Source organism: Hyaena hyaena, unplaced genomic scaffold (assembly GCF_003009895.1).
Source record: "Hyaena hyaena isolate Hyena2069 unplaced genomic scaffold, ASM300989v1 scaffold_1691, whole genome shotgun sequence".
Lineage (NCBI taxonomy): Eukaryota > Metazoa > Chordata > Mammalia > Carnivora > Hyaenidae > Hyaena > Hyaena hyaena.
Window position 1 is genome coordinate 88,701 of NW_024082325.1, and position 144,179 is coordinate 232,879.

At 34.0% G+C, this 144,179-nt stretch overlaps 1 long non-coding RNA gene across 2 annotated transcripts; it reads left to right on the forward strand.

Annotated features, from left to right (window-relative positions):
- Positions 1 to 54,910: 54,910 nt before the first annotated feature.
- Positions 54,911 to 120,537, forward strand: LOC120226430. 2 transcript variants are annotated; one of them, XR_005527018.1, is made up of 4 exons: positions 54,911 to 55,015; positions 73,379 to 73,508; positions 114,229 to 114,370; positions 120,237 to 120,537. It is a non-coding gene; the product is annotated as an uncharacterized LOC120226430 (long non-coding RNA). The 2 variants fall into 2 exon arrangements; XR_005527019.1 differs by lacking the exon at positions 114,229 to 114,370.
- The last annotated feature ends 23,642 nt before the right edge of the window (positions 120,538 to 144,179 follow it).

The window sequence follows — 144,179 nt, forward strand, 5'->3', positions numbered from 1 at the left end:
ATTTTAAAGATAGTTTTTAGAACACAAAAAATCACTGTGTAGTAATTGGGAATATTTCCAAAAGCAATATAAAAATACATTACTTTCCCCTATATTTACAAGCACTAATATAGGAAAATATATTAAACCAAATCTTTAGGGACTAAAGTAATAATATTATGTGTCATATACTCCATGTTGGAATAAGTGTTTACAGATTTTTCTGTAGTGGACTTTGATTTTGTTTCTTGCACATACTGAAGCTTGCTTGATTGTGAAAGTGTATGTTAAGTTGGAATTTGATTCACGCTTAACAGGGAGGTTTTATTTTTGATGGCCTTCCTTTTACCTCTTAGTGCACTAAACAACCCTCCACTTCTAGACTACGTCACTTTATAAAGCACACTAACCTCAGGGTTGACAAGAGTTTTTATTTCTTTTTTTTACCAACCACATATACCTTACATGTTGGCATTTTAATGAGGTTACATACTGCTATATTTTCAAGTGAGGGAAGGCAATTTCCTTTTGGGTGGGCGGTTTTCTTTTAAAGATCTGATTTAGTTTTTTAACTTGATTCAGTTTTGAAAAGAAATATGACTCAACCCTTTTCATTTTAAACATGAGGAATGATGACTGGAAAATTCAGTAGCAAATGCAATTACTTCTAGCTTTCAACAAGGAAGATCTTTACCTTTTGGACTATCTTATTCAAACAATAGCAGTAGTTCAGGTGTTTTTTTTTTTTTTTTAATTTCTTTCTCTAAATTGAGAAGATATATATCATTCCCTTTGATATCCATTTTACGCCAACATTTTAATTACTTTAGAATCATTAGATTTAAGTAGAGTCATATGCTCGGTTTTGCTTTGTTTAAAATGTTAGTGTTGTCTCAAAGATTATGAGCAAGAACGTTTTTGGTACCACATTTTCACAGAGTAATTAGCCATTGATGACAATTCTAAAACTTGCATATTTTGTAATATAGCAATTATAATTTTTTAAAATTTATTTTATTTATTTTGAGAGAGAAAGTATGCATGAGTGGGGGAGGAGCAGAGAAAGAGGAAGAGAGAGGGAGAGAGAATCTTAAGCAGGCTTCATGCTTTCAGCACAGAACCCAAAGCAGACCTTGATCTAATGAAATGTGATATCATTACCTGAGCTGAAGTCAAGAGTCGAATGATTAACCAGCAGAGCCACCCAGGTGCCCTTGTAATATAGCAATTATAGAAAAATGTCTAACAGAACACTTAGTTATATAAAATTACTTTTAAAGGAAACTTATTGCAGTGTTATCTGGAAAATTTAAAGGGGCACCTGGGTAGCTCAGCTGGTATCATCTGACTCTGAAAGGCTCTCCCACCCAGTCAGGTTATGTACTGGACAGGGTGGAGCCTGCTTGGGATTCTCTCTCTCCCTCTCTTTCTGCTACTTCCACATTTGTGTGTGTGTGCTCTTTCTGCCTTGCAAAATAAGTAGACTTTAAAAAAATGTAAATCGGTTGCCTAGAAGATCCATGAGACCAGGGACTCTGCTTAATCTACCTTTTGTTGTCAGTTCCTAAGCAGGTCTAACATGGTAGGAGGTCACTAGATATTTTAAAATATGTTGAATATATTCCTAAGTATTTTCTTCTTTTTGATGTTAGTATAAATAGATTCTTCTCTTAATTTCATTTTCAGTTTATTCATTGCTTATATACAGAAATAGAATTGATTTTTGTTATGCTGATCTTGTATGCTGATTTTCACTATATCAGTTAAAATTTTTTCTTCATTCTTTCTTTTCTTACTTAGATCCTCTTCCCATAAGAAAAAAAAACTGTCTTGAAAAATGTTTTTATTCATAAAAAATAATTAAAAAATTATTTATTAATGATAATACATTCCCTCTTAACAGAGTTACCGATGCAGAGAAGTGTAAGGGCAAACACAAAAATCAGCACCACAGTTTAACTGTGGGCATATGGCTATTGATGTGTATTTAATCACAGAGAGATTTTGTTTTACTAGGTGAACATTCTCCCCTTTCTGAGTAAATAAAAATAATAATTTTACATTGTCAATTTTAATGACTGCCTGATAATCTATATACTATAGGTTATTTAATACAGTATCATTTATTTAATGAATAGCTAAAATTAAGTTGTTTGAAATTTATGGTCATTATAAATGAGACTAATATGAGCATTCTCCAGTGCATACCTTGAAGATAATCTTGCATGGTATGTCTAGGAGAGAATTCCTGGGAATGTGATTGCTCGGCCCAAGAAATGCTTACACACAATCCAAGGTCCTGTAGAACATTTATAATAATTCCCTTTCCCATCAATATTGCATAAAAATTTTAATTGCCACACACCTTAACTAATACTGTTTTCTCTTCATTTTTAAAATAATTTCCAATGTTTCTTAAGCATGTGCAATCTCTTCTGAGTTATCAAAGACACCCACCTACTCCATTCTCCACAATTCAAAAGAGAAAGAAATGGAAAAAACGACAGGTAATGATTTTCATAAAATTAAAGATGTTATCTTGAAACTACAGAACTCAGAATTTTAAGGTACATTAATGGTTCTTTTTCCACTTCAACTGTTAATGAGGAACTGTTTTCTACAGCAACCCTGACAGATAGCTATCATCTCTCTAAGTGACTACTTCAACTGAAAGAAAACATGATTAACCTCAGGCAAATAATTAGATAGTTTAAATTATTAAAACATTTTTTTCTTGTCTTGAGTGAAAAACCTATCCTTTTGAAGTTACTAGTAAACAAATCAGACTTGTTTCTGAGGCAATGCAGAAACATTTTTTCCCCTACTGCTTCTTTCACATTAGAGGTTCTCATATGTGAGAAGATATTTGTCATGTCTCTCATTAGTTACCTATTTCTGGATGTTTTCTAGTATAATTTTAAACTTAAGAGATTCAGTTTTTGTGGACTGCAGTTTGATAAATCACCCCAAACTCTATTTTATTCTTTTGCTATGTGTTGTTGGTAGGTTTCAGAACTTGGATAGTTTCTCTGTGTAACCTGGATACATTTAAATAAAGGAAGTCAGGGTTTTAAATAAGCAAAGCATTAAAAGATGAACCACTAAAATTTGGGGGGGGTAATTTGACTATGTGAAATTTGGGACAGAAAGCCATTTTCCCCATCCAGTTTGGACTATGAGTAGCAAAAGCACAAAGTGTAGGTGGTCTCTCTCTGGTACAAACACTTCAGATTTGTAGACTGCCTTGCACATTATGTGGTAAAATCTTACATTTGTTGCCTTTTTATATTTTAAAATAGATATACAGAAAATCAGGTAAAAGTAACTCTCCAAATTTCTATTCTTTTCTTTAAAATATTTCATATTATTTAGGGATATGAATGAGTTCACTTAAAGTATTCATTGTTTTTAATTTTTGTAACTTTATTCGCTTTAGTATATGGTTTGTTAATGAATAATATAAAGTCTATATTTTAGGGTGATAAGATGGATAAAGAGTAAATATATGCCTCTGTTTCAGTAAAAGCACTTTAAAGATTTTTAGTTTTGGATCTTCAAAAAAAAATGTGAACTGTCAATACAAAATACATAAATATTTATAAATGTTTAGATTCTTCTTTTAAGTTGTAATACTAGATTTAACCAGGATTGGATGAATAGTAATATGAACTGTAATAGCCTGTGGCTTTTTGACCTGTGCTGTATTGTAATTATTGCTTTTTGGCCAAGACTTCACTACACCTTGTGGCCTCATTGAAACCTTTTTTCAGGTCTTATTAAAGTTAAAAAATAGGCAATAAATATAGCACAAAGCAAATGCGAATATTGTCATCCAAACTGGAGGCACTACCACCCTTCTACTCATTGTTCATTTACCTTTAAGTGTCTACAATGGGCAGGTGATACTCTTTCTTTTTCATATGTGAATGATGAATATATTTCATACTATTTCACATTTTGACACTGCTTCTCATTACAGTTTTTCTTTTCATATTATGCAGTTGATGGGAAGTCAATTTTTCTGTATATGATAGATTCCATCATTTGCTCAGTAATGTATCTCCTGGCAGTGAATATATTACAACAGCATATCCCAGTGGTTTGAACAGAAAGAACTCAAGTTCTAATCTAGACCCAGACTCTGTGGTTATCTGTTTCTCAAAAGGACACCCTACTTGTGAAAAATAAATATCCCTAAATAGTTCTTGTTTCTTTTGTTCCCTGTCCCAAACCCTAATGAAACTGGAGAGTAATAGCCTTTCTTACTAGTATTTAAATATGGACTATTTGTGAGAAATTTTCTATTTAATAATGGGCATATAATGTTAGCGTACAGTATTCATTAATCTTACCAGACCATGGTTTGGATGGCCATCACCTGAATACTTTTTCAATATCATGAAGTCCCTTTTGTGCATTAGCATGAATAAGGCAAGAGGAACAATATAAGCTTGCCATAAAAGTGAAGAGGATGAGACTGAACACAAGAATGAGCTTATATTTTGTTATTACAATAGATTGAACCAAAAATAACCAATTGCTTAGATAGTCTGAGCTTGGAGGATTCAAGTAAGACATGCTATTTCAGAATTACATGAACTTCTCAAATATTCATATGGTGCTTGGTTACATAGTATTTTAAGGTGTCTCAGTCTATTTTAATTAACCAACTTCTTAAGTCTAATATAGATTAAGACTTAATCTGCTAGAAAGTTTTTTGCCAATTTACTGAAATCAAATTAATCAGCTATTAATTGAGCATCTTATATCTGTTATTTTAAGATAAAAATATTTGTTTTTTCTCATTAAAAAGTTTCTTGTTGGTTTTAAATTATTTTCTTAGATAAACATAATTATTTTAGCTTTCTTTCCTCCTTTCTTTCCTCTTTCCCCTACTCACCATGCATTAGACTTCTATTAGAAGCATTCTTTTCCAGCTGCAATTGCAAATAACAATGGAAATGACACATAGATTGAAAAAAGAAAAAAAGAAGCAGCTTAATCTTCAATGACTATAGAAATAGCTTCATATCTGGCTCTGTTTAAACCTTTTCCTGAGATGACACACTAACTTTCTCCCAAGTTTCTGTCACTTCTACTTTGCCACCCAGTTCCCCCACTTTGGATGAGAAATATTCATCAAAGAGTACTTTCCATGTCACCTGTCTTATCTACATCCTTTATCTTTGGGTTGATGAAATTGTTAGCAGGCAAAGAAAGTTTTAGGTTGTTTTATGGTGACTGATAGAAATTCCAGCTGATGACTAAGAAGTTGAAATCTTCCATGTTACTCTATTTTGGCTGTATTTTGTTACCTTGTCTCTGTAAATTTTCTGAAGTTATCAAGGATGCAGCATTCTATTGCATCTAGTTAGCCACAGGAAATGATGCTACAGTGGTATCCTTCTTTTTATACTTCTCCAATTTGCTTCTACCACAAGATTATTAATAAACATTCAAAATAATGCCATCTTTATAATATCATAGTAGTCTGCTCCCCTGCTTCACTTCCTTGTTTTGTTTTATCTTGCTTAGTTTTATTTTTTTCTGTCCCTATCATTCCATTAGGAACTTTTAATTTTGATCTTATATCTCTACATATTATGAACATCAATGAAAAATATCTATTCCCTTTTCTTTACCAAGTATTATAATACCAGATAATTTTTAAACTCTCAGTATATTGAATTATGATCTGAGTTTGTAAATATTATTTTTGAATTCCATACCTTTTTCTTTTGTATGAATTATTGAATACATCTAATGCATTTATTCTTTTCTACTTTTATTAGTTGTCCATCATGGGCTCTCTCTCCATAATTATTTGGAACTTATTTTCACCATATCATGTAACATTTGCAGGACTGTGTTTTTGATATGACTCCATCCTGAGCAGGACCCTACTCTTTCTGCATCATTGTTCTTTACATACTTGATGATTATAACTCTATGATTCCAGAATTTTGACAAAGCCATTTGACTTTTTCATTCCATTTCATGTAGATTTTGAAGCTACTGACTGCTTTCCATCATATGACTACTCACAGTCATTAAAACAGATGTCTTTCAGTATGCCACTAAATTTGCTTAGAGATCTTCTCCCCCAATATAGTTTAACCTTAAAGTATATTCTGTTACTTACAAATATTTTCATTTCATCTATAATCCTAATAAAATATGACTAACAATCCTTAAGTAATTTATATCATTACACCTTGCTTTCTTCATGTATAAAATAAGGATTTGAAAAAATGTTTCCTTCCACTAAAAGTACTTAACTTTTGGATAACGTACAAAGGAGACTTTTTCGAGATTCGGCATGATTTATACACATTTCCATTATGCAGTTACCAATTTTTTTTAAATAATGGCTTCATTGAGGTATAATTTACATACCAAAAAATTCAGTCATTTTTAGAATATTCACATAGTTGATTGACCCTTATCACTGATTTTAGAACATTTCATCACCCCAGAAAGAACCTCCATTCCCACTGGCAATTGTTCTCCATTTTCCCTCAGCTCAGCTTCTCATAAGCATGAATATACTTTCTATGTGTATTGATTTGCTTATTCTGGATATTTCATATAAATTAATCTTGTAAACTGTGGTCTTTTGTAATTATCTTAATTTATTTAGGTTATGTTTCCAAAGTTTATACATTGTGTAGCATCTATCCATTCAATGGTTGAATAGTATTCCACTGCATGAGAATACCACATTTTGTTTATCTATTCATCTATGATTAGATATTAAGGTCATTTCCACTTTTCTGGCTCTTATGAATAATGCTGATCTGAACATTTGTGTACAAATGTTTGTGTAGATATATGTTTTTATTTCTCTTGGAAGAATATCTCTTGGGATAGAATTATTGAGTCATACGATAAATCTACATCTAACATTTTGAGAAATTCCCAAACTGTGTTCAAAATGGCTGCACCATTTTAGAAATTACCCAACTGTTTTCAAAATGGCTGCCACATTTTATAATTCAGCTAACAATGAATGAGTGTCCCAATTTCTCCTCATTCTTACCACCACTTGTTATTTTATGCCTTTCTAATTTTAACCATCCTAGAAGTGATACCTTGTGGTTTTGATTTGTATTTCCCTAATGACTAATGATGTTGAAAAGTTTTCATATACTTGTTAAACATGTGTATACTTTCTTTGGATAAATGTCTATTCAAATCCTGAGCCCAGTTTTTAAATTGGATTGCCTTTATTGGTAAGTTGTAAGAGGTCCTTATATATTCTAGATGGAAGTTGCTTGCAGATATAGTGATTGTAAATATTGTTTTCCCATTTTAAAGGTTGCCATTTCATTTTCTTATGGTATCCTTTAAAGCACAGAGTTTTAAAAATATTGATGAATTCCAGGTTATTCATATTTTCTTTGTCTGTTATGTTTTTAGTATTATTTCTAAGAACCTGTTGCTTAAACTAAGTTTACAAATATTTATACCTATAATTTCCTCTAAGAATTTTCTAGAATTAGCTTTTAAATTTATTTCTGTGATCCATTTTGAGTTAATTTTTGTATATAGTATGAAATAAAGGTCGAACATTTTTTTCTTTTTTTGCATGTATATATCTAGTGTCCCAGAACCATTTGTTGAAAAGACTTTTCTATACTGACTGAATTGTTTTGATACCCTTGTTTAAAATCAGTTGACCATAGATGTATGGATTTATTTCTAGACTCAGTCCTATTCTACTGATCTATATATCTATTCTGACGCCAGTCAAAATTGCCTTGATTACAGTAGCTTTGAAATAAGTTTTAAAATGAAGTACAATTATTCCAAATTTGTTCTTATTTTCCAAGATTATTTTGGCTAGTCCAGGTCCAGTAATTGTTTTCAAATGTGGTATATATGCTTAAGGATCATTAGTTCTTAAGAAGCATTCAGTTACTATCATTCTAAGTTGTGGCTTATGTTTTTTAAATTTGCATTTTCTGTAGTTATTGTCACCTTATTTTTAAGAGTACTGGAAACTCATAAACTTTCCACATATGTGGGCAGAATGATTGTTAACTCAGCATCTCATAAAGCACAATATTGGTTTTATATTGTTGAAGATCTCCATGCTTGATTTGAGTTTTGAGAACTGTCTGAGAGAGCCACCAAGCATATATAGCTATTTTAGATCATCCATAATTATGACCCAGACTTTTCCATGAGGTAGAAATAAAGGGTAAGAAGTAAACCAACTGGTTAGACCCTACTTAGTGATGGTTTACTAATGGTCTGGCTACAAACTTCCTGGTAAAACACTGTAAAAAATACCATCTCTGTCTCCCTGGCATGGAGAATTAATTTATTATGAATTGTAATTATTGTTCCATTTTTCTTTTTAAGTTTTGAAGAATTATATTTAAAATTTTACTTAAAATTGATGTTCATATTTTCACCTGACCCATTAGACATACACTAGACACACTGCATTACCAAGTTGATCTATCTGCAGGTGCCCACATTTGAGAAACACTAGCCTGGAGATTAAATAGAACACTTAATAAATACTAAAATATTTCAAGCTTTCCAGGAGAAATCCTGTGCCTCAGAAATCATGTTATATTTTCAAGTACTTAAAGACTGTTTTCTGCAATTCATGGAGATAGAATGATCAAGGTAATGATAAATATCCCAGGATAGCTCATATGTGGATTTATTTTGCCTTTGTATCTGGTGGTGTGATTGCTGGTGGAGGACTTTTACTATCTTTAACAACACAGAATTGATTTTCTAAATGAAATTCATCACAGAAAAAGTGTCTAGTGAATAATTTTAATAACAATTTATGAAACTATCATGGGACAAGCAGTCCTCTAACACTTATTTGCCCTTGAGATTTAGAAGAAATCATATCTCCAGTGCTCATAATAAGGAGCTAATTTAACTGAGTTCAAGTTAGCTGTGAACAAATGGATTAACAAGCACCTTATTAAAATTTTAATTTACATTTCATTTATCACATTTAATAGAATCAACTTTTGTTGTTTCCAGGTGGGGAAAAGCATTAATTTCCAAGCACAACTTTAGGTACCATTAATTTCAAATGTTTTTATTGTTGGTTTTCATACTTAGCATAATTACATACCTTATGTAGCATGGAAATGTAAGATGCATAGCATAAAATTTTGCTCCTAAAGAGCATTTAATTATTCAACAAATTAAAAGCATTTATGTTTGTGTAGTTTATGAATTTTCTTGCCATTGTAAGAAAGTTTAATTAAGGTAATTTAAGATCTTTACACTTTCGAGGATATCATTTAGGTAGTCAAGTATTTCTGTATCTGGAGAAATATTGTGGATTCAAACTGATAATATTTCGACTTACGTCTTTGTTACTTATGCTGCTAATTTTTTCCTTTGTATCTTATATCTGCTCATTGAATATGGCAATATTATAATTGTACTTGCTAAAAAAAGATTTATGCATTTATTGGAAGAAATTGCTATGTAATGAAGATTATATATGATAATATCTTCTATAATATCAGTGAACAAGGGACTGATGAAAAAAATGTTAACTTTAACAAGGACAAAGAAACATTGAAGTCATTATGCATATTAAAACCCTTTTACTTGAAGTCCTACCTCTAAAACAAATCAGTTGATTACCTGAATAGGATTGAAAGGATATTCTTACCTTTTACTTTTTGATCTGTGTTTAAAATTGACATATAATTATAATCCTTGAACTCTACTGGTTCCTATGAAATAATTGATGGCTTTGATCCATTTTTATAATGCCAATTTAAGGACTTGATATACTTGAAGGCACACTTTAATCACCTTATAGATTTCTGAGTAAGAAAAAATAAGTATATATATTGAAGGACCTGTATTCTGTTTTCAGAATTAGTATCCTGTCAAGATATTTTTCAGATTATATCATCAAAATAGTAAAAAGTAACATTTTCTTAAAGTGAGACAAGCGATCTAATTTTAATGACAGCTCCTGTTAATGTCAGGCACCCCAATATAGTTTATAATGCTTAGTAATTATAGCAATCTTTCTTCTCTTTTACTAATTATTTCAGGAAAGAGAAGTAAAAGCTTTAAGAATGGGCACAAAAGGCAGCTATATTGGATCTTTTTTGTAAAGCGAAGAGCTTTCAAATCATTCCATTAGCTGTCATCAGAGTACAAAAAGAATTAATCAAAAATGACACCAATTTTAAGGGCCTGCCAAAATCTCATGAGAAAAACAGTCCCATCATAAAAAGAGAGAAATTAAGACTACTGTCCCTAGTTCCGGAAAAGGATTTCACTTTTTTTTTTTCCCTCTGTGCAACCGCATGCATATTATAGAGGATTATATGTAAGGCACATGTTTTAAATTCTTCCAGTGCATTTATTACAAAGAATTAATTTGTCTGGTTAATACATTCCTATATATCTTGTTTTTATCTGAGTTATTATTTTTTCAAACAATTAGTATATTTATTAGCTTATTTTCTTAATTTAGACTATTTTAGCATAAAATTAGAATTGTTAGGATCTTGTGTAAATATTGTGTGGAATCACAACAGACAAAGCATATGTTACTTGAAAACTAAAATAAGATAAAGTAGGGAAGGATGTATGAGAAAAGGTCTTTTGTTGAGTCGCAACAGATATATCCTAGAATTTCTAATTTAATATCATATATAGTTGTTTTCGAGTACCTACTGAAATAATGACTTCATATTTTCTTTTTTTAAAAAAACACCTTAGGGCAGCCTTGGTGGCTCAATTGGTTAAGCGTCCAACTTTGGCTCAGGTCATGATCTCACAGTTCGTGGGTTCCAGCCCCGTGTCGGGCTCTGTGCTGACAGCTCAGAGCCTGGAGCCTGTTTCAGATTCTGTATCTCCCTCTCTCTCTGACCCTCCCTGCTCATGCTCTCCCTCTCTCTCTCTCTCAGAAATAAATAAAACATAAAAAATAAAACCACTTTAATGTTTATTCATTTTTAGAGAGAGACAGAGACAGAGTATGAGTAGGGGAAGGCATATAGGGAGAGAGAGAGAAAGAATCCAAAGCAAGCTCCAGGTTTGGAGCTGTCAGCACAGAGCCTGACGCAGGGCTTGAACTCACGAATCATGAGATCATGACCTGAGCTGAGGTCAGACGCTTAACCAACTGAGCCACCCAGGTGCCCCAACTACATGTTTTCTTAGAGTGTTTTTAGCTTACACGATTCTGTTTGTTAAAATTTGATAATTGATAATCTGGGGATGTGCATAGGGGTAAATACTGGTTCTATGCAAGAGTTAACCGAGGCTCAGAGTAATGAGATTGCCCAGATAAGTGCAGAAATCCATTTTAGAATCTGGGTCTCAAACTACTTCTTTAGTGCTCTTCCACTACTTTATAGCTTGTAACCTATTATGATCTGTGCAAGCCTTGAACTCTAGTAGGAAATGAGAAGGAGGAACACATTAAAGCTACCTTTCTTCTTTCCAGTTATTTGTTTGATGTACACCAGTGATCAAAAGAAAGTTCCTGTTTTTGTGACTTTTAAATAATAATGTTTATTTATTTGTCTTTCTTGAGAGAGAGAGAGAGAGAGAGAGAGAGAGAATCCCAAGCAGGCTCCACGCTGTCAGCTCAGAGCCTGATGCAGGGCTCAAACTCATGAACGCTGAGATCATGACTGAGACCAAATCAAGAGTTGGATGCCTGAGCCACCCAGGAGCCCCTGTGAAATTTATATTATGGTAGAAGACAGAAAATAAATAATAAACATAATAAGTGAATAAATGGAAGGGTGAATGATAAATGAGTAAATTAATTAATTAATTAATGAGTTTGTTAGACAATAGTAAGTTCTACAAAACAGAGAGAATTAGGATATGGGGGATTGGGAGTGCTGGAGCAGAAGAATGGGAAGAAATTACCTTTATTGGAATTTCTTTTTTTAAAGTTTATTTATTTGTTTTTGAGGGCGGGAGGGGCAGTGAGAGAGGGAGAGAGGGAATCCCAAGCAGGCTCTGCACTGTCAGTGCAGAACCTGAGACAGAGCTCTATCTCACAAACCCTGCAAGATCAAGACCTGAGCTGAAATCAGGAGTGGGATGCTCAACTGACTGAGCCACCCAGCACCACTCTTTCTTTTTTTGATTAGGAAAGTGCATCAGTCTCTACATACCTTATTATCATATACATAATAAATATAAATTACAACAACTTAAAGATAGATTATATGAATATAAATCATATGTATGTACATATGGGTGTGTATACCCACAAACTGATCTTCATTCAGAGATTTTGCATTTGTGAATTCACCAACTTGCTAAAATTTATTTGTAATCCCAAATCAATATTCATGTCACGTTATTGGTCACTTATAGAAATGCACACATGCACAGCAGCAAAAAATTGAGTTACTTGCTACACTTGTAACACTTGAGGTTGTAAAGCAGCAGTGTCCTTTCCATGGTATATTTAGTGCCACGTTCTTCAAAACTTCGTTCTTTTTGTTGATCATTTTTCTGTTTAAAATGTCCCTCAAACATATGATGAAGTTTTATTTGTTATTACTAAACACAAGAGACTATGATATGCTTTGTAGGGAGAATAAGTGTTTTAGATTAGCTTCATTCAGGAGTGAATTATAGTGCAGTGGGCTGTGAGTTCAGTGTTAATGAAACAACAATATATATTAAATAAAGTGCATTTAAACATAAACACACATTAAACAAGGTTATGTACTGATAGGTTGATGAAAATGTTGTGACCAGAGTTTGGCAGAAACCTAGCCTGTGTTTTCCTTAGGGGCAATGACTTAGTATTTGCTAATTCAGACTTTGCAGTGACTTTATGGAACATAATTACTACAAATAACAAGAAGTAACTATGTAAGTTCATAAGGCATTTAATATATATAAAAATTCCATCTTTAATTGCAAATATTACTAAAATTTTTCACCAACAAAACTACTCTCCATAGTTATATTTGATAGGTATATACTTTAAGTTTAGTATTATTGTATATGGTTTAAAAGCTTAGAAAGCATTTTCTTGAGGAATCACTGGGTGATTCTGGTAGAGATTTCTCAATCTGATGTTGCTTAATGAGAAATTATTTTGGAGCTCCTTGGAAATGTTTTAGTATCTAGGATCTTGCCACTTGATAATGTAGTTTATTTCAATATGTTTTTAAAATTACTTATGCTCATGTTTGTATTTTTCTTCCCAATTTTCTCTCCATGCTTTAGTATAGGTATTTTCTATTAACCTAAATTCCAGTTTACTAATCTTCTCTTATGCTGTATCTAGCCTATTGTTAACTTATTTCCTGAGTTCATGATTTCAGTTTTAATATTTTACTTTTGTAGAAATTCCGCTTGTTTTTTAAATAGATGCTAGTTATTTATTTTAATGGATAGAGAGCAACCTGTGGGCAAGAGTATGCTCTGAGGAATATGGTGAAGGCGTAGAGCCTGTATAGAAAGGGGACCTGTGCGAAATGCTGTGATGTAACCAGACACCCTTCCCTTCACTGTCATGTGCACACACACGTGTACATTACAACTCCCCACCCCCACAGCCCGTATACACACACTGCTTACTTCATACTTTTGTACAACTGCTGCTCATACATGCTCTTATAAATTACTTTGGAGGAAATCAAGAAAAAAAAAAGCAAAACAGCTAAGTTTCCCTTCTCAAGCAGTGAGATCAGAACAACTGAAGAACGGGAAACACAGGTAAGATTAAGTCCAGCAGGGCCAGGAACTCAGAGCCAAGAGTCTCCATGAAAACCTACCCCCCTAAGAATTCACATAAATTGTATGTAAAGCTTTGGACTTCCTTTGTGATATGGGTAAGGCTAACTAAGCTTTCAGAATTACAAGTAATTGAAGCAAAGAATGGGTTTGTAAGAGTTTGTCCAGGAAGACTATAAGAATGAGAACTACTCTGTGAGGCTAAGGATGGATCCATGAGAAACAAAAGTATCTTGAGGGAAGGCACTCACAATGGTAGGAGTGTAACAAGATAGGTGGTGTGTGAAAAACAAAGCAGCAGACAGCGTTAAGGAGAGTGGGGTAGTAAACACATTTAGTTATCAAGTAAGATAAGACTGAACAAATAGTTTTTCTTTTGGTCCCTTAAATGACATATATCTTCAGCAAGAGCAATCTGAGTGAGTAGCTCTGGTACCAGAAGCCAGAAAGCAGTGGGCTGAAACATGATCTGTAAATAATCAATAAATGTGGTAAGCACTTACTCCTTTTCCAAGAAGCTTTGCGGTAAAGTAAGGAGACAAAGAGAATGATAAGGAGGGTTGTGAAGTGCTCTTAAAAATGTGCTGATGAGAAAGGGCCACAAGAGAGGGAGAAATTAAATATACACCAGAATATTCCTTCTTAAGTGTGTGTGTGTGTGTGTGTCACAGTCTCTGATTAATGAAATCTTTTCATTTTGAAAAATACATATTACATGTATTTACCAAAGTTTGCCTGCCATTTGAGGGAATTACTGGTGTCCTGAAAAGCTAATTGTTTCTAGGTTAAAAGCCTTTGTACCAAAGAGAGATGGCTAAGGTTCTTTAGAGAAATAAAAGGGCCCGGATCCAGGACAAGGATAAGACATGCTATCTTGGAATTGAAGGAAGGGTTACCATAATTATTTCTCTTAAAATGGTAAGTGTTTTGGAGACAATGAAGAGAATAGCCTTTGCCATATACAAATTGACTTTCTGAGTAGTTCAGTAAGATTCTAAATCTACTCTATAGGTAGAGGATGAGGCATTGATCTGGACTTTCTTCCAATCAGAAAAGCATAGGGTTTGGAATTCCCAACACCCCTCATCTATCAGGTCACTTTTCCAGTCAGAGATAGTCAGCTCTTTCTTTGTGCTTTAAGAGTAGTCTCTATCTGCCTCAAGTATATCAATCGGGAATCATGTTTGGTCTCTACAAATCATTTATTTATTTGTATCCTGGCCTTGTACAAATAAGGAGGCAGGTGGATTAAATTTGCCACATTTTATTGTAATTATTTGCTTCTATCTAGAAAATAGTTGACAGCAGAGATCTATGTCATATTTTTTCTCAGCTGGTAAATGTGTACTAAATACATGAGTTAAATTATTTTTATTTTTTGTTTATTTATTTATTTTGAGAGAGACAGAGACAGTTTGAGTGGGGGAGGGGCAGAGAGAGACGAAGATCCCAAGCAGGCTCCACACTGTCAATGCAGAACCTGACACAGGTCTTGAACCCATGCATGAAACCACAAGATCATGACCCTAGCTGAAACCTAGAGTTGGATGCTCAAATGACTGAGCCACCCAGACTCCCTGAGTTATATTACTTTTTAAGTTGCAGTGTGGTGAGCACAGTGAGAAATCTGTCACATACATAAATGATTTCTAGAAAACTCAACAAAACAGACTCTGAGTAACCATCATCAGTTGAAACTTAATACTTGCACTTGAGTATTACCCCTATGAAAATGTGAACAAGATTATAGACTGATTAATCCCCTGAAACTGAATCCAAACTTTTGTTGGTATGATTTGTAATAATTAATAAAAGTATTAATGACAATAATTACCATCTTAAGTGCTAACCATGTGTCAGGTGTTATACATATTATGTATGTATAATATATATATATTTCTCTATACATTTCTATGTATACATCATCTCCCTCTCTTTCCCTCTCTCTCTCATAATAGCTCTGCAAGGCAGACATTGTTTTGTTTTCTCTTTTTTTAGGGGATAGAAAACAGAAGTTGTGGGAGAGTACGTAGCTTGTTTAAAGCCACAGAGCTTGAAAGTGGCAGAGCAGTAATGGACGAAAACCCTGATCTTCTTTGCAGATTCTATTCCTTTAATTCCAAAAGCATGCTAAAGGATCAAAGTGTCTTTTCTGATTGGTGCCTGACTCAGAGAAAACTATTGTCATTCTAGAGAAATATCTTTTAAATTAGTTTTATACTACATTCTCATAGAGTTAGAAGAGCTTGAGTCAGTGCACTGTTCTCCTTGATTCCCATAGACCCACTTTCCTTTGGATATGTGATACACATTTTAATATGATTTTTGTCAAGTTGTCCTGTTAAGAGACCCACCCCAATTAAAATGTTATCCAAAAGCTGTCATAGTTTCTCTTGACCACTTGACTCTGCCAAACCTGTGATGCATCTGAGATTGTATTCTACTCAGAAGCTAACAATTTAGCCAGTAGCAGTTTCATATAAGCTAGCAGAAGACATGAGACTCCTAAGTCAGAGACAAAGACCTTTATTACTCACGACACAGCCAACAGCAGGAGCACTGGCATATTTGTATCAGTTTTGCTTGCCCCCTAATTCCATGGGTGCGGTGGGCTCAGACAGATGATTATACATTGAGTATGCATTACAGGAGACCCAGGGAGGAACTCTGAGTTTAAGGAAACTGAATCATTATAATGGACAGTCTCATGGGCCCTATGCTCTGGAGGGAGACATATCTCTATCTTTCAAGCCTGTAAATAACCCTGTCAACAACCCTGTCTTTTGCTATAAAGGGGGACAGTTATCTTCCAAAGCTGTATGTTATACAAACATCTCTAAAAAAAATAGTCTGAAACAAAGGGTAGTTAGTGATTCAAAACAAAGGGCAATTAATGTCTCACTTCACAAGACATGCAGAAATGTCGGAAACTCGTCAAGAATTATCTTCCAACAGGCTCTGAAAATTCTTTTCTGTTTGCAAACATTGGACATTTTGCTGGGAGCTTTTTCCATTTTAATTACTCAGTATACTATGCCACTTAGTCAGAATTCTTGCTTAGAAACACCCATTTTGCTCTTATTATGCTGTGGGTATGATTAACATGTGAATCATAAATGATGGTATGATATGATCACCACCTTAAAATAGGAGAAACTCTTATTTCTCCTCAATTACATATAATTACCCTTGGAAAATTGTATTGAAAGACTAATTTTACATTGGTGTGTCACTTAATTACACATCAGTAATGACACGAAGAATTCAAAATGTTCTGTAAATTTACTTCAAAAAAAGAAATTAATGAAGGGAAGGCAGTTCTTACTCCAGTATTACCAGAATCAAAAGTTTGTGGATCATCAAGTTTCTTATGCATAAATTCAGTTTTCTGTTGCTCAAACTGAGTAACAGAGCTTTGCAAAAGCTCCCAGTTTCTCACTTGGGGAAGTTGTGGGAGTCTTAAGAGTCTCTTGGTCATCCTGTTTCAGGCCCTCCTTAGATGTGTTTCCTGAAGCTCTTTTCTTCCTTGAAGGGAGCTCCTGGAAGTCAGCTTGCTTTCTTCCCTTCTTGGTTCCTGTGTGCTCATTCATTCCATCCCCTGACTTTTTTTTTTTTTTCTCTCTCTCCCTCTCCTTCCCTCCCCTCCCTGTCCTCCACTCCCTCCCTTCTTTCCATTCTTTCTTTCTTAATTCAAGCCTAATCGCAGACTTGTAAAGCAATCTTCCTCACTTTCCTTTTCCTAGCTACTTTGGAAAACAATTACAAGATGGTTTTCTATTGGAGGAATTTAATGATAATCACTATGAAGAAGGCAACTGAGAGATTAACTAAATAATTCAGATAAGGAAATGACAAAATTGTAGATATACGACGAAGTTCTTGGTGGGTAAGAATTCCTCAAAGGTCCCTATTTCCTACAGGATAAAGCCCAGACACCTTAGCTATACAGGTCGGCCTATCATCTATCCTTACTTCTCTTTCTAACCTCATATCACCTATAACTTGCGGTGCTGTTGCATTTGCCACACTCTTTCCGGTTGGATTTGTGCTTCTCCACCTTTATGAGATGGCTTTTCCTGTCATGTTACCTTACTTATTTTTCCTCATCTTTTAAGACTCCATATTCATAAGTTTTCTGAATTGACTTCCAGAAAGTTTTCTCTGACTATAAGGGATGCTCCTATAATATACCATATATATCTTTATATTGTGATTAGCCCAGTTAAAAGTATTAAACTATATAAGTATAAAATATATTCTTCAAATATACATGTATGTGTGTATATGTATACGTGTGTGTGTGTGTGTGTGTGTGTGTGTGTGTGTATCCTGCTCCTAAACTATGAGTCACTGAGGACAAGTATTTCCTGAGGACACGTGGTAGGTATTCAATTATTGTTGAATAAATGAGTAAATACTTCTTTCCAGGATCACCTCTGCTGGTGCCAGTCTCACACCATGTGTTCTAATCCAAGCAATTCATTTGCCATCCCTCACTTCTTCCTGTGCTTTCACTCTTGCTCTTCCCTTGTCAGAATGGCAGTCTCGAACTCAAGTCCCACTCCTTCCATTAAGCCTTAACTGACAAACTGCCCCCTCTGCCACTGATTGAATGAAAGGATGCTCCCAATGAATCTACATAGATACTTCTATGGTCAAGCTTAAAACATATTTTTAGCACATTATTTTTTATGTCTTGGCCACACTACTAAGTTATAAGCCCTTGAGGATGAGACAGTTTGGTAATTATTCCTATCAGCCTAGAACTTTATCATAAGTACTGCCCCTTGATCATTTGTTGAATGAATAAATTGATTATTCAATAAATGGTGACTCTTTACCTATAACATCTAACTTCCTAGCTGATTCAGTAATGAAAGCTCATGGCTTCTGCTATCCACTTTTGTAATGCTGAGGGTAGCATTCATCAAAATCAATTTTTGTCTTTGACTTCCCTTCTTAGTTGAAGCTATAGTAAAAAGCAGACTCTTTTATCTCAGATGGGACATTTGAATTTCTGAGGACCTCTTGACTAGTTAACTCCTAATTATCCTGACTTTTATCCAGCCAACAAATTATAATCTCTAGCTAGATGTTTCTTAATGAAAACATACTTGTATCTAGAAGGTCTTGGATTATATATTATGTGTTATATATAATCCCAGTTTTATATATATATATATAATATTACAATGTAATATATTATTATAATATGTATATATATTTCATTGTTGTAATTGTTGTTGTTTGAGAAGACCATTTGAGGAAACCTTCCTAGACATTTGGCAAGAACAATTCATCCAGGAGTAACTGCATAAACACTTTCTGAATGGCCACTATTCCTGGCAAGAACTCTTAAGTACAAATCAAATAGAGAGACAAGATTAGACTGGATAAAAGCAGAGTAGCAATTGTGTGAGAGTCATTTCTAATGATATGCTGAGTTTTCTTACTATTTAAGAATGCAGTGGAAGAAAGCATGGTATTATGTATTTATTTAAAAGGCAAAAGCAAATGGTATATTCTGGCTATGTTTTAAGAAACACAAAGAAAACAATAATCAGTTAACAGCCACCTTAACAAAATTTTTAGAAAACCAAAAGTTGGAAAAGATACAATATGGATACTCATAAGCTAGACTTGTAGATCTGATGACTCAGTGCCTGTATATAGAATAATCATTCAATACAAACTTATGTCTGCAAAACATAATTTTAGATATCATAGTGGGCAGAAAACTGAAGAAAGTATATGTCCTCTGCATTTCAGAAACTATTATAGTTTAGGGGAGAAGGGTGGGAGGGGCTTTCTTTTCAGTTTTAAAGGGATTAATTTAGAGCTGAGACTATGTTTTTTTTTTTTAATAATATGACAGATTTCACACATGGATAAAGAAGATCTAATCAAATTAAATGCATCAAGTAATTACTTGCTGTAGAGTAAGTTCTGGCCACAAGACTTGCTTCCATGCATGGGTCACCATGTAATGGTTGAGGAAGGCTGAACTGAGACAAATGGGCACCCAGAAGACTTAGTCAAACCAATCTTATTTGAATAAGTGTTCAACATTTGTTCACAAGAAATACTGAAGAAGATGCTAAAATAATGCATCCATGGGGAGAAATCTAGAAAAGTATTTAGCACTTCCTCTTCTTTTCTCCAGCAAATGAGCTCTGGCTGAATTGTGTCCCCAATTCAGTCAACAAGTCAGATTTGTAAAGAGATTAACGGCCACCATTTATTCCTTGAGCATGCTCCTTATTGGGGTAGGCTGCAGAAAAACCATTTCCACTCACAGGAACTTAGAAAAGTATGATCTTACAACCACATATGGTACTTTTGCTCAAATTCTTATTAAATCATCTTTTTTCCTTAATTCTGTATTTCCAAAAATGTTTTATTTTCCCTTATGAATCTTGACCAGGGAGCACCTGGGTAGCTCAGTTAAGTGTCCAATTCTTGATTTCTGCTCAGTTCATAATCTCACAATGCGTGAGATCGAGCCCTGCATCAGGCTTCTCACAGCATGGAGTCTCCATTTGTTACATCTTGTTTTGTTGTGTTCCTGCTGTTGTATACTTGTGTTAGAGTGTGTAATTATCCATAAGAGTATGTTTTAATAGAGTCTTATTTTGAAAATAAAAAGTGGCTGAAATTTTAATCTATTAAGCAAGCATGTCAGTAGGGTGCACAGCCACACATTGTTTATTTTGTCAGCTGTCAGGATTTCAGTACTAATAGAAGTCTTCATCAAGCTTCACATATTTTAATTGAACAGGGATAGGTTTTGGGTAAATCTCTATCATTATAGCTATAACTATGTTCATATCTACTTTGAGTTACTTCAGGAACATGTTGTAGGCTAAATGTTTATAGGTTCTATCTATCATCTATCTATCTATCTATCTATCTATCATCTATCTATCTATCATCTATCTATCATCAGTCATCTATAATATCCCCATTTTACAGTTAAGACATTTAAATTCAGAAATAGTAAGTAGCATTTTGTGAGTAGAATAGTCAAAATTAAAGTGAATTCTCTTTCAGTTAAAAACTCCTCTCTCCCTTCACACATTAAAGCATAGGCCACAAAACACTAATTAGTAAAAAAAAATATGAATCTAAAAATTGCTATTTTTGAGGATATATATCAGAGATTTGTTATAAAATTTGAGGGGATATGAAACTCTCCTTTAAAACAATCTTGATACCACCCACCTCTCTCGCCATACTTGATTCCATCATTTGAGGCACTAAGTGGCACTGGATAGCAGGGAGAGGGGAAAGGAATCCTACTGTCTCCAAAAGGCACATTATTAAACTAACAAGGATTAGTGAAGTAATGGGGAGAATCCTTATTTACTTCTTTCATAAATGTGATTGGTTACTTACATTTTACAAATAAGATAATGTTAAGTGTCACTTCAGAAGTTTCTGAAAGTCTAGACCAGGTAAGAGGCAAAGGAAAAAGAAAGAATTGCAGGGTATGTTTGCTGGTGTAACAATAGTGTAAGGGATATCTGACCTGAGAGGTAAATCTCTGTATTTAAGAAATACAGAGATTTAAGAAATCTGTCTTAAATGGGGGAGACATCAGAAGACACGAAGCCAAAGAATTATACCTTGCCTTTGAGAGCTGTACCTAGAACTAGCTGTCTTGTAATAAAGGAATATAGGACACTTGGAGACTAACCTAGAGTTTTCAAAATTAAAGATACATTATCTGAAGCAAGTTGGATTATAAAATTGGATTATAACATCCACTACTAATAAAGACTTATCTTCTCTGTAATTTCTTGGGGAGTAGCCTCAATAGTCAGGTGTAGAGATGTAACCATCTTTCATAATTCGTTCACTCTACAAACATGTAATGGATTCCTATTTGATGCCAGACACTGTAATAAAGCTAGGAAATTCAGCAGTAATATGACATATTTAATCACTGACCTCATGAAGCTCCTCCTTTGAGGTTAGGGTTGATTTCTCATTTTCTTTGCACTATTTGAAATTTCCATCCACTAGAACTCTTAGTGTGTCTCTCCCCACCTCTGCCTCTGTCTTACTCCTAAGCATATACTTTAGTTTGAACCTATAGGAATCTCAGTACTTTTTCCAAAGCTTATTGATTTTAGATGTGAGGAAAACCATGACAACTACTGCTCCAGGTGGCACAAGGCCACCATTTCCTGCTGAAATAAACACAAAACCCTCACACTCTGACATTCTTATGAGTATGTATGCAGAATACAGCTTTATAGATGAAAGAATGTAGGTGAGAGAATCAGAACAGGAAGCCAGAATTTCTCTGTGTACGTACAAATGGACAAATGGCCTAAGGACTAATCTTTAAAAGAAAAATAGTACTAAGGATTAAACACTAGAGCATGCATCTTATAATAGTTTTTAAAGTACATTGAGGATGGAAACAGAGATGTTGGTGGTTCATGCATCATCTGAAACAGGGTTACATCACTTTTGAATATTGGCTGACAATAAACCAGTAGCCAGGCATTTCAGCAAAAGTGAGGGGCTAGAATGAAATAACAAGTCAATAGAATGTGGAGAAACTAAGGAAGGTAACTAAGGCAGGTAAAAAGATGGTCAAATGTTAGGCTGAGGTCGGTTGTAATAATTGGAATTTCTCTCTGAAAGGCAAGTGACATAAATCAGGTTAACTACTGAGCCTGAGTTTTTAGAGTTTTATTTGGTTTAAAATTGTGACCCAAGTCTTAGCTTTAGTGATTATACTCTAACCTTTAGTATAGTGTTTTAGCTTGGCTGCCTAACAAATTCCATATTCTGGGTGCTTAATTGACATTTATTTCACATAGTTCTTGAAGCTAGGAAGTCCAACACCAAGGTGTGGGTCCATTCAATTCCTCCATGAGGGCTCTCTTCTTGGCATGCAGGTTCCTGCTGCAATCTTCTGTGTTCTCGTATGGCTAAAAGAGAGGGAAAGAGAGAGAGAGAGAGAGAGAGAGAGAGAATGAGAGAGAGAGAGAACTGCAAACTGTCTGGTATCTTTTTATAGGGCATTAATCCAATCATCAGGACTCCCTCCTCATGATCTCATCTAATCTTAATTACCTCTCAAAGGCCCCATCTCCAAATATAACAATGGGAGTTAGGGCTTCAACATATGAATTTGCTGGGAAGCGGGGCATAGTTCAATTCACAACATTCTACCCCTGGTCCTCCAAAATTCATATCCCTGTCACATGCAAACTATTCATCCTATCCCAATATCCCCCCAAATCTTAACTTATTCCAGCATCAGCTCCAGAATCTAAAGTCTAGTCTCATCTAAATAACACTTAAATTAGATGTGAATGAGAATTCAGGTATGATTCATCTTGAGCCTAATTCTTCTCCAGCTGTAAAACCAGACTAGTTATGTACCTTTACAATATAATGATGAGACAGGCATAGAATAAACATTCTCATTCCAAAAGGGAGAATAGGAAAGAAAGAATGGATGACTGGTGCTGAACAAGTCCCAAACCTAGCAAGGTAAATTCCATCAGATCTTAAGGCCTGAGAATTATCCTTTTTGGTTTGATGTTCAGCCTTCTGGGTCCACTGGGGTGAAAGTCAATAGCAAGCAGTCAAATTAATTCACTCACCTGCCTCACTCCATTTCCATGTCCTGTGGAAATGTACAGCACTCTCCAAGATGTTTGTGAATTTTTCAGGTTTAGATTTTCACAGAGCCTGACTGTGACACTATCAGACTGTAAGAAACTGACACTTGCACATTGCATTCAAGGGTGTGTTGAACTGTACTGAAGATTTTTGGAGGCATTTTAAGGAACACATGCAACAAGTATAAAACCATGAAATTGAACTCTAGTCATTCTATTCTTAAAGTATTCTTTAGCCATTCCATTTCAGGCGGATTTCCACTGGCTAATTTCTGGCACTCTCCTCACCTCCACATATCATCATCTGACTTGTTGATCCTTCATCTTCTCTGTTCTCCTTCTTTCCTTTAAAGAACAAATTAAGGCCTTCTCCTTGTAACCTGTATTTGCCTTTCTTCTCTTGCATACTGCCGACATTGTTTCCCACCCTCCCAACTTTCACCCTCGACTTTAGATGGATCATCAAATTATTTTCTCAGAAACATTTCCTGCTTAGGAAGAATTATGATGCCACCATTAAGAAACATATAATATTTTGATGAATTACATGTTATTCTTTTATATAATATGAAAAACTAGAGAAAAACACAGTGAATAAAGATTGTCTCTGATTCCACCATTTCCAGATAGATTATGACGTTTTAACAAACCTTTATGCTTCATTCTCCCTTTTTTTTTTGTAATTTATTTTACACATTTATATATGCAGTTATAACAAAGTAGAATAATACTTGGCAAATTAACTGATCATTTGTTTTACGCACTTAATCTAACATGTTTTTCAATGCCGTTAGGTGTGTTTCTAATCACTATTTGACTATTTAGTACTTAACCATAAGAATATGGCATACTAATTGGTCCTCTACTATTGCACACACATGTTTATTTCTACATTTGTGCTAATATAGACAACACTCTGAAACACAGTCTCAAATGTATGCCTTTGCTCTACATATAGCCACAATGATTTTTAAAGATAAATTCCTGGAAGGGAGATAGCCAAATCAAAGGATATTTGTTGCTGCCTTGAATAGTGAAGCTAAAGGCTTTTCAGGCAGCCCAGCCAGAGATAACCCACCTTATGTTTAATGGGGCCATGTCCTCTAAGCAGAACAAGGCTCTAGTGGGTCCCTCGCAGAGTGAATCGGAGTCAAGAGTTATTTATTGTGGTCAAATGGGGTTAGAACTTCAAAGTTAATCCTGTTTTTTGATGACCTAGGGACTGGGACAAGGCATTTTTTTCATGCATGTCTACCACTCACAACATATATAAATTCCCATAGAAACATATATTGCTTCTCCCACCCCATGTTAAAATGCACACACTCATACACGCATACACAATGATTCACGCTGGATACGACACAGACTACAGAAGATACTGTTGTTACTTTAAGCAGTTTGAATAACTCTTTTAGTTTATTTATTTTTTAAAAAAAATTTTAATGTTTTATTTAGTTTTGAGGAAGAGATAGAGACAGCATGAGCAGGGGAGGGTCAGAGGAGAGAGACACAGAATCCAAAGACAGGCTCCAGGCTCTGAGCTGTCAGAACCCATGAACTGTGAGATCATGACCTGAGCCGAAGTTGGAGGCTTAACCGACTGAGCCACCCAGGCCCCCCTGTTTTTATTTTTTTAATGCTTATTTATTTAGAGAGAAAGAGTGCACAAGCAAGGGAGGAACAGAGAGAAAGGGGGGAGAGAGAGAGAGAGAGAGAGAGAGAGAGAGAGAGAATCTCTAGCAGGCTCCACACTGTCAGCAGAGCTGGACACAGGGCTTGAAATCACAAACTGTGAGATCATGACCTGAGCTGTAATCAAGAGTTGGATGCTTAACCGACTGAGCCACCCAGGTGTCCCAAGAACTCTTTTAAAGTTTAATTTTATTTTAAAATACCTTTTTCTTTCTGAATATTTTTGAAGTGTGCAAAAGTCGCCCTTTCTTCCAATGACAAATTTAAAAGTGAATTTACACATGGAAATACAGAGATGTTTGTGTGAAGTGGTCCTAGACAATTGTTATCAGTGCAGTACCTGTAAGTATCCTCTCAGATGAGTAAATATTCCCTGTTGTGTCAAGTGCCTTGTAGTTGCATTACATCCTCCCTCCCATTAAAGTACCACTTAGTACAATGGGGTGCAATTAAGCCAATAGAGCGTTGGTGATCTGAACGGCAGCTCAATTCCAAAGTGCTTCATTTACTCCTCTGTGTTAATAATGGATGGTTTCCATCTGTTATGTTATCATGGGTTACTCAATAGTAAGAAAATATTTAGGGTCTAGACTAAGTAGTATAGAAATTATTATGTTTCATTAGCGTATTTTCAATTCAACTTTTCTGCAAACAGAGCCTTTATTTGTCATAATCCTTTCTAAGGACTAATATAACAATATTATCCTTATGTAGTATATTCTAATATTTTTTTGGGAAAAATGATTTCTGGTTGTTGCCGCAAATGTATTTTATTCTTCTCTTGTGTTTTGTCTTGCAGCTTGAATCATAAATTCATACAGAAGCAGCTATTTCTATCTTAAGTACAGCCCAAATATATTGTTGATGCTCAGACATATTAAATAATGATTATAACAATAAAAATTTAGTCCCATGGAAACATTATTAAATTTTTCTCTCTCTTAGATTACATGTCATCCTCCTGGTAATATGTGATAGCTGGGTGATTTATGTGTTCTCAAAATTTTAAAATATTTCACTATCTGACTTTATAGCTTTTTTTTTTTTTGCTAGTTTTTCAGTATTTTCTAACCTGAGAGATTTAATTTCTTCAAATTTTCTACCTAAGGATTGATATGAAATGCTTTTCAATATCTTAGCCATTTTCTAATTATAATAAGTTTGATGCCCCTCTTGGCTTATTAAGTCTATTTTTTCTCAATTATCTTGTCCTCACTAAGAGCATTTATAAAGTTCCATCTTATTGCTTTATTCTTGTAGCTAGCACTTTATCCTGCTTTATCCTTTCTCTTTAAATTTAAATTAATGCTATGTATTCTTAGTTTTAACTTTATTTTTAAGACCTTTAAATCAGTAGATTTTTGTTTACTGTTCTTGAACTTCTATCATGCTATTTTTGCTTTGTAATAGAAACTGTACATAGTGCTCCTTAAAGCTGAGTATAGAATTCAGAAGACTTTAAGATACTTAAGTCTTAGGATACTTACTCTTTAAGTCTTTAAGATACTTACTCTTAAGATGGAATTCAGAAGACTTTAGTCATTTCCCAAACTTTTGTCTTTAATATAACCTGTGTCTGGACTGCCAGATTCCCTGATGCTTCTCCTTTATATTTACATTTAGAACATTCTTAAATTTTGCAAGAAGTAATCTGTGTTAAAAAACAACAGGCCCAAAATGGAGTTGCTTATGCTAAGTGCCACGTCGCCAAAGTGGGACTTAATTACAGTTTCAGATCTCCCAGAAAGAAAATCTTAAACTCGTCAATCAAGAAATAGCCTTGTCAATCAACGAAATAGTTCCTTGAGTTTGGATCCCACATTGGATTCTGTTTCTCTCTCTCTCTCTCTCTGCCCCTCCCCCACTCATACTCTGTGTGTGTATCTCTCTCTCAAAAATAAATAAGCTTAAAAGAATTTAAAACAAACAGACAAGAAATAGCCTGGTCAGCACTAGTTAGGTAATCTGCCTGATAGACTCCATCATCCTCTAAATGAAAGTGACTTTGCAGTAATTAGTCCACTTTTTTGCCTAATATAACTTCCTTGTTCTTGCTCCCTTCTGCCTATAAAAGTCGCTGATTTCATCCAGCTCCTCAGAACTCCTTTCTGTTAGATTGGACATGTTTGATTTGAATAATTTTTGCTCAAATAAATTCTTAAAATTTTAATATGTCTCAGTTTATCTTTTAACACCTGATTCCCTCTATTTCACTTTTTCTAGACAGAACCCAACACGAACTTTTGTGGAGTGAATAGAATTAGTTTCCAGGACTTCTGGCTCAGAACCTGTTGGTGATCACTTACACATATGCATTGCCTGTCTGCAGTGGTCTTGAGGAGAATTCGCTTCTCCAAGTGTGGGGCCTAAACAGTAGCACTGACATCAACTAGAAACTTGACTGAAATACAGATTCTTATAACAGAATGAGATTGCATTTCACAAGCTCCCCAAGGGATGCCCACCTACATTCAAGTTTGAGAAGCCCCTTTTGGGTTTTACTCAGGTGTTCTTTCTGGGGAGCTCACTGAGGAATCAGAGGGATCCTTTCCTCTTGTAGGGGCTAAATTTAGACCACTTGAATGACTGGATATTAATTTTTTTTAATTTTCATTTATTTTTGAGAGAGAGAAAGATAGAGTGTGAGCAGGGGAGGGGCAGAGAGAGTTGGAGACCCAGAATCCAAAGCAGACTCCAGTCTCTCAGCTGCAACACAGAGCCAGAGCCCAACAACAGACTAGAACTTACAGACTGCAAGATCATAACCTGAGCAGAGGTCAGCTGCTCAACCAATTGAGCCACCCCAGTGCCTTGAATGGCTGAATATTAAAATCAACATTTTGCTAAAGATGAGGTTGAGGCCAAATATTGTAGAGTGTCTGGGACACAACATTACATTTGAATTTTTACCAAAATTTAAAAAATATATATTAATATTAATTATGAATATTTCAAAGCTCAAATTTCTATAATTTGATCTTATAATTCATGAACAATGTTTTTTCAGTACTACCAGTTTTAGATTGATCCTGTAGATACTCTGCTACCCATTGGTACAGTAAACAGATGCTTCCTTCTACTGATGCCACTGGAGAAACAGATATGAATCTTAAAAAAAACAACTCATGACCTAAACAAATTAAATATCTAAAAATATTAATAAAGGTTTTAAGGTCATTTGCTTTAATGCTATGAATCCTAATGGAGAAATAATTCTAAAAACTTAGAATCATAATCTTATCTATGGTTTGCTATTCTACTTTATATTATTTAAATTTGCACAAACATTGATAATTCAAAAAGTACATAATATTCTTCTCAGGCTTATCTAATTCATTCTCTTAATGTCCTTACTGTCTTCTTAACAACTCTTTTAACTTTTTTGAAGTAAAAAAATGGTTTTACTTAAAATAAAGAGTTTTCCAAGAAGAGCTCATCAACTACGTTCTAGCAACAAAAACTACACAATTATATATCAACTGATGGGCAAAATTTTTACATATAAAATGTAAATTTTCACCATGTAGGTATCTTGAGTTTTTTCATATATATGATGAAACTAAATATTCAGATATTAACAAAAATCTGAAAAGCATACTTTGTGGTCTTCATGATTTAGTTGCTGATTGGGTAACCTACTATAATCACATTGTCATTGATCATACACAATTTCTGGGCTACCAGAAATGATACTGAAGTATGCATGTAGCTCAAGATGAAGCTGTGGAGTCAGTTTTGGCTGAACAATAGGCTAAAACCAAACTTTACTGTTTTTCCTATTCGTTATAGAAAATACAGTTTCATATTGTGCCTAGTGGAGCATTTTATCAGCAACACCAATGGTTGTAATTTTTATGACACACACACATGTGCACACACACACACACACACACTTTCTTACCATATGCTTTAGTTTTTCAGTGTATCCATGTTTATTGACCTTAATTGCAAAAACAGAGTACTGAAAATCTTTTCCTCAATAAAACTATATATAACAAAAACTTAAAAAGGAAATATTTTCTTCTTTTTTTTAATATAAACTTTTCCAAATACACACATATTTCCAGAATTAATTAATCTTTTATTAAGAATGAAAACCTTTGAGCCATTTTACAAAATTTGAAGGTATTTGTTTGTTCAGATGTACTTTGCATCTTGGCTTTGTATTTGGTTATTTTTCCAATTGCTAGTATACTGAATTTGAAGTTCCATAAATTGTGAAACTGCATTCAATCTTGCATATAACTTCTTACTCATTAAAAAGACTATTTGATTTTTCTAAAATAAATTTATTCATTTTTTTCCTAATTTTCATGGACTGATTTTAAGTCCTAGTTTTGAATTCTCAAAGCTGCACATTTGAAAACAAATAAAATTTCTTATGTTCCTTGAAAGCTCTACTAGTCCTCTTCTGAGGAGAATCTGCATTTATCATTTCAATTGCCATTATGATAACTTTGATGGTTAGTTGGACCACCAGTAGGAGACAAGAAGCAATGATAGACTTCAAATTCAATATTTAACAATCACCCCCATGCCAGCTAATTAACTTAATTTCCGAGGGACAGTGTTATATAGATTTCTGTGACAAATAAACAAAGTGAGATTATGTGACTAAGCATTGATTTCACAGAGATTCAAGACAAATTATCATCTATCTATACAAATTGAGAAGTATATAAAGCAATCAAATTAATACAATACTGATAAAGAAGAATGTGGAAATCCCAGATGGCTATCAGCTACAGGACCAACAGTATTGGCTGTCAAGTGACCAGAAAGGATGAGAATTGCATTCATTTTGTTATAAATAAAGATGTTTGCATTGGGGTTGAAAATGAATTGTCAGGTTAACACATCGCTAGTAGTGAGGATTTGAAACGTAAAATGGAGAGCAAGAAGTAGCACATGATAAGCAATGTATTTGCGTGTAAGCATTAGATGTTCAAGAATAGCCCAGGCATCAGCTAAAGTTAGAGTGTCTTATATCAAAGAGAAGTAGACAGAAGGATATGGGTTATATTCCAACCTTATGCTGTATTGACTATGTATTGAGAATAGAATAATGAGTGTATTTATTTTATATTAGCAAGTGATCTTTGACAGCATAGGGATGATGATAATACAAATCTATCAATTGGGGTTTACTCATAGAAATAAATATATGTTTACTCATAAAAGTCAATATGTGTACCAAAAAACAATGGCCAGTGCAAGGCAGGGGCCTTGTGGTGGTAGTAAAATAGAATCAAGAAGGTACCATATTACACAAGATATTATTCCCAATAGTTTTCACAATTTATCCACTATATATTTTTTAAAATTTTTATTATTTAAGCATAGTTAATAAACAATGTTACATTAGTTTCAGGTGTACAAAATAGTGATTTGACAATTCTATTCATTACACAGTGCTCACCATAAGTCTGGTTACCATCTGTCATCACAATGTTATTACAAAATTATTAACTATATTCTCTATGTTATTTTTTTATATCTGTGACTTATTTATTTTATAACTGGAAGTTTTACCACTTAATCCACTTCACCTTATAATTTTTTTATGTATATAAGATGGTCGAATTGATATTGTTTCTTTTTATCACAGTGGCATGATCAATACTGCAGTTTATACAGAGTTTTGAATAGATAAGTTTTTGTTTGTTTAGAAAAGTATGCTTTATATATTTAATTACGACCTATTATGTTTTCCCTAATATGTCATTATAATTGTCTCTGGTACAATCCTATGTAGTAGAACATAGCATTTACTGTCTTCTCAATAAACATTAATTATTTAATTGGGTCAGGGTCATAAATACTGCTTCTGGTACTTTCATTCAGGACTGTTAAAAGGGGCCCATAGATGACCTGAGTGTCCTCACAAATCTTTGTATAGAAAAGGCCCAGAGACCCCTATCTTCTTAAGCAATGGGCTGTATCACTACATGGTAGGGTGACTACAAAATTTATTGTCCAAACGGAGACAATTTTGAAAGTGAAAAGGAGCGCTATTAATAATTACACCTGGACAACAGGCATAAACCACAACTGTCCTGGGCCAACCAGGATGTATGGTCATCCTATTACCTGGAGACAGTACAATGATGTATGGACAGAATCTTTCAAATCTAGAATGTAACTTGGTTTAGGATATTTTTCTGAGCTGAAATATCTTGTATTGTCTGTATAAGTTCTGTTTCCTCATAGCTAGGCTATTACAGGGCTTTGTAGGGAAATAAACTCTTTTTCCCTTCCATTTGGAAAGACATATAAGCCATCATCTATCTCAGATGCTGTTTAGATGCAGAAGATGATTTGAAGATGAGATGTAGTATAGTATTGGTAGGTATTTTCACTCCATATGCTAATGCTTTCTTGATATTAGCAAGAGTTTGTGAAGACCTCTAAGTATTTTTTTCCTCAAATTCATTTTAATACATTCTTAATAGGATTTGTTATCATTTTATCAGTTTCTAATTTTATTGAATTATTATATGAATTATTATTATTTAAATATGCTAAGCTTTATATTGTGGCCAAATTAAACATATAAGGGGAATGTATATTCTCTGTTCAAGGGATGGATCTATTGTTTTTTTCCAAAGGATGTATCTATCAAATCAATTATTATTCAGTTCTTCTATGGTTTTACTACATTTCGTTTATTAGATCTGTCAAACTCTGAATGATATACTAAAGTTTTATACTCTACTCAATACTTTATTGTACTTTCAAAAGTTTTTTTAAACATCTTTAAGCTACCATATTGTTGATACATGATATCAACTCATTGATGTGTGTGTGTGTGTGTGTGTGTGTGTGTGTAAAGCTGCTTATATGCCTTCTCCATGAATTATAATTTCTATCATTTTACAATGTCATCCTTGTTTATCCTTTTTGGTGTTTTTGACCTTATAATCTGCCTTTTTTTGCCTGCATTCTATTTATATGGAGTTTTTGGGTGTATATTCTAAAATCTTTCATATCCTCAAACATTTTACTTTTACCCTGAAACATGAATGATATGATTTAGTGTTACCTAAAAGTAGTCTTTTCTGTAGCTGCTCTTTTACTGCCTGGTATTCTCCAAAATGCTAAATAAAAAGCTTGGAGTCATTTACACATATAAATGATTTATCTTTTACTTATTTATTTGTATTATATATACTATATATATTTTTTAATAATAATACTATACTATATATATTTCTGTATATATTCAGTCTGAAGACTCTGGACATTCTTCATCTCAGGGAAATTGTTTGAAAACTTTTCTTTTTTGTTGTTGCTTTTTATTTATTTATTTATTTATTTTGGTTTGGGGGTGATTTTTGTTTGTTTTCTTCTTTTCTCTCTCTCTCTCTCTCTGAATTCCTGTTGTTGTAATGTATGGGTTTGTTTTGTGTTGGTCTAGGATTGCCTAGGGCACTCACCTGGGTCCCTACAACTTGTGGTGAGCCCTGAATCAGTGTTGTGCCTGGACTGCCTTTGTGCTTCTTACTGTGCTTGCAAGATGCATTTCAGCAACAAACACCAGGGAACTTTGAAAAAAAAAAAAAAAAAAGATTTATTACACAGGTTCTGGAAGATATACAGCACACTCAAGGGCCACACAGGGAGGTTGTGGGTAGAGAGAAAGAGTGTGTGGACATTGAGGTTATACCGTTTGGATAGGTGGAGTGCCTAGAGATTTAAGGGCTCACCCAATACTGGTGAATTTAAAATACAAAAATGGGAATTAGGCATGGGAAAGGAAACACAGGCTAACCCAAGCAGTCAGTTACCTAGTTCACCCAGGACTTTCTATGAGAGGAACTTCATGGGAGAGGAAGTCTGGCTTCTTATATGATTGTGATCCTAGTTGCTCCATCATACATTTGGCAATATGTTTATTTCAGATGGATGTCTTTGAAATGGATGCATCTGCAATCAAAAAGCTTAATGTCATTGTTCCAAAACCAGACAAAGATCCCACTAAAAAGGAGAACTAGAGACCAATTTCCTTGATGAACATGGGAGTAAAAATTCTCAATAAGATACTAGCCCACCAGATCCAACAATACGTTAAAATAATTCTTCATCATGATCAAGTGGGATTTATACCTGTGATGAGGGCTGGTCCAATATCTGCAAATCAATCAATATGATACATCACATTAATAAAAGAAAGGACAAGAACCACATGATCCTCTCAATAGATGCAGAAAAGCATTTGACAAAATACAGTATCCTTTCTTGATATCCTACAGTATCTTCAAGAAAGTAGGGATAGAAGGATCTTACCTCAAGATCATAAAAGCCATATGAATTAGCAGTGGGTGAAGGACCCACTGCTAATATCATCCTTAATCAGGAAAAACTGAGAGCTTTCCTCCTAAGGTCAGGAACATGACAGGGATGTCCATTCTCACCACTGTTATTCAACATAGTATTGGAAGTCCTAGCCTCAACAATCAGACAACACAAAGAAATAGAAGGCATCCAAATCAGCCAAAGGAGGAAGTCAAACTTTCACTCTTCACAGATGACATGATACTTTATATGGAAAACCCAAAAGATTCCACCAAAAAACAGCTAGAGCTAATGAATTCATGAATTCATTCATTATCCATGAATTCATCAAAGTGGAAGGATATAAAGTCAATGCACAAAAATCAGTTGCATTTTTATACAGTAATAATGAAGCAACAGAAAGAGAAATCAAGGAATCGATCCCATTTACAATTGCACCAAAAACCATAAAATACCTAGGATTAAACCTAACCGAAGAGGTGAAAAATCTGTATACTGAAAACTATAGAAACTTATGAAAGAAATTGAAGAAGACACAAAAGAAATGATAAAACATTCCATGCTTATGGATTAGAAAAACAAATATTATTAAAATATCAATACTACCCAAAGCAATGTACATATTCAAAATCCCTATCAAAATAACACCATCATTCTTCATAGAACTAAAACAATCCCAAAATTTGTATGGAACCAGAAAATACCCTGAATAGCAAAAGCAATTGTGAAAAAGAAAGCCAAAACTGGAAGCATCACAGTTCTGGACTTCAAGATGTATTACAAAGCTGTAATCATCAATCATCAAGGTAGGATGGTAGTGGCACAAAAACTGATACTTAGATCAATGGAACAGAATATAGAACCCAGAAATGGAACCAAAAATGTATGGCCAACTAATTTTTGACAAAGCAGGAAAGAATAGCTAATGGAATAAAGACAATCTCTTCGGGAAATGGTGTTGGGAAAATTGGACTGCGACATGCAGAAAAATGAACCTGGACCACTTTTTTATGCCATACTCAAAGGGATGAAAGACATAAATGCAAGACAGGAAACCATCAAAATTCTAGGGGAAAAGGCAGGTAAATACCACTTTGATCTCTACCACAGCAATTTCTTACTCAACATGTCTCCGGATACAAGAGAAACAAAACCAAAAATGAATAATTGGGAGATAAAAAGCTTCTGCACAGCAAAGGAAACAATCAGCAAACTAAAGGCAACCAGCAGAATGGGAGACGATATTTGCAAATGACATATCAGATACAGGTTGGGTGTCCAACAATCATAAAGAACTTATCAAACTTAACACCCCCAAACACAAATAATCCAGTAAAGAAATGGGCAAAAGACATGAATAGACACTTTTCCAAAGAAGATATACAGATGACTAACAGACACACGAAAAAATGCTCAACATTACTCATCATCAGGGAAATACAAATCAAAACCAAAATTAGATACCACCTCACACCTGTCAGAATGACTAAAATTAACAACTCAGGCAGCAACAGATGTTGGTGAGGATTTGGAGAAAGAGGAACCCTTTTGCATTGTTGGTGGGAATGCAAACTGGTGCTGCCACTCTGGAAAACAACATGGCGGTTCCTCAAAAAATTAAAATAGACCTACCCTATGACCCAGCAATTGCATTAATAGGTATTTATCCAAAGGATACATGTGTGCTGTTTCAAAATGCACATGCACCGCAATGTTTATAGCAGTGCTATTGATAATAGCCAAATTATTAAAGACACCAAATGTCCATCGACAGATGAATAGATAAAGAACATGTGGTATACATGGATGGAACTAGAGTGTATTATTCTGAGCAAAATTAGTCAGAGAAAGACAAATAACATATTACTTCACTCATATGTGGAATTTATGATACAAAACAGGTGGACATAAGGGAAGGAAAGCAAAAATAATATAAAAACAGGGAGGAGGACAAAATACTTATATTCTTAAATACAGAGAACAAACAGGGTTGCTGGAGGGGTTTTTGGATGGGAGGGATGGGATAATAGGCAAGGTACATAAAGGAGGAAACTTACTAGGATGAGAATTGGGGGTTATATGTAGGGGATGAATCACTGGATTCTACTACTGAAATCATTATTGCATTATATGCTAACTAATTTGGATGTAAATTTTAAAAAAGTAAATTAAGGAAAAGCTTAATTTCAGTCACTTAAATTATGGGCTTCCTGAAACTATCTTTCAAATCTCTTACCTTTTCCCTAATGATTCTTATTCTTTTTTAATTTTTCTTGAGCACTAGGAAGCTTAGTACATAGAGAACCCATAAATGATCTTTCTTTCAAGTAATCTACCGAGTTAACAAGTGATTTATTTTTTTTTACTTTCATTCTTATTTTCATTAAATTCTCCATCATTTGTTTTATTGGATGTGTGTTCTGTTTGTTTTCCTTCTCTTCAGTTGCTGGCATCCCCTAGATGAATTGCTATTTTTATTTTTTGGCTTACCAATGCTCAAGTTGTATTAACCATGTTTCTAGCTTCTGTAAACTTGATGTTTTAACATCTGTCCTACACGCATACGCCAGACATGCCTGCTCTGGATAACCCAGTAATATGCCTGAGTCACTTTCCCTTGGCCTCCTGCCTGTCTTGTCACCCCTCCTACTTGGGAAGAGTCCCACTCCCAGCCATGCTTCTCCAATACAAACCAAGAGTCCAGAATTTTCCTTCTTTATTAGGCTGTCTTACTTTGGAACACTATACATGTGTCTTAACCATCCCAATCCCAGGTGCCTGGCAACTAAGGAGAGACCCTATGCCCTAGAGCCCACCGACATAATTCAAACAAACCAATCTTAAGCCTGCTTGCCCTGCCTCACCCATTTTGTCCCAAGGAAACTATAACAAAGGTGCTTGCCCTTAGTACCCCCTATCTCTCTGCTTCTTGACTGTCTTCAGTGCTTCCCTGTGTAGCTTCTCCTCTTGGGAACTCCACACTGTATGCTTTTTTCTTTTGGGAACTGTAAATAATAAACTGTCTTTAAATGACAATAATTTCCTGCTCTGTTGGCCTTACTATGCCTCAAATTTGCTATAAATACATCTTTTTAAAAATAGGTCTAGGTGTTATAGTATACCACACCTGGTGGGTATGTGTTTTTGGTAACATTAACCTGTCGATCCGTCTCCTGCCAAGGTACCTGTTTTCTTCCCTGTCTCAGAGGAAAGGAAATGCCAGTATTTCCATTCAGTTCTCAATCAAGTTTTGTGGTCTGGGTTACTTCACAAGGCCCCTGTCACCTTGTTCTGGGGACCCACAGATCTCTAAAAGCCAACAGTCTCCAGGATCTCTTACTCTCAGAATTGCATCCCAAATTTTAGCACCGTTTGTCCTGTGCTGGTCTAGGCCTTTGCAAAAAGAACTGCAGCTAGAGCTCTCCATGTGGTCCATCAGTGCCCATGAGGATTCTGGCAGCCCTTTATGTTTTGCTGAAGGAGGTAACAGTCTAGAATTGTGAGTGGAGAAACAATCACATATTGGATGCTATATTGGACTCTGGAGCCACGTAGACTAGGTTCAAATCCTAGCTGTGCTACTTATTAACTGTGTAACTTTAGTCATGTCACTTAATCCCTCTCTGCCTCAGTTTTCTCATTTGTAAAATACATATACGGTAATGATAAGAATAGTACCTACTTCATGTTTGTTGTGAGTTACCATAGCTAAAGCACTATGTAAGTATCAGCTGATGCTGTCATTTTCTTTAATGTAGTCACACTTTTCCTAATGAAGTAAAGGGAGTTAACAATAAGAACACTTTTTTTTTTTTTTGCCTCGTGACAATTTTTGATTCTAACAAGACTCTAAACATCTATTGAGCAGAACTAAGGAAATGAAAAAATCAGTATAACAGTTTCAACCATCATAATCACTATATTCAGAAAGATTTGAAAGTAGGTGGGTGTGGATGGCTTGGAGATATATACCTAAATCTTAAATTATTTGTTTGCATCTGTTATGACAAATTAAATACATGTGTTTTGAAGGCAGATAAACTTTTTATTTTTTATCTGAGAGACATAGAGGGAAAGAGAGAGAGCATCAGTGGGGAAGAGGGGCAGAGATAGAGAGAAATCTTAAACGGGAGCTGGATGCAGGGCTCTATCACACCACCCTGGGACCATGATCTGAGCCAAAATCAAGAGACAGACACTCAACCAACTGAGCCACTCAGGCATGTGAAGATACAGTAAAACCTTGGTTTGCAAGCATAATTGATTTTGGAAACATGCTTGTAATCCAAAGCACTTGCATATCATAGTGAATTTCCCTGTAAGAAATAATGGAGAATCAGAAGATTTGTTCCACAATCCAAAAATATTCATGTAAAAATGACTACAATACTGTAATATAATAAAAAATAATAAAGAAAATACAAAATAGAAAAATAAATTAACCTGTGTTTACCTTTGAAAACCTTCATGGCTGGTGTGAGAGGAACAAGAGAGAGTAGGGTTATTGTGCAGGAAGACTCACTATCATCACCCGAATCACTACTATCTATTGGCTCAATGGAATCGTTTTTCTTTTGTGCATCTTTTTTTTAATGTTTGTTTTTTTAGAGACAGAGAAAAAGTGTGAGCCAGGGAAGGACAGAGAGAGAGGGAGACACAGAAGCCAAAGCAGGCTCCAGGCTCTGAGCTGTCAGCACAGAGCCTGATGTGGAGCTCGAACTCACAAACCATGAGATCATAACCTGAGCCAAAGTCAGATGCTTAACTGACCGAGCCACCCAGGTACCTGTCCTTTTGTGCATCTTTAACAAGGAAACTATCCAATGACACTTGCTTTTGCTTCCTCTTGAGGATTTCACAGAAATGTGTCATTGCATTGGGGTTAAACAGATTCATCGCTTACACTGCTACAGACTTATTTGGGTGGTGCTCTTCTTCAAAATTATGCACTGTTTTCCACATTTTACACATCTCCCTAATCTCATTTGAGGTGAGGTATTCCCCTGCCTTTTTCTCTTCCTCCTCTGCAGAAGAGATGCAGACATAGACGTGTTATAAAATCTTGCAATTTTGGTCACTCACATACCTCATTTGTACTTCTCGATGATTTCCTTCTTAACTTCCATTATAATTATCTCTTTCTTCTTACCACCTTTCTTTTCAACATTTTTCTGCATGGAGGCCATTGTATACTCTCATATGGATGTTGACTACCATACAGTAGTAATAAACTCTTGTCATATACTGTATTTAATGTAACTGGCAATAAGGCAGCAGAGGAAAGGATCTATATCTTCAGGCAGCCTGACTTAGAATGAAGCAAAGCATTCCCAAACTTATTCTTTCTTCAAGGAAAAGCAAAGGACTGTCCATAGGTGCATTGAAGTGACAAAAAATACACTAGTGCCAGTTGTGAGCACCTTCCAATGTTTTGAAAAATCACTGATTTCTGCCAAACACTGTAGCCTGAAACCAAGCATCATGATCATGGGAGACAATCACCCACAATCTCTCAACGAGAGAGAGAGAAAGAGAGAGAGAGAGAGGAACCAATAGCTCAGTTGTGATCATGTGACATTTGGCATCATGTACTACTTGTATTGCAAGACATCACTCATTTATCAAATTACAATTTGTGGAACACTCGCAGAATGAGTTACTCGCAATCCAAGGTTTTACTATCTGTTGTTTTTAAATGAAAAAAGGGCATGCATAAACATTGCACAGAAGAAAAGAGAAAAGAATATAACAACTAATGAAACAATGTTGAACCTCAATAAAATCAAGCAAACTTTTGGATCTTGGTAGGATATATGGATAACATATGTTTAGAAATTAGGAAAGACAAGGGTGCCTGGGTTGCTCAGTAGGTTAAGCATCTGACTCTCGATTTTGGCTTAGGTCCTGATCCCCCGATTTGTGACATCAAGGTTAGGTAGGCATCCAACTCGATTTTGGCTCAGGTCATAATCTTATGATTTATGAGATAGAACCCGGAGTCAGTCTGCACACTGACAGAGCAGAGCCTACCTGGGATTCTCTCTCCTCTCTCTCTGCCCCTCCTCTCACTCCCATGCTCTCTCTCCCCCAAATTAAATAAACATTAAAAAAGTAAGATAGGATAAACAAGAAAAAAGAAGAAAATAAACAAAGTCACCTATCCCACTATGTAGAAAGAACTATTGTTAGCATTTTAATCAATTACCTTCTCAGTTTTTTCTATATACATTTTATACAGTGATGCATACAAAGTCTTTTGAAATAAACTATCTGCACTTAATATTGCACCAGAAGCATATTTCATATCATTAAATACTATTTGAAAATGCATTTTTAAATATATCATTTCTTTCTTAAAAAAACATTTAACCATTTTCCTATTAATGCATAGATATTGTTTTCAAATTTTCACTGTTTCAGATAACACTGAGATTGGTGTCTTTACATTTCTAACTTTCTTTTCAAATTTTGTCTGCAAGTATGAGAAACCAACTTGAGTTTGCCTAAGGCCAAAGAGGGAGGGAGAGTGGTAGAGGAATTTATTGGAAGATTGTGGGGTATCTAACTTCCACAAAATTAAAGTTAAAATAATGGCTATCATTTTTTAACCTGTCAAGTTGAAATTGCTTCTTTTCCTAAATTATACTATTTAGCATTGGCAAGGGTGGGATGAAAGAGACAACCTCAGCCAGTGTTGGGGTTGGGGGAGAGGTGCTCATAGAACAGGTTCTCTGCAAAGCAAATTGGCAGTTCTTTGAAGAGGTTTCAATGGTAATATTCTTTGACCAAGTAAATTTATTTGGCTACTTATCTTCTCTATGGAAGTAGCTCGATGGACTCAAATATTTCTCTATAACAAATTATAGTGAATTTTTGGGTAGAGTTGTCTGTCTAGCCCTCTCCATTCTGCCTCTCTTCATTTAGTATTGCCCATCATTTTTATAGGGGAGTTTTCAGCATCCTGAAAATGCCTGCATCACCTTACCTCTCCTATGTTGTTTAGTTGCCCCAGGTGAGCATCCAATGAAAATTGACTCAGATATTTCCTGAGGATTTGCAATATAGAAAGAAGTGGTGACTGGCACTGTTGGCAGCAGAATTATTTTAGAGGAATATTAATTAGAAAGGTCCATGTGATCCTTCGATCCAGATCCCAAGGCCTACTTGGGTTCCCTTGGTCACTAAAGCATAGTTCTACATTATTTTGATAGTTGTTTATATTTACTTCTTTTTATTCTTCTGCACAATGTTTATTCATGTCTTTTTGCTCGTGAAATTATATTTGCCTTTAAAAATGTATATAAATGTATATAATTTGTATGAATGGAAGCAAACAAAAATTTGGGACTTAGGTTTATCCTAGTCATCCACAACCTGTACTTTCAAATCCTTTTGAATATGGTGATTATGATGGTAGAAACTTGTTATCCTTAAAGTTTCATTTCCTTAGGTCTGCCCAATAGATGTGTAGAGGAGTCTAAAATTGCCACGAGGGAAAAAAAGTGTTCTTTTTGTTAATTCCTTTTGCTTCATTAAGGAAGGTGTGACTACGTTACAGAAAATAACAGCAATAGGGGGCATCTGGGTGGCTCAGTTGGTTAAGTGTCTGACTCTTAATATCAGCTCAGGTCATGATTTAGTGATGGTAAGATCAAGCCCCACATGGAGCTCAACATGGAGCCTGCTTTGGATTCTCTCTCTCCCTCTTTTAATGCATCTCCCCCTCCCTCACTCTCTCTCAAAATAAATAAACATTAAAAACATTTTAAATAAAAAAAGAAAATAACAGCAATAGCTAACATCTACATGGTGCTTTAGATGTAATAACTCATACAACAAACTTATGAAGTAAGTACTATTCTTATCACTATCTATTTTACAAATGAGAAAACTGAGGCAGAGAGGGATTAAGTGCCATGACTAAAGTTACACAGTTAATAAGTAGCGCAGCTAGGATTTGAACCTAGTCAACGTGGCTCCAGAGTCCAAAGTACTAATTTGTATGCCATGTGTTTTCTCACAATAAAATAAATTTGTTTATGTTTAGGAGTTATATACTTTTCTTATACCTAACATCTATTAAGCATAGTTTAATATATTAACTATTAAAGAGAAGATGAGCCACTGTGTTTGCGCTTTGAAAATATAAAATTAAGAGTCTTTTATAATAAAAATTCACAAGTTATCATTTGCTGTGGAGTTTTATTTTCCAGGCTAAAGATAACTGTGAGGCAGTGTCATAGAGAAAAAGTCCAGATTCTTCTCAGCTATGTGATTTTTGACAAGTAACTTAAACATTAAAGTCAGACTTATTACCTGCAAGATAAATGTATCTGCCATGTTTGCTTTCATAAGTTATTGAGGATATCAGATGAGATGGTTCATGGAAAGGTTTGTAAATTGTGATATCATATAAAATGTAAGTATTTATTTTTATTAATATATTTTGTGCCATTAGGGAGGAAATTACATATTCCTGTTGAATCGGGAAAAAGTTTTTAAAATTAATTTTAGGATGAGCAATATCACTTCTATTAGGAAATGACACAAAAATATGTCAGGACTGGGGAGAAAAAAGCTCAGGGGGTCAACACAAAAGTGGAAAATAAAAATATGTTCTTACTTATTTTGTTCATCAGGAGCCATGCTTGAAAATCAATGAATATGAAAGAAATAAAGAGGTTGGAAGTTTCTTTTTGTATTTCAAAAGTTGCTCTACATCCTGTCTGTATTTTCAGGACCACTTTGGACTCTATATGCTTAAATGATGATGGAGAATTTCACTTACAGCAGAATCTTTTATGACTCATAAAGCCTTGCTCTGCTTAAGAATAAATTAAAAGAAAATACTTCTTTTGGCAGTTCTGAATATTTTAATAGAGTAAAAATATATGTTAATTACCTATTCTGTTTCATTAACTGTGGCCTATTTTAATTTTAAGCAAGTTTTTTTTCCACCTACTCCCAAATTTCCATCAATGGCATTTTTTTGGAATGGAAATTAATTGGATGTTCTTCAGTTCTTTTCTTCTTCACGGTCTTGCAACATTAGACCCTCTTGATCATTACCTGTTTGAACCTCTATACTTCCTTGGATTCTGCTTCCTTCTAAAGTTCCTTCTGTTTTTCTTACTGGCTCTTCTACCACGCATACCTAAAAAGCTGAGGTGCTACTTGGTTAAGTAACCATCCTTTTGCATACTTACTCTGTGTGATCTCATAGACTATCATCAGTTCCACTGACATAGGATGCCCTGGAAGTACATAGTGGAGCTAAGCCTTCCCATATTCCTACCTGCCTTCTTAAGATATCCCTCTGCATATTCCAAGGGCAGAATTCCATATTTATTTTTGAGAGATAGAGAGAGAGTGCAAGTGAAGGAGGGACAGAGAGAGAGGGAGACACAGAATCTGAAGCAGGCTCTGGGTTCTGAGCTGTCAGCACAGAGTCCCACACGGGGCTTGAACTCACAAATTATGAGATCATGACCTGAGCCAAAAGTTTGGCGTTTAACTGACTGAGCCACTCAGGCACCCCTCCAAGGGCATCTTAAATTTAACATGCCTTGGATGAAACTCATTACTAGTTTAGCACTGTTCTTTGGCTTTCTGTATTTCTTATTGTTGATAATGGTACCAAATAATCATGTAAATTCAAAAGCTTGGCATTATCTCAGATCCTTCTCTATCCCTCATATACACTCTCCCACCCCATCCCAACTCTAGTCTCTTCTTTTTTTTTTTTTTTTTTNCTATCCTTTTAAATCTGTCTCAAAGTCTGTCTCTAGCTCTAGGCCAGTATGTGAATTTGGGTCCCCATCCCTCTCTCATCTAATAGGAACAAATAACTTCCCAAGTGCTCTTGGAGAGTTGGGATTTTGTCTCTGCTACAGTCTCAACCCACATTCTCAATAGAGTCATTTTCCTAAAACAGTTTTCATTCTACAGTTTCTTTACTCTAAAAACTTGCAGTGATATTCAGCTTGATAGTATTTCAGTATGCAATCAGTATGAAGCTCTTTGTATAGATGATGGAGTTTTGGAGATCTGGAGTTGACGGCCAAGAAGGAATTCTTGAGATGGCTTTGGTGCAAAAAGATGAATCTCCAGGAGCAGGAAGAGTTGCACTGGGATTGTGAGAAGTGACTGATTAGATACCTGGGAGTTGGGGGATGGGTAAAGGCAAAAGGGAGGTTTCCAAAAGGACTTTCATATGTTAAAAAGGATTCAAAAGATACTGGAGGCCTAGCTATTGTCAAGCTAAGGTTTTGTTTTTTTTTTTCCCCTCTAGCAAAGTATTAAGACATTAGGAACTTCCTGAAGGAATGGTAAACTCCGTTTGCCTCAAGTATTTGTCAATGGGATGCAGGTTATAAAGAAATTCAGTGTTATTTACATTTTCTTCTGGCCTTTGTTCCCTATATCACTATGGAGGGGAGGGTGATGTAGGGCTCCAGGAAACCGAGTCTATGGGTTTCTGGAGGTTAGGCTATTGGTAAGATTGCCTTTTTCTTGTCATTTTCTAAGACATTTGTAAACTGATGGAGACTTGTGTCCTGCATGACTGTGATCTCTACCAATTAACCAGTGTTTTCCCCTTTCCTTTACTCTGGGGCAGCCAGCAGTGCCTGAGGACTGTCACAAGTATCTCACTCAGGTGGGGGGAGGTTTGCAGATGTCAGCTTGCTTTATGCTCCCTCATCATAGATGTCCTTTTCCACCTTTGCCTACTTCCACTCTTCCTTGCTTCAACTTCACACAATACATACCTACGGCAACACTGATTTACTTCGCCTTCCCTAAACTTGCCTGGTGCTTTTATATTCTGTCTTCCCTGCCTGTGATTTATCTATCCCTATTCCCTGTCTAGTCAAGTCATACCTAGTCATAGACCTAGTTCAAATGTCATTTTCTTGGTAATTTTCCTGAGCAGTCAGGTGCTTTCTCAAGTTTGCTGCTAAAACACTTTTAAAATAATATTAGAAAGTACTGCTTTTCTAATCTCCATTATTTACTTCTACATCTTTCTTTCTCCTGCTCCTTTAGCACATTAGATATTTGAAGGTTTCAAAACCCTCTCCTTTTTCTACCTTGCCTCTTCCCTTTTATTCATTATTGTTTACTAATAGATATTCAGCGAATGCTGGTTTGATATGAATAAAGGAAAGAGGAAAGAAATGTAAATTGCAGAAAGACTATCTAATTGTGGATAAATACATTTGTGATATATGGTATAATTTCTCCCTGCAAAGAAAATATCAATTCATCTTGCCCAATTACGTTAATTTTTTTCTGTGTATGAAAATTTTCATTAAAATTTCAACATTAAAGGAAAAAATATAGAATAAATGTATCAAAACATTGGGACTATTATGTAATTTGGGCATAGTTTGTAATATACATTCTTAATTAATCATATACTTAAGTGTCCAGTGAATGAGATGCTATTGTACTGATGGAAACTATCCAGATGGTAAACTAGACGAGGCATTGTTTTAAATGATTCAGGATGTGTTCTGTGTATTAGCTAAACTTTTTTTTGTTTTGTTTTTGTTTGTTTCTGTTTTGTTTTGCTCAAAACTTTTAATCAAAACTTAGATGATCTAAGTTTTTTGTTGAAGGAATAAAAAAAGATCCAAATTTCTCCTGTCTGTTCTCTGTATAGTCTACAATGAACTCTTAGGCATAATCTAAACATCCTGATGACATGCTAATTACATTCTAAAAATAGTTTCCACAATTGAGAACTTTAGTACTAAAGATCAAACAATATCATGAAGGGTGGTTTATTATTTTTTAAAAGCATTGTTGAAAATGAATCTTTTATTTTTCCGAATTGGACCCATTTTATTCTTAATTGACTTTTTGTCAGCAGGACTCATTCTGGTCCTTTTAATTTGCACTGTGCAGCAGACATCACCTTCAGTGACCCTTGCTCTCTCACTCCAGCATAAAAGTTCAACAAATGCAAAATCTGAGAGATGACAGGCAACTGATAGATAATTTGCAGTTAGAGAACTTTCTTAATTACAAACCTATTTCTAGGCAGTCATAGTGTTGAATAATGAGAATTTGACATCGAATGAACTAGACTCCAGAATCAACTTGCCACATTCTAGGGCACATTTAATCTCTCTGAACCTCAGTTTTTTCATCTGTCAAATAGACATTACAGAGTTTATTTAAATATGATGTTTTCAACAGTTAAATACTATATAATTAATCGGTTATTATTTTTATTATGCCCATTACAATATTATTACCAAATTATAGATTGTTATCCCTAATGATTTCATACATACACATTTATTTTTCCTCTAGTGTATATTTTTAAAAACGAAATGTTATATTATTTTTAAAAAGAATTTATAGACTTAAAGACATGTAGTCCAAAACTTATAGTAAAAATCCCTTAAAGAGTGACTCATTGGGGAAAACAATGAATGAGTTTATGTAGTATTTTACCTACTTCAATGAATATTCAGTAGACACTTATTGAACACATAATTTTGCATAAAATATTCTGTATTGAGTGAAGTGTAGAATATGAGATCTTCTGAACCAAGTGGGTTCTCATCTTCTGGAAGTGTGCAATTCTATAAATTACTCATCATTCATTGTTTGAATCATTAATTCAACAGTCAACTTTTCTCATTCAGCATTTATCTGTCATGTCCCTGAGGGCTTAAGTTCAGTTGAATGGTCAATATTTTTATCTAAAATATGGTTTTTAGTACAGTTAAGCAATTATAAAACAATTGTTTATAATTTAATTATAAAACATAGTTACGGAAATATGAGCGTTCAGATGAAAATCAATAAATGCCCTTCTGGTAAATTTGCAATAGAGATGTTCTGTTTAGACAATTGGTAACAATTGTTTCTGAATTTTCTTTTCTTTTCCCCACAGTATTAGGCAAAATTATGTACACATTTCAAAAATATGTTTCTGTTAGAGTTTCAGGCTGATAAACTCACCCTTTCCTTTTGAATGACTTATCAAACAATTGAAAAATAAGTCCTAAGAATCATACAATGGTAGATCAATGTGTCAGTTTTATTATTCAAAGGTTGTTGAGAGAATATGGTTTAAATCTGTAGTCAGTTAGGTTTCCTAACACTTCCCCACTTACACATAGTCACTGAGAACCTCTGGCCTCTCTGGTTCCTTTACAAGGCCCCTCAGGGTAAAGTCTGCCATTGTGGACCTACTACAAGGGAGAAGCAGATAAGAGAGCTTCCTGAGGACAGGTTCTCAGAGGGAATAAACCTAGAAGGGACAGAATCAGGCAAGGTCTGTTCTTTCTATATTCACTAATTAGTGAAGTGACCCCTTCTCTGTTAGAAATGAAGTAAAATATCTCCATCTTCTAAAAACACTTGAGGAAGAGGGGAGAAATGATTCCTCTTACTGCTGCTTCACAAGATATCCATTCACATTCCTCATGTCCTTGAAGTAATGCATAATGTTGTTGTTGTTGTTGTTGTTTTAAATGTGGATATGTTTAAACATTCTTAACTTGGGGGTATCTAGAGTTGTGCTACATGATTTTGTGTCCATGGTTCAAATATAACCTGTAAAATTTTTATTAAAAACTTGTATGATTTTAAAGGTGGGAACACTATAAAAGATAACTAAATGCTTTTAAAGATAAGGAATTTAACTTGTATAACATTTAAGAAGCTTGGCTGAAGACATGAATAATGATTTCTCTCCTAAATTGAGTCTTACTAATCTTCAAAATCCTAATGCCTAGCACAGTGCCTTGCATCAACTCTGCTGAATGAATGAATGAGGCAATGAAGAGGCATAGTTCTAATACTGACTTTGTTACTAACCTAAATCTTTTGATATTATGTCGTAGTTCTGTGGGCAAGAAAGGCCAGAGTTTTCTCTGTAAATTTGAAAAAACAAAGCAGAAAATTCAGACAGATGTTTATCAACTGAATCATAGCCTTCAAGATATATTATGATATTGTTAAATCATTAATTTAGCTAGCTATAGATAGTAATCAATGATCATTGAAATTTTGTTTTCCAAGTTTTACTGAATTATGATTTATCAATGATGTCTTAGAATTTCATAAGACCTTTTAAAATAACTACTGTGCAGACATTTTTGGACGGTGAATTTCTTCACTAGAGATAAATGCCTATGAATCAATAATTTCACTTTTTATTAAATTTTGAATTTCAACTTTAGAAATAACTTGTTGGTTACTCATGGAGTTGGTCTTCATGGAATGGAAGACCCAATGGAAGTTGGTCTTCATGCCCTTGGCTGTTTTTGTGAAGAACTGTGAAAGCTCTGAGATCTTACCCTAGTAGCAAGCAAAACAAGTGGCCTGATAGTGTTCCTAGGATGTTGGCTGGAGACCTAACATTCCTCAGTGAGAGATTAAAAACTTTATTACTTATGACTAGCAAGTAGCACAACCCTATTTGTATGAGTTCTCCTTGTCCTCAGGAGTTAAGGGCCCAGATGGATGTTTTCCTAAGCAATGAGCTGTGTTACAGGAGAGGGAACCTGGTTTTATAATGGATTTATAATGGATAGTACTCCTACTTATTCCTCTCTCTGGAGGAGACACTGCCTCCTGCCTCTAGGGCCAATAGCTCCCTTGTACTTTACTCCAAAGAAAAATACTATCTTCGTTTTTCAAGACTTTTTGCAATAGTCAGTGCCCTTAAAGAAGTGTGGAAACATGAGACACCCATGGTGAGTTGTCTCTCAATGGCTTTCTGTTGAATTTAGGCATACACAAGTGTAATGCCTCAACTATTATTTGGGAACTTACATCATAAAACTTAGTATTAGATACTGTGTGATACAGAGTGATGAGAAAGCTATGATTCATGTTCTCAAAGAGTTAAAGCATGTGCTCACACACACACATATTATAAAGCACAGTGATGTAAGTACTCTGAGGCAATTCACAAAGAACTTAAAAAGTTTGAGCTTGATGTCAGAGATGGTAGAATCAGTATAGTGTAGTAGGTAAACATGGAGGCTGAACTGCTTGAATTTAAATCCAACTCCCACCAGGGCACCTGGGTACCTTTCAAATTTCTTCTGATTCACAGCTGGTAGAATAATGCAGCAGGTGCAGGTAGGGGGTTGGGAGGAAGCAACATTATACTAGAAGTTGAGACCTGTCTAGTCTTGATTTTGTCATTAATTAACTTATTCACAAAATATACTGACTGGCTAATGTGTTGCAATAAATATGACAGAGTCCCTTGTTAAAAAAAAAAAAAACACTCACAATAGTGGCTCAAGCCACTTATATTCTTTTATGTAGCCTGGAGGAAGCAAAGGTGATCAGGAGGTCACATTTGACCTCAGCCATGGAAGGTGAGTCAGGACAATGTGAACAAAGGTACAGAGACAAAAAACAGAAACAAACAAACAGACAAAAACACACAACTACCAAATGCAGTGTTCTGAGAGACCACTTAAAAAGTTCAGTGTAGGCCCTTAGAGTCTGAGGGATAGGTTGGATTGATCCCTGGAGCCATGTGGAGAAGGATCTAAATGCATTTAAGGGGTTAGCCTTAATTCCACAGGCCTTGTGAAGCTAGCTATTAATGATCTTGGCTGCTGTTGCTGCTGCAGAGCAAAACTGGGGCAAGAGCAGGACACTTGGAGAAAAATCACATTCTCAGCCTGATGATGCTGGAGACAAAACTGACCTAACCCTTTTGTACTATATTATTTTAGCAAGTAGAAGGAAGTACTCTGAACTTCATAAGCCCTGGAAGGAATCATCCTAGCACACCAAGCCCCTTAGTCACCCTTAGTGGTTGTGGACTAGAAGTACCTGAATAAGGCTCTTAAACATAAATGCTGACCAATGAGCTGGGAAAAGACAAGTACTTGGTATTAAACTTATACTCTATCCTTCAGTAGCTCAGTGGTGAGCATATAGGGTGTGGCCAAGGATTAGAAGAGAACTGCTTTGACTTATGGGATATTTTACCTACCCACCCACACCCACATCACGAGGACCTGCAGTGATTCTGTTTTGCCATTTAATGTTAAAAGTATCACTCTGTGGGAGAAGATTTCTTAACATATGGGACATTTTTTTTCAAATGTTTACCTGACTTTACAATGTTGAGTGGAGTTAGGTATTGAATTGCCAAATACATAGATTTTATTGTAATGTTGCTACACCAGTCCCCAAACTCTAGCAAAAAATATTCTCATTAACTGCTATTACCTTCATCAAACATATAACCTCTCAGCAGGGCTCTAGCTCCCTAGGCAAGCCCATTATCAGCCCCCGCACTTCAAGCAAGTGCATAAGCACCAGCTGTCAACGGTGCTTTCAATCCAGCTGTCAAACCAGGTGTGGTAGGCTCAGTGCTGTGCTCTGATGTTAATGATGGATTAATTAAGGCAGTGTGTGTGTGTGTGTGTGTGTGTGTGTGTGTGTGTGTGTGTGTACGCAGTGGAATCTGGCAAGCGGTTTGTGCACTGCTTTTGGCTGGGATTCTATGGCAGTCTTCAGTGTATTCCTTGGGGGCTTCCTCTCTACTTGCCAACAGGTCTGTACACTCTGCTTTAAAAGCAAACAATCAGCTTATTTGAATTAAAAACAAAGAACCCTGTGACTAATTCACCAGAGCTCATGATCTTGACAGAGAAAGAACAGCGCTTACTTGACAGATCACAAAAGGAGGTGGAGGTGCTCTTTTTTCTTCTTACTTTTGCAGAGTAGACTAATCTGTAGGTACATTGCTTGTGCTTCATAAACCAGTGACATGTCATGATAGTCTTAACTCATAAAATAATAGTATTTTGCAATATTTGAATGTTTCCTATAAACATGTTTTGGGAGTGTATTTTTATAGGCTGATAACCTTTGGAATTGTTCCCCTCTCCACAGGAGTTGCCTCTTTATTATTGGTTTGGCTTCTTCTCTCAAGGCAATCTATAGATTTTTTAGCTACAGAGTTTTAAACTACTGCCCCCATGTTGCTCACTAGTAGGCATGTTGCTCACTAGTAGGCATGTTGCTCATTAGTAGGGTCCTATCTGTTAACACATTGTTCAGGACTTGGGGACCTATTACCCAGGGACTCAAATGCTTTGAGTATACTCCACTGTATCTTGGATGGAAAATTCAGGCTTCCATTTTTTCATGGAATAATAACTGGTAATGACAATAATAATTACGATTAATTGAATGCCTATTATGTGCCGGATTTTAAATATGTTAGGTACATAACCTCATAATGTCCTTATTGATCCATTTCACAGAAGAAGTTAAAGTTTAGAGAGAGCAAAGGACTTGCCCAGAGTTCTACAACTCATAATGAAGAATGCAATGCATTTGGAGAAGATAAATATTGAAGAAACATTAAGGATTCATTGGGAAGGAAAAGGAGAAGCCATAAGGAAACAAACCAAGGATGTGGAAAACCCAGAGCCTTACAGGAACAATGACTGTTAGGACATAACAGAACCTTGTGGCCACAGCACACATACCTTGAGTAGGGAGTTGGGGTACTCCAGGGTTGAGACATGGCATGATAAGGAGTGTGAACTTGACTTTACTCTCCTTATAAAGAGGAACTGTTGAAAAGACAATCATTTTAGTTTTTAGAAGATAATAGCAATAAGGAGGGGGCATTAGAGTGCAATGCTAAGAGAATACCATTAAGAAGTCATACCACTGAGGTATAGTACTTACTGGGTGCAGAAAGCAAAGCATAAGGTGAGCCATGTATGGTTATTGCACTAGGATCTGCTCTAGGAAGCTTCCTGACTAGGAAAATGTCAGACATCTAGACATACAAAAATTATCATTACCTCATAATAATTTTAGTTAGCATCTGAGTGACTAGTGCATGCCAGACACTACTTCAAGTTCTTTTTTTGTTTAATTTTGAGAGAGAGAGAGAGTGAGAGAGAGAGATAATATGTGGGGAAAGGGCAGAGAGAGAGGGAGACAGAATCTGAAGCAGGCTCCAGGCTCTGAACTGTCAGGACAGAGCCTGATGTGGGGCTTCAACTCATTAACCTTGAGATCATGATCTGAGCTGAAGTAGGCATCTTAACTGACTGAGCCACCCAGGTACCCCACTGGGTTTTATTTATAATTTTTAAATTCATTTAGTCTTCAACAAGCCTATGAGGTATGCACAGTGAAGCGCTGAAACAGGTGATGACATCATAAAGGGTGGTTTTCAGATTTGCCATTTAGACAACAGAATAAGGTACTATTTTTGGGAAATATTTTATTTCACAATTTATTAGTGGCTATAGCATTTATAATGCAAATTTAGATTGTATATCTATCATTGTCAACCAGGAGTCATATTTTGTATGGGAGCTCTCCGAAGAGATATAGTCTTCTGTAGACTGCATTTTTAGGGAGAAGTTTAACATTTGCGGAATGACAATTAGATCATATTATATCTGGATATCAAGGAAATATTTTATACACTACCTTACAAGTTCTCACCAGAAAAATAAATTCTGAGTGGCTTGAATGTGCACTACTGTCAAGTGGATTTAAAACAGAGTGAAGGGACCCTAAGCAAAGGGTAATGATAGCGATAATAATGATAAATGGCGATGCATTGGGTTAGGGACAGGGTGCACAGTTGGATGCTTTTATTTAAGATGTCTTGGTAATGTTAAAGCTGCAGAAAGCATTAATAAATGAGTATGTAGTGCTGTAATCTCAAATCTTTTTGCAGACATCTTGGTCCTTGCCCAATGTAATTATATATTGCTATTATTATTTAATTAAAGATAAAAAATCACATCAATTAACCTACATGGTATCTCAAGTATCACAAATATCTCAAGAACTGTCATTGGTCGTCTGCTTATTGTTATATAAGCCAGGACCATTTAACTGCCAAAGTGAACAAATTCTTAGTTTTCAAGATGAAGAAAGAATAGAGATGCAAATGGTCTTTCTTTTCAGCCAATGATATTAATTTTTGCAACATTTTTGCCATCAGAACTCTCCAGATAGAAGCCCCACCTATGCTAACCAGCTTTTGCATAGCTTAAAATAGTAATAGCAGATAGATGGAAGTGAATTTAAAAGGAAAGATGTATTCACTTTTAGAAGAGAATGTTGACTATAAAATAATATTAATGTGTATATGCAAATTGTTTTAGCTATGACTTCATAATTTGTAACGGTATTCAGCTTGACAATGTTTACACTTGTTAATGGCTTCCTTTATGAGTGATAATTGATCTACTTCATTATCATATTAAATCCTTGATCATATGCCATTAGGTTTGATGTAATAAATGATCTGTGTGATTTTTAGTGTAATGAACTAATTAGACTAATTAAAATCAATATGTGTGCCAATATTATACTTTGAATCCAAATGCTCTTTCTTACTCTGCTGGCTTAAAATCAGCAACTCAGTAAAAAGGATCTAATGCTGATTTATGAGCACTTGAGGAACATGAGGCAGAATAAATTGCTTGTGGTAGTACAGACAGCATTAGTGAAGTATAAGATACCAAGTGCATTGTAAGGTCAGCAATAAGGGTGTACTTACACATGTAGTTATGTGGCACCTTAAACCTCCTCTTAATATATCAGAACATCTCAGCAAAATTATTTAGTTTAAATGCCAGTACGATTACTCTGTACTTGTTCATAAACAACATTGTAAAAATACAAGCATCCCAATCAGGTCATTAGTCTACAATCTAATGAAAATATATGTATTTAGTTTGATATATGTTTTTCAACAATTGATTTATTTTCTGTTAGAGTGAAGGAAACACGTTCTAAAGCAGAGGTTAAATAAAAATCAATGTGTAGCTCTACAACCTTAAATCATCTATTATTCATTCAGAAATCTATAGAAATTATAAATGATAACTTTAGGAAACTTATAGATAAATTCTTCAGAATTAAGCTTCTATGTCACTTCTTTGAGGAATTCTTTCCTGCTTCTAGAAACTGTAATATGTCCCTCACTTGAATGCTCACCCAAATGCTCCTTCTTTCTTCTTTATTTACCAAACTTTTAATTTAGGGTGGACTGATTAATGATGATAGAATTTCTGGACTGTAAACTCCATAAGGGATAGGACCATATCTCTGAATCTTCTTTAAGTAGGCCTAACACAGTGCCTTGCTCATGGAAAGCAACCTGTTTCTTTAATTTTCTTTTAAATATATATAAGTTTATTTGCTACTTCTAAATTTGAGTAAATTTTAGATTATGTTAATGGAAGCATTAGTCAAAAGGTATGTGCAATTTTTTTTAGATCAGATTGACAAATTTTCTCCTCAAAGCCTAGCACATGTGTTGCATGTTTGTTTGTTTGTTTGTTTGTTTGTTTTGAGAGCTGATAGAAGCTGAAGATACACAAGGAAGCTGAATTGAAATGTGGAAGTTTGGGCTTATTCATTCTATGCCAGATCAATGGTTACTCACTTTTTTTCCTCTTACTTGATATCAAGGTTTATAGCTATTGCCAGTAAATAGAACCGGTATGTAACAACTTTGGATACTTTCTTTAAAGACATTCCTGCTAGGTTTGTTTTACCTATGTCTTCTGATGATCTAAATATAGGTAGACATTTAATGTGAAACTTTCACTTTGGGGATAATCTTTAGTGATTTTCCTGTGAGGCAATGGAAAAGAGACTCTCAAGGGATTTTCTCCAGCCCATTCAGAACCTGTCTCTTATTTCTTTCTACTTTGCATTTCCCATGGCTTCCACTTATCATTCATTCATTCATTCGTTCATTCATTCAAAAACAAACATATTTATTGAGACTTTATGCAAACTACTATCTTGGATCTCTGATAAAGAATATAGGACTCCCAGTCCAAAGCTATTTCTTGTCTAGGAAGAAGAATAAGTAGTTTTAATCTAAAATCATACATAATAATTTTTTGAGAGTCTCATGTAAATTGCTAGTAAAATCCAAAGAGGGGCCAATGACTTCTGGCAGGATAATTTGGGAAGGCTTTGTAAGTTCAGTTCATTCAAACTGAACTTTGATGGCTAGAAAGAATTTTGTCAGGCTGGGATGGGAAGTGACCATGCTAGAGAGAATGAAAAGCATGACAATCTGCCTATTCTAAAATAAGGTGAGTTATTATAATCCAGACTAACTGGAAAGATGGTGGCAGCAGTCTAAAGTACCACAGATATGAATTATAAATTATTCTTATTGGTTTTGAATACTTGGAATAATTGTGAATTTCATAAATTGATATTCAATGAAGACTCTAAGTAATTTTTTTTAAATGACGTGTATATGTAAGTAATAGTATAAGGTTGTTGAGAACTTCTAACATAATGAGAATCTTATGGAACACTGATTTCAAGCCGTGGATCCCAATAATATTTTATCGCATAAGAAAGGTACAATTCACTAGATTTTGTTGTTGGTGGTGGGTAGGGATAAATGGTATCAACAGATATGTTAAAAGGAGGCTTGTAAGGAGTGCTTTTAAATCTTAGACAAGATCTCAATATATAACACAGACAAGCATAGATCTCCTCTCATTGAAACTGGGACCATTCCATTCTGTTGTTTTGCTTTTCATTTCCAGAAACAGAATCTGAAGACTACTTGCTCCTCTGCTCAACACAGGAGGGAAAAACTTGTACTATTTAATGTTATGGTATGTGGAATTAGCTCAGAGCACTGGCAGCTCAAGGTGAGCACTCAAAAATGTTTATTATTGTCATTGTTACCTTTACATGAAGCCTTAGGAGAAGACTTTGAGGATTCAGTTGTGACATTGTTTTGTTGGGTTTTATGATTTTAAGTAAATAGCTTCAACTTTCAAAATCTCAGCAACATGTTTAAAATGGAGGGTTTTGAAATAAGCAATAGCTGAGGGTTTATTTTTTTCTTAGTTATATTGTTTTATGATTCCAATAACAGTATTTTAACTCTTATGGAGACATTCATATTTTTAAAAACCATCATATTTTTAAAGAGAATAATCCTCTAATGGAATTAAAGCAATGTGATATATTGAAACAATATATTCATGAAATAAAATAGAAATGATATTTGGGTATTTGGGGGGAATAATGTTTTGGGTAGAGAGATTGCCATGTACACAAGATCAGCCTAGAGTCTTTCTTCTTACAGTCAGAACATTAGTTCTGACCGCACTCTGAGTTTCTTATGCTAGTTAATAACCCCCACGACTTCCCTAAATTGTCTCTCTTGCTGTCCCCGTGTGTCTTATCTGTTTCTCTCTCTCTGTATCTGTCTGTCTCTTGCCCTACTCATGTCTCTCAATAGATTCCTAGGCTGGAGAAGAGAGATTACAATCTTTAATTCATCTGACAGTACTTTTTAAAATTTTTCTAAGTAGGCATACCTTTCAATCTAAGTGTATTTATTCTGATAGAGAATTTATCACGTCTTTGGACCATTAAATCTTTAAGGAACAGAAGCTACATTATTTCTGTTTAACTATTTAATGTCTGTACTATGATTTTTTTCACAACTGTTTACTAAATGTCCCTGGTTTGTTTTTTTCCAGGCTGTCCAGAGGTCTTTGACTTTTAATTGTGGTTACTGAGAAAAATAGATGGCTGGGTGTTTTGCTTCAGGGCCTGTCTCTGTCATTCAATTCCAGTAATGAAAATAGGCTTAATTAACAAAACAGCAGTAATACTGTCACTATATGCTGGTGGACTTTTGCCTCCATTCCTTGCCATGTGGTGGGCCAGAGGCAGACTACAAGTAGATGTTAAATTGGAATGAGCACTGTACTTGGGTTGTGACCTTGGGTTGGTCCTGGCTCTGTTAATTATATGCCTTGTGACCCAGAGCAGCTCACTGAAAAGTGAGATGATAGCATCTTCCATGCTGTGGCCGGATAGGGATGACATAAAATGCTATATGCAAAAGCAATGTGTAAATTCCAAAACACTATAAAAACCTAAGATTTCATTATTAATTCTTGCAGCTAATAAATTTCATTTGCTTATTTAAACCTTAACAAAATACGTATTTTATATTGGTAGAATATGGAGGATAAAAGTTGAAAATTATAATCTGTGTACCAGTGAGTATTGATAGTAAGAATAAACCATTTTCTGTAAAAGAACATTGAATAATGGAAACCAAAATAGGAGTTCCCAAAAAAATATATTTTATCTTATTTCAGATTGAAGTTGAATGATATGCCTGGAATTTGCTATATATTTATGAGTTTCAAAACGCTCAACCTTCTAATATCTAGTGAATTCTATGCTCAAAGTAACATTAAGTATTTTAAGTCAATGACATAAAGCAGTTATACATTTTTCTAGAAAATCAGATATGTATCTTTGTTTATACATGTATATATGTTCATACATTATATATATATATAAAGAGAGAAAGAGGGAGAGAGAGAAAGAATATGATTAACTTTACTCAATATTCAATAGAGAAGGTAAAATTATACACTTTTATATACACCTACATATACTTTAATTTTGAATGGGCAAGTGTTGTTTTTACTTTTTGTCCAACAAAAATTTCAAAAGGATTTTGGCCATACCTATAATTTCAACTTAATATATATCTCACTTTTCAGCGTTGGAAGTTCTATGGAATCAAGGAAAATTTTTAATATATATTATGGATCTTTAACATATCATTCTAAACTCAAAATGTAATTGGAATTAAGACATATTCCAGTTGAACATCTACACTGAATTTAGTAGCATCTTAATTTTAATATGTTACTTTCAAAGAGATATTTTATGAAAAGGATTCAAACCACAAACATTTTGTTATTTTGTTAAATGTATGGTTTGTGAGTTTTAGGAGCAGGTTTATTTTTGCTGAGTTTTTTATATTTATTTTAATTCTTAAATATCTTTCTTGTTCTCTTTTGTATACTAAGTAATATTTTGTCAATTTTTGAGACAGACTGATTTTCAAGTATATCAATACTCCTGTCACATTCAAGAGGTTTTCTTGATGGCCCTCATGTAGGGCCTGACTATTACCTTTTTGTGTCCACATGATACTTCATCCCATCTCTGTTCTGACAGTTATGAACATTTCCACACTTGTGTACATGATTGTATCTCCATAGTAGATCCCAAGTTTCTTGAGGGCAAGGCTTCTCTCATTTTTCTCACTACTTCTGGTATCTAGATTTAGGACTGAGATTTGGTAGTTGCTCGGATAGTGGGTTTTTTGGAATGAAATAATGAAATAGGGAATGGTATTTAAAATATTTCATTTATTGTTGTTGATACACATTACCAGCTGAAGAAAGAATTCTAGTTTTCCAAAAACCTCTGACAAATATCAAATTCTTCATGTGTGTTAGTAACAAAGTCTTTTCATGCATGGACTCTAATGTATCTATAATATAACAGGCCACCTGATCCTTTATATATAAAGGTCAGTGAATATATTTCCTAGGATTATTGTAAGACTTAAAGAAGAATGTAGTTGAGAAAGTATTTTATAAACTGTAAAATGCTGTAAAGATGTAGTACTTACCAGAAGAAATTTGTAGAAGTAATAGCAGTGAGTTATCACTGTCATCATTATTATTGGCTTATTCTACAATGATGTTCAATGCTCAAATCAGCCAGTCTTTTATTCACCACATGCAAAATCATATTTATTCTCAGCTTCATATTTGGAATACCTACTCATAGCCTTGCTTATACTGATCTCTATAGTTTTAATGACGTTTGCATAAAATCCTTTTATGGAATTTGTTAAAACTGACTTCACAGGGTGTTGGTCATCTTTGTCACTATTGTGTTGGACCCCTAGAACCCACTTGCCCTTTTCATGATAGTAACAACCTAAACATTTGTTTCACTGTTGTTGGAATTAGTAAGTAGCACTGCATATACCTGGCTTGGTTGTGTGAACCAAAGTAGGCCAATAGAAGTTTAAATTCTTAGAAGAAATGATTTTAACTAATTCATCTTAGCGTCTTAGATATATCATTGTTCCTGCCTCCTAGTTCCTTGAATTTTCTGTGTACTTTCTAAGTCAGTTCTTCAGCTTTCTGAAAATCCTTTTAATGTACTGGGAACCATTTCATTCCTTTCTGATAAATCTCTTCTTGGTATATGTTAATTTCAGTTATACATGACACAAAACCCCTAACTAATACTAGGACCATGTATCTGTAAGTATTATGATGATTATTTTTACCTAATTAGAGAGAATGGTCGGCATGAGAGTAATTTTTAACTCTTTTTGAATAGTCAAAAGCCTCTTGCATTGTTTTCTTTTGTATGTAGGTGTACTTACGTAATGCTGAATGAATAATTTATCAATAAATGATGGCTGACTGAAGTAGAAATAGCAGGAACATGAACTTTAACTTTTATGGCATATTTCCTGTGGCATTTAAATTATAATATCCACCTGCATTCACGCTGTTAAAGAGAATGACTCAAAGTAGCATAATTGAAAGGAAATTACTTTCACACTTCCACACTTCCCATGTTTAATAACAATCAGACACAAAATTGTTGTTTCCTAAAGTCAAAATAAGTATTGGAGGTTTATGATCCAGGCCTCTTCAGTTTAGAACTAACTTAAATTTCCAACTAATAGCATCACTAATTTTTTTTTTTTAGAGCGCAAAATTAACATGATATTTAGGTCAGTATTCTGAAGCTGTCTTCTAATCAAAATGGTATCCAGTTGTGATTTCATTGCCTAATTAGGTTGTATTTTAATTTCTGATATTTTTCATGGATAATGTTCTGTTATCTATTTTTGGCAATAACCTGTGAATTGAGGATAAAAGGAAACATAATTTATCATCTCATGAATTATGTTAATAAATTATTAACAGAAAAGATACCGGAAAACAAAGTAATAATTTCACCCCTACGTAGGCATTCCGAAAACAAAGTGAAATTTTGCCTGAAAATTACATAGGCACTATTTGGTGGCCTTTTAAAGTACTCAATTTGAGATTGTTGAAAGATTTTTTTCTCTTTGAAAACATGTGTTAAAACATGCCGTTCAACTTAAGGAGACCTTAGTGGAAAGTTCAGTGACTTTCTTGCCTGTGCCACTTTCATACATACATTGAATTATAGCCATATTGTGTTTATTTATGTTATGATTATTAGTATCATTATTTCAAATTTGTGTCTCACTGCTTGCCGACTTCCTCTTGATTGGTACAGTGTGACAACAGGTAATAGACACAATAGCAGTAAAACAGTCATCATCACTGCTGGGATGAGAATCCCCTCCTCTTTGCTTTTTTTAACCTTCCTCAGCTGGAAAGTTTTGACATCTGCTGGTTTGGGACATGGCTAAGCAGCTGTCAGCAGTGGGGTAGCTGCTCTCAGCAGCAGTTGGCGGGATGGCAGGGTGCCAGCTTGTACCATCTGTGCGCCTGACATTTCATTCTAATTAACAGTAGGGTTAATTGTTCTGGCAGGCTCAAATGTAGTGTCTAACATTACCCAAGGGAAACATGTACAAGTGCAGGAGTGGCAGGGAGCTGGGGACAGCGTCGCTAACAAACCCATCGAGGGAGAGTGGTTAACAACTCCCGATGATTTTACTAGCTGGCCACATGCAATAAGGTTGAGGTATTTTTTATTCTGATGAATTATGCCAAGCCTGTAATGATGTAGAAGGAATCAGGCTTAGAAAGGCTGAGACTGCTGCCTTAGGGCAATTGTGAGGGAACAATTTGCATGTTATTACTGCATATTCATACCTAATTGTGTTAGGCTTTGCTAATAGAGCAGAATGACAGTATGAAAAATCGAGCAACTGCTTTAGAGGCAACAAAGCCAATGTTTTTTTCTTCCTACACTATGAGTGCTGAATGATCATTTAGACATTTAGTTGCTCAATATGACAAGTCTACCATTTGTTAGCTTGACATATTATAATTTATAAAGCAGTATTCTAATTTTACTTTTAGTTTATTCTTCTCATTTTATACAATATTCATGATAGCAATTTGAATGGGGATATTCATAGCTATTGTGAGTAGTTGTGATTCAAATAAAACTATATTTTGTATGAAGCATTACCATTGTTTTATGATGTATTAATTTTAATGTTTAAATAGCTTTTTCATATGTTAATACAACATAAACCAAGAGTTGATGAGAAATCCTTATTATAGTGGTGCTCATTCACGTTGCTATAGTTAATGTCTCAACATTTCCATTTTATAAAGACCTATTTTTAGTGTGGCTTGGACAAAGAAATTGTCAGGTGGTGCAGAGCCAAAAAGTCTGCTGTTTTAGAAAAGTGACTATGTACAGATTCACTGAACTTAGTATCTGATTCTATCTTCTAAATAGATAATATTCTTAAGAAATCTCAAGCACAGTAGTACATTTTTTATGTTAGCCCACAATGCCTTTTGAAATCTTTTTATGGAAACTCAGAGAAGACAAAGAATTAGAAAATGTAGCCTTAGAAATCTACATTTAAGAACTGGTAAGATCTATCTTCATTCTAATTTTATTTCTTTTAGATTTGTAAGGCTATACTTGTATTCCCAAATTGCCCCAACCTGATATTGGAATATCCATTCATTTCCAATTATAAGCCAGCTCTCATATTGTATTGCCTGCTCTGAGAGTCCAGAAAAATTTAGATTCAGTTAATGAATGAGAAAAAGTGTCAGTAGCTGTTCGGGCTAAATTATAATACGATAAAAGTTTTAAATGTATTTCTTGTAACTTCTAATTTTTTTTTAAATTTCTAACATAACTAGTTTATAATTTATTCCCAACTTGTACTATATGGAATGTTCAAAGTAAGTCAAAACTTTGCCACATGTTAGTTTGCTTTTGTGTGTGTGTATATGTTTTTATTTTTCTTAAAACACATCTATTTTTCAAAGTGTATGTGGTTAGTTAAATAATATATAGTATAAAATCCGTCCTAACTTGTATTTAAATTTCAAACCATGGAATTATATAAATAGTACATATTTGTAGCTTAATTATGTAGTAAAATATTAGAGGACTGTAATTCAAACAGTGTATGATACGGCCCAGTTAATTTATGAGACCCTTAAATTTTAGCTATTGGTTGGTGATTTTATGGCTTTGGACATAGACATTTAGTCCCCCACATAAGATGTGTTCTATATTTGCACATTTCTGAGTTGGAGGGTAAGTAGAGACTTCTGTTAAATATATGAGTCATCTCTCAGCCAAGAATATCCTCTGCTACCCTTAGTGTGTTTCGGTCAAAGTTTTATATGTATTTTTAAAAAGACTGAAGGTTAATGCATCATTTTGGAAACTTACTCTGATATATCAGCTAAATTTGAGCAATTATAGAACATTTCATATGAAATCTAAGGCTAATAAGATTTCATAGAATGTAAATCTAGCTGTTGTCCTAAAGACATCCTATTGGATCAGACTTTTTTTGGTTTTCTTTTTCCCCTACCTAATTTTTGAAAGGTAAAAAGCAGAATGTTATCAAACAAAACAACAGCCCCTCACCCCAAAACCTAGAGCTTGACTTGTATAAATCAGGGGTTCTATGCTACAGCAGTGTGCTTCAGGATCACAGAAATAGAAGTGACCTTGTAGTATTTTAGCATATTTCTTTTCCACCATTCTCACTTAAGGGGCTGAAGGCTCATTACCTTCCAAATTAGACTGTTTCACATTTGGATTGGACATCCTTAACTGTAAGGGAGTGAGATATTTAATATCTTTTTCTCTAAAAGCAAAAGGAAGATACTTGAGTTAGTACTTGAGTCAGAATTATTTTTCATTCCATAAATTCATAAGGTTCAAACATAACCCATATAGTTAAATTTTGAAAAAAAGTCAACAATGTAATACAGCTAATAATTTTTGAGGAGTATTACTTGTGAAGTAAAATCTTTACTTTGTCTATCTTTATCTCTGTTTTCAAATTAAATTTTCCAGGTGAAAATGAATGGATCTGAAAGAAAAGTGCCACCCTAAAACCAATAAATGTACCTCATTTTGATTTTTGAAACACAATCCCGATCTGGTCCCAAAAGTTTATTTCATTGTCACATTTATCATTATTATCAATGTCCAGTAAGCTTTTATTACTTGTTTTTGTTCTCATTTTTTTTTTCCTGGTGGCTACTCTGTAACCAAAGGCTCAATGAATGCTGCCCCAATCTCACTAAGAAATAACAATGGAATAAAAGCAACATTTACTGAATGATGACTGTGTGCCAGAAGTGATTCTAAAATTTTGTGTTTCTTACTTCATTTAAGCCTATGACAACACAATAAAGTAGGAACCTTTGCTTCCCCATTTTTCAGAGGAGGAAACAAGCTTAGAGAGCAGTAATGACTTGCCCATAATCACACAGGTAGTTAGAGAGGAGCTAGAATTACATTTGGAGCAAGTTTCATTAATCACGGCAATAGACACACTATCCAAACAGATAAGTAAGACGCAGAAAGAGGAAAATCTAAATACATGAGAAACATTTTTAAAAATGTATATAGTTTACCTAAAATGTTGAAAGCATACTTTTGTTTATCGTAGAGAGAATGGGAGTCCAGAAATTATTTGTTCAGAAACTGGGAGAGGATTATAAACCAAAGTTTTATACTTTATACCACATCTGGATTTGGAATTTCACAAAAGAGCTTACTAGGTGTCCTTTCACTGGAGGACATTGTCTAATGGTACCTATTGGGATTATTTTATTGTAAAGGGGTGTGTGTATTTGATGAAATTTCTATTGACTAAGCTGTTTTACAACTGTTGAAAACTAAGAGTGATGCAAATAACTTTTTCCATAGTTATTTCTTCCCCCTCATCCTCTCTCTTCCTCTGCTCCTCCTCTTTATTCTCCTATACTTCCTCCTCCTCCTCCTTTCCCCTCACTCCACCCTCTTCCCTCCTACCCATTTTCTCTTCCTCCTCTTCTGCCTCTTTTTCCTTCTCTCCCTCTTAATCCTTATCCTTCCTGTTTTCCCACCTCTAACCCTGCTTTCTTCCATCCCCTCACTTTCATTCTTTTTGAAAATTCCTCTTTAATGAATGAAGGAGAAAGGATACAATCAGGAAGTCATGTCAAATGTAAAAAGTATATTGAAAAAGACAGAAAGTAAGTTCATACTTTTTGAGGTATAAGCACAGTGGCATAAATATTTGTAATACAGTTGGTTTCTGCAAAGGCCTGTGGCCAAAATTAAGTTGAGATTAGTCACACAGCTCCCAGAACTTTCTCATGAGACCCACAGAATATGAAGGATATATGCACTGGTCAGAAGTTGATTTCCAGCAGCTCAAGGATAGGATTCCCACAGGTCAAGATTTTAAAGCTCAAAACTAGGGACCAGTGAGTACTCAGTTTGGTCTGGCTTGAGGTCATGAGTTTGATGATGAAGTTTGAACTTCTCCCAGGTGCTGATCATGTTACTGGTAGGACCAGGCCCCATGGTTCCAACAGTCTTCACGAAGATCTCTAGATTTTTCTGGTTGTCTGAAACTTATTCTCTTTGTATTCCATGGGAAGGACTCATGAGAACAATATCCCACATGTCCTTGTATTTCATAACAGCTTGTCTGAAGGTTTTCCTGCTTAAAGATGAGTTTGGCTTAAATATAAAATCTGTAGATCCTATTTTATTTTCTTCAATATTTAAAGTGTGTCACTTCATTGGCTTCTAGCTTAGAGTGTTACTTATGAAACGTCTAATAACAATCTGACTTCCTTTCCTTTTAAAAGATGATCTTTTTTTCTGGGAAACAAGAAATGATCTTTGAAGTCTAATAGTTTTATGAGAATATATCTTGGTGTTGGGCTTTTTAGATCAATTTCCAGGTGAGTAGTTTCAGGTTTTTCATTTCTCAGAATTTTTCTTGAGTTACAATTTTCAGCATTTTTGTATTCCATTACTGTAGATTTTCTCTTTGGGGATCATTATATATCTACTGAATTTTCATAGCTTATTTTCCATATTTATAGGTATAGCTCAAATCCTTATTATATCTTCATTTCTTTTGCTTTTGAATATTTTCCTTCTTTCCATCTTTTACTTTTCTGAAAGACATCATCTAGCATACTTATTTGCTATTTTATTTTATTTTTCAAATTTTATTATCTTATTTCATTTTTTAAATCTCTGAGATAATATTTTCTTTTACTTTCAGCTCTGGCCTGAGTGCTGTCTCCCATATTTTTACATCTTCCTATCTTACAAATAAGTTATTTCTGAGATTTTTCTAGCTAATTATGTATATTTATAGTTTCTACATGTCTTATTTTTTAAGATTACTTTGAAATATTAAATTATAGTTTTATTTTCTTTGTAGCCATGACTTACTGGCTGACTTTCAGTTTTGATAGGAGCATAATAATTATTTTATAATTTACAAATGAAAATTGGGATTCTACACAATGCTCTTATCCTGTTCATATTTTAAATAAAATGAATGTACCTCAGGAAGGGGAGTTGGGTCATGATCTCTTTTCTAGCTCATGGCTCTAAGGGCATCCTTTTCACAAAACGATGAAAATATATTTTCTTGTTTAGTAGTTTCATATCATTCCATTTTGTTTAAAGTAAGGCTGCATATCTTCTTATAGACCATCCTCTTATGTATTTCCTTGCTGTAAATTGAAATTTTTAGTATTTACTATTTTATAAACATGATTAAAATGTGCTTTTATTTATTCCTCATATTGGTCTGTGTTTTTGAACTAAGTATAAAATCCATACATTTCTGCATAAATGTGCTCTAGCAAAATGTATAGTGTCACCAAAAAAGATGATCTTACCTTTGTGCTTTTAAATTAAATTTATAATAACATTTATAATAATTTTATATGTTTAAACTACAACATAATGAACTTCTAACATCCGTAGTATTATTCCACGAATTGGTTGAAAAAAATCAAATCAATGTTTGAAGTAACCTGTATTTTATTTGAAGCAATTAGTAACACCTATACAAACGGAAACATTAAACTGTGAAGTTAATTTAATACTGGATCCAACATGTTACCACCTATTGCTCTACTTTTCATTTGCATATTAGAAATCTTGCATTTGAAAATGAGTGAACTTATTTTAAAATAACTATTATTTGATCTAAATGAAAAGTCATGCTTCACAAGGAAGTATGAAAAAGGACTTCTTGTAGCTTCTTTGTTAACCTATAGTCTTCAGCATGATTTTTGTAAAGTAACTTTCAACTTAAAACAAGATGCCAATGATTCTTTTATATTTTTGTGTATTTTGGTTTTCATGTAGTCATGATAACCTTAGGACTCTATCGTGAATAATACGGACCCATAAACATTTCTTGAAAGTTATATGCCTGTAGTCAACCTTTTGAGACACAAATTCTGTACTTAAGTTTTCATTAAGCATAAGCATTTATATTTTTTATTTCACTGTCAAAAGTGTTTATTTACAAAAAATAAAAAAGTTATATATTTCAACTGTACCATAAATGACAGAATTATTGAAGTAGGTGCATTCCACCTACTGTTTACAGTAGAGCTACTTTGCCTGCATCTATATCTACAAACATATCCTATGATTGCTCAGTCTCCAAACACCACATGAACTGGCAGTTTTGCACAAATTTCAGGCCAAGGCATGGTGCACCAACTGATGGACTTGGCAGTGTAATATATCTTAGAGGCCGAAACGTGAGACAAGGCAAAGCCGGCTGATATGTAAATGGCTTGCAAAAGCACCCAACATCAAACACTTACTTTTCTCTTCACCCCTGGACCCTGGAAAGAGATTTTAGCTCCTCCTCTCAGAACATATTTATCAGTAATTACCCTGCATGTTTTCTTAGAATGTGTGTTATTAGTTACATTTTATCTGGAAGGATCTGGCAAAGCTAACTTAACTAAATTCATTGACAATGCATCTCACACAACACTGGACAGACTATGGAAGTTTCTGAAAGTATAAGAGATACTCTCCTTAATTTAATGCAACTATTGGAAATCATTGAAAAACATGAAATGAACAAAGAAGATACTTTCTAAACCATACAAAACACCAGGACAATAGATGTTAGCTGGGACACTGGTTCCTGACCAAACTGGCATATGTGGTCACCACATCATATATTAAATTCCTCTATATGCATGGCTTTGTTTCTGGGCTTCCCATCCCCTTCTGGACTATTGTCTGAGCTGATAGCCTGAACAGAAGCTGCTACTGTGTCTGCTCAGTCCAGGAGCCCACCTGCTATGAACTTCTGTCCTGATTCCTGTTGAGACTCTGGTTTATAGATATGACTATTTTGGTTTTGATTCTGCAAGAATTTTTTGGCTTTCTCTTTTTATATTTTATAAATCACTATTATATATTTGAGACATAAAGCGAGTATCAAAGTACATTTATTTGCCATCTTGAGTAGAACTGTCAAAGACTTATTTAAGTGAAAATCCTTATTTTATTTTACATTCTGTAATCTCAAAAATGGAAAGAATAAAGTATTTCTTTTATATTTTAAGAAAGATAGGAAACAGAGATAAGAGACCGATTACAGAAGACTTTGAATGGTAGACAAGGGCTTTGGCCTTTATTCCATGGGCCAATAGGAAGGAAAAAAAGTTTTATATAAGAGGATATCATGATCATATTTGTGGTTCAATGAGATAAATATGTTGGAAAAGGAAGTTGAGAGACCATTTAGAAAGCTAGCATTGTAAGAGAGGTAAAGAGAGTGGTGTTTTTGGAAATAAAGAATACAGAATAAAAAATATTGTGGAGTTAAAATGCAAAAGTGATGAGAGGCCCCATAGAGGGCAAATTAAGAAAAAGAAAGAAAAGGAAAGGAAAGATTGATTTTTGAGTCTGGGTGACAGGAAGGTGTCAACAAGGCAAGTAGCATACAAATAAGTCTAGTTAGAGGACAAGAGATAGGTTCAGTGTTGAACATGTTTAATTTGTGCTCTTGGCAGGATGTACAGGTGATTGTCATTAGGCTGTTGAAAATGTGGCCACATATGTGTTTCTTCAAACGAACACTTGCAAAAGCAATCCAAAGCTTCCATTGAAATCTAAGAGTAAATTACATTAACAACACTGTTGGGAAACCCAATCAAAATGTAATTTATAAAATATGTATTTTGCAGTCCCTTTTGCATTCTTCTTTAAATTCTAATATAAGGGGCTTACTATATATTCAGTGAGCATTGGGAAAGCTGGATAGTTTAGTTGGGATTCAGCATATGTATCATCACAGTTTAGTTCCATTGCCACTCCTGGGGACTATTTAAATCCAGGACAAATCACCATACCTGGAATATGGTAGATCCTCATGGATGAGGAAGAAAGAATCTTTTGGTATAGTTAGAAGAGAATTTGATGGGAATACATGATGAAAGTCTGAAAAAAAATTACATTGCTTAAATATAATTAGAATATCCTTGGTTGGGCAGATTGAAGCACAGAAGGAATTTAAGGTTAATTCACAGATTTATGAAGCGGCAGTGTTTTTTCACTTCCTTATTTACATAACTATATGAAACATAAAGGAATGAATGGTATAAGTTATAAATTCTTTAGTAAAATATGAAGCCCCAATTATTATTGAAATTAAACATTTCCTCAAAATAATTTTCAATGTCATTCATGTCCATCTGTATAGGTAATTATTTAGTTGCCAGTGACAAATGGAAAAAAAGTCAATATGTTCTTTTTGAGACGATATGATTTATATACATTTCTGCCTGATTTCAGGAAGAAGTCAGAAGAGACTGTAGTTAATCCCTTATATTGCTTGGGTCTCTAGTCCATCTTGCTTTGCAGTTATTAGAGTCCATTTTTAATGCTTGAGTATGGTATCAAAAAGCTGATAGTAAATCTCATGATCTCCTAAAAAGCAGTTGTAGGTCAAGAAATAGAAATGATAGTAACTTATAAGGTCTGATGCTATACCAAATATTATCTAGAATTAGGAGAATGCTATGGGTTGAATAATGTCTTCCCTCTCTACACATACTGGTCCTAAGCCCCAGTACATCAGAATGTGGCCTTATTTGGAAATAGGGTCATTGCAGATGTAATTAGTTAAAACCAGGGTACGCTGGAGTAGGGGGGCTTCTAATCCAGTATGACTGGTGTCCTTATAAGAACAAGGCAACGTGAAGGCAGAGACACACAAGGAGAATGTCATACGACGATAAAGACAGAGACTGCAGCTGAAAGCCAAGGAATGCCAAAGATTGCTGGCAAACCACCAAAAGCTAGCATGTGGCAAGTTAAGTTTCCCTTGCAGGTTTCAGAGAGAGCAGGGCTTTGCTGACACCTTGATCTTGGACTTCTAGCTTCCAGAACTAGGAGACAATACATGTCTGTTGTTTTAAGGCAACTAGTTTATGGTGCTTCATTATGGAAGCCCTAGGAAACTAACAGAGAGTAAAATACATTGTGGAGTATAGCATGCCACTGCTTTTAGTGCCTTGAATATCTTTAATACCTTTTCATGGAAGGGACAGCTGCATATGGGTGGCCACAAACTTGTGCTTTCAGAATTTCCTGTATTTTGGGAAACTATGACCCAAATACCAGGTTAGTATTCTAACAATGTCCCTTGACATTTATTTCTAGATATTTCTTGCCAATTCCATCTTTTATTTGTTTTTAAAAGGTGCAGCTACTGTTAAGAACTACATACCAAGTTATATTGCTATGAATCATTTAATGCCATTGGAGACTAGACCTAAGGAGATGGCATATCAAATTCACTGTAGATTTAAGCAGCTTGGCAATAGTTTTTGAAAGGAGTGATTGGGTGGAGTCTTCTGGGATAATGAGAATGCATCATATATTATGAAAAATGACATATTTATTACTTTTCATACTCATTAGTTATTATGTAAAATCTTTTGACATGAAAAATATGGTCGTTAATACTTCCTTGCTAGAATTTTGAGATGTATTAATTAATTTTGATTTCCTTGGGCTATGCAGGTTCAAGTAATTATTTTGGGGAAAATTTTTTTGTATGGTATTCTTATAGACAATTCCAATACCCATTGAACATTTCCTTTACATTTATTTTTCTAAAAATACATGGACATGAATCTTAATTTCACAGATTTCCTGTTAGAGAGTAGTATTAAAAACTCATCAATAACCAACAACTAGTTAGTAAATAATAAATGCCATTTATCCTTTTGATATCTTTTAATACCTGTTCCAAAATCATTTATATAAAAGATTCTTTTCCCCATGACTCTATTTTCCTGTCCATTCCTAGCTTTAGAAGAAAAATAACTGTGTTGCAAGATTTCCTCTAACTAAACTGGAAATTTCATATATACTTGTTCTATTGAAAACACGTTCTTGCCTACAATTATCTTTAGCTAGATATGTGACGCTGTCACACAGATGATAAATATTGAGGTAGTTTCTTCGATTCCTCTTATCTTTGTAGATAGACAATTTTAAAGAATTTGGTAACACATAAGTTGTAGAAACTATGACGTCATGTACTGTTAAGACCATTGATCTCTCCTCTGTATGTAAATAAGAAAAATAAATGCATTGAATAATGGTTGCTTTCCATATGTGTGTGTGTGCGCGCGAATAAATGATGTGTATAGTTTCTCAGTCACGCAAAAGTACTGAATGAAATACCCTTTTTTTAAAGAAAGGGAAGTACCAGTGATTTTGAAGGTCAGTAATGTTCAGCATAGAGCAATAGGCGGAGAACAATAGCTCCTTAGAGAGTGGAAAACATGGTACTCTCATTATCCATAATCTCAGCTGGTCACCATAGTAACAGCATTTTATTTTCCAAGATGTAAGCCTTTATATTTCTGTAGAATTCACTTCCGAGGCCTCCAGACACATCAGCGGCATCTAGTGGCTGAGACCTCAGCTGAAATATTTGCGCTTTACCGCCTGCTATATCACGCTGAAAAACTGATGACATGCACATGTGGCTAACTATGCTTATATTTCTCAGTCGCCATGATGGGTGACTATAATTTTTTAGAGAAATATTTGTGGATTGCCTACAAAAAAGGTGAAAATGTAAGCAAAAGGAAATTATTTTACTAATACTTCTGTGGTAAAGAATTTTGCGAGGGAATTGGGGAGTGTAGAGGCATTATGTATTCTCCATCCAAATAGTATCCTGAGATTATGAAATGATTGTTCAGAGAATGTATAGGACTACTCTCTGGAACCCTTAGGTTTGCTAAAGATTCAAAGAGTTTATTAATGAATCCTGAGAATAATTAAGTCATGTTTACCCATTTTCATTTTCTAATCATGTATCTGTCCTTTACTTCATAAATTTTAGAAACTTATGTAATGGTTGTTATCTTGGGTCTCTATTCCACCTTGCTATATAAAATATATTTCAGAATCGACAAATCTAACTTGGATAGTGAATGGGAAAATTCAGACGTGTTCAGGGACATAGCATGGGGTTCATAAAAGGCCTGCACATTGTGTTGAGACCCAGGCATAGTCCAGCTTCTACCAAATCCTCAATAAGGATTCTTGAGAAAAAGCTACAGTGTGGTTCTCAACCTTGACTGCATATCAGGAGAAAATGTCAGTACCCAGATTCTATCCTGGACCAATGAAAACAGAATCTCTGGGAGAAGAGCCTGAACACAACTTGGAAAAAAAAAAAATCTTAGTAACCACAGCTCAAAATCTCCTGAGGAGCTCTATAACAATATAGCATTACTGGTCTAACTTGTGAAATTGACCTAGTTGTGTGAGACACTGACCATTAGCATCACTTAGGAACTTGTTAGGAATTAATACACACCTAAGTTTGAGAAGTAATGAAAACCTATCGAGACTCTAACTCAGAAAGTCTGTGGTGAACCTGAGACTCTGTGTTTTTTAAAACTTAGATGTTTCTGTATATGTTTATCTTCCTGTTATAACTGAGGCTATTACCTGAAGTTTTCAGGAAGGTTAAATAAAAACTTTGGTAGACTGCAATGCACTGTACAAATGTACTCATTTTTTCATTAAATTAACCAATATTTACTTAGCGTCTATTACGTTCCAAGTGCTGTAACAGGGATACACAAAACAGCTGAGATGGTCCTTAGTTCAGAAATGCTTTTCTAAAAATATTCATTTGCTTATCTTAGACATATCACAGAAATATTAACATAAAAGGAAGCAAAAGGAATGTTTTTTAAAATTCATTAAATGAGAATTACATATTTATTCTATACCCACATCTGTATTTATCTTAGTGAAATTATATACTTATTTATTTAAGATTTTTAAATTTTTATTTATTTTTTAAGAGAGAGATTGCAAGCGAGGTAGTGGCAGAGAAAGAGGGAGACTGAGAATCTGAAGCCGGCTCCATGCTGACAGCAGAGAGCCTGATGCGGGGCTTGAACTCATGAACTGTGAGATCATGACCTAAGCCAAAGTCCGATGCTTAATCGACTGAGCCATCCAGGCACCCCTAACTTAGTGAAATTATTTTTTAAAGGGATACAGCACATTTCCTGCCTTTTTAGAAATTGAGAAATATACATTTTAGATGGATTGTTACAGCATATTAAACAAGTAACCAAAGAATAATATCAGAATAAATTTTTTTAGAACTAATAATTTTATTTTAGTGAAATACATTTTTGAGGAAAGGGGTCAGTTTTTTGTTTTTTGGCTTTTTTTTTTGATATGGAGAATTGTGTGTGGGAGATTTATTACGAAGTTCTCTCGGGAACAACATCTGTGAGAGAATGAGAAAAGCAGGAGTGAGCAGAGAGAGAGTTACCATAATGAGATGCATTTGTACGAGATAACTCATCTCACTCCACAGGGAACTCTGACTTTGAGACAGTTTTTCAATGATGTGGCCCCAATTGAAGCCATGAAGCCAAGGTTTTGTTCCCCTACATCAGCCAGTACTGGATGTAACCTGCCTCCAGGAAGAGGGTGTAAACTTGGGTGAAGCAACCCCCTTTGGCTGAGGGCAATTCTCAAGGGAAGTCTCAACTTTAAGGCACCAGCAGCCAATACTCGAGGCAGCTAACAGAGTGAATTCTTCATTTCTGAAGGGCGGAATCTGAACAGTGTGAAATCACTTTTATTCCAAAAGCACTGAACTCTAAAAATACTAAGTATTTCTCTCAATCTAACTTTTGGATCATCTCTTACAAGGACCCATTCTACATTTTAAGACTTATCTTTTGGCACTCTCTGAATAAAATCTTTTGCCCTAGCAAAACTGGCAGGCTACAGTCTTCCTGGAACATGTCTCAGATCCTCTCATGCTCTGCGTTTGTTCTCTTCTAACCACTTGCCTGAAATTTCCTGGACTGTTTCTCTTCATCTTTCTTGGACAACTCATTAGTCTAACAATTGATTTAAGTACCATTTTGCTTATGAAAACATCTAAGATGGGCTTTCCAAATTTGATTGTGCATATAAATCACAAGATCTGGGCATCTGCTAAAATGCAGATTCTGATTCTCTAGGTCTGGTGTGGTGTCTGAGAATCTGCATTTCTAACAAAGTAACCATGCTGGCAGTCATTGAAGAAATCTACCTTGTCTGTACTTTAGTAGTCCTTTTATCTATATCATCTTATTGCATGTAACTTATCTTTTTGTAGAGTGTTTTTATTTTGTATAAATTATAAATTAATTTACATTTTAGCAATTGCATCTGAGATATATATATAGATATATATTAAATATATATTTAAATTTACATGTGTAGTTATATAGATATATATAGATGTATAGATATATATCTCACAACACTTAACATAGTGTTGGTGTTTATTAAGGACTTTATATATCTGTTGATTGATTTTGAAAGAAAGGACTAACAGGTAGTTAATGCTTTTCCAAGCTGAGCATGGGAGTTTTCAGGATTTTGCAATGTTACATTTGCTGAATGATAACTACTAGCAATGACCTTTTCAAAGTACTGGTAATGCTAACCTGATTCTGCTCCCCTCCACCCTGCACTGACCATCACATCAAATCAGGAAAACATTTGCCCTGTCTTTAATGAATGCTTGAGGACACAGAAAATTTTTAAAAGACTAAAGACTCAAATGTTCTTAATTTCCCATATTGTAAACCTAGCTTCTCTATTTCTTCTAGCTTCCAAAGAACTGTGAATAATAATTCATCCAGTGATACCTGTCAATGGTCCTCTCCTGTTTTGGGTGAGAAGCAAACACATCATGTCTACAGAACATCAAGCAAAGAATAATTTGAAGCCTATTTCCAGGTAATATTTGGCATTAACATTTGATTGCTAGTTATAACTAAATGACTATTCCAATTTTTTATTCTTATTAATTCCATTTCTCCACTTAAATCCCTATTCGCCATCTATATACTGTCATTATTTTATTGCTTGACTCTTGGTAAAAATGAACACTGAGAACTATAGCTCTTTCCTTGACTGATTTTAAATAAATTAATCAGAATGGGTACTTGCATAATCTGGAAATCATATGCATTGGGAATAAGCCTGTTGGAACTCCTCATTAGGTAATTATAAGTCATAAGTTTGCAGCTGAACTTGTGTCTGTTAAGGATGTAATGCTTCACCACTCACTGACTGGGGCCATTGTCCTGGTGGACGTTTTGCTTTTGTGATTGTTATCATTTTATATGTATTGGTATAAAGATATTGGTATTCAAACTATGAAAGAATTCTAAAGATGTTTCTCAGTTTGCTTCAAATTCTTTGGGAAGCCAGGAGAGTTAATACTAAATATTTGATGAGGTACAATAATTTGAAAGAACTCTAATAAGCCCTTTTAGTCAAAGACCACAGAATTGTGATGAGTATTTCTTGTTACTGGTTGACAGCATATGTATACTCATAAATTGGTTATTTTGTTAGAAACTTGAGCAGCAAGCATAGCTGTGCATATTGATGTTATTATACAAATCAAATATGTTTAAAGAGACTGGGTTAACAGAGTCTCACTATTAAAAGGCTATGGTTGACTCTTTCTCTTGGTCTTAATTTCTGTGTCTCTTTATAATTGATTAATGTTCATTGGTAGACTAAGTATGAATAATTTATGATTCACATCGCTGCTGGCTTATTAATTGTTTAATTTCAGAGAAAGTAACTATATATTAAGGAAATTCAAGTTGTCACTCTGAGTAGCCACGTGAATTTATACACTTTGTTACTGCTTAGTCTAGAAATAGTGTATTAGACATACAGTCTGTATTTTCTACAGTGCTTAAAAAGAAGAATACTAATGAATAGAGAGATTTTTAAAGTAAAAAGGAGTAAATGACCTGGCATGTCTGAGGACAGCAGGCTCTCAGTATTATTTCTCCCTTTTTTTACATTTTATTCTGCTTCAGTGGTTCTATGTAATATGCCAACCATAAAATGAAGTTAATTGATAAATGATGCTTATTCTTTAGAAGAAAACGTAATTAAATATAGAAAAGAAAGTTGTAATTATCTTTAGATATATTACAATTTCTTTGGAGTTGGTGCAAATGATTTTAATCCTGAGAAATTAAAATAAAAGACATATATGATAAATTTGCCTTCTTTAGCAACATGTGTAGATAAACATTGCTGTCTTAAAAAATACATGGTAATGATTTTATTTATCTCTACATTTATTGCTGGAAAACCAAAAGCTAGTATAAATTGCATTTAAAATGAATGTTAATGGCCTTTTCTTGTTTAGTGCAATATTTTTTCAAATATATCTAAAAGATGAAAACTTTAATCAGCATCTGTGATCTTAAATGAAATTTAAGAATATATATTTGAAGCTTCTACTTTCCTGAAACATATCTTTTAATATTCAAGGACAGGATTTTGAGAAATGGTCAATGAGATTGATTTTGTCTATCTTTAAAATATTTTGACTGTGTGAGAAAAGTCAGTTTCACATTAGGATATGTGGGTCATGCTTTTCCTAAAAGTGAAATCTGTTTGGGTCTGGGAGCAGAAGAGACAGTATAATTTTAATGACTTCTCTTACTCTTCATCTCCTTCATGCATTTAGTGCAAATCATTCCAGAGCTCTGGATGAGCTTCTATAGAGATCACAGCGTAAAACCGTGGAAAGGAGCCTGAATTTAGTGTTGGCACTATGGTAAACATTTCCACTTTGGTGTGTCCCTTTAGAGAATTGGGAAGAAAGAGGAACACAAAATGCTATGTGATATCATAAAATGAAAGAGAAAAGAACAAAATAATATGTATATATTGAGAAAGGAGGGATGGATGGCATTTTAGCTATCTTGGTTATCTGTGAACAAGTCTGACTTTTTCTGGTGGACTGATCTCCTTAAGGGCATTATGGCCTATGTATAATTTAGCTTTGTATAATATATTTTTTTCATGAATAAAATATGGTTATGGGCTGACAACCGCTTAGATCTCTACAATGTCATATCTAAATCATTTCTACTTCACCTAATGTTAGACTCACTTCCTCTTTCTTTACTCTCTTATTATTGCTGAATATCCTCAACTTCATGCATACTCATCTCCTGTACATATTAATTTAAAAATTAAGGCATTCTTTTTACTCTTTTGCTTAAGGCTAAACTTTGCATTGATGAAATTGCTTTCTCCAGAGCATTGCTCTATCACTTATTTTCTCTCATATTTTAAGGACTTTCCCTTTCTTATGGCTACTTTTCAGCTTAATAATAAGCTCACAGTCCAGCCACAATAAAGCAATCAAATGAAAAAAAATAATAATATTGGCTTACTTTTCATTCCTTCTAAAATAAGTTTGTTCTTTTATATGAAGTCATAAAATGCTTACTCTTCATGCTTTAATCACTTTAAGGTTTTTCATTTTATGCAATCTCTATCATACTGTTTTATTTTCTGCAGTTCTTAGAGTCTAATCCTACTGTCCATTTCATCTGCTAGTTATTTTTCATGATTTTGTGTTTCCTATTGTGTTTTGTTAGTTTAGCTTGCTTATCTTCAATGAGACTCTGTGTGTGTGTGTGTGTGTGTGTGCGTGTGCGTGTGTGTGTGTGTGTGTGTGTGTGTGGTTATCCTGAGCATGTATTTTCTACCATATGGGCTGATTTTGTTTCTGTCATATGTCCTAGAGATATCAGTAGCCTGTGTTGGAACTCCCATGCCATGCAATTCACATGAATTTAAATCCCAAGATCATTTAAATTGCAAGCTTGTGATTAGAATTATTAGAATTAAGTTCCTTTGTTATACTCCTGTGTTATTAGGTAATCTTTTTTCCTAGATTACTTCTTCAGTTAAATGTGGTATGCTCAGAGTCCAGACTTAATATATCCCAACTCCATATCTATCAGATCCTGAGTTTTTTTTTTTCCTTTCACCATGTGGTCACTATATCTAAATGCCAAACTTATTATGCTGACAAGGCCACTGGCCCTGTAACCTGGCATAGACAGAATAGGAACTCATGTACTAAATGGCTTTTTTTTTTTGTTAGCCAAACATGTTGACATTTTTATTGTTCATCTTTTGAATATCCTTTTTTGATAATAAAGAAATTGAGGTAACATTGACATTATTAATTTTAGGTGTACAGCCTAATGATTTAATATTTCTATATATTGTGAAGTGATCACCACAATGAGTCTACTTAATATCCATCAACATATGTAGTTAGTAAAAAAATTTTTTCTTGCCATGAGAACTTTTAATACCTATTATCTTATCAACTTTCACTTATGTAGTGCGGTATTATTAACCATAGTCTCTGCACTATATATTGCATCCCCCTGACTTACTTATTTTATAACTGTAAGTTTGTGCCTTTTGACTCCTTTTACCTGTTTTGCCCAACCCTCCAGTCTCCACCTCTGGTAACCACCAATCTGTATTCTGTGTCTAAGAGCTTGTTTGTTTCATGTTGTTTTGCTCTTTAGATTCTATCTGTGAGATCATCCTCTATTTGTCTTTCTCTGTCTGACTTATTTCACTAATAAAATATAATAATGGCCTCGGGTCCATCCGTATTGTTGAAAATGGCAGTAAGAGACCTCTTGTTTTATGAAACAAGATTTTACCTAGAAGTATTACTCTACTTACATAGCGTCATGGAAAAAGTGATTACTATTTTTTTTATCTCTCACTGATGATTTGGCTACCCAAATGAGTATGTTATTATAATGTGCTTCATCTCTAGTTAGAGGAGGTAAAAATGCAGATGTAGAAGGCATGGGAAAAACTGCTGAAGAACACCAGCCTGAAGAAAATTCTTCAAACCTATTTACTTGAAAAAATCTCTTGATATTTTGTCTTTTGGCCACATATTTCTGTCATACAGGTGGCATTACATTTATAGATGGATAAATGAGTAGGCTGAATCATGGTCCCAAAGATATCAAGTCCTAATCCCTGGAAAGTATAAATGCTATCTTATTTGGAAAAGATCTTGAGATGCAGAAGTCATCCTGAATTACTGGCTGGGTTCTGAATGTAGTCCCAAGAGCCTTGCTAAGAGAGAGGTAGAGATTTGACACAGACAGAGAAGCTGATGTGAAGATGGAACAGAGAGAGATTTGAAGATGCTGGCCCTGAAGATTGAGGTGATACAGCCATAAGCCAAAAAAAGTTGGTAGGCACTGGAAGCTCCAAATCCAAAATTGGTATCACTGGTCTGAAATCAAGGTGTCACCAAGGCCATGCTCCCTCTGGAGGTTCTGGGGGAAGAGTCTCTTCCTTGCTTCCTCCAGCTTCCAGAAGTATTGAGATAATAATGTTTTTTTAAAGACACCAAGTTTGTGGTAATTTGTTCCGGCAGCCACAAAAAAAAAAAACAAAAACAAAACAAAAACCACCAAAAACCACACACCAATTCAGGGATTAACATGTGTTCCTTTTTTTCGAATTTAGATAGTGGAGTAGAGATTACACCATCGTTTCATGCCTGATATCTTTAGATGCAGCCGTATAATTGAAAACATCTGCAGGATATGGCAGTCAACCAGCATGGTTGGTAAGGGTGTAGGCTCTGCATTCAGGCTATCTGGCTTTGAATTTCACCTGCTAGAAGTTTTGTCATCTGGGGCAGGCTGCTGAACTCCTTCTACCTAGCTGTACTCATATATACAAGGGGGATAACAACAGGTACATTCGTGCAATTCAGTAATAGTTGCAGTAACACCTCTTGTAGGTGTTATGAGGATTAAAGTTGAGATAATTCATATAAACTGAGCACATGGTAGATACATGGTAAACGTTAGCGAATAGCAGTATTTAGTCCCAACATACAGACCCTGAAGGTTGTTTTCTCAGATTGCACTCACTCAGCCATATTCCTTCATTTGCATTCAGTTTGTTAATAGTTTGTTAAAAGGAATATCACTCTGTATTTAAATATTTTATACTGTGGTATGAGGAGTCATTTTTTTCCTAAATTTGAATAGTAATGAATAACAATTACGTATTGTACCTCAGGTCACAATTTGTCTAAACTTATAATCATTAATCGAACCATTTTGATATAAAAATACTCTATTTCTTTATATAGAGATAAATTCAGATCAAAATCTGTGATGGGCTAACTTTTAAGGATAATCTCTAAAATATTTTATTTTTTACTAATATCCTCTAATATGTTGAATGTATAAAATAACATTGTAGGAAGCAAAAAAAAAATGCTAAATAAATCTTCCAAAAAGTAACTATTTCTTGAGGGAACTCTATAATATTGAGTAAAAGAGTAGTTTTTCCATTTTTAGGGAGGTCTATGTAACATTTTAAGAATGTTACAAGAAAGGATGAAAGTTATCAGTGAAGAAGGAAATTTTCTTTTCTCAATTATGTTTAACTGGTAGATTGTAATAAGAAATTTGGGACTTTTTAAAACTTTTTTAATTGAAGCATAATTAACATATAGTGTTTTATTAGTTTCAGGTGTACAGTGTAATGATTCAACAATTCTATATATTACACAGTGCTCAACATGTTAAATGTATTATTAATCTTTTTTATCTATTTCACCCTTACCCTTCTTTACCTCCCCTCTGGCAACCAGCAGTTTGTTCTCTGTTCCTTAAGTCTATTTTTTTGTTTGCTTCTCTTTTGTCTTTTATTTTCTTAAAGTTCACACATGAATGAGAAATTTTAAAGCTTTAGCATGATGGCATTTTCTAGTCACAAAGCCTGCTTTATGGACGCTAGCAACATTCACTGAGAGGCACCAAGTGTATTCTTGGCCTATAAGTTATACAGCAGACAAACCATTCTCGATGGAGTGTAGGACTTATGTGAAGGCATCTTGAGAGATAAATTTAGAGTAGTTTCTGGCATGTTTAAAAAGTGTTGCAGTGATAGTTAAATATATGGTCATGTGAGTCTGCTAGACTTGCCTAGGAATTCTTGCTGCCACTTACTGGCTGTATGACTTTAAGCAAATTATTCTCCTATGAAGCAGAGATATTAGTGTTACCTTCTGGAGTTGTTATAAAGATTAAAGAAACTTAGCTATTCGAAGTAATAAGCATAATGCATAGCATTTGGTAAACAGGCAGTGGGGAGTCAGTAAATGACTTTGAAGCAAGGAAGAACAGGACCAGAAGTACACCTTAGACAGATACACTTGGCTGCAATGTTTTTGGCTGGCAGTAGGTGGGATAGGATTGGAAGATGGAATTTATGACCTGACACAGTGCTTTCCAGGAAGGCTTCATTGCACAAAACTAAATAGACCTGTAGGGTGTCCTGTAATGGGTACCGCTGAGGGCATTCTTAATAAATGTTTGGTATAGATGAGTTCATTCTTCCAGTTATATACAAGGTTTATTAAAATATAATAAAGCAATAAAAGTTATTTAAATATAGAGTAAAAAAACAAACAAAACAGTTAAAAAAAATTCAAGAGTTTTGTTTATCAGAATAACAAAATCTGAGCATAAAGAATTCTACTCAAAATGAGGCAGAGATATCTTTATTTTTGGCAAAAATCTGGATTTTTCATAGGCCTTTTTCCTTTTGGCTACTTGCCACCGAATTCTCAATTTATTCTTTCTGCCCATTGTACAGTATCTGAGTTTTATAGCCAAGATGAATGAAGACACATTTTTAAAGATACATTCTAAGAAAAATATGTAAATAAGTTTGGTAAACATTGAAAAAATTGATTTCCACAGTTAAATATTAGTTTAGTAATGTACTTTATACTTTTTCAAACACTCATTGATTGCAATACAAATATTGTTTGTTTCATAAAGTCTATCTCCAAAAGTTTTCAGTTATCATACTATAAACAGGGATTTATTGAAGGTGCAAAATAAATCTGAGCTTTCATCTATGTCTTCTACAACTTGAGGAGTGGAGAATGCTGACAGTGTTTGGGCCAGCTTGGGTGCTGGCTAGAATCCAAGTGGTATGTGGAGCGAAGCAATGACAGCAATATCCAGACTTGTGCTCTCAGTACTGGGCAGTTCCCCACACAACGCTCCACATCCCTCTGGCCATGTGGTACAGCCTTTCCATTCCTTTTAGGTCAGAATTCTCAGTTGCTTTTGCCCATTGCCCATTGTATTTGTGCTTCAAGGCCAAGTTGGAATTATACACTTTTCTTCCAGCTAAATTTAGAGAAAAAAATATGTAAATTAGTTGGGCTAACATTTAAAGACATTTATTTCCACATTTAGGTGTTTTTCTTAGGTGATTTCTGCCCTGTATTTTCCTTCCATCAAATAATACAAATTAATTTTATAATGAGATGGAAAGGTCAATATGTCTTTTTTGCAGAGGTTTGCTATGCCTTTTGTAGTGCTCAAAAAAATATCCAACAATGTGCAAACTGTTTTACTATACCACATCATTTTTGTACTTTAAAGAAAAATGAGCTAAGGGTACAAAACTCTTTTACTATATCACAATCCTTTCATTTTTTTCTCCTTTTTTCTTATGATGTCTATGAGGAAAATGAGTATCCAATGAACCATTATTTCACCCAAACCTGTCAGTTGGAGCACTGGATAGCATAGAGGAGTCATGCTGTAATGCAGAGTTTCTGGAATCAAGCTTTAGAGACCTCTTCAGATTGTCATGGAGAAGGGGAGAATCTAAATCCACTGAAAAAGAGTTCTATGATTCTTTAAAACATTTTAAAGATTAAATATGTAATTTGGAGGTCATTGACTTAGTGGGCTGTATACCTAGGGGGAGGAATAGACCATAGTTTAGGCATAGCTTGTTTTACAACGCCAAAGAACTGTGAATTTCTACAATTAGTGAAGTAATTTTTTTTCAAATTAAGTCCTATTTTACTACCATGTTTCATTTCAAGGAAATCTTTAATAGTCTTTTTTTTAAATTAAAGAATAGATTATTTCATAAAAACTTTTTATGGCTTTTCAAGTAATTAAGTTTTATAAATCTGTGAACTTCTACTGACTAATGTTGAACCACTTTCTAAGTTTTAAATTGATTTCCTCATTGAGATGCTATTTTTAGATGATCTTCAGTATTTTTAAATCCTTATTTGGATGTACTGCTATCTTATTGGATGATTATGCTTCATCGAACTGTTTTTCAAAAAAATCTTCCTAAAATGGGCTAACAATATTAATATGGAAACAAATCTGTAACTGTCTATAAAACCCAACTTTAATCATTTGATAAGACTCTTCAAAGGATTCTGAAATCTGCATCAGTGTTTTTAAAAATCACTATAGAATTTTTAGCATCACAGCATAAAATCTGTATATAAGAAGTTAATAGGCTTCCCTTGCATTACTTTCGGCTGCCATGGGCATCTTCTGTCACTCTTCTCATCAATATTCTCCTAACATAAGGTGCAAGAAGGTGAGTGACCCAGAGGGAAAGAGGCGACCTGGTGAGCTCTTCAGTCCTTGGAGCACCTGTTATCCATGGATTTCAAAGCACTTAATCCCGTTTGATGGTCCTGTGAGTTAAGAAGTGCTTTACTACTTTGGCTGTGAGCTTGTCATGGGTCTCCAGTACATTATTGGAAAATAGAACCCCTGGGCTATTTTCCTGACACCTGGGTCAATGTTCACGTCAAGAGATGACACTTGAGCCTTGGCTGACAGGGGATTGGGTGCTGATGGTTAACACTACTAGTAATTGATCTTGCTTCCTGTTTATTCATATGTACAAACCTGAAAAGTTAAATATCCCTACACTGCATGATCCCAGTATTTGGAGAATTATGATCTTATCCCATGGAAATATGAATAATTTAAAGAACACATGATTGTGCCATGAACAATTGAAGTCAAAGAAAAGAATGGAATAACTAAAAAAGCCTTGTGCTAAAATATAATTTGGAGGAACTATGTTAAGGCATAAACCAGTTATGAGATATTTATAGACTTTGACTTTATAAAGCAACTTTGCATTTGACTGTGTTTATTAGTGAATGGGAATTTATTTCCCTATATTGAATGAGCATTTCTTGGCAGGCAAACTGTGCACAAGCTACAATGAGCTTCAATGAAGTGCTTTCACATTCCCTTCCCACTGAGTTGAAAGCCTTCTTATATTCTCTCAAGTGTGTTTCTTTTCTCATGGAGGATGTCTTTGTTGAAAATTGCTTCCTCTTCTCTTGATTATTGAATCAGATATTATATTCAGTTCTTCAATACTTTATAGAATGTTGGTGAAAAATGAAATATAATGAGTATGATTCTTCCCTGTATTTTGAACGCTATGTAGATTCAACTCTAAAGAATTTAGTGGGGCGAAGCCAGTAGTAGAGGAGAGATATTATTTAACTGAGAGATATAATTTCTCAGTAATGGCTCCTGTCACATTCCTACCTCCACCATTATGATACTTTTCATTTCCAGCATTTTCTTTATATCTCTGTAGCCACAGTCAGCCCTCAGTATACCCATTTTGAGTATACCATTTGCTTCAACCCCAAGGATTCATGTGGTTCAAGGTAATTTGCTGTCATTTCCCAAACAGATCAATGTCTTATATTCTAGTTTTTAATATTTTCTTCCTCCTTTATTCACCATTAATATTGACCTCACCTTAGAATATTGTTCATCTGCTAAGAACAATTCGAATAAAATTAAAGCACCAAAGATGAATATGAAAACTTATATACCTTTCCCACACTTCAATTCTAAATGTCAAAAGATTGGAAAAGTCCTGAACTTATATTTCAGCTTTGCCTCTTCATAATTATACTGCATATCATAAAAATATGAACTATATCTTATCACAGTTATACTCTGATATTTGTGACATTTTGTGTAGGCATACTGTAATAATTTTATTTCATCCTTTCTTGAGCAGTTGAGTGTAGTTATTAGATCATAAACTCTGGAGCTAAACTCTTCTGTGTCTGTCAAGTCCTACCTGCCTGAGGTTTCTTATTTATAACACAAAGATAGGATTGCTGTATGAAATGAGTGTATAAATTTAGTGCTTAGTATGTAATACATGCCATGTCATAATTTTCTTCTATTGTTCTTCTTTCATTATGAAAAATTTATCGAGCTCTTACTATACACCTTAGTGATGATCTTGTAATGCTAAAAATATTGAAGGGCAAATATTAACTCAATGATCACTTAAATAAATAGAATTTCAAATTGTGATAAAAATCTCAGTTAAAATACATGACAGTAGAAAACACAGCTGCTGGAAAATAAGACTAAAAAATAAGGGAATCTGGTTTGTTTTGGAGGGAACAGTAAGTCTGCAATGAAGAAGAAATATTTGAATGGAGATCAAAAGGATGATAAGAGTTCATCAACTTGGTGGGAAGAGTGTTCTACAAAGAGACCTTGTCAAAATCAGAGAAAGGGTCATTGATACTAAAGTATCTGAAAGAGTGGGAGGTAAATGGGTGGAATAGCAGCAGAAGAAAAGTGCTTATTTAAACAAGGAAAAAATAAGAAACTAGGACAAATGCAGGCAAATTCATAGGTTTGATGGCTGGGAGTTTTCTTCTCATTGTGTCTATTTGCTTGGTGTAGTAGAATGTGACGCTCTCTGATAAGAATGAGGTTTCCGTGATAGTGCTGGTGGTTTGATGATATGCAGAAGGTCTGAAATCTATATGTGGAGAACAGGATAGCAGCTTGACCAATGAATATGGCACAATTACTGGGGAGTGTTGAGTATTCAGGTAAAATTAGTGATTTGTTTATTTATAAAAAGGAGTCAACATTCCCTGTTGTATGTTTTTCTGTTGTATGTGCCTGAGGTTAGACCTAAAGAAGGATCTTTAGGTCTTAAAAAAGGGACCACCTGAATCTGAAGTCTTTTACATGGGTAAAATGTAGAGACAGAGGAGTAGAGATTTAAGATATTATAAAAGCACGGTTAGAATCATGTTCCACAAGATATTAGGGAGGGAGGTTGTGTCATAAAGGGATTATTTATTGAGTGATAATAAAGGGACCAATAAGTCAAAATTTTTCAGTTGTAATGAGTTTTAAGGTTGTAATTAGTGTAATTAAATAATAATCTAAAAAATAAAAACTTGTAATGTGAGAGAGAAGAATCTTTTTTTTTAAGTTTATTTATTTATTTTGAGGAGATGAGGGGCAGAGGGAGAGGGAGACAGAGAATCCCAAGCAGGCCCCATGCTGTCAGCACAGAACCCAATGTGGGGCTCGATCTCACAAACCAAGAGATCATGACCTGAGCTGAAATCAGGAGTTATATGCTAACCGGCTGAGGCATCCAGGTGCTCTGAAAGAGAATAATTTTTAAAATACCAATATTAAAGTTGGAAGAGTTTTAGAGATGATAGTTTCTAGTGTCTGTCCAGGAAAGTGGATGACCAAAGAGAAAGTCCTTGGTGAAGATTTGAAGGAACTGAGAGGCCAGGATTTGGGAAGAGTCATCCATGTGGCTTTGAGCAGAAATTGTCATGAGTAGAGAAACTTTGAGTTATGTGCCAAGATTTCAACACATGGGAGGATTGGGTGGTGGGGCTGCGATCTTGACAAATGTGATTATGAGAGTGATATAGTAGATTGGAATGAGCTTCAAAAAAGCAGAGTTTTATTATAAACGCATAAGGGAATGATTGTCTAGAGATATGGATACGAACAGTTCATAAAGAAAAAGCAATTTTTTAACTCTTGCTTTATAACAAAAGTATGGTTTTCATGACTTTTTCATAATTGGTCATTAAAATACATTTTTTTTATTTTCACATATTTAAGGTGGAATGTCAGTTTTGGCTTAGGGCCCAAAATGTCCTTTTAAAACTTGCCTGCTTTTGGAAACTTCAGTATTATTTAAAGAGCTTTGTTTTTATTTATAAACACACATACACACACACACACACACACACACACACACACACACATTCTTTCTGTAGGTGGAAGCACCACTATAGAACTTACCAAATGATACCAGTTATTTGATAGTGTACTGATAGACTGTATGCATTTGAAGATTAAGAAAATATGTTAGGGTAAAATATGTTTACCAGAATATTTTTTTAAAAACAAAGAAAACACTATAATGAACCAAGTGTGTGTTAAAATGTTGCATACAACTTTATCCATGCTCATACATTAGAAAAGTGGTTTAATAACCCATAAGAAATTACTAGCTTCTCTGTTCGTGAAGCATGACATTTCAATTGCACAGCCAATAAAAGAATTACATGAAGAGACTGAAATGATTTACTGTATGGAAAGCATCCAGACCAAGGTTACCATGGTGAACTACCTTTCTACACACTCAAGGTCAAGTGAGAGTGACCCATCAATGGGCAACCTTAAGTTGAAACCTAATATGGAATTGCTCTTACAATTGTTAGTTGGTTTCCTTCTGAAATAATAAAGATGGCTGTAATAGATCTGTTACCATTATTTACCTATGCTAAATTTAAATTTGTAATTTAAAAAGTGACATTATTGTTAAGAAGTTGGTAGAGGAACACGTGTTTCTCAGAATCTCATAAATTGCAGCTCTGCACTGTGATCATTTCCTGAAAATGTGGAGAGGTTAGGAAATATTTACACATTTTTAACGTAAGTTGAAAAAGATTCCAGTTGTATTGTTGTTTTTAATGTTTAACCAGAATCATCTTTATTGTAAATCCTATCTTTATTCTATTGGGAGGGAGAGAAAAAGTATAAATAGTGTATACATATTATAAAATATTGTTATATATAATTAATACCTTAAAATATGTCCAAAATTCTGGGAAGTTTGTATATTGCTTTGTTTTCAGATATGTTTTGTTGATGCATAAAAAGAGGACTGTACTAATAAATGTCTTTTGAATTACACATGGTGTAAGAAAATGAAAGCCTTTGGGTTATGAATCTTGGATTTAAAGAGGCAATCATCAAATATTTAAGATGAAAATGCAGTAACACATGCTTGCTGTCATGTGTAAGTTTGGTGAATGTTATGACAAGGTTTTTAAAACATTCATAGTTGGAGTATTTTTATGAAAATATTCATTAATTCAAACAGACATTCATATCTGGCATCCTGCATTTTAATCGTGATTTCTGGCTGCATGAGAAAATCGGGAAAGCCATGAAAGAATGGGTGAAATATATAGCAATCATGTTTAAATTATACATTATAAGGCATACATATCTGTATGTTGTCATATTATGCATTAAATTTAATGCATAAATCAGATTGTTATAATTCTGATGTCGCCAAAAGGCACAAAATATGACAAACAGGAGTAGGCATGTAGATATTATCATATTCAATAATTCAATGAGCATTTGTTCTATGTAAATTAACTTTCTGTTAATAAAGACTATCCTCATTTATTACACCACTTCCATATGATAATTAAAAAATGTCCTTTTTTCCTCTAGAAAATCATTATAAAATGTGAATAATGCATTTGTTTAATATCTATATAAACAAGATCTTACCATCAGATTAGTTCTGGAAATGAAAGCATTATTGATTTCTGTAATAATTTTTATAATATGGCTACACTGCAATACTGAAGCTGCTAATCTCATTTTTTTGTGGAGAACTCTATGCATTTAAAGGAGTGTTTAAACTTTTTGTAAGTAAATAATCTTAGTTTCTGTAGAATATATTAATGTAGTTTGTAGAAAATAGACTTTTGGAAGTAAACAGAAAGTACTGTGAAGAACTTAGCAAACAAGTTGAATTCCTCCTCTCAGTACTATATTCTAATGTCAATTAAAATAACATTGAAACCTAGTCCAATTAACTCTTGCTGTTCTATATGTTACTCTTTTAAACCCAGTGGGAGTCCCATTGAGAAGAAAGGATTTCATAAACTCTCAAATGGCTGAATTAAAACAATAAATAAATTATAAAATACCACTTTAAATGACAGCAAATGATAGTATCCTTAAAATTCACTGCACATATGTCTTTTGCCAAAAAGAAATGTGATGCAGCATTTTCTAAGGAGAGGTCTATTTCTTCTCAGTTGTTACATCATGATATTTTATCAGTTTATTCAAGTCATATTATTATATGCATGGCACTTTATTATCTGAAGCATGCTACAGTTTCTGATTGAGCCCTGTAGGTATTCATTGCAGAAAGCAAACATGTATTTTATTATTTTATTTTATTTTGTTTTATTTTATTATTCTGAGACAGAGTGAGTACGTGGACACATGAATGGGGGAGGGGCAGAGGGAGAGAGATAGAGACCGAGAGGGAGAGAGAAGGAGGAAGAGAGAGAGAGAGAGAGAGAGAGAATCCCAAGCAAGCTCCATGCTCAGCGTGGAGCCAGACATGGGGCTTGATCCCATGAGTGGGAGAAAATGACCCAAGCAGAAATCAAAAGTCATGGGCTTAAATTAATAGGCGCCCCTATTTTAGACGCTTAAAGCTTTACAGCATTGTCATCGGTGGGTATGCTTATCAACTTTTCAAACTAATTTAAACAAACTAGAATTTCTCCTTGAAAGAAGGCTGATAAGGTAATTTATGGAAAAGTGAGGGAAATTTCACTTGAAATTTTAGGTAGCAAACTTAAGAATCAAAGTAAAGAGCATTTAACGTATACTAATTAGATATGTTTTCTCTATATTAACAATGCACCACATGAAATTTCCGATATTTGAACAGTTTTGATGCACAAGAATGGTTGTTTCATATGGTTCAACGTAAGATAATTTGCATATGTGTTCATTATTGCATAAAATACTGTATACATGACATCTTTGTATAATACATTGTTAATCAATGTTTTGTGCTAGCAAACAGTTCTTAAGGTAAATCTGAACTAAGAATTTATATTCTAGCCTGGCCTCTACAATTTAATCACTGAGCTATGTTAAGCCATCCATGTAATTTCTCTGAGTTTCAGTTTCCTTATTTATATTACGGAGATGTCACACTTAGGACTGCTTCAGATCACAAGTAACAGAAACATAGTCAACATGGCTTAAACACAAGAGGCTGCTTCTCTTATATAACAAGAAATCTGGAAAGGTTCCGTGGGTGCTTCAGACATCCAACAATGTCATTACCAGCCCAGGTGTCTTTGTCCTTCCTTTCTGTTTGCTTCTCTGGGACAGTTACAGCATCAAGATTTCTTTACAAAACAATGTGCAAAGGACACATGTCTGTCATTTGACCTTTTCTAAGAACAAAAAAACCCTTCCCTACAAGACTCCACTAACATCACCTCAAATCTTACCATCCAGAATTGTATCACATGCCCATACCTAAATCAGTCATAGGCAAAGAGGGGAAAATATCATTATCTCTACCTTGGGTCAATTAAAGGGCCTCTTCCCTGAGTTCATGGATGTAAAGATAGTGTGCAACCTGAGAGAATGAGGCCCTGGTAGTCAGGGAAAAGGAGGAGTAGGCATATGTGGGCCTCAGCAGTTCTTTGCTACAGTAATTCATCTATCAGTGCAATGATATAACATGAACATTTGGAAAATAAAGAAGTTGAGTTTCAATACTTTCCTACAATCCGTAACAGAATCCTGACCAAATTTGGTACATAAAAGTGAAATGGTATAGAAACAATTCATGTGTAAGCATGTGCACTAAAAGTGGATATTTTAAAATATGGTTCTCAGTTGGGGCACCTGGGTGGCTCAGTAAGTTAAGCGTCTGACTTCGGCTCAGGTCATGATCTCACAGTTCATGGTTTCGAGCCCCGCATTGGGCTCTGTGCTGACACGTGGCTCAGAGCCTGGAGCCTGCTTCAGATTCTGTGTGTGTGTCTCTCTCTCTCTGCCCCTCCCCTGCTCTCTCTCTCTCTCTCTCTCAAGAATAAATAAAAACATTAAAATTTTTTTTAAAAAATATGGTTCTCCGTTGTGGTAAATAGAGTTGTACAACTTGTATGTAATGGCAGGAGATGTGAAGAACACTTAAAGTCATAAGTAAGATATTTAGGAGAGTGAGATTTTAAACACTTAGCTAATTTGCTTGATTTTCTGTAATATTTAAAGAACATTCTTGGATAAAACTTGAGTTGACTAACTGCCTAAAAGTAAGCTTAAAACTCCTTGGATTCACTGATTTTTGCTTTAAGAAGCTAATCTCTATAGAAGTCCAAACATGCAGTTAGGAAAATTGCAACTATGCTGAAGACAGTATAATAAGAATACAACAACTGGACCTTAAATATTAATTTCTAACAGATTTCAGAGATAAGAGATTGCCATCAACTCTGGGAAAATGTTTTCTGGATTATGTAAAATATTTGACATAGAAATAGAAATATATAAAATATTTAATAGTGACATATTTAATATTTTAGGTTGTGCCAGTGCAAATGAAAAGCATGAGAAACAAAAATACTAAAAGTGCATCAATATTGAGATTAAAGTTATAGTGTAATATGAATTTACTTTAAAAATGGAAGGATTTTAGGGGTGCCTATGTGGCTCAGTTGTTTAAGTGATTGACTTTGTTGTAGGTCATGATCTTACGGTTCGTAGGTTCAAGCCCTGAATCAGGACATCTCAGAACCTGGATTTCTGTGTCTCCCCCTCTCTCTGCCCCTCCCCCGCTCATGCTCTGTCTCTCTCTCAAAAATAAATAAACATTAAAACATTTAAAAAAATGGAAGGACTTAATATTTAAGAGGCTATTTCTTACAAAATCGGCACTTATTTCAGATGTTAATACCCGAAATACAGATGGTAAGGGAATAAAATAAACAGGAGGATTAGTCATTAACTCCTTTTTTGTTTTTTTTTTAATAAATGTTTTTAACATTTATTTAATTTTGAGAGAGTGTGAGCAGGGGAGGGAGACGAGAGGGAGAGACAGAATACAAAGCAGGCTCCAGTCTCTGAGCTGTCCTGATAGAGGGCTCAAACCCAGGAACCATGAGATCATGACCTCAGCCAAAGTCAGTCACTTAACTAAGTGAGCCACACAGGCACCCCTAGTCATTAACTTATTTTTTTAAATGCAGTAACCAAAAGAGAAGATCAACAGTCATACAGAATATAATTGAAGTTACTTTAAGGAGGCAAATCCCTCTGTTAGACATGGGTGTTGAACTTCAGTAGGGATTGAGCTGGTGAGAATATTTTTTTGTAAGAATGCTCAGATTTTAGTGGTATGTGATATAATTTCTTTATATCAGAATCCCTTTTTATAAATAATGTACTGAAAACTTTTAACTTAAAATATTCTTCTTTAAAAATGAGCTGTAATTAATCATCTTACAGGAGAGCAGAATGTGCAAATGCCTAATTGACATAATCCACTATTTGTTTGACTCTTGAATTGCATTTATAATAAAAATTTAAAAAATAAATTTATGCGTTATTGTTTTATGAATTCATTCAACAAATGTATTGGTTACATCCTATGAGTAAATCATTTGACAAGGTGTTGTGGGCAATACAAAGCGAAACAAAGATGATAAGTGAAATAAAAGAGATTTTTAACAAATACCAGTATAAGGCAATATGGGGTAAATGCTGTGTGGAATGGAATAAAGAATCCTAATACCATGCTATGGGTAGATCTCACCGGTGACTAACTTTCAAGAGTCTATACTGGAGTGAGTAAGATTAAATATTGTGTTGTTTACATAAAAATTATAAATTGTTCCTAATTTTAATCTGAAATTATATCCTTCCTACATTTTAGGAGTTAAATGTCCTATCTTTAATGAAATGGTGATTTTTAAAATATTCCTACCTGATAAAATTCAATACTGGATATGCCAGGCTCTGAATTTATTTTGATAACTTACTGCTTCAAGGAAGTTGTATCTTAGAACAACTGATATAGACCAAGAACTTAGGAACTTCTGGAAACTTGGGACTTAGGAAATTCAATTTGAATGAAATAATGAATCTTCCTTGTGCAACAGGAAATAGGAAATTTTCCATTTCTATATTCTGCCTATTTTTTTCACATACTCAGTCCAAGGAGTAGATTATTCTCCCATAAAGTACAGACACAAGGGATGCCTGTGCATGTTTCTATGCATGTTTTGGAGGGAGAATGGGATGAGTGTGAAAAGAGAGTTGGCAATAAAGTGTTTGGATTGAAAATATGATCTCCTCATGCAAAATAAATAGAAAGAGCCGATATGACAGTAATTGACCCTGTATTCGCAACATATTGGGGGTTAACATTTCATAGAAAAGTCTTTCTCTCTCAATATATAATCTGCTGTCATTTTATTGAATTGAGTAGGTGTTGAAAATCAAGATAATATTTTATTTTATCTGGCAACATGCTTGGGCAGAATGCTGGTAATGCCATGAGCATGGGTATAGTAAGCCCATTCTTCTTAAAAAAATCACTTGATTTATTAGTTGAGATAGCAAACATAAAAATAACGCATGAAATTGCTGCATGCTGCTTGAAAATATTTAGCTTTCTTAGTTGGTTAATTTATCTTGTGTATTTTATTTTAATCTTAATAATACCTTGTGTATATTATTTTAATCTTAAGGGGAAAATAGTTTTTGGTGTTATTCAGACATTTTGATTCTGAAAATGTCTTCTTGTGGGTATAAATGAAAACAATATCTGCCAGGAGAGAAGAACCCAGCATACTAATATTAATAAAATTATTTATAAATAAATAAGTAAATTATCATTAATTGCTATCAATATGATGACAACCTGTGTTTTGCAAACAAGGAAGTAGATATTAATCCACTTGATTTATGCCACATATATAGAATGTGGGTACTGAGTAACTGAGTGGCTTTAGAAAAAATAAATCCTAATCTAAATCTCTTATGTAAAAAATTATGGTCTGTATTAGGAAATCTCTAAGAAACATTTTTAAGTTACAAAGGTATAATTTTTGTTTCAAAGGCTTTTTTTTCTAATTTTCCTTGAAGATATGACATTTTTGCTTATGCAACAAAGTTAATTAAACTCACACATTGTACATGCTGATTTGAAGCTCCGATTGTAATTTATTGCATCTGAAGTAGAAGGAACACAACTGGTTAATGAGTTTGATCAAATATCTGAATTGTTTACAGAACAGAGTCTAGGGAAATAAACTCGAACAGCCTGGAGGGCAGTACATGTAGAAAATTAATACTTTGAAATAAGTTATAACAAAAATATTAAATACCATTGTATATGTAGTTGAAACAATGGAACTCTGCCATGATTTTGTTGTAGAAAGAAGAAAAATAAATGTCCTCTTTCAGATTGTTCCTCTTCAGATTATAAAAATCAGTGAATGGAGGGTGACAGTACAAAGTAATGAAGTAATTTTTAACTTGCAGGGTTTGCGCAGTTTCTCTGCTATGCTGCTAACTGAAGCCACGGAGGCAAATTGTTAAGGGGTTTCATTATTCACATATCAGAGGGTGTTCTACCAGCAGGAAAAACTGGAACTACTCTTCAAAATAATGTAAAGCATTACCTATGACTTGGACAAAAGAATCTGAGTGGATGATAATGTATGTAGTAGGACTATATCCTTCTTCGTTAATGTGGATGCAGTCTTTATTATCTATTAAAAACCATGGTCTGTTTTAGAAGTGTGTGTCATGTGTGCGCATGTGCAAGTCTGTGTGCACATGCCCAGTAAATGTAAGGTAAGGTAATTGAAAGGCAGAATAAGGCTAGGAGAGAGGAAAGGAAGTATACTTGAGCTAATTTTCTCATTTAAAAAAAGTCAATAGATGGAAAAATCATTCAAAGATTATTCCTTGAAAAAAGTTTAAGTAATTTTTATAAGGTCAAAAATTTTGATATACTTTTTGTTATGTAACCATAATTCCCACAATTATTTAGGCTTAGATCTCAATAATTAGATTACACGTTCACCACATGTAGTCTCTTTTTACTATGATTTATCAACTGCAGAGCTTTGAAATTTTTGATTTATTCTGTGTTGAAAACTTTTTTCTGATTCATATGATCCACCAGCTTTTTAAAAAATTATTATTCATGCATTCTGTATTCACTGGGTGCTGATTATTTTCTATTTGAGAATATCTATCTGTTGCCTTCAGATTTAAAGGACAACTTAGTAAGGCATAAAGTTCTTTGTTCACATTTTTTCTCAGAAGTATGGATGTCCTCAGATGTTGTAGACCTTGCTCTTCTACCTTATGGTGCTTCTGGAATGGGGCTGCTGTGGAGACATCTGGCACCCAATTTATCTTTCCCTTTTGTGGATGACTTCCTCTTACGGTATATATGCTTACATGAGTCTTTTTTCTTGAAGTTCAATGACTTCAGGAAGATATACCTTGGTGAGATTATTCTGTATCAACTTTTCCTGGACTCGGTTCACTCCTCAGTGCAGAGATGATTTTTCTTTATTTCAGGAAAATGTAATCTGGTGTATTATTAAATGTGTATTTTAAATGGTATATGATTTCTTATTTGGAGACACCCAGAATGCACATTTGGGTTTAATTTTCTGGTTTCTGTATATGTAATCTTTTTTATAATTGCATTCTTCAATGAAGAAAGTTTACTGGAAAATATATATCTGTTAATATTAGGCCAATCTTTCCAACAACATACTTGGTCATGTAACTTGCTTCCTCGTTAGCTTCCAGTGACCTCCCATCATCCTTGGGATAAATCTGAAAGTCTTAACACAAGCTCACCATCTCCTTTTCTGGCCTCATCTCACCTTCTTCTCCCCAAGATAATTATGCAAGTCCCATTACTTGTGGATACACAAATACACCATAATCTGTTTTTTGTTTGGTCTCATTATTTACATCTGTATATGAGATACCTTGCCCTCCCTGTTTCATTTTTAATAAATTTTTAGAGAAATTTTTAAAAGCATGGTAAATTCCAAAAACAATATGACAAACATCTTTGTATACTTCACACAAAATTAGCTCTTGTTAATATTTCATCATAGTCTGCTCAAATATTACTTTAATACGTGAAATAAAACATTACAGAGAAAGGTGATGTTCCATTTTTCCAGTCATAGACCAATCTGATCCGTCTCCCTGCTCCTTCCTTCCTTATTTACATGCAACCTTGATATTAATTTGGTGTGTATCCTTCCAATGCTTTAAGTGTGTCTGTGTGTGTATGTGTGTGTGTGTGTGTGTGTGTGTGTGTGTGAGTGTGGCTCAGTTAAGCACCCGACTCTTGGTTTTGGCTCAGATCATGACTTCACAATTTGTGAGATCAAGCCCTGCAAGCAGAGAGCCTGCTTGGGATTCTCTCTCTCTCTCTCTCTCTCTCTCTCTTTCTCTCTCTTTGCCCCTTTCGCCACTTGCACTGTCTCTGTCTCTCTCAAAATAAAAAACTAAACTTAAAAATTATGCAAATGATATCTAATATGTAAAACTCTGCAACTTGCTTTATTAAATCAAGCTATGTTTTTGAGAATTATGGATACTATTCTATTTTGTTTTAATTATCATTTATTAATTTTCTTAAACCTTCTTTTAAAAATCTGGGAAAGTATATTTATGCCTAGAAATGCTTAATATTATTTTAGTAGGATAACTTTACTGAACCACTGTAGTATTCTATTAAAATAAACAAATTGCTCTTTTAAAAGGCTCTTCATCCCTAAAAAAGTACTTGAAGAAATAAAATATATATAAAGTTAATACCTGTACATTTTTTCTTAAAAATCTAATGTGAAATAAAGTTTATTTTTCATGCAACGGGATATTTAAAATCATGTAAAGAAGATTGAAATCAAACTCCAGAAGTTAGAGGAGCAATTGTTAATTTAATATATAAATTCACTTTCAATAATTTCTTACAGCTTTTTTTTTTGTTCTTATTTGTCTTCCACTGAAGATCCATTGGGTATATGTGTGAAGAAACTGAAATTATTTATACACTTGCAGAGTCCTACTTGTATGTTATGCACACACATACTGAGTTTGTACATTATTTCAGCAGTGGGAAAAGAGTGAGCTCAAGTCATATCTAATTAAAAATGAAACTCCCTAAAGAAATATGCTTCGTATTAAATTCTAGTTTTTCATAAGTGTAATGAAAATTAAATAACTAAATTAGTATATACACTCTGGAGTTCATCTATCCATCAAAATAATTGTTTTCCTTCTTCTTTATTACTTTAGTAATCAGTCTCTTAGTAACTGACCTACTGTATCAGTGAAGCGTATACTTGAAGGGTTTTATTTTCCTACTGTAAACTGATACAGTTTTATGCTAATTCAGTGCCTTTCACCTAGTCAATCCAATTAATATATTAGTGTTGAGGGAATCTTTGGCAGATTCCAGGACTCGTATAAGTTGTCATGTCCACAAGGCTGTTAGGTAGCCAGTAATATGATCCCTCCAAACACTATAGTGGTGTTGCTTCTCTCTATCCTCATGGTGAGAGCTCTATCACCAGAATCACACTCTCTCTTTGCATCTCTGCTAGATCTTGAGATGTCAGTCATCTGTTTGGTCAATGAGGAGGTTGGAGTACCATGTTTATTTATGCTTTTGTAGTTCCTATGCATAGGTTTAGTCTCTTTTATTCAATGGCATGGATCAGAGTTTCTCAGTGTCAGCAGTACTGACATTTTGGACTGGAGAACACTTTGTTGTGGATATGGAATGGGGGGACTGTCCTGTGCATTGTAGGATGTTTAGTAGTCTCTTGATCTCCATAGAGCCTCACTAGATGCTAATAGCACTTCTTCACTCCCAATCATTGCCAACAAAAATGACTATGGGTATTACTAAATGACCTGGGGAGGTGAGTGGGCAACACTGGCTGCAGTTGAGAATCATTGTCCTACATAGTAAGTACTCCCATCTTATACTGTCTCTAGCTTAGTCTTATATGTTTGAGAAAAATTTACATTTACATTTGAAAAACTTAAATTTCATTTTTGGAGCCATGTTGGTTCCCATTGTCTTCGGCTAAATTTATAGACATTAGTGTATTATTTTATATAATATTTTATTTGAAATAAAAACATTTATTTTTCTACTCTTGAATCCCACTTTTGAAATGTAACTTTAAACTCTCGTAGCTGTTTCTTTTGGTATTTCTCTTTATATTTCCCAAATCAGAAGAGGGGTGCTGCATGGAATAGAACTAGCAATATATGGCTTTGAATTATTGGAAATAATTGAGTAGTGAGAACACAAATATTAGAGCTGGAAAGCTGGCATCTTTCTTATTCCAGGAAATGATATTTAATAAAACTGTTACCTGTGATATATTGGAAGGAAGATAGACAATAGACTAAATAAGATCTAGGAAATATTGATAATATTTGAGTATTTTCTTGGTATTTTTATATAGAGAAGGTGAATACAGGGAAGTGTTTGCAAAGTTCACTACAAGTAGCTTGCAATATAAATTGATTAAGAGTCAGACAGTTCGGGATCTCAAATGTCAAAAACAAACAAACAAACGCATGCCCCAGCCAACTGGTTTCTTTTACTAATTGAAACAAGTATTTTGCTCAGCCAGTAATGTTGCCAACACAGCTCAAAGGTCATATGAGAGGGGCTGACTCTCACTCAAGCCTCTGTTTCACAAGAAAGGGCAATGAGTAGAATTTAGAGACCAATAAAGATCTATTACCAGATTTATAAACTATTTCTTGAGATAGTATGTTCTGTGTTTACTCCAATATAGAATGGACCAGAAGCAACATGATTGAATTCCCACTAAGTTTTCAAGGCAAATAGATTACTAGAGAAACCAGAAGTGTGATTTATACAAGCATGATCAGATGACTTCTAAAACAACCTCCAGACTCCCAAATTCTGCCAGCAGAAAGAATGCTATAAAAGCAGCACAGCCCCACTGCAGTGCTGGCTACAGTTGGTTAGTTGCTGCTCGACAGACCAATGAAGGGATTGTCTCCACTGACAGGGAATGGTGCCCTTGGGATTCCTATTTGCAGGATTTGAACATGCCACAGATACCCTATTTCCCCATTCACATCTCTCTCTCCCTTACTCTCTCTCTCTCTTTCTTTCTCTCTGTGTCTCTGTCTCTTTCAAATACAAATAAACATTAAAGAAATACAAATTGTCTCTCTAATATGCCTTTCCCACATCCCCAAAATGCTGACTTCCCTATGTTTCAACTGAATCCCTCCCACATATGAATTATGTGAAATAATTCATAAAGAAGAGTGCAAATCAAAGAAAGCTGAAGCTGAAATCTTATTCCTTGTGTATTGGTTTATCTGTCAACCTCTCCATTTCCAGATTAAATTTCCACAGTTCTCTGCCTTTCTCTACACACAGGATGCTGACCTCTATCAACTACATCACATAGACTCCCTTGCACTCTGGCTTCTGGTTGGGGCGGGAAGTGCAGGCATGAAGACAGGACAGGCAGTGAATACAGTGGGTAGGTGTTTCACACTCCCTCCATGTCTGATTGTGAGTCTTGCAGTGACCAGATTCTACAGTGGCAACAGCTGTTCTCCAGAGGCTGTGCTTTCACGTCTTCTAGTTCTTTACAAGCTTCTGGAGTATCATTTGTTCCTCTTGCCCTTTAGGTCTAGGCTAGTAATGATGTTCCACTATTACTGGTCCCTGGGTGCCCAGCATCCCAATTGTCTCTTTAACACTTCTCTCACAGGTGTAAATAGTCCCTTCCATAAAGTATATTTAATTAAACCCTTTATTGTGTGTCTGGAGCTTGTCTCCATTTCTTTTCTGTAATTTATTTGCATTCATTTCTTTTTCTATCTTTATTAGTGGGATTTGAGGGTGTGTAAAAAAAACATTTATCAATTCTAGAAATCTATTAAAAATCCCTAATAGTAAGATAATAATTTTGTGACAGTGATAAGTTTGAAATTTACAATGGAATTATGTTTCCTTTTACCTCAAAATGGTCCCATCTATGTTTTTACACTTACTTACTTACATTGACTCCAGCTTTAAGACCGCTGACAATTGTTATTTTTCTCAAGGAGCTTCAAATTGTTGCTGCTAAATAAACATCCTTGTTCCTTCAGAGCTACGTCACTAAACTGGCCGCTTAATTGATCATACTCCTGTCACCAGACAGAATTTTTGACTCAGTCCACTATCACTCCCTAGCACACTTTCTTATGTCATTAATACCTCCAGAAAGGTATGTTGGGTAAAACAGAGATCACAGAGATCACGCACATGTACATGCGCGCGCACACACACACACACACACACACACACCAAAATGCAAGGAAATAATAATAACTTTACAAAATTTTCTGAAACAGTTCTCAGCCCATTATGTGTGTCTTGTATTATAACTATTCTATTTCAGCTTTCTCCCTGATTCCCCTTTACTTTGCTCAAAGACAGCTTCCAGACTTCCTTTAGATTGTTACCTGGTCTGGGCAATTTGGCTTCTACTTGATCATTTCCAAAGTGGAGAAAACGATTTTAAGTAATATGGACTTTTCAAAATGTTTTTTTTTTTTTTGAAGAGTGTGAAAGACCTGAAGACAAACTATTTGTAGTTTGAATGGTAGTTGGCAATTTTTCTCCACTTTACCAAATCTTCCACTTTGTTTCATCCCAAACATTACTGCAATCATTTAAATTTCCTTGAGCTTAATGAGAATTGATGAATTAAATTTGCTTTCTCTCAACTAAATGGGCAACCTCCAGATCACTTTTTGTGTTGTTTTTGTCTCTAATGAATATACTTGACATAATTAATTGTTCCCCTTTATTTTCAAATACAGATAGATGAACAAGACAGTTTTTCATTATTGTCATATTAGAAATATATATAGGTAAAACTATGTTAGTAAAGAAAATAATAACATGAGTTAATAACTAAAATTTAAGGAGAGAGTTTGAGGAAACAAAGTAATCAAAAGTAGATTATCAAGAATAAGAGAGAGGTGATTCCTAAACACATTTGGGCTACTGTTACTGGAAAATGAAAAGTTAGATATTGAATAGACACAATAAAGCAATGTCTTATTTTATTTTTGAATAGTGCTGGCATGTGATTCCTACTGTATATATGTTTACTGAATGAAACCAATAAAGATAAATATAAAAGGTCTGATTTCAAAGAGTTTTGTTTATTGCTTGAGATTTACTATGGTACATTTGCTGGTTAAGTGGAGGTGGGGTATTTCAATACAGGATTAGTTAAATAAATTTTGTCCTTTTTTATATCAAATACGTTGTTATGAGAATGATTTAGTTTTGTGATTATACTTCCCATCTCATATGTAATTTGTGTTGCACAGATTACTGCTGCCTAAATTAAAACACCCAATTAAAAATGAACAATATAGTAATTATATATAAAATCATGTGTGTATCCTAATGAGAGACATATTACTACTATTTACAGTGTCTGCATAAGATACCTCTATAAGATGCACAATGTGTAAATAAATGTGTACTTATCTGAAGATCAAATACAAGATCTATAGTGACTCTGAGAGGTGGAGAAGGTCCTATTTTATTAAAATGCTTATTTATTTATTTTGAGAGAGAGAGAAAGGGAGTGAGAGAGAGAGAAAGAAAGCAAGTGGAAGAGGGGCTGAGAGAGGGAGAGAGAGAATCCCAAGCAGAGAGAATCTCAATCTCTGCACTATAGGCCTAGAGCCTGATTCAGATCTCAGTCTCACAAACCGTGAGATCATGACCTGAGCTGAAGTCAAGAGTTGGACACTTAACCAGGTGCCCCAGAGAATGTTCTTTGATCCTTATCTCTGTTGGATAACTGAAATGAAGTTGGAAACATAAGCAGAGAAACTCTAAAAGTAACTTCCAAATATTCTAGTAAAACTCCTATAATTCTATTATTTATTTATTTTATTTTTTCGTGAACCTTTTTTTAAATTTGTTGTTATGAAGTTATGCTCATGTAAAAGACTAAGTCAAAGTATTTATGATATTTTAATGATATTTCTACACAGATAAAATTGTTTAACCCATGTGCCACTTAAGCCATCCTCATGCCTGGTTGTTTACACAGAACCCAGTCCTGACTCATGATTAGAGTACTCCTAGCGCTGCACCACTTTGGTACATCCCAAATTGTATTTTGATCCTAGAAGCAAAATAGTAATTACGGGAAAATTGGATCTTGTAAGTATAGGAACACAGATATATTCCTTGAATGTGTGAGAATTCCCTAAATTATTCCAAAATGTCACCATGGCTTAAAATTGGCGCATATTCAAATGAAAATATTCTACATACTCATTTTACATGCATAACATATTAAATACCATACTCATTCTATTTTAAGTTAGCAGTCTAAAATGAATATTGGCAAGAACAGGTTGCACAAAACATAAATGAATTGCATGTATGTGTTGAAAGGACCAAATTTGGAAAAGATATTGAAATATCACCCTGTTCATCCACCTGTATTAAACAAATCTTTCAGATGGATAATTCTACTGTTTTATATGTCATGTATAACATCGTACTTCTAATAAAATTCTTGCTATCACTAATGTGCTTCTAAGTCCTCTTGATTTTTCTCTGAAAATCTTCTCTAGGTAATTTTCCCATTCCAGTTCTATCATCTGTATCTTTATATAATTCTTATTCCCATCACTCTTACCAATCTTAGTTCCACTTTCCAGTCAAGTGTATTGCTTGCTACATTGAGTCATGACTAGTCCTTTCTGACTAGTAATGATCCTAAAGATCGTTATTACAACACTCTCTTCTAGCTCTGAGAGTAGTGTTCCACAAAGTTTACAACTTGATTCTCTTTTATCTTGTATTATGTCTTTGTTGTTGCATATATATTAGAAAATAATGCAAACTTCTTGAGAATAGTCAATTTAAGATAGTTCTATATTGCTTTCTCCATAGCCTAAATATCATTTAAAATAAAGAAATTTGAGATCTAATCAAAATATAGAAATGGAACATTAATAGAATTACTATATTATAGGATGTGAGGGTGATCTGGTCGCAAGACTTGTCACCCCATTGGTCACCAGTTTGATTCATCTAATCTGGCTGGCTAGGTGGGTGAACCTTTCCTCCCACATGACTCCATGTGTGTCCCTCCAGCAGTTGCACGCTTGTACTCTGGTGAAGAGGACAGCCTTCTCTTATAAAGGAGAACCATTCTTTGTTCAAGAGTATACAAGTAGCTATACTCCCCTGCTAGAACCTTTAAACAAACTCTCTGGGTCCATTTGTAGGAAAACAAAGGGAAGTCAAGCTTCTAAGACTCCAGACAAATCCAAATGAGGTGTGGCTTGCGGCAGTCTGTCTTTCATTTAAAAAAAATTACTATATTATAAAACATAGGATTTGGAAAATAATTTAGAGATTTGAGGGGTTTCTTTAAAACTCACCAAATATTATACTTAGAGGAACTATACATTAGTCCTAAAAGTAAAATATAGGCATTTTTACTTTTAGACCTAATATTTTCCCTGAATGACATCACCTTTGTATCCAAGCAAGCTAAATTATATAACATATAAAACAGAAGTTTTCTTTGTCATTATTTCTTAAATCTAGAATTTGGAGCAAAGACTAAGCCCTTATGCCATCAAACATCTTCCTTTCTTTAAGGACTCACTATGAGTCCTCTTAGCTTTCTAGATGGTCATGAGAGATTTAAAAATAGGCCAATCTGGAAAACTGAGAGGCCTTACTACTTGCAGAAATGAAGACAATGAGGAGTCATTAAAGACTTTTGAATATAGCATTAATAGGATGTATTACTTCCATGTAAGAAGAGATTGGTACCTAAACTAGAAAAATAAAAAAAAATAGAAAATAAAAAGAAGGGGTGGGTCTAAGAGATATTATTAAAGAAAAAAACCAAAGAATTTTGTGACTAATTTCACTAGGGGAAAACATAGCAATAGAAGATAAATTGTATGAATCTATAATTCTACTACTCTGAGGTTGTTAATCTAATTTTAGGAATGATTACATGATGCCATTGGGAGAAACAGAGGGCAGTTTAATCTTGAGTCACCAAAGCAAAGAATATTATTTATTTTTCATTTTAAGTATATAGTTAACTGAAAGAGTATCTATTATACTGAATATGCCTTTTTTTCCCCCAAAAGAATGCAAATGCATGCCCATCAATTGGGAAAATAACATATGGGTTAGTCAGAACACTAAGAGTATTCACATTTTCTCTGAAATCCAGCTGTTTAAACATTATATTCAGAAAAAGTTATTGTGACCACCTGACTAAAAAGGCTAAAAAACTGTGTCTAGCCTATTTTATGTGGTATGTTCTAACTTTTCTTAGGCAGAAAGTAAACTTTCTGATAAATAGTAAAGTTCTCTGCAAGAAAATATTCATTCTAAAAAGATATATATTTTTCATAGCAAATTCTTACTAGATATGTCTCCTGAGGTAAGGGAAACAAAAGAGAAAATAAACTGTTGGGACATCATTACAATAAAAAGCTTCTGCTTGCTAAAGAAACAAACAGTGGAAATAAAAGGCAAACTATGAAATGGGAGAATTTATTTGTAAATTATATATCAGATAAAGACTTAGTATCCAAAATATATAAAGAACATACAAAACTCAACACCAAAGAAATACATAATCCAATTAAAAAATGAACAGAAGTCATGAATAGACATTTTTCCAAAGAAGACATCTAGATGACCAACAGACATATGAAATGATGTTCAACATCACTCATAATCAAGGAAATACAAATCAAAACTACAATGATATACTACTTCACTCTTGTCATAATGGCTAAAATCAAGAATACAAGGAACAACAGGTGTTGGTGAAGATGTGGAGAAAGGGGAACCCTCCTGCCCTGTTGATGGGAAAGAAAACTGGTGCAGCCACTCTGGAAAACAGTATGCAGGTTCCTCAAAATGTTAAAAATAGAACTACCTTATGATCCAGGAATTGCACTACTAGGTATTTACCCAAAGAAGCCAAAATACTAATTCAAAAGGATACATATACCCTGATGTTTATAGCACCAGTATCTACTATAGTCAAACTATGGAAAAAGCCTAAGTATACATCAACTGATGATTGGATAAAGAAGATGTAGTGTAAGAATATTTCTTAACCATAAAAGAAAATGAAATCTTGTCATTTGCAATGGTATGGATGGAGGTAAAGAATATTATGCTAAGTAAAAATAAGTCAGTTAGAGAAAGACAAATACCATATAATTTTACCCAAATGTGGAATTTAATAAACAAAACAAATGAGCAAAAGGAAAAGAGATAGAGAAACCAAGAAATAGATATTTAATTATAGAGAACAAACTGATGGTTACCAGAGGGGAAGTGGTTGAATTGGTTAAATAGGTGAGAGGGATTAGGGAGTGCAGTTGTTGTGATGACAACCGGATGTTATATGTAAGTGTTGAATCACTATATTGTATACCTGAAAATAATATAACACTGTATGTTAGTTAAATAACTGGAATTTAAGTAAAAGCCTAATATACATGCATATATACATTATATATATGTACCCATTATATATATCTATATTGTACACATTATATATGTATCTGTCTATGTATAATGTTGGTAAGACTAATGAAAGAAAGCAAAGCACTAAAACACATTTCCCTCCATCCCCATTAAAATAAGAAATAGTTTATTCACATATTAATAATCAATAATCATAATATAGATTTACATTGATGATAATATGTATGTAAAGTGCTAGCCTAAAGTATTTGTGAATGAATAAACTTTAAAGCCAATTTAACATCAATGTTTAGAAATTGGAGCCTGACAGATATTTAGCCATTTACTTAATTCAGCTCCAAGTCTAATTGTTGATAAAACAAATTAACGAGCAAGAAGGAAGTGGAAATGATTCTACAATAATTTTTGCTCCTTGCAATGTCAAACAAAAGTTACCTCATTTTGATAAAAATGTGTGAAGTAGAAAATCAGTGTCCCTCCTTCACTATTACATTTAGAAACTATAATTAATACTACATAATCAAGAAGGCGATTTTTTTAATACTTGAAAAAACATTCAAGCTTATGAGAAACAAAGTTAAAAATAAAATGAGTTAAAAATAAAAATAAAATGATAGTTATGCTTTTCTCTGCATTTTTAACTACCTGGAAAACTTTCTGTAAATCTCTTATTTTGATTTGTCATAGAATCACATTAGAAGAGAGGCTGACAATGAAATCTGTGTATGTGGTCTGTGATAGATCCTCATTCCTTATAGCATAGGGTATTGAAAATTTAGCTGGAAACAATACAATGGAAAAAATCTATCTTCAGATTTACCAATTGGATCCAATTTAAATAACTATAGTTTTATGTAAAAATTGGGTATAAACTTTTTATAGGGAATGAAATTATAAAATAGCTAAATTTTACATAATACTATTTGTATTTTTATTATAATAGTTAAATTGTTTTCCTCATAAAAATCTGTTTTTTATATTTATTTACTTTTATTTATTTTTGGGGGGGGAAGTTTAGCTGTGTGTTTTTGTTTTTTTTTTTTACAAATAGTTTATTGTTACGTTGGTTTCCATATAACACCCAGTGCTCATCCCCACAAGTGCCCTCCTCCATGCACATCTCCCCCCTCCCCCCATACCCATCAGTCCTCAGTTTGTTCTCAGTATTCAAGAGTCTTTCATGGTTTGCCTCTCTCCCTCTCCCCCACTATTTTCCCCCTTCTTCCCCCCTGCAGCCCTCCGTTAAGTTCCTCCTAGTCCTCCTATACGTGCAATCATATAGTATTTGTCTTCCTCTGCCTGACTTATTTCGCTCAGCATAACACCTTCAAGGTCCATACAGGTTGCTGCACATGGCCAGATTTCATTCTTTCTCATTGCCATGTAGTATTCCATGGTATAGATAAACCACATCTTCTTGATCCATTCATCCGTTGATGGACACTTAGGCTCTTTCCATGTTCTAGCTATTGTTGAGAGTGCTACTATGAACATTGGGGTACATGAAACGATGCTCAGCATCCCTCCTCATCAGGGAAATACAAATCAAATCCACACTGAGATACCACCTCACGCCAGTCAGAGTGGCTAAAATGAGCAAATCAGAGAACTCTAGATGCTGGCAAGGATGTGGAGAAATGGGCACCCTACTACACTGTTGGTGGGAATGTATACTGGTGCAGCCCCTCTGGAAAATAGTGTGGAGGTTCCTCAAAAAGTTAACAATAGAACTCCCCTATGACCCAGCAAAAATCTGTTTTTTAACAGTATTACTACCAACAATTGCAGATTTTATGCGTATTTTAAAAAATCTGTTAAGAAGAGTTTCTAAAAATTGGAAAAACTTGGATCTGTCTGAATGCTAGATGGACCATAATGGTCCCGAATAATGTATTATAAGAGCTATAAAGCTACAGCCAATGTTTAATACCATGATCATAATCTATTAACAGTTAATATGTTAATCCAGGGGGAACATGCAAATAAAATTATTGCACTTTTGGTCATTCTCAGTGTCTCTAACCACTTGTCAGAAACATGAAAATGTAACTTGGCTATCATGCAAGCAAATTAAAGTACAATATTAAAGTAATTCTGCTTGCAATAATTTTTTAACTTGCTTTTCTCTTGGCAAAGTCTTACTTTCTTTTTAAAGTTCCAATTGAAAATCCTACTCCTCACTGATTTGCTTCAGTAATTATGCTCATTTCAATTAAACGTTTTTAACTGCCTTATGCTTCCTGCTATAGTTTTCAGTTATTTTATGTATATAGTGTCTTTCCTGAACATATACATTTGAAGTTTACACATCACTTTATTCATGGGTATATTGTATCTAGTGAACTCTCCCTATTCTCGCTGCAAGGCAAGGACTCTATCACAATTTCTAGTTAACAAAATGTAAATGATAGTGGTACTGTCACTTGTCGGCGGGAAATTTAAGAACTTAATAAGGAACTCTATGTTACCTCTTCCCTAGGTCTAGAAACCATGAATTCCTCATGTTATGATGACTGCACTTCAGAATAGAGGCCTGAATTCTTGAGCCACTGGATGTAGGAGAATCTCCACCAACCCAACATTGGGGAATACATACATATACATATATATATATATATATATATATATAGTGTTAAGTAATTGACACTTAAGGTTTCTTTTCATGACAGCTCACATATGCCTCTAATCTCGAGTTTCTAACTATCTAAATTATCTTATTTAGTTTCTTATTACCATATAGTGACTGCTTAAATATGTAAATAATAATGACCCTTTCTGGAAAGCTTGTTTAAAACAACTATTAGAATGAAATGTCACTCTTATCTATTTTATTTTATAGACATGGATTAAAGTTCATTTGCATATTTATTCATTAGTTCAGGAAATTATTTGTTGAGTGTCTACTATGTGCCAGAAACTATCTTGAGTGCTGGTAATCTAGTAATAAATGAAAGTAATAAAAAATATGTTCCCATGAATCTTAAATTCTACTGTTAGAAATAGATAATAAATAATATAACACCAAATATATATGCTAAGGAGGAAAAAAAAAGTAGAGAATAGTGATGAGACAGAATTTTTGGCTTAAATTTTAGAATAGGTCTTACTGAGCAAAGCAAATCTTACCAAAAGCAGATCTTACTGAGAAAGTGATTTTTAAATAAAGACCTACAGGACATGGGGGATCTAGCCTTGTGTATAACTGAGGGAAAGTTACACAGGCAGAGAAAGTAGCATGTGTAAATGTGGGGGTATCTATATGAGAAACAACAAGAAAGCCAGTTCTACCAGAGAGGTAGGAGTGGAGACAGAGGAGAGTGTAGGAGTTGACATATTCAGAGAGATAACAGGGACCCAGATCATTTAAGGCCTTGAAAATCACTATAAAGACTTTGGCTTTTATTCTGAGATGGAGGGACATTGAAAGGTTTTCACTGGGGGAGTGACATGATATGAATTAGGTTTTAATAGGATCAACTCAGAGGCTATGTTAAGAATAGACTGAAGAATAATAGTTCTGAAACAGGAAGACCCAGAGAAGCCTAATGAAATAATCCAGGTGAGAGATGACTATGGCTTCCACCAAAGTGGTAACAGTGATAGAATGGAGAAGTGATACAATTCTGAATATATTTTGGGATTAGAGAGCATAAGATTTGTTATCCAACTAGCAATAGGGTTTATAGAAAGTTGAGTCAAGAATGACATGATTATTAACTTGCATGACTGGAAAAATGCCATTGCCATTCACTAAGATGGAGAATACTGTAGGAGAAGCAATTTTAGGGGAAGGCCATAGAGTCCAAGGCTTTTGAAAATACGGGTCTAGAGGCTCCTGGATAGCTCAGTCAGTTAAGCCTCCAACTTTGGCTCAGGTCATGATGTCACAGCTTGTGAGTTTGATCCCTGCACCAGGCTCTTTGCTGACAGCTCAGAGCCTGGAGCCTACTTCAGATTCTGTGTGTCCCTCTCCCTCTGTCCCTCCCCCACTCATACTCTGTCTCTCAAAAAATAAATAAACCTTAAAATTTTTTTAAGAATATGGGTCAATAATTCATAGGGGAGTCCCGGTAGAAAATATAAATTTGGTAGTTGTCAGCATAAATATATTGTATTCTAAGGCATAAATTGCTGACACCATCACTATAATGGCTGAATAGAGAATAAATTTGAGGACCAAGGTCAGAAACATTCTAACATTTAGAAATCGGATAGGAAGGGGGAAAAAAAAGAACTAGTAGAAGACTTTGAGAAGGAGTGATCGAAAAAGTAAGACACAGTTTACATGAGGGTGATGTTTTGGAGGTTATATTAAAATAAGAGAAAGAAAATTTTGAGGAAAGAATAATTATTATGTTAAATACTGCTGACTGATGAAATAGGATCAAGTCTGAGGAATAACTATCAAGTTTAGCAAAGTGAAGGTGATTGCTGACGTTGGTAATGGTTTCTTCTCAATGATAGTGGTGGGGCCTAATTAAGTGGACCCTGAGAAAATGGGAAGGAAGAAATTGAAGACCATTAAGCATAGATTCTTTCAGAGAGTTTGTTATAATACTGGATGTAAGATATGGGAGAGCTAGTTGAAGTAACTGTGTATAAGCAGTTTTATTTTTATTATTTTAAAATATGATTGAAATGGAAGTTTGTTGTATCCTCATGAATGATTCACTGGAAAGGGAAAAGTGGAGAACACAAAGGAACAAGTAGAAAATTGCTAGAGTCAATTACTGATATATCAGTAGGAAAATTGCCTTACTCATGAGCATTTATAGTTTCCCCACAGTAACAGCATAAAGTAGAGACAGTTTTTGGAAGTTTTTTTTTTTTTTTTTTTTAAATTTATTTCTGAGAGAGAGAGTGTGTGTGAGCAGGGGAGAGTCAGAGAGAGGGAGATACAGAATCTGAAACAGGCTCCAGGCTCTGAGCTAGCTGTGAGCACAGAGCCCGACACGGGGCTCAAACCCACAAACCGTAAGATCATGATCTGAGCCTAAGTCGGACACTCAACCGACTGAGCCACCCAGGCGCCCCGGAAGTTTTGTTTTTATTACTTTTATATTCTCATTGAAATAGGAAGCAAAGTCATGAGCTGTATGTGAAGAAATTACAATAGGTTTTGGGGGTATAGGAGAAATGATTTTCTAAGACAGTATGTAAAAAAAAAATAGATTAGATAAAAATAGTATTATTTATAAGTATATTTAAGGGTCCATTTAAGTTTTGTTTTCACAATAGGCCAGTCACAATTATTGTGTATTTTTTCCAGCCAAGTTCAGTTTCAGGAGTACTGGGATAGAATTGGTGGAAAGTTGGATTTAACCAAGGATTTTTGTGGGGTTTTTTTGTTTGTTTGTTTGTTTTGTTTTGTTTTGTTTTCTGCCAAGCAAGTGTGAGGAATTAAGAGAAAGGTTTATTATAATTATTTACCATAAATTTAAGGTGCATAGTGAAGAAAAGACATGAGGGTACTGAAGAGCAATGACAAATTGCTAGGATAAATGATTTGAAAGTTCTGATGGGGGTGCCTGGGTGGCTCAGTCCGTTGGGCGTCCGACATCGACTCAGGTCATGATCTCATGGTTCGTGGGTTCAAGCCCCAAGTCAGGCTCTTTGCTGACAGCTAGCTCAGAGCCTGGAGACTGCTTCGGATTCTGTGTCTTTCTCTTTGACCCTCCTCTGCTCACACTTTCTCTCTCTCTCTCAGAAATAAATTTTTTAAAAAATTTTAAAAAGTTCTGATGAAGTTCGATTTGTTAAAGATGGGAGTCAGAAGGAATGGGCTAGAAAGATAAAAATGAGAGCAGAAAGGAGGTGTATTAAATGAGATGCAAAGTTGTTATTGAAAATGTCAAGGTCAAGGGTGTGACCTTGGTACTGAATAGCTGCCATGGGGTGGAGAACAAGATCATTGGATAAATGTGATCAAGTATTTAAAGATCAAGGTATTGACTTCCATGTGGAACTTGAAATTGCCAAGATGTTCAAGTCTGGAATTGGAATCATTGAGTCAGGGACTTACTTCTCAGAAAAAGAGGGGAGTTCATTGGGAAGGATTAGATCACTACAGAATGTAGCAATAGTGGTCTAAGCAGCAATGAGGAACAAAAAAGACATCTACTTCATTTCTAGGCACTGAGGCAGAAAGGGTATGGAAAAGAGCCTCTACTTGAATAACTTTAGAAGCAGTGCCACGAGAGAGCAAGTTTCAGTTGAAACAAGTAAGAGAAGGGATTTTTCATGAAAGTAGTTTCATATGAACTTTAAAAGTAATTTGCTGGGGCACCTGGGTGGCTTAGTCGGATAAGCCTCCGACTTTCGCTTGGGTCATGATCTCGCGGTTCGTGGGTTCGAGCCCCGCGTCGGGCTCTGTGCTGACTGCCAGCTCAGAGCCTGGAGCCTATTTCAGAGTCTGTGTCTCCCTCTCTCTCTGACCCTCCCCTGCTCACTCTGTGTCTCTCTCTCCTAGAAATAAATAAAAATATTTAAAAAAAAATAAAAGTAGTTTGCTGATGATTGACCCTCAGGTCCAAAAGGTTGAATTTTAGGAGATGGATAGGGTTAGGAGAATCAGTCAGAAGAGACATGGGCCACAGCTGAATAGGGATTTATCCCAGGCCCATTGGGATATAAAGTGGCATGATGCCATATGTCCTGACATTACAAAATTAAGGAATGGAAGGCTGTGATGGTGACCCATCAAAGTTGTCTGAGTTGTCTGCCTTGTGTTGCACCTCTTGTTCACCTGTTTCTACATTCAGCAGTAAGAATTCTGCTAATCAATAAGTAGAGCAAAAGCAACTGAAGCCAACCACTGTCTGAAAAATGACTTTTTGATATGGTTATTAGAAATTCAGAAGTAATTTTCAAACATAACATACCTGTGGATGTGTTAGGTGGTGTCATCTTTACTTTTTGTCACTAATTTTTAGTTTAATAGTTACTTTAGTCTTAGTTTTACTCTGCAACAATCTTATATTCCATTCTCTACTCTAATATCTAATTAGTGTTCCATTAATTTTCACATATTACGTTCTGACATATGTAATTCTTTTTTTTCAATTAAAATTTTTTTAATGTTTACTTATTTTTGAGAGAGAGGGAGAGAGAGAGAGATAAGGTGCAAGCAGGGGAGGGATAGAGAGAGGGAGACACAGAATCTAAAGCAGGTTCTGGACTCCAAGAGCTGTCAACACAAAGCCCAATATGGGGCTCAAACTCATGAACTGTGAGATCATGACCTGAGCCGAAGTTGGACACTTAACTGAGCCACGCAGGTACCCCCTGACAGATGTAATTCTTAAGATATACTTTTAAAACAATTTATCAGTAAGCACCAATTATTTTTATTTACCTTTTATTTTAACTATAGTAAAATTGGCTGCTTTGTATAGTTGTTTAAGTTTTGACCATTTCAAAGAACCACGTAAAAACAACCACAGTCAATATACCAAATAGTTTTATCATTACTAAAAATTCCCCCATGCTGCTCTTTGTATTAAACCTCTTCTCCATCCCTAATCCTTATCAACCACTGATCTGTGTCCTATAGCTTTGACTTCTCCAGAATGGAAATCTAATCAGAATGCCATTGGTCTTCATTCTTGATGGAAATTTTATTCATCCAATTATTTAAGGCAGACATTTGAGAATAATCCTAAGCAATTCTCTCTTTGGACTCCACATCTAATCAATTATATCTTCCTTAATATTTTTGGAATCCTTCCTCCACTTCAGAGAGCTGGGAGAAGAAAGAAAAGGAAATTTTTGGAATTTCACTTTTAATAAGTATGGTTTTGAAATTGATGGTCATTATTTATTAGCTTTTTACTTGGAGTTTTTCTAGAAAACATACTTTATTAATCTCTTTTGTAGGTTATCTTGGTTTTAGGAGAAAGAGTTGAGAAAATTTGAGACAAAAAAATGTAAATATAGGCTCTAGCTTTCAGTTGGAAAGGAGTGTACAGAAGAAATAATTTGATAAAGTGAAGATATTTTCCTAGGAAAGTGGAGATCTTGAAAGAGAATTGGTTAAATTGGAAATTGAGAGAGCTTCTGATACTCTTGTCCATTGGGATTTAAAACAACCAATGAATTTTTTCTACTTCCTCACCATTTGTCTTATGCTATCCTATTACTAGAATATTCAGCAATTCCTTTATAAATGGGCTATTTCATATCTTTTTTCTTGATTATCCTTATGAGCATGAAAAACAGGCTTAGCCAAGTGGCTATCTTTACAATATTTAAGTATGTTTGTTTGTTTGTCTATTTATTTATTTTAAAAGTTTATTTATTTTGAAAGAGAGAGGGAGCACAAGCTGGGGAAGGGCAGGGTGAGAGGGAGACTGAGAGAATCCCAAGCAGGTCAGTGCTGAGCCCCACATGAGGCTCAAACTCACGAATCATGAGATCATGGCCTAGGCAAAATCAGCAGTCAGCTACCATATCTTACTGACTGAGCCATCCAAGCACCCCGTTTTTTTTATTTTTACACTTTTTAAATGAGACAAAAATTTACTCTGAGAATAACTGAATTTTCACTCTCTTTTGAGAATTGTTTGGAGTTTACCACAATATTTATACATGATATATTGAATAAATTCCTTATACATGATATATTGAATAAATTCCTCATTGAGAGATTGACGATAACCCTTTCCAATGTAACTAAACTGTGTTCCAGCCCAAAGTGCTTTATCTTCCACATAGTTTGTGGAATATTAGTCTGAATCTTACAATGAGTAAGATGAGTGCCTCTTACACTGAATTTTGAACTTTATTTATATATAATTTATGTATGAAGGTCTTGATCTTGTAGAAGATGGAAATTTCTCTGGGGAAAGGAATAGAATATCAAGAACAAAACAAAACATAGAAGCAGAAATAGGAGCAACACATATATATACACATAAATAGAAAAGTTTCTTATAACTGATTAAATTCTCACACTAACATCAAACTTTCATAAATATTGGGACTGTGTTGGCAAGTAAAGGAATTCGAAACTTTTTTTTTATCAGATAAGAATAAAAAAAGAATGAAAGTGATTGATGTTACAGTGGTTAGTAAAAAAAAGAAAAAGACTCCTTAAGCAGTCAGGTGAAATGACTTAGGGATTAGAACAATTAATTACATCTTGAAGATGTAAGACTTCTAGAAAGCCCACACCTCTTGTAATGCTCAAGGACCTATCTACACTACAGATCTTTGACTCAGAACACTTTATTGGTGGACAAGTATGAAGACTCTTTGCTTTAAGTATTTCCCCTGAATTCTCCAATCTATTTCAAACTTGAGTTAACTCTGAGAGTCTTTCCAGACTTTGTGTCATTCACCACATCAATCTTAGTTTGGTACCTTTTGGAGTATTGTCTGCCCCTGGAATCAGCCTTCATTGTGTCACATACAGGTCCCCATTCTCTAGTCCGAAGTGAATTCATTTGTTAACTGAGTAAGACGTATTATTGTGTCACACAATCTTCTTTTTCACTATATATTAATTCTGGAATTGGTTGAATGGAGTTTCAGAATAAGTTTCACCGTGAATACAGTAAAAATTAATAGTAGAGCATTTGTTTGCTAGGTAGCACAATATAATTTTTCTATCAGCCATTCTACATTTTCAAATAGAGTAGACCAGGAGTAAAAATAGTCCTGACAGATGAAAGACGTAAGTGGCAATTTTAGTGGTTCAAATCCTAATTTTGCCACCAGCTTATTTTTGAACATGTTGGATATTAACTTTTCTAGTTCTGGATTTTATGCATTTTTAGATGATGGAATTGGGTTAGGTCTGTTGATGCCTGAGTATAGGTAACAACGAATTCCTTTCTCCAAACAGATGTACACTGGAGTGAAATGCACAAAGTAAATCAGATCCTCTCTGGTAAAAGTTTGAGGAGTGGGATGGAAACTTGAACACCCTGAAAGGAGTCATTGGGAGAATTAATTTTGAAAATCATCGTTCTCCATGATATGTAAGGTTATTTGTGCTTGTGATAATCCATGAGTTCAAGTTGTATTGAGCGTATTTGAAGATTTAATTCAGACAATGTACCTTAAATTTGAGTATTACAGAGATATAGGAAGGGAAGAAAAGCAAGACCATTAAAGGAAGGTTTACATCTAGGTTTTCCTTTTAGCCTAGTGTTGAATTTGGTTTACCATTTATTTAGAGATCAAAACCAAGCAACTTAATAGGGCATCAGCTATTTGAGTCTTTGAACCTCTAGGTATAACCTTAACCCTAATCCTCAAACAGCTGCTTGAACCTTTGGATAAATGGCCAAGGAGAGAAGGGAAGGGAAAATCAGAGAGAAGAATGAGAGGTTCAAGAGTTGCACCAAGTTGTGAGTACCGATTGCCTACCTCCTCCATCTCCACAATCTTCACTACAGCTATTGGTGAGCATGTTTCTATTTTAATTTTCCTATGTATTTTCCTATCATGTCTGCAGTTTCCTTATTTCAGTTCTGTTCATCAAATACTCATTGAGGGCCTGTTCTGTAGCAGTCAGTCTGCCTGGTAGCAGAGATACAAAGATAAGTACCAGATGCTCTTAATCCTTTGAACAGGTTATTTCAAATGCTATTTAGAGAAATTGCAGTTGATGGAGCAAAGAGGGATTAAAAATTTTTATGCCTTTTTTTTCCGCCTGAAACTATTGGTTTAGAAAAGCAAGATGAAAAAACATGTGAGAAAAAGATATGTAAATATGTTTATATTCAAGTGGTACAGTTGAGTTATCCTGTTTCTAATCTTTGAGACCTTAATTTCTGTATTTGTGTTATAGAGTATTGAGTTTCCTTTCTCACTTCTATTATATTAGGAAAGAAATGAGAGATGAATGGGCCAGATAGGAAGTAAAGAGGAGATAGCAAGTGTGTATATTAAAGGTTAATGGGAAAGAAGAGAGGAGATTAAGTTAGAATTGAGAGGAAGTGTTAGTGGAGTACCGAGAGAGAAATTGAATAGGACTCACATATGTTAAGAAAAAAAAAGAAGAAAAAGAGACACATGAAGCAACCAAACGAGAAAATAAATATAAACACATATTTAAGGAATTTTCTAAAGGGGAAATCTTCAAGTTTTGTTTGCAGCCAATCTTGGATGCTACTTAAAACTTTGATTTCAACTTTTCAATTCTGGTACAATGCCACTGCTACTATGTAGGAGGTATGCTTTTGGGGAAGACTGAAAAACAAGAGGGTGTTATTTCACTGTAGAATACAAGATGCATGTATTGGTGAAATGGTATTTAAATATATTATAGATAATAAAATAGAAATAACTATGTCATATTCATATAATATATATTATATTTAAAATATTACTCAGCAAAAGTCTGTAAAGAAAACATTTCAAGGTCCTCACTGGTACATGTATTAACAATGTGCTGTTGATCTCCTGATACAAGAATTATTTAATAACATAAAAGCTTATTTCTGGTTCAGTTTTTTCAATAGCTGTAGTCAGAGACTAGGAACCTCTACACCCCTAAAGTATAAAATTGAGAACCATCTAGATTTTAAAACAAAGCATAATATAGATCATCTACGCTAGGAAATATGCACAAGTAAGCTGTCTCTTAATTTCAACCAGCAATTCATATGAAGGGAATGTAACTGACTTAATTGTATTACACCTAGGAGACATGAGGTAATGGTGCTTTTGATGGATGAACATAAAGGAAGACTAGAAAGTAAGTGTGTATCAGTGTATCTGTAGCATCACTCAGGGAACAGGAGGCCCTGGGGAAAGGAACCGGTGCTGGATGCTCATGGCAGCCAGGGCTCTGTAGCATTGCCCTTAGCATCCCATCAGGCTGAGCAACGTGATCCTCACACACAGCTCCCTTGCCTAGAGTGCAAGTTCATTGTACAGAAAACCTGGTCCAAACTGTGAGTGCAGCTCTTAAAAGCTTTAACCTTATGCTTTAACCTCTTTTATGTCCACATTGGCAAAATTAGGGTAATAATGGTAATAGTTTCATAGAGCTGTTATGAAGATTATGTTAATTAATGAATGTAAAGTGCTTAGTGCTTGTACATAGTAAGTGTCAAATAAGAATTAGCTAGAACATAGAAGCCTGATTTTTTTCCCCATCTAGTTTATTGCTTTATCTTCTACACCTATTATATAATGAGTGGCCAATAAGATTTGCTGGAAGGATGAACAATTTGATAGCTCATGTAGTCTTTCAAAGGTGATATCAGGAAACACAGAAAATAATATTTTGACCTACTAGCATTTTTATACTGAATTAGAAATTAATAAGTTAGTAGTCTGCCTTAAGCTTTGGTCTCTTAAAACATTTAGTTACATTGCGTTAGTAAACCAGGACCTGATCTTTCTTGGAAAATTGATTATATACAGTTTCTGAACCTGTGAAAATGAGAAGTCAGCTGGACCAACGCAATTAACGCAATGATCGAGGTAACTTGGAACCACCACCATTTATCGTCTGTGTGATTTTGGCTGTTACCTAATCTCTCATCTGTTTACACATCTAGAATATTGGAAGAGCAATCATATTTAGAGTGTTCTTTTTGAGAATAAAATGAAATAATTAATATAAAGTGCTTTGCAGAGTATGTAATATATAATAAGCCCTTAAATAATTCACTCTCAAGCATAACATTAATTCATTTACTAATGCAATCAACATTTACTGAAGTACTTGTCATGTCAGATATACAAAAAAGGAGTAAAATATGGATCCTATCCCAAAAATTTCCAGTGTATAATGTAGGGGACAAATTAAAAGGTAATTATCGAATAGTGGAAGTACTTTTATGGAGAGATAACAGAGAATCTTAGGAGTTTACAGAGAGAGAACCTGAATTACATTTGTATAAAATGACTTGACCGGCAATATATTTTGAAACCTCAATATTTTCGAAGTCTGCATTATAATAACACTAACGTTTATTAATTAGTAATCTAATTAATTCATTTGGTTGTGAAACACTTAGTACGGGCCTGATATGTGTGGGGCCAAGGATAACATACATCATCTGATCTAATCTTTACAACATGAGGATGCTCTTTTATTTTCTCTTCTTTTTACAGATAAGGAAACTCAGAGAAAAATTAAAATGTGCCCCGTGTCTCACCACAGCAAAAAAACCGGAAGAACAGTGTCAAACCAAGGTCTATCTGAGCCCAGAGACCCCTGAAATTCAGTTTAACTATTCATTAAATTTGCATCTGTTGTTGTTGTTTGATTTTGTCTAATATATATTGTCTATATGAATCATGCTACCTCCTTTTTGATGTTTTTTTATTTATATTTATTTTGAGAGGAGAGAGTATGAGCAAGGGAAGGACAGAGAGAGAGAGAGAGAGAATCCCAAGCTGGCTCTACACTGTCCACACAGACCGTTACATAGGACTTGAACCCATGAACCATGAGATCATGACCTGAGCCAGAGTCAGACACTCAACCCACTGAGTTACCCAGGTGCCCCAATGGTACCTCTTTAGCACTGGGATATCTGTTTCCTTAGAAGACAGAATGTAGAATGAATTCTCTTTTAGTATACTATTTTCTAGTTTATTGATGTTTAAAAATTGCTAAAGTAGTTTCTTAGATATTTATGTAGAACAGCCTTCTGTAGTACTGTTCATGAGAATCCCTTTCAAAAACTCGTTTTTAGCTTTTAGTCACTTGTATATTATTTCTTAAACATTTACCAATAATTTGCATTTCCATAGCTAGAGATTAAAGTAATTAACAAAATGTGCTCTTTTTTAATGAGGTCATATTTTTTTCCCTATTGAATACAGAGGTTTTTATCTAGGACAATGAATTATTCTAAAGACATATTACTATTAGGGAGCACCAGTATACTTCTGGTTTTAGTCTCAGTGAAAAAAGACAAAAATAGTATGTGATCATTGAGTCTGAAATTTGAGGGGGGTGGTAATGGAGCCTTGAAACAGGTTTAAACATCATCTGTGTTTGTTGTTTTGTAAGCCTTAAGGTATGAACTTTCTTTACAGCAAGGCTAGAGCTTTGGTATGGAGTTAAAACTCAAGCATCCTTTTCTCTTTCATAGCATTACCTTACATTTCTGTTCTGGTTCTAGAATTTCACTTCTTTTAAAAAAAATGCATCAGGTAAAAAGCATTTAGAATTGTAACTTTTGTTCTGGTTTTGTAACTCATGAAGTGATATGTTTGCTTATTTTCAGTTACTTACCAGAATATTATCTTCAGAGAAGTACATGCTGACTTTAAGTGTCCCCTCATAGTTAATTGGAAAGATATCTGTGCCTGGCTTGCAGTATATATGTTCCTGTTTATGATTGGAGGATGGGTAGAACTCTGCACATTTTCTATGCAGGAAAGAGTCTGAACAATGATGAGGCTTTGATTAATACTATTGATGCTTTAATGGCCCATTTTATATCCTGAACACTGGGGGAAAATATGTTCACTTCTGTAAAGACTATGGTTCTTATGATTCACTTAGCACAGATAGCAAAAAAGCATGAAAGATCTCTTGTCTCACAAGAAGAAATGGGTGGCTGTATAATGCCAGTTGCATATATTACTGAACTGTAACAGAGGAGAGGAAATTACCCAGTCAGAATAGATATGTCTCTGTAGCCTTGTATCCGCATTCTAATAGCCACAGAGTTTATCTTAGTCTGAATGGAGCTCTAAGTTATTAATTGTTTTAATGATTTCATTGATTTCTGTTAATCTAGGTAATGTGCCTTACTAAATTTGGTAGTTTATTTTGCTTTTCAATTAACCTTTTACTTTTGTTATATCATTTTTTATTAAAAACAAAGGTTTTATCTGCATTTTAATGATATGCCTATCTTAGTATGTTATGAATTATATTTGGCTATCTGTACTGCAATTTTCCTGAATACTTTAGGATAATGGCACACCACAATGGCTCAGTAGTTTAGTGCAGGTTAAACACTTTTAAAAGTTACTTGAATAAATTCTAGAAGCCTGTATGTATAACCAAAATATATATTTAATTTTTTTGTATTTTTAGAATACAGCCATGAAAGAAATGTAATGCTTACTTTACTGTTACTCTTCCAATATAGAAATAATGCTATTATTTCAAATTAAATTCAACTTATTTTAATTTTGTTCAATTCATAGATACAAAAATATATTATAAACTCTTTGAAAATTTAAAATGGTGTTTAAAAATAGTATATCCCAAAAGAAAGGCTACTATATATATATATATTTATTTCTGTGTTTATAAAATATTTCACTAGCTTATGTAGATTGATATTCAAATACAATCTGCTTAATGAAGATCGTAATTTACTTTGTCGATGTAAAGTTATCTGTATATTTATAAATATATTAGTGGAATAATCCCACATGATGCTGAGGTAGGTTCTCTACTCTTCATTCCTGGGGAGTCACATTCACACATAACTTTTGTACCAATTAAAAACTGTTAATGACAAAACATTGTAATTGATTAGTCTTTGTGTGTTTACAGCTCACTTTAATTGCTGAAAAACACCATTTGTCAGTTTCATGTTCTATTGACAATGCTATTGATCTATCTGAATTTGGCTTTGTCTTGTCTCTCGTACATAAAACTCACATATGCAGTTCAAATGGGAAATGACTGTATTGATTTCCTTAACTTGAGCCCAAATGCTAAAGATTTTTGGATAAGCTTTCTCATTACTTAAGCCAAAATCAATAAGAAAGAGCATCTTTTAATGAAAGAGCAGTTTGAGCAACGTACTTCAGAAATAGGGTCCTGTTCATTCTTTGCTTTACAAATCGATCTCCTAGGTTCCTTAAGTGAGGTCCAATTGGTTGACATTGTGGTTTGTCTTTGTGTGTAAACTTGCAGCTTCAGAAAAGAGAAGATGAGCTACAGAGACAGTGGAAAGAAACTCTCTCCCTGAGAAAGAAGAGTTCACTACTACTAAGTGTAAAATCTAGTGTTGAAATGCAACACAATTTACAAATATACCAGATATTTCTTACATCTATTAAGTTCATGCTTATATTTTATGATTGGACAATATTTTAAAAGTACCTTCACTGGTTTATTTTTTAAATATCTTCATATGCATATTATATACATTTACATTAATCTTATTTTAACATTTGCTTTTATTTCAGAAAATGTCTGCTCATTGCTGCAGTTTATATTCATATAATGCAAATTAGTTCACTGAAACATCAGGTCATTTTTACAATAGCTTTTTGTTAAGTGATCTCTGGATTTTCATTTTTTTTCACTGTTACATTTCCTATTTTCTGCAGGAAGAGAAACACTGGAGGTGAGCTACAGCAATAAAGTGCCCATGCTGAGGAATAGCAAAGTGAGCTGAACACATAAAACAAGTGATAGGGACAGGCCAAACATCAGGTACTGTACTATGATATCATTAACTTCCGTGAACTACATAAATTAAGCTGATTATGCCTTCACTTAATTAACTGAGAATGACCTATTGATGTATAGGCCGAGTTAGCTAGAGACCGCTTGCTGCACTGTACTTAATTTATTGGTTTTCAATTAGTTCTTCCATTGCCTGTGATTGTTGAGAAAAAAAAAAAAAATGTCCATTTACATCTATGTTCTGTAGAGTGGTTTTATGAACCGTGAGTTTCTATTTAAAATTTTATCCCCAGTAGTATTTTTCTTTGCCAACAATGCTTAGGTAGATTTGAATAGTTGTTGTTTTTTTTTTTTTTTTCTCATTGTTACATACATTTTGGTTTCTGGAATAAAAGAAATCTATTCATGAATTCATCTTGTTAGTGTTGTGATATTATTAAATTATAAACGATCCCTTATATTCCTTTCAAGAACTATTTTGCTTTAATTACGTTTTGGAAATTAATTTTTACCGAATTTATTGTTAAACTGTACTTTCGTCAAGTAATCTCAATGAAGAAAGTTCTTTGGTAAACCTTTAGATTTTTGAGTTTTTTTCTCTAGACACTTGAGACTCGTTTTTTGAAACAGAAAGATTATAGTATGAATGGTCATTCTCAGTTTCCTGTGGTAGTAGGACTAATGTATATGAGAATATCTTTAGAGAAAAATTTCTTCTTCAACTTTTGCCCTTATCTACACTGATTTTGTGAGAGCTGAGAAACCTCATTATGTTGTCTTCTACTATTAACATTTTGTACTGAAACTGTGTGCTCAGTTTCTGTCTATTCACTAGATTTTGAGCAGCTTGAAGGCAAGACGTATATTTGATTCATTTTTATATTCATAATATCCAAATGAAATCTCTAGAATGAAGTGTGAAAGTAAGAAACATTTGGTAGTTGAGTGAATAATTTATGTGATACATTGTATGTTGTTTTAAAAGCATATAAACAGTCAAAAATATATTATTTATGTTTGGGAAATTTGATGTGAGGCATTATTTCATATTTTAATTGAACTATCATTTTGGGGTGCATGGGTGGCTCAGTCAGTTAAGCATCTGACTCTTGATTTTGGCTCAGGTCATGATCTCATGTAAGTTTGAGCCCCTCTTCAGGTTTGGGTTCTGCACTAACTGCATAGCCTGCTTGGGATTTTCTTTCTCTCCCACTCTTTCTGTTCCTCCCCAACTTGTGTGTGCACTCCCTCCTTCTCCTCTCTCTCTCTCTCTCTCAAAATAAATAGTCATTTAAAAAATAAATAAAATAAAAATAAATTTAACTATCATTTTTTATAGTCCATTTTTTTTTTAAAGTTTAGGTGCATTGCTAATCATTCTCTTTAGTTCATGGCCATCATTGGTTCATACAGCCCTCATAAGGCCTCTCTCTCCTTATAAATTTTGTTTGATTTAATAGAAAATTATTTTTATTTCCACAAGAATTATATGAGAGTATGGTTTGCCAGCAAAGTCTGTGTGGTAAGTCTTTTGGCTTATGACAGCCTTGTAGATAAAATATGGAACATCTTTATACTCATAATAGTTTTAATTTTAATTTCTATAATCTAAAGGAAATTGAACACCTTTTCATATGTTTAAAGGCTATTTATATTTTTTTCTGTGAATTACCTGTTAATATCTGATTGTTCCAATATTATGATCACTTAGTTTCTTGACATTTTTTTCTGCACTGAGGTGTCTTATATTGCAATAACTTTTTCAGTAACTACAAACCTTACATATTCTCACATTTACCCATGACCTCATATTTTTTTACTTCCTTCTGAATTTTAAGTGCAATAAGCTTTATTTTGGATATTCTCATTACTTGCAACTATTTGCATTAGTTCATCCTATTTAATAGGAAAGAACCTCTGACCTTATTATTTACACATTTACTAAAGCAGCTGAATATTTATACTTTCTATTCCATCTGATATTGTTTAAGTGGGAATATTTTCTGAAGGTTCTAAGGTTCTTGATATTTTTTCCTTACATTAAAGCTTTAATTTGATACTTCTCTGTCTAGCATCCTTTCACTATGAAGTATGGGTAGCCTGCCACTAGGAACAAGCAACCAGCTTCGCAAACAGAATAATTGGTACTATTCTTTTCACATACACAAAAGTAAGTTAAAACAGGGTAGAGCTTTTATCATCAATTGATTCTTAGAAGTCCTTTCTTGATATTTCAGCCCCAAGGCTTATATCAAAGTTGTTTCCTTCAATGTGGAAACTTCAAGCTTCCAATTCACCAGTCTGCAAGCCCTGGGCATCAAAGCAGACCTTGCCTGTGATCCATGGCTAAGCACTTACTTTCTTGAAGTGATGCTTAGTGCTCTGATTCACCATCAAGATCTGAGGGTGCTGTTATGAGAAGATAAATTAGGGAACCAGACGATTAAACCCTTTGGCCTCCACTGAGATCTTCCTGAGCAGGAGCACTTGTCTCCAATTCCTCTTTGACCTGTTATTGTTTCCATATGGCGGCCACTGCTCAGACTCTCACTTGACTTACACATGATTCCTGAGAGATTGACATGTGTGAGGATCCTGATTGCTTCAAACGGTAGTTGTGGAGAGGCCATGGAAACCAAAGGGTCTATACCACTGTATATTATCTTCCCTTTAGCTACCATTTTATTTCATGCTGGAACTCATGTTCTTTTCTACTATTTTGACAATTAAAACTGCAATTTTCTTTATTTTTCAAAATTCTCTGATAGTTTCTCATTTCAGTCTGTCAGGCTGATGGCTTTATAATTTCCTTACTTAGAGAAGTCATGATTTTAAAACAGTTCTCATCGTCATCATAGTCTGCATTCTTATTCTGATTGAAATTTAAATAAGAAGGAAACCAAATGATGTATAATTTATGAATATTTCCTGCCTATCAGGTTTTCATCATTTTGTCCAATGTTCCTCATGTGTCACGTGTTATATTTGTGCTCATCTACCACTATGTGAAGCTCAGTTACTTACCTCATTGTTCTGCCTGACAAGTGACTTAAAACAAAAGGTAGAAATGTTAGATCTTTGTTGTTTTAAATCCATACATTAATATTGGGGGCACCGTTCCTCAGACCCTTTTCCAGTTGATCTTCTAGTCACATCAGCTACTCCAATAAATTTCTCTGTCTTTCTCCCACTACTCGGTTTGATCTTTAGCATCTGTTTTTCTTCCATGGTCTCCTCCTCTTCTACTTACCGTCTTGCTGCTAGGCTAGACTTAAAACATGCACACATATGAACATGCAGAAATCTGATCAGATTACTCCTCCACCTAAAATCCTTTCGTACTCCCACATAACTTGAACTTCTTTTCAAACCAAAGCCACCAAGAACAGGCAAAAAAGAAGCTAACTCATGCTGTGCTTTGAGTCTCTCATACCCAATCAACTATAATAATTCTGCTTTTATAAATTTGTTTGGCACAGCTAAAAATATATTTAAAGAAAAGGTCACCATTTACTGTGATTATGCCATGTAATGAACATCTTCCAAATGTCAGTATTTTACAATGGCAAACATTTACTTTTCTTGTCAATAGGTCTTTGGATTGGTTCAGGCGGTTTTTTGCTGCAGCTACTTGAGGTTTTCTCCACATGTCTTTCTTACTTGAGTGGCTGTTTCTGGCCCCTTTCTTCATGAAGCATGCGGAAGCAACAAGACAGGTCAAATAATACAAGCACATTTCAGAGTCTGCTCAGATCCTATGTACTTAAATGACATTGGCCTATGATGTCACATAATAAAGAAACATACTCAGCCCATAGCGAAACTACGACAGGGATATAGAGGGCATGAAAGAGAGTGAATAAGTAATAATATCTACTCCAAAAATCTCTCCTATTCTAAACAAAAAACAGTTCTCCTGTTTCAAACAAAAGTTTTAAAATAATTGATCTGCCAGATAAAGTGCAAACCTTAAGAAACAAAAGTACATACATGACCTTAACTTATTTACCTTTCAGTTTATTTTCTGAAGCTTTCTGCTATAGCTTAGTAGTCATTGCAGCAAATTAATCTTAATGCTTTCATACACATACATCTTTTTCTCTCTTTTGAATGCCCTATATCTTCTGTGGAAAAATAGTTCTCATCCATGTTTACCCACCTTATTATTAATGTTTGCTATTCCCAAATAAAGCATTTTTCTGGCCAAAATTAACTAACACTGAATTTTGAAAGTCATGCCTAATGGCTGACATGTAGGCATAGATACATTTAGTTCATCCAAGGAAAGATGGGCCCTGTTTCAGCCAGTCTGTAAAGGAATGCTGTGGAATCTGATTTTGTCCACTCTGATTCAAGAATCTTGATCGAAGTAGTTAGATCAGATATAATTTTTTCCCAGATCTTAATATACTACACTATATTAACTACTATAGTATATGTGCTGTAGTATTTCCTAAAAGAGGCACATCACGAGTATGAGTCAGGAAATCATGAAGATAAGAGTGGTGTAGACTTTATGGTATAGTTAACAACCATAATTTTAAAAAACAGATAATAAGTGACATTCAGCAAAGCTTTTATATTATTTTATCCTTAGGTAATAATTCAAAGACTATGCTCTGTGGTTTGTATTCCTCTTCTGCTGGTTTCATCCATTTCTAACACTCTACTGTGTATCTTACACTGTTCCTGAATCATATGTGTTATGTTGGAATGTTGCTTTCTTATATCAGAAATCTTAATTATTCACTTTCTACTCATGTACTTGTCCACATAACAGATTTTAAGTAACAGATTTAATCATTCCTACAGCTAAAGAGGCATCTCTTACTCGGATTATTGCTGCCAAACATTGTCTTTACAGCTTTTAATACCCTAGGGAAGATAGATAGATAGATAGATGATAGATAGATAGATAGATAGATAGATAGATAGATAGATAGATAGATAGATAGATAAGGCAAGTTTACTCCACAAGCTGTGTACTTTGTTCCATATCATCAGACAATTTGTATCGTACTCATGCAGCAAGGAAATGGATTTTGCTTCACTGTGCTTGGGAAGAGCAGTAATGTAGGATCAGAGCTGAGTTTGGTTCTAGATAGAACAGAAAAGTGGATGCTATAATAGTAGTTAAATAAACAATGCCTTGGCAACTCAGGCTTTCTTGCTTCTCTGTTATGATCATTGTCTAGTAGGTTACATATATATCATACACACAAAAGATAAGAAATTGAATTTGTGCTTGCAAGGAACTTCTCATGATAGATGACAGGTGACCAAAAGCAGAGGTGTGCTGAAGATGGCTCCCACTGTATCAAGAGACTGGATTGTTTAGCACTTCTTTCCAATCCTTGTTCTTTGATATATTGATAACTTGAAATTGACCATGGTAGGAATATTTAGTTCATGGGAATTAACAAATGGTTAAAACCAGATAGTTTTTATTTTTTTATTTTTATTTTTTTCAGAGAGCTAGTTTACTAGTATACCAAGAGCCAAGCCTTGCACTTTTATATAAATTTTTATTACCTTTCTTGTCAGATTTATAAGCTCTATATAATTTTTATTTCATCTAATTCCTAATGTTATAGGAAAAACTAGTGTTATATATGTATAATTCCTAGTGTTATAGGAATAACTAGTGTTATATATATATGTATATATACATATATATACATATGTATATATATATAACACTATATAACTATATGTTTTTTCACATATTCTACTTTTTTCCACTTAAGATAATCACATATCCTACTACTTTTTTCTTTCTATCAATCCTTAAATTCTTTATTTGTTTTTTTTTTCTTAGGATTCTGGTCAGCTGTTTATAAAAAGATTCTGATATAATGTTAAATATTTCAAAGTTAAAATGAGTACCTTGCTTATTATGTTATGTTACATTAAAATGTTATGTATAAACATTAAATAACTATCAATTCTAAATTTAGTTTGCAGGGAATTTTAAATGCATCTAAAGATTTTTCTGCTTTATATGCAAAGATAGAAACTTGTTAGCTTAAAAAGATTCTCTCGGGGCGCCTGGGTGGCTTAGTCGGTTAAGCGTCCGACTTTCGCTTAGGTCATGATCTCGCGGTTCGTGGGTTCGAGCCCCGCGTCGGGCTCTGTGTTGACTGCCAGCTCAGAGCCTGGAGCCTGTTTCAGTCTGTGACTCCCTCTCTCTCTGACCCTCCCCTGCTCACGCTGTCTCTCTCTCTGTCTCCTAGAAATAAATAAAACATTTTTAAAAAAAAGATTCTCTCTTCCCCAAGATAATCTAAATCTTAAAAAAATAGATAAACTATATTTTTGTATGAAACTATTCAAATAGACTCTTCCAAAAAATTTTAAAGATCAAGTTTACATAGATGTTATTCAATAGTAGCTCTGCAACTAATAGATAAAACTGAAAAATCAAGATTCCAAAAATTGTATGATTTTGGAGATTTTTCTGCTTTTCTAGTTGGGTGTGGTGCTGTGTCCACAGATTTGTTTTCAGGACTTGTGGGATATAAAATATTTGCCCTAGCACCCAGCCCAATATATAGTGGCTCAAGATCTTATCAATAATTATAAATAATCAGCAATATAAATTAATATTGTTACCAGAGAATTTGTTTCCAAAAACTATGACAAAACTTTATCCTTTATTATACATAAACTCTAGGGTAAACAAAATCATCTTTATTCATTTATAATTAGAATATGATGTTAGAAATAATTATACTAGATATATGCTCCATAATGTTTCCTATGTGAGGGCCTTGTATATGTGCATTTATACCTCTTAACAATTGTCTCTTTTTTTTTTTTCCTTCCCACCTTCTGCATCTTGCTCTTACTACCTTCAATTCAGATTAAACTTCAGAGTGGGGAAAACCCAGGTTGTGGAGCTTTAATACTGGTGTAGCTTTGAGCAATTTGATATATGTCCCATTTTCTCTATCAGCTCTGTTAGGAAAACAATACTACGTATTCTATATACTGTTGGAGATTAAATGGGAACTTGTTTATAAAGCATTTAGAGAGGGCCTTGACATAACTTTTATCAACCAGTTATTAGCATTATCTTTCACAAGCCACCTTCTCTGTAGTTTCATCCCTGAGGTCTTCCATTGATAGTAACTCTCATCTCTTACTATCTGGAGTATTTATTTTAACTACCCTGCTGTGTTAACTTTTTCTTTGTCTTTGTTCTAGATTGTAAGGCTCTTGAAGGAAGAAGATTGCTTTTTATTCCTCATAGGAATAAAAATCTGTAGATTTAAAACAAATTTATTGTTGATGGTGACACTATTGATAGAAAGATGGAGGAAGAGTTACACTTACTTTTCATAGATTTATTGTCCAAAAGATTTCATATTTGCACCCACGCAGTCTTTCACACATCACACTCAACTATCCAGCAGTTATATTTCTTGTGCATGTCATATGTAGTTTATTTTCCAGAATTTGTGAGATCTGAATGGTTGATGTTATAAAAATTAGAATTGATTTCTTCAAAGTGGACAGCAATACATTGGAAAATATAGCATACATTGGAGAAAGTACAGCATACAGTGAAATTTAGTAAGAAAAGCAGACACTATTTATTCGTAGCTTTGTTTCATTGGCAGAAATCTTTGTGTTTTTTTTAACCATTTACTTAGTTATTCTTAAGTAGGTGGGTTACTTTCTCATTACATATGAAAGGCTTAACCTTTTCAAATGTTTTATGTTTCAACACAGCAATTCTTGAGAAGCTGAAATTTTAACTCAATTAGCATACAGTACAGAAGACAAACACATAAATCAGTAACAGTTTTAAAAAAATAAAGGTTAGTGTTGTCTCTGTGATGATCAAATGAATGGAAGCCATTTGTGTCAATGACAGTGTTGTATTTTTGAACTAGCTCCCAATTCCTTTGTTTGCCTTCTGCCTTTAAAATTATTCCTGAAACAAGTACAGTGGCAAGCTAATTTTCTATGTTCATTTACATAATTGCCATCATAACTTCTTTTATCTTCCATCAATTTACCACTAAAAGCCCAGAATGTTTCTATACAATTATTGTTTTTTTACTTTACGTTTCTAAAGAACTATTGAAAGGGTTGATGATTTCAGGCCTTATCCTTATAAATATTAACTTAGAATAGAACAAACAGGTGTGTTCTCATAATATGATCACTTAGAATAAAGAAGGATGTAATTTGAACACTTAGTATAAAGGGAAATTTATTTTTGGGACTCATAATGGTGTATTTTAACTAGATATTAGAATATAAATAAGATTGGAGAACATGCATACTAAATGAAAGATTTCTTTGGCTATATTTTTATGAGTGATTTAAGAATATTTAAAATTAAAAGAAAAAAATAATAAAAGATTGAAAACACTCATTGTCAATATTGACCAAATGCTGGCATATAGACTCCACCATCCAAAAAGAAATTATGCTTTGAGTACACTTAGGCAGCCATTTAAGATAAATATATTTCTTTAATACACCATTTGATCTTTTATACATTCACTGATTTTAGTTGAAAGGTTGTTTAGGGATTTTACTACACAGTGTAGAGTGTGGACCAAACAGACTAAGCTGATGGAAAATAAACTACCAAATACAAAATGGGATACCCAAATTTCTGGCAGATTTACAAATATAAATATTATAGAGAAATCAAATAAATTCGTATAATATGTGTACAATGAGTACATAATATGTATATAATATACATATAGTTAATAAGTTTAATCTTTTAAAATATTTAAATGCAACTGCATTCTTCTGATGATTAATAGATAGAAATAAGTAAAAATAAATGTAAAAACAATGTTTCAGTATTTGTTACATAGGACAAGCAGCAAATGCAATTTCTAGAATGCATTTTAATACAGTTATTTGATCTATGAGTTTTCCATTACCTTACAATATTTTATTCTGCTTCATTTATAGAATATGCATTTTATTTATTTATTTTTATAATGTTTTATTTATTTCTAGGAGAGAGAGAGACAGCGCGAGCAGGGGAGGGCCAGAGAGAGGGAGTCACAGACTCTGAAGCAGGCTCCAGGCTCTGAGCTGGCAGTCAGCACAGAGCCCGATGCGGGGCTCGAACCCACGAACCGCGAGATCATGACCTGAGTGAAAGTCGGACGCTTAACCGACTAAGCCACCCAGGCGCCCCACAGCAAAAGTTTTAATATTGAAAAATAAAATAGATCAAAATTAGACACAATCTTTTATAAGTATATTTCAAATTTCACCACTCTGTAGCCAGGTTGAGCTAAGTATCATTAACCATCTCTTCCATAATTTCATGTAGAAAAATCAAACCTCTTAGAGGAGAGTTTTCATTCTTTGACCATTTCATTATCATAATATCATAATGACATTATGCATATCCTTATAATACTATGCATTATAAGACTAAAATCATTTCTAAAAGTGATTTCATCTAATGGGTTGTAGTACAGACTTCACCCAGGGATATACAAATTAACTGTTATATGTATTGAAATAAATGTATGTGAATGATTGATACATTACTAACACCTACAAATTGTTTCAAAACTTACATAGAGAAATTATACAAATATTTTCTCAGATATGTAGACTATGAATGAGGCCTAGCATTGGCAAGATTCTTACTGTTGAAACCTATGTAATAGCCTACTTTAAATTCAGTATTATCTTCCATTGAACTCAAGGAAAAATAATATGAAGGTTATGCATAATAATTATAATTTTATCATATTTTTTCTAAAAACATTAAGGACATGTATATAATAATTTTGAATGTGAAATTGGTGACTTATGCCACCATAAGATCATACAGAAACAGCCACTGTATGATCAATTAAAACAGGAACATATCTTTTGCATGACGCAAAGCTTTTAAAGTGCAAATATATAGAATTATTCATTCAAGGAAAAACTATAATAAATAATTTGGCTTGTTTTAAAATAATATTTTAAGACATTTTATATTATTTCATAATACTATTATGGAAAAAGGATAACGTGTGTCATATAAGAATGTAACAGCTTATTTCATTTTGTAGAAGTTATATTCCATTCTTTTTCCATGGCATCTAAATTCGGTCTACCAGAGACAATAACAAATATTTAGTTTTGTTTTGTTTTTGTTTGTTTCTTAAGGAGCACACATAAAAACAAACACACATATACACTCTTATTAATTAACTTTTGTATGTATATCCTGTCCCCAAGCTGTGTAATTTGAAATTTTAAATTATTGAAGAAGGTTTTTTCAATTATTAAAATAATAATGTTTATTAGTGGCTAGTATTATTTGGTTATAATACAATCCTGTTAACATTCTCCCATGTTCTCTTCCTATCACCTCCAAAAAAGAAATCTAATTTTAATACGGTATGTAAGAAATCTTCACAGTTTAACTCCTGCCTACCTTTCTGAACTCATTTAGCCCACTCTGAACAGTGATTACCAGACTCTCATATTGCATTGAACAGTAAAATGTGAAACAAAGCAGTAAATAAATTATGGTTATCAAAAGAAAATTGATGATTTTTCTGTCAAAATTGAAAACAATGCCTCCACATGCTACTTCTCTTGTTTAATAAAATAGTTAATATTTAACAATCTACTAAATTGGAACAGGATTAATATCAAAATAAAGGTCCATTTTATAAAGTACATAAAAGCAACTTTTAAAATTCAATTCAACCTTTTTTTTTAATTTTCTAATTTGGGGGGAGGGAGTTAAATCACAGAATGGCATTTCTGGCACAGGAAGTTCATCACAGAATGGCATTCTCTAAGCACCAGTGAGTGGGAACTATGGCCAACAGCTGCTTGTTCACAGAATTGATTGTTTCCTGTGTTATGAACATCATTTTTCAATTAGTTTGCTTATTAAATATTACTAATCCTTCAAATTCAACCTCACACTTGAAAGATTGCTGGGGCTGTTGAAGAGTTATGTATTTCCTTCTTTAAGCCCCCATAACAATTTGAACACATGTCTATCATAATGATAATGGCTACCATTTATTTAGTGTTTAGGCTATAACCAGCCATTATACCAGATGTTTCCACTGAAACTTTCATTTAATACTCAAATCATAAAATGAGATAGGTACTGTTATTCAATTTCCCTGGGAGAAAATAGAAGTTTATAAAGATTACTTTGCATAAGATCACATTTAGAAAGTTGCTAAACTGGTTTTTGAATCCAGAAAGTCCAGCTCCTTTTAACAGTAGTTTGTATACTGTATCTTCTATTGTGCTTCATGATGTTACAAGTTCTTGTTACATTTCTTTTTCTTTTTTTCACTACAAAGTTAGCTTCTTGATTTCAGTACTGTATCTTTATGACTCTTATACCTAGCATATTTCTAGAACATAGTAGATAGTTCTGGGCATGCTGTAACAGAATGGTAAAGTGATTAATAAGAAAATAGAGAAAAAAGGTGTTAAAGACTATAAATTTTATTTTTTGTTGACATTAATTCAGATACCATGAATTCATCTTTTTAAATTAAAATATGGTAAGTTTTAGGTAGGTAGTATTTTTATTACCCCAAAAAGAAACCTTGTACCCGTTAGCAGTCATTGCCTAGTGCTCCTTGATCCTTAGCTTCTGGAATCACTATCTACTTTCTATCTTTATGGATTTAACTATTCTGGATATTTCATATAGTTGGAATCATATAATACATAGCCTTTGTGACTGGTTTCTTTCACTTAGCATAATTTTTCCAAAGTCCATCTGGATTGTAGCATTTATCAGTACTTCATTCTTTGTTATAGCTGAGAAATATTTTAATGTATGGATATAGAACATTTTGTTTATCCATCCACCTAAAAACATGGAACCAGCTCAAGAGGCAAAGTGTTTATTTGAAATTTGAGTTACACAGCTTTAGATAGAAACCCAGATTAGTGTCCTGATTGCAGGAAGGGATTGAGAGTTTTTATGGGGACAAAACAGGAAATTAGGTTTTAAAATTAGTTTTAAAGAGGAGCTCATTGGTGCTGATGAACAGAGCTAGATTTGTACTTCAATAATTTGTACTTCAATAATTGTACTTCAGAGCTAGGCAAAGTTACTAAATAAAAGTTCACTTTTATCAATATCTTCACACAAGATTTTCTTGTTGACTCCTTGGAATGTTGGTCATTTAGTCCAGGTCAAAGCAGCACAATACAAAATCAATATATAGAAATCTACTGCATTTCTATAGAACAATAATGAAAAAGTAGAAAGAGAATTAATGAATCCATCCTATTTGCAATTGCATCAAAAGCCATTAGATACTTAGGAAAACACTTAACAAAAGAGATAAAAGAACTGTACTCTGAACAGGTAAAAACACTGATGAGAAAAACTAAAGATAACACTAAGAAATGAAAAGATATTCCATGCTCATGGATTGGAAGAATAAATATTGGTACAATGTCTACACTACCCAAAGCAATCTACACATTTAATTCAATCCCTATCAAAATATCAACAGCATTTTTCATAGAGCTAGAACAAACAATTCTAAAATTTGTATGGAAACACAAAAGACCCTGAGTAGCCAAAGCAATCTTGAAAAAGAAAAGAAAGCTGGAGGCATCATAATTCTGGATTTTGGGCTCCAAGTTATATTGCAAAGCTGTGTTGATCAAGACAGTATGGTAATGGCACCAAAACAGGCACATTGCTCAATGGAACAGAATAGAAAACGTAGAATTTGACTGACAACTTATATGGTCAACTAATCTTCAGCAAAGCAGGAAAGACTATTCAATGTAAAAAAAACAGTCTCTTCAACAAATGGTTGGGAAAACTGGACAGCAACATGCAGAAGAATGAAATTGGAACTCTCTTACACTGTACACAAAAATAGATTCAAAATGGATGAAAGACCTAAATGTGAGACAGGAAACCATCAAAATCCTACAGGAGAACATTGAAAGTAATCTCTTCGAAATAGGCCATAGCAACTTCTTACTAGATATGTTTTAAGAAGCTAGAGAAATAAAAGCAAAAATGACCCAATGTGATTTCATCAGGATAAAAAACTGCACAGGAAAGGAAATCAACACAATCAACAAAACTAAAAGGCAACCTTCGGAATGGAAGATATTTCCAAATAACATATCTGATAAAGGGTTAGTATCCAAAATCTATAAAGAACACATCAAACTCAACACCCAAAAAAACCCCACATAATCCAGTTAAGAAATGGGCAGAAGACATGAATAGACATTTTTTCAAAGAAGACATCCAGGCAGCTAATAGACACATGAAAAAATGCTCAACATCACTCATCATTAGGGAAATACAAATCAGAACTACAATGAGATACCACCTGACATCTGTCAGAATGGCTAAAATCAACAACATATGAAACAGCAAGTGTTGATGAAAATGTGGAGAAAAGAGAACCATCCTGCACTGTTGGTGGGAATGAGAACTGGTGCAGCCACTTGGGAGAATAGTATGGAGTTTCCTCAAATAGTTAGATTTACCCTATGGTCCAGCAATTGCAGTATTAAGTATTTACCCAAAGGATACAAAAATATTGATTTTAACGGATGCCTACACCCTAGTGTTTATAGCAGCATTATCCACAATAGCCAAATTATCGATGCAGCCTAAATGTCCATCAACTGATGAATGGATAGAGAAGATGTGGTATGTGTGTATATAATGAACTATTACTCAGCCATAAAAAGAGAATGAAATCCTGCCATTTGCAAAGACATGGATGGAGATAGAGAGTATTATGTTATATGAAATAAGTCTATCAGAGAAAGACAAATACCATAAAATTTCAATCATAGGTAATCATTTGTTTCAATTTAAGAAACAAAACAAATGAACATGGGGGAAGAAAGAGGGAGAGGCAAATCAAGAAACAGACTTAACTATAAAGAACTTAATTCATATTTTTCACATTGCCATTCATCAGCTGATGGCCACCTGGGTTGTTTTCACATTTTTTGGCTATTATGAATAACATAGTGAACATTTGTGAATAACTTGTGTGAAAATATATTTTCAGTTATCTTGGATATATACTTGGGAGTGGAATTGTCAGGTCGCATGACAACTTTCTGAGGGATTGCCAAAACATTTTCTAAAGCAACTAAACAATTTTACTATCACAGTAGCAGTATGTGAAGGTTCCAATTTCCCTATATCCTTGCTAACCCTTGTTATAGTCGGTGTTTTTGACTATAGTCATTTTAGTAGGTGTGCATTGCTATCCTACTGTGGTTTATACTTGCTTTTTTCTAATGACTAATGACATCTTGTCATGTGCTTATTGGACCTTTTAAGTCTTGAGAAAAATATGTACTCAAATGTTTTGCCCACTTAAAATTTGAATTTTTGTCTGTTAAAGAGTTGCAAGAGCCTTTGTATATTCTGAGTACGAGACACTTAAAAATATATGCTGGGAAAATATTTTCTCCCAATCTGAGGACTGTCACTTTGTTTTCATGGTAAGATCTTCTAAAGCACAGAAGTTTAAATTTTTATGAAGTCTAAATTATTTATTTATTTTTCTTTGGTTGCTTGGGTCTATCTGTCATAGCTAAGACATTATTATCTAAAGCAAGGTCATAAAGATTTATATCTGTTGGTCTTTTTATTCCCTCTAAGGCTAGTATCTTTTTGACTTCTGAACTTATCTTAAATCCATTTTGAGTTAATTTTAGTATATGGTGTGAGGTAAAGGTGCAATTTCATATTTTTACATGAATATACTATGTTCTCAGCATGATTTTTTAAAAAGAGTTTTCCTTTTCCATTATATGCTTTTGGCATTCTTGTCAAAAATAAGTTGGCTACAAATGTATGGATTTATTTCTACTCTCAATTTTATTCTAATGATGTATATTTGTATCATTTTGCAATTATCAGGTTACTGATTACTGTAATTGTGTGTATGTTTTGAAATTGGGTAATGTGAGTTATCAAAGTTTATTCTTTTTTTCAAAAGTGTCTCAGCCATTCTGCATCTTTTACATTTTCATATGAATTTTGGATTAGCTTGGCAGTTTATGCTAAAAGGCAGTTAGGATTTTATTTTTAAGTTATTTTTTTATTTTGAGAGAGAGAGCAAGAGAGAAAGAGAGCACAAAAGCAGGGGAAGGTCAGAGAGAGAGAGGGGGAGAGAGAATCTAGCAAGGGGCTTGATCCCAGGAACCGTGAGATCATGACTTGAGCCAAACAAGAGTCAGACACTTAACAGACTGAGCCACCCAGGCTCCCCTACAGTCTTTTTCTTTTAGTATGTTTAATATTTCATCTCTTGCCTTTTTCCCTTCCTTGGTGAAATGGATGAAAGTGGTCAAAAGGCAAAAATTGCCAGTTATAAAATTAATAAATCCTGGGATATAATGTAGAGCATGGTGACTGTAGTTAATATTATTATATTATATATTTGAAAGCTACTATGAAAATTAGGTTGGGGGGCCTTATGCGTGTGTGTGTCTGCTTGGAAATTGTGAGAGTTTATTAGATTCAGTTTTGAGTCTATTTTGGGGTGCAGAAGAAAATGAAGTTGGGAAAATTTATCAAGGCCAGCTAATACATGGCTTTATATTGTATTAAAAGGAGTTTCCTTTCTATCTTTTTTTCTTGTGGTTTCATGTTTATTATAAATTCTAGTTAGTTAACATATACTGTAATATTAATTTCAGGAGTAGGATTTAGAGATTCATCACGTACATATAACACTCGGTGCTCAACACTCCTTAATACTCATCACCCATTTAACCCATCTCCCCTGACCACCTTCCCTCTAGCAAGCCTAAGTTTGTTCTTTCTATACTTAGGAGTCTGTGTTCTGGCTTGCCTTTCTAGCTCTTTTTTCCCCCTATGTTAATCTGTTTTGTTTCATATGAGTGAAGCATATGAGTGTCTCACTCCACGTATGAGTGAAATCATATGGCATTTGTCTTTCTCTGACTGACTTATTTAGCTTAGCATAATACTCTGTATCTCCATCCATGTCACTGCAAATGGCAAGATTTCATTCTTTTTTATGGCTGAGTAATATTCTATTATATATATATATCTCTTATATTATATATATATATATATCTTCTTCTCACATTTTCTTTATCCATTCATCAGTCGATGTATATTTAGGCTGTATCCATAATTTGACTATAGTTGATAATGCTGTTTTAAACACTAGGGTCCATGTATCCCTTAGAATCAGTATTTTTGTATCCTTTGGGTAAATTCCTAATACTGCAGTCAATGGATCATAAAGTAGATCCATTTTTAACTTTTTGAGGAAACTTCATGCTGTTTTCCATAATCGCTGCACCAGTTTTCATGCACACCAACAGTGTGAGAGGATCCTTTCTTTCTCTGCATCCTCACTAATATCTGTTGTTTCCTGTGTTGTTGATTTTAGCTATTCTGACAAGTGTAAGGTAGTATCTCATTGTACTTTTGATTTGTATTTACCCAATGATGAGTAATGTTGAGAATCTCTTCATGTGTCTGTGAATCATCTGTATGTCTTTTTTGAAAAAAAAAAAAGTCTATTCATGTCTTCTGACCTTTTCTTAACTGAATTATTTGTTTTGAGGGTGTTGAATTTGATAAGTTCTTTCCAGATTTTGGATACTAACCCTTTATCAGATATGTTATTTGGAAATATCTTCTCCCATTCCGAAGGTTCCCTTGTAGTTTTATTGATTGTTTCTTTCACTGTGCAGAAACTTTAATTTTGTTGGGGTTATTATAGTTTATTTTTGCTTTAATTTCCCTTGCTTCAGGAAACATATCTAGTAAGAAGTTGCTGTGGCTGATGTGAGACGTTACTGTCTGTGTTCTTTAGAATTTTGATGGTTTCTGTCTCACATTAGATCTCATCCATTTTAAATTATTTATTTAGTATTTCAAATTTTTATTTAAAGTTATTTAAACTTTTAGTTAAAGTTATTTATTTATTTAAAGTTAGCTAATATAAGTAATACAAGTTTCAAGAGTAGAATTTAGTGATTCATCACTTACGTGTAACACCCAGTGCTCATCACAACATGTGTCCTCCTTAATACCCATCAGCATTTATCCCATCTCCTTTCCAACAACACAAGTTTGATGTTGAATTTATTTTTGTGTGTGGTGTAAAAAAGTGGTCCAGTTTCATTCTTTTATATGTTGCTGTTCACTCTTCCCAACACCACTGTTGAACTGATTGTCCTTTTTTTCCATTGGATAGTCTTTCCTGCTTTGTTGAAGATTAGTTGACCATATAGTTGTGGATCCATTTCTGGATTTTCTGTTGTGTTCCATTGATTTATGTGTCTGTTTTTGTGCCATTACCATACTGTCTTGGTCACTACAACTTTGTAATATAACTTGAAGTCGGAAATTGTGATGCTTCCAGCATTGCTTTTCTTTTTCAAGATTGCTTTGGCTATTTGGGGTCTTTTATGTTTCCATACAATTTTCAGGACTGTTTGTTCTAGCTCTATGAAAAATGCTGCTGGTATTTTGATAAGGATTGCATTAAATGCATAGATTACTTTGGGTATGTGGATTTAAGATTAGAGATAGCTTGTATACAGATGAATATATCTATACTCTCTTCCTCGGGTTTCTTTTTTAATAAATTACTATATAACAGCATGTCTGTTGAGTAGTGCATATTTGATGTTCTGACTAATTCTGATAACACTCTTCCAATTTTCTTTGAAGCACTGTTGAAACTGCTGAGGAAGCAAGTTGTTTTTTAATTTTTTTTGTTTTTTGTTTTTGTTTTTTTGAATTGTAGTTGTGAGGATGTAAGGGGAAAGCAGAACTTAGACATGTTTTAAGGAAAAGTCTTCGTAGAATCAGGGAATGATTATCCAGTGAGTTTTTGTTTACAATGAGACAATGTATCTGTATTCTTTATATGTGTTATAGATATATGTATACATAAGTCCATTTTGTATACAATAGAGAGATATAATGTACATGCAAATCATTGTTATAGGTGCAGTCTGAATCGTTGTTTAAACACAATTTGACTGGAATTTACAGTTGCCGCACTGGGACTGAGAAGTGTCTGCTAGCACAAGGCAAAAGGAGAAACCAAGGCTCCTTCTAGATGACAAGCAGAGAACAACATTTCAGCATTAGAGGATTATAGCAAGAGCCTGAATCAGGCTTTGTTGAAACTGATTCAGGCTCTTGCTATTATCCCATAATGCTAAAGGGAATAAAGTGACCTTTCGGTCTTGCTTTTTCCCAACTTTGGTTTTGGCCTTTAGAAGTCACTTAATTTAACCTGATTCAGTTCCCCTATCAGCATAAATGTGGGGTTGGATGAACTGACATGTGAAGATATTTTAGTTCCATAATTCAAGATGAACAATACTTAAAGAATATATAAAAGCCAAGGTCAATCTTAGTGGATATAAATTATTGAGCTCAGGTGTCAAAAGCCAAAGTCAAGTTCAAATACTAGATTAGAAGGTTTGTTGTATGAATTAAAAATGTGTAGGTGGTAGAAATTATTGTCACATGGAAGTAAGGAAAACCAGCACCCCAGTCTCTGTTTTGCAGCCAGCCAACTGTGTGCTGAAACTTTCAGTCTCAAGTCACTTATCAGGGAAATGAGAAGAAATGAGCAGCATGATCTGAAAGCTTCACACACATTTGCTTTTTCGAGAGGACAAACTTGGTTAGTTATGTACAGCACTGGGCAGGACCAACTCAGGGAGCAAGTGAGCAATAGTTTATATGATTTATTAACCAGTGGTAGCAAACTGATGTGAGGCTTAGTCATTCCTTAGTCTGCTTCCCTGAGCTTAGATAGATACTTTTTATTTACTTGAGTTCCTTATTATATTTAAAACTTGTTCTTCCTTTCATAAAATGTCATCACAGCCATATACCTAAATCACCTCTATGTGAGCTCTGGTCAGCATCTCATTGATCATGAACTCCACCTTCTCCTTCTTAGTGATATTTGTATTATTTAAATTTCCATTTATGTCCATAACATTTTGAAATAACTCGTATTAGCAATCAAATCTTTTCTCAAAAACTCTTTTATAGAGAAACTCTAACTTTCATCAAATGGAAATATACTATTTAGTAAAAGATAACTGTTTAATGACCACATATCTAACTGCATAAAAATTTTTCAATCTGTAGAAGTATTTCCTGCTATATATGTGTTATCATATATTAATATTTTTATTGTTAAGCAAAACAAAGGAAATGATGAAACATTAAATACATTTTAAAGTTTTATAAATTTCAACCTCACATTTGGATTAAAGGGTAAGTAACATAACCCTTTATAATATGGGTCTAAGTCAAATATCTAAGTCAAAGTATTTTAGTCATTAGTTCTAAAATTATCTTTGCTACTAATATAAGTCAGCCAGTTATCCAAGTATAAATTTCATAATGGATTGTTGAAAATTAAAATTATATGTGAAGGTAATAGACTCTAGAATTGTCAGTTTAGATAATAATTAGATATAGTAATATACGCTCTAATTAGAAACTAATTAGGAATGGAATTGTATCTATGGTCCATATATTAGTGTTAGTGCCAATATCTTAACATGATGATATAATTAACAATATGGCCTAGATTAAAAATAAGTCATTTAGGGGTTGCCTGGGTGGCTCAGTCTGTTAAGCTTCCGACTTTGGCTCAGGTCATGATCTCATGGTTTTGTGAGTTGGAGCCCTTTCGGGCTTTGTGCAGGCAGTGTGGAGCCTGCTTGGGATTCTCTCTCTCCCTGTCTCTCTGCCCCTTCCCCATTAATACTGTCTCTGTCTCTCTCAAAATAAATAAATAAAACTTTAAAAAAAGATAAGTCATTTTTGAAGTAAATGTCAAAGAACCTCCAATTCCACAAGTATGTGAAAACCAATGATCAGGAATGTTCATTACAGTGAATTTTTAAAAATAACAAAAACTTGAAAGACAATATATGCCCTCAAATAGGGTACTGTTCAGAAACATGTATGATGCAGTCATAGAATAGCCATTTAATGGGATGTGGACTATAAATTGTTATATGGGAGAATGCTTCACAAAGTACAGCTATGTTTGCAGATTAATTGTGGAATAGTAATATAATGTTGTACATTATAAATATACAACAGTTACTAGGTGCTTACTATGAGTCAGGTGCTATACAATGTTTTTCTAGATATTACCTCATTTAATCTTCACAACATTGTTAATTAGATACTATCCTCTTTGAACAGAGAAAGAACCTGAAGCTCCAAGAAATAAGGAGATTAAATAATATACTCAAAGACATATCACAGAGCCCTTGTTTCTCTGTATTATCTGTCATCTAACTCTCATCATCTATCATCTACATTTCTCTGTCATCATCATCATCTATCACCTACCTATTATTATTATCAATTTTAAATTTTAATTAACAGTATATTATCTGGATATGAATCAAATATGGGATAAATACTTGGAAACGCATCAGAATGATAGCTATGCAGGACAGTATGTGTGTTTGTGTGTGTGTATAAAAGTTACAGTCAACAATTTAGTGCTTAACTCTCTATAGGAAACTTGCATTAAAATCTGTTGACCAGGGTAAATGTATTGGCAAAATTTTGACCTCTAGAATAAAATGGAAGATAATGGAGAAAATTTTAACTTTGTGAGACTTCTAAATATTTCAAAGAGGAATATTTCAGCCTCCAGATTGAGACTAATGACTATTCTCCATCCATATCTTAGTTAAAACTGTATTTCATTTTCCATAACCTTCTTATGGAGCTTAGTTTGATTAATAGTCACAGTAGTATTTGAAAAAGAAATTAGAAATCAACCTCAGTAAATTAGCTTATAATGCAATTTTTTGGCCTTTCTTTTATTTAATCTTACTTATCAGATATATTAATATGAAAATGGGACAGTAGAAAATGTATGGAAAAAGGAATGCTGTGTAAAGCAGAAAACTAATCTTTATGCAGAAAGCACAACACATATTTTTCAAAGCAGTAATAAGATAAATTAATGCTAAAGATTAATCAGAGAAATTTTCATTTAAACAAATTTCTTAACACAAAATTATGAAAAAATAGTATCTTGCAAGTGTCTATTGCTCTAGAGTTTTCGGTACCTATTCATATGATGATGATTTTTTAAAATGTGTTTTTTACCTTCCCAACTGTGAGACTAAGAGACTGCAGATATGTTTGCATATTCCAACTGAAGAAATCAGGACCTGGGGAAATTAAAAGATTTGCCCAAGGTCACAGAGCTGGACCTAGGAGCCAGAGCTGGCCAATATCTAGAGTTGGTGTTTAGCATAGTTCACTACTTCTCTATGGAAATGATGATATAGAAAAGTCGTACCAAAGAGAACATTGTCAAACTACATAGGAGCTAATTAAAAGGAAAAGAATTCTTAATATAAGATTTGATAGCAATTTGTTTTCAGCAGCAAGTTACAGGTAATTTTGCAGTTATCTAACTGGCTTTTTATTTCTGAAATTGTGTTGCACTGGCTGCTATTTTCTTGCTCTTTGCATTCTTTGTCATTTTTAATATCTTTAGTGATTTTGAAATATTTGGTGCTGGATCATTCTGCTGCAAATATGACCTGTCATTCCAACAAATGGACTGATTGAATCTGTCACACTGGTGGGATTTATAGTAAATTCAGCATAGCACAAGTAAAACCATTAGAAATTGCACTGGTTTAAATGACTGAATATAAAAGCCCCTGATTCTATCAGCAAGATGCCTTGTATTTTCCCTCCAAAGACCATGGAGAATCTTAAAATTATATCAATTTTAATGTGCATATGTTGCTGTGTTGATTTCTATTTCAGATCTGTAACATGGTTTTGGCCTCTAAAAATCTCTGTATTAAAATAATTTATGGGAAGGATTAATGAGATTTTCAAGGTATTTTGCTTTGAAAACAACATATATATGTATATATATACATATATATAATTTCTTTTAAATCTTAATTATGGTATAAACACATATACATATAATACATGTGAATAAGCTACTTTATGTTGTATGTATTATAGTTCATTGAATCATTATTTACTTTAGCTTTCAGTCTGAACCACAATAGAAATGGAAAAAATATTGTTATTAGTCAAGAGCTATATTCTGGAGTAAGCTTTCAGGTATTGATAATATGGAAAACAATTCAGTGGTTTTGGTGTTATCATTATTCAGACAATACTTGCATTCCAAATATAATGTTTTGAATCATTTTTACCTATAAAATACAAAATATAAAATAAAAAACAAAGCAAGGTTAGTTTTTTAGTTCTAAATACATAATCTTTTTTCTCAAATTTCAAAACATTTTATCATTTTATGTAAATCAAGTATATTTCACTTGTGTTGTTTGCCTCCACATACTTGATCAACTATTTTTTTTAGATTTTTCAGATTTAATGTAATCATGTTTCACAGTGTATTTTACTTTGTTAACCGAACAGTTCAATTTGATACTATCCCTATCTGAATACTAAAACTATAATAAAAAACCATTTTAATAGTCTTGTAAAACAGCACATAAAACAAGAACATTTATTTTAGTTGAAGACATGTGCTAATTTTTTATTGAGAAATGCATTAAACATTGATACATCCAACCTCTGATTGAACCTTCAGACTTGTCATATGTAGGGGCTCTTGGAGATTTATTGCACAATATAAAATTAGGCATATACAGTAAACTTGATAGTAAATGACCTTTGCAGACAGGAGATTGCCACAGAGAAAAGTTGCACAATAGAACAGGATTTGAAAAACATATTTAAAGACAAAGATGAGTGATGGAAACTGAAAAACATAAAGAGAAAAAAATATTCTCCAAAGAAATATATATACAGAAAATGTACGTTCTAAGATGAATAGACATTTTAACATCCCTAATTTATTTGTTATACAACAATTCACTAAAAAGCAGGTGTTTAACTTCAAACATATAAATATTCCTATTTAGTCATGCCAGTTTTGAAAAGTACTAATGAAATATAAATAGAAAGAGATATGTTTAATCCATAAAAAGGTAGAAAATAGAGCAATAAAGACTCACATAAGGATGAATATCATATGTCAAAAGCAGGGCACCCTGTGATGTGACAAGAGGTTGATTTCATTGTGAATTGGATTGAGTGCATGCTTCTTTCTGTGATCTGTCCATTCATTCCTCTCCTCTCCTCTTCCTCTCCCCTCTGTTCCCCTCCCCACTCTTCTCCTCCCTTCCTACATAATAGTCTGATTGCCAGATTTTTGGTTTGAAGGAAAGGGCTCTTGGCTTTCTGCAACTCAGCTGATCTTCGGTTTTCTTTCTGTCTGTCTCTCTGTCTTTCTGCATAGTTCTCAATTTGAGGAGTGTAGCTGGATTATAGTCTGTAAAGCCCCCAAATAACTCACAAGACCTCTTGCCCCTCCTGATTCTGAGAGCTGAAAACCCAGATTGCTTCTTCCACATGATAGATGTTTTATCTAACATGTATCTATCATCTATCTATCTATCTATCTATGTATCTATCTATCATCTATCATCTATCTATCTATCTATCTATCTATCTATCTATCTATCTATCATCTATCATCTATCTATCATCTATCATCTGTCATCTATCTATCAATTATGTATCTATCATCTATCCTTTATTTTTTCAGGTTTTTTGAGATATAATTGACAAAAATGCATATTTTTGATGATTTGACACATACTTTATGAAATGATTATCACAAATAGTTTAATTAACACATTCATCACCTCACAAAGTCATGTGTGTTTCTGTGTGTGTGTGTGTGTGTGTGTGTGTGTGTGTGTGTGAGCACTCACTGAGGATTTACTCTTTTATTGAATTTTAAGTACCTGGCTATAATCATCATGCTATA